Raw genomic sequence first — 144,179 nt, 5'->3', positions numbered from 1 at the left:
GGCGTTTAGCACACTTTGCATGCAACGGCTCAAAACGCTCACTTGCGCGTAGGGCATGTTTCAATCGCTGGAAGTATATTATGCCTGTCCAAGACGGCTTTTGCCAGTTACAATGTACGGTAATCATCTGTTTTTCCGGTATTGTTGACAAATCATTCTGCGATCCTTAAAAAAATAGCGTTCTCGCGGTTTATGCAACTCTATAGTTTCTTTGTACACTCCCTGTTGGTGAACAGATCTCGGATGCAGCGCAATTCGTGTTACATACTTATCTTACAACGTTCCCTCATTGAATGCTGCGAAGATCGAATGCGCAAATTAAATAAACAACTAATATATCATCTAGGAGATGAACAGGGCATTTTTATCACAAGGAATCGTCCTATAATACAACCGTTTTACTCGCGAAAATGCGTCGGTCACCATCTTTGTCAAGTTCTTTCCTAACGCAATTACTTATACTGACATCGGCTTGATTGCCTGCTGGTTCTTATTAAGATTGCGCCTAACCATAAAAAGCGACCCTTTAATTCTCTGTTGCATTCATCCTGCAGATATGTCCGATAAAGTGGGGGGGGGGGGGGGGGGGGAGACCGTCCTCTGAGCTCAGTTGGAAGAGCATCAATAAGACGGTTGGTCCAGCAGCATAGTGCACAATTTTGCACACACCTCACGAACACGAAACCAAGAAATTCACAAGGACTGCGCTGGTGCTTGTCAATTTCTTCGTTGTGTTCTCGTGTGGTGTGCGCAAAATGTCCCGCTTTGGTAGAGCGTCAGACGCGTCATTCAAAAGCTACAGGTTTGGACCCTGCCGGCCACTTTAATTTCTTCACACATATATCCTAATTACAACGAATGATTTCCCCTGGGATTTTTTCGCCTAGACTGCCTGTTGGTTCTCATTAAGGTTGTGTCTAACAGAAAAAAACGAGCTCCTAAATTCCCTTTTTTTCGTTTCTTCTAAAAACATGCATGCCACCTGACTGTAGACGTTTATAATGCAATAATGAAGTATACTTCAGAACGTGTTAGAATTAACAAGTGGAAAGGTAACCTGAGATCAAGAAACAACAAATGCTATAATAATTCCTCGCATCATGATTGCTTAACACTTTAAGTATCATGTTTGCTGAACCTGAAGACGCTTTCCGTCTCCGACGCATCCGAAGGCTTAATTTTCGTCCACAGCAACCGAGTTTGGATGGAGGTGGAATACAATAACACCCGTGTACACAGATTTAGATGCATGTTACAGAATTCTAGGTGTTGAAAATTTTGCCCAAGTATACCCACTACCATATCATGGTGTGGGTATGTCTCCGAATTCAGTGTTAACTTACTCAAGGCGCCAAAATCAATCAGGTAAAAGAAATGTAGTCGACTAAGGTTGCACGGCGGGCTTGTTGGTAATTCATGTCCCGCTTTGGTAGAGCATCAGACGCGTCATTCAAACGCTGTTTCTCGGATTGAACCGCATTGTTGAAAGTTAGCGCCGTGAATGTGTTCTGTGTCTTCTTTTCTGTCACGTCCTAAATGCGCTATACCTCGAACAACAGGTAAAAGAACTTTCTTATATGGTTGCTACCAAGATCCTGGCGTAATTATTCCGGGGCTAATGATACGCCTGACTAGGACTCGTTAGGCCCTTCGGACGAGCACATAGTGTGATATACGGTCCAAAGCATAAGCGATTGCGGCCACGTTGATGTCCAGATACTGGGGACTCTTCACTTCCTCAATATCAGATCATCGTCTACAACGAACAGCAAAAAAATGGAAATATTGTTCTAAATAATAAAGCATGATATGGCGTCTAAGTCATGTTTTATTAATCCACCAAGTTCAGGACTTTCAATTAGAATTCATACATTGATTCCTGCAGCACTTATTACCACACGGCAAATTTATTTTTCATCGGCGTTTTGAATCATTCGTCCACTAAGCGGACACCGCAGGGAGCCAATATCTAGCCGTCAAGTGCCTTATGCTGGGCTCGCCTTGTCACACGCTTTCACGAGGAAGCGGTGCTCTAGGGGCTCCTTCGAGAAGTTACTGCATATAAAGCGTGAATGAGCTGACCACGCTGTATCAGTCATCGCTGTTACCTTGCATAACGAAGCTCACCTTCTAAGCAAGTTCACATCACATTAACCCTTGAAGCAGCAGCAACAGCACTTGCGAATACCCAAAGACGCCGGTAGTGCAAACATGATAATCGTGCTACCCATTCATTCATATACGGGTGATGTGCCATAAAGCATGGTGTTGCCATGGCTGTTCCAAAGAGTGGTGGATGTCTTGCAGAAGAAAGAGGGAGAACAAAAAAGAAAATAGGTGCAGATCCAACGCATACGATGGAACCAATGTGTAGCAAAGCTGTTAAACAAAGGCTGCAGCTACTATTTTATGTGAGCAATGTCTATTCTTGTGCAATAGCCTCCGATATTAATCTCAAGCAATGTTTAAATGTTTGCGCTGCATCGTTCACAAGCTATGCCGAAATGCAGAGGGCGAGTTAAGCAAACGTAAAATGTGAGACATTGAAAATTCTGGCTTAAGCATGCCCCCGAATACATGACGAACGCGACTTACGATGCTCTATTATGCATCTGCCCGGCCGGCGCAAAAATACGGCAAAGGCCGGAGTATACGCCCATGTCTAAATGCAGTTAGGCATTTATACGCCTTGTGTGACCATGTGACATGCAAAATAGCTCAAGAGCAGGATACCAGAGTCACTAAAAACTATAGGCGTTATTGGATCATTAGATTTGTGTGCTTAAATGATCCTTTACATGTTTATATATCATCTGTGTCGATTCTTCGGGCAGAATAGAGGCCTTATACTTTGTCGAACATTAGGTCATACAAGACTTCATTTGGAAACAAACAACAAAGCAAGCTTCAAGGCAATATTGTTGCGCTGTTGCAGTGAGGCTCACCTGCATGAGCTGAATATTTCCATGTGCTAAGACTCCGGGCTCTTTCGTTAACCGCCTCGCCACGCTGCAGTTCCCTTGTGTCGAAGAACTTGCTCTACGAAGCATCTATTCGAAAGTACTGTGCAACGCTGTGCTGTCGTATTGCAGCCAGTTTCTCTGTGGTTGACAGTGCTGACGAGGCCTCGATGAATCCGAATGAAACAAGTTACATAGGATGATGATGACGACGATGATGATGATGCTCTTTTACATCAACATCACGCATGTGCTCGCTTATATATACTTGCTTCCATGACCCCTTACATGTGGCTCGTACCCACTGGGGAGGATTGGCCAGTTAAACTGGTGGTTAACATAAAGGAAAAAAATATTTACGAAGGAAAACAAATAATAGGTTGTCTAAAGGTTATACAAGTATACAATTATAATATGCAATACAATCAAATTAGTGAGAAATCCAGAAAACTCAGAGCTTTGCCACAAAGAGGAAGCAATGAAATTGATAGTAACATATTGGAAAGACGTGCGCAGAATAGTAAGCAGATCAACACGTGCTCCACGTTTCTCACGCGAAAATGACGGATTAAGCGTACTCACAGGTACGGGTGAGCGTGAATAAGTGTCTCAGTTGTTACTTTGCTCGGTCTGAAAAGCGCGACTTTTTCGCAAACGGAGACTGTGCAATGATTTTAGTGGCATTTGTACGCCCGGTAACTACAACATATTCCTTCCACTGAAAGCCAAAGGGCAGCCAAGACGTGCGATCCTCCCCACCGCGAGATAAGGGTGTGTGAGTTATCGTCCACCCCTTTCCTCTCCGTGGCGCAAAGTACAAGTGGGCGATGAGAGTGCGCGCCGCAGCGTCGCGACGATGTGGTGACACGCGCTCATTGCGTCATCTTTCTGGTAATGCTGAAAACACGATAGTTCCCCCCTAGATGCCCGTCGCCAGCAGTAAGTGGTAGATATAAATAGCACCTCCCTGTGAACGTACAGGGAGGTGCTCCTTCATGGCTCAGTGCTTAACGCCTCACGATTCAGAGGTCCCAAGTTCGATTCCGCACGCCGGAGTCTTTTTCTGGGTTATTTTTATTTCTTGCGTTTACATATATATACATACACATACATATATGGTGAACGACGGCGATGTCGACGCCGGCGGCAAAACTCAGCCGAGAGTGTCAATACAATTGCTATCGCAATAAAATAAATTTTGAGTAGGAATAACTTACAATTGCTTCATCTTGTGTTTCTCATAAATTCGCAGTCGGCAACGCAAACGTTTATGTTAACTGCGTAGCCAAGCTCGTCTTCGTTTGACACGAAGTCGTCTTTGGCGCATATCTTTCCCGTTCCTTTTAGATAAGAATCGACTATCGTAAATGGCGTGGGTACAGGGCGAAATTTTACGACCGGCAACTAGAACTCGAGTTTCTGAATGACTGTACCGATGAACGCAAGCATCTTTTATAAGTGCAATGCCGCGATTCCTAGCTTATTTACCATGTCAAATACTATTATTTCGAAGCACACAGACTTTTTTTGTTCAAAATATTTCTTGCCTCGTATACGTCATAATAAGCGGCAAGTAGGCAACTTCCTGTATCTCCCCAATCAAAGTGCCTTCAAAATAGAGTGTATTTTGGTCTTCCCTTCATTTGTGACTGCACTGCGACAGTAGAATTATCTTCCAGTAAAGTCCATGATATGGCAGCGAAGTTGTGTGAAGATGATGATGGCTTATGTCGCTAGCTTGCACCAACCCGTTTGGGAATTGACCAAGAAACAAACAAGCTCTAAGAATTCTTAAAAACGTATGACTAGAGCACATATACTAAGATATTTATTTTAAAAGACCTCCTAGGTGGTCTAAATTTCCGGAGCCCTCCACTACGGCGTCTCTTATAATCATATAGTGGTTTTGGGACGTTAAACCCCACATATCAATCAATTAAAAGACCTCCTGAGATACAATGCGGGCTGTGTCACATGCATGTCCGTTGGAAATGTCCGCCGCGCACGGACAACGACATATGTTTCAGAGAAATTAGGCGAAGGTTAGTTGCGAGGGTTACCAGAGCCGATCGCCTTCGCGAATGGCGACGTCACGCCTGCAACACTGAAGAATCGCGGGACGGGGAAGCCGAACGCAAGCGTTGGCAGTAGAACACCAACGATACCGCTGAGGTACGTGTTAAGCACGCCGATCGCGTTAGAGAATGGAGACGGCGTGCGGGTAACACCGACGAGACGCGAACCAAGGGAGCCGAGTGCAAGCGTCTTCAACGCGACGGCAACACCAACGAGACGCGAGCCAAGAAAGCCGAGTGGAAGCGCCGACAGCGGAAGGCCAACGCCGGTGAAACTTCGATGTTGTCGGCAACGTCTCGAAAGTGCCGCGCGCTCTGCGCCGAATCACCGTGCGCAACGCTGCTGCTTCGCATCCCATTAGGGTTCCCTTTGGGAAGACGTCATTAATGTATTGCTTTCTTTTTTTCCTTTATTCACTCATTAAGTACATTTTACACGAATAGTTTCACTCAACCACTACGTAAAAACGAGTCAGCGATCAATTATTGGTATATGAGTGAGAACAGAAAGAAATAAACGTGTAACTCAAGATAAGACCCAAACCTAAATTTGGTATCATCAAGGCGAAAGCATTCAATGAACCATCAAATGCTAAAACTGACCGTCGGCATCGACCATCGTACGGCGACGGCGGCGTCAACCCGAGTGATGGGAAAATCACAATCATGCAATGACGTCACCATAGTACGTCATAACGACATCACAGATCGCCAACACCGTGAAGTCATGACATGATATCGTTGCTTGGTGGGCCGACCACTGAGGCAGTGAAAACCAGTTGACGAGCACAAAGCTCGGAATGCCTTTAGTATCGGGGCCATTGGAAGATTAGGCGCAGAATGCTATCTGAGGTTAATTGCGGAAAATGAATATATCGAATGTAAAGAAAAAGATGGCTTTTCCCTTCGAATCGCCTAAGACGAATGCATAAGATTCCGTGAGTTTTTAGAGGAATGTTGTATGACAATGGTACGACTATATCAATTAATTGAGTGAAAATCCTGCAAATAAGCGACAAGCAACTTTTGTTGTGCACGTTGCGCTGAAAGGCATTCGTTTTATATCACACGTTGCCATTCGGTGTTCGCCGCGTAGGTGGTCAACTGCGTGTTGGCCCGAAGATGGCAGCTTTTCTCCCATTCCAACATAAACAATGGCACGGTTTTAGTGAAAAGCAAGAGACAATAAGGCGCATGTAGCTATATGAGGGCGTAATTTTCGGTCTTTTGACTGTATACGGTGAAATGTGAATAAATTAAAGTAGACAAAACGACAACTTGCCATCGGCAGAGCCTGAACCTGCAACGTTTGGTTAACGCACCTGATGCTCTAACGAACTGAACTATAGTGGTGGTCGTCCTTCCGTTAACATTATCGGATATTTTTGTCCATGTAGAGCCCGAGTGTTAATGAGCGCTGCTCGTGGCCATGAGATTGCGAGTGTGGAGCACCTCCCCCCCCTCTCCTTTTTTTTTTTACTTTTGCCGCATGGTGTTCTGTGGCACGTCATCGGTTTAGCAGCTGGCAGCTTACAAATAAGCCCTCACATACTACCTGAATGCATCATGTCTGCCCGTAAGAGACCCTCGCTATGAATAGACGAAAAAAAGTAGAACATGCAGTAGTTTTTTGTTAAGCATAATTTTACTTAGAACTAAAAAATTATTCTAAAGGAGCAGCGGAAGGAAGCAAAGGAAGAATCAATGAGATTATTCAAGAATCTGCGGAGGACCTAGCTGTTAAAGACTGCGAAGAGCTATCGGACAGAATATACAGATATAGTAGTCTTAAAAGTGTGAAGTGCTCAAGGAGTACTGAAAACATGTTTGAACACCATAGCCCACCCTCAGCAAGGCTTAACAGCTACCTGGTTTAAAAAAAAAAGAGCGGTCATAAAAAAGGTCAGAGAAGGGAAAAAAACAATATACCTGACTCTGTTCCCAGCATGTTTGGGAAGAAACAGGTTCAAAAATTAATAGACCGTATGTCAACAAATTGTGATCTATATAAAAACTACGTTGTGCTAATATTTAGCATTACTGCTGAGGTCCTCAATCGCAAACAACGATTGAGGACCTCAACAGCAAAAGTGTTCAGGTAAGGTTGGGTATAAATATTCAGAAGAGAAATGTAATGCTGCTTAGTAGCCTGGTGAGAAAGCAAGAATTCGAAATAGGTAACCTGTCTGCGGATGGACAACTAGACCGAATAGTGACAAATGGTATTCGGAAGTGTGAACGTGAGCTCCGGCCTAAACACCCAACGGCGGCGAATGACTTACAACACTGCACTTGTATTCTTGATTTTTTGTCGAAAAAGCCGAGTCGGCTATGGTAACACACTCAAGCAAATGCGTCAGAGCCTGCCTATTTATTTACACTTTTCTCACAGTAGTAAAACAATCATAATAAAGATGCATCAGCTTTACTGCTCTGCATTCGTTCAGATGTATTGCGATCATACAGCATGCATTGGTGATTTGTGGTTTAAACCTATCTACCACCGTGACAGCTTATCATCTTCGTGGCACTTAAATTATCTCTCTCTGAATACAGCGTAAACCACTATCGACGAACTAGGGATGGTTTATGAGTGCACGAAAACAGCTAAAACTGCTTCCTCTATCCCGCATGTTCGAAGGCAAAAAAAAATTGATATAATAACTCTGCGCACATTCCACGCCCACTCTCGTCGGCAGTATATGTTAACGGGGCGCGACGGCTACGGTCACAAGTGGAGTTCATTATTTGTCGCGTCTCTTTCCGTCGATCGCTTTCATCCGAGACGATGCCGAACAATGCGTTACGCACGGTTGCTGCGTTCATCCCGGAAAGCGAAAGTGACTCTGTGTACAGATGACGGCATTGAGCCTGCTTTACAGAGCGGCCACGCGCCGGCCACTCGCGACGTCAGTACGTGACAAAGCGGCAGACATTGCGCGCACGTGCACGAGGGGACGAGCGCAGCCCCGAAAGAGGCCTCCTGCGCTGCGCCATCTGGTGCGCCACGTGCCCGGACTGCGGGCCCACACCCCAGTCGCGTCGCCGGCTCAATCCGCGCGCAAACGCCACCTAGCCAACCGTGCACCTGGCACCTGCCGATCGCGTCAACCATCGAACCGTCACACAGCGTGAACACTGGCCGCTGCTCGCGCTATAGACACACATGCGCGCGCAGCCGTATTGGTGGCTTCCAAATTACAAGGATTTTTTGCACGCGCCGCTGGCGCGTTTAATTGCCGCCAGCAGGAGGGCGCACGGCGCGTGTCAGTTTTGCGGCGCGTGGCGCCTACAGCGTCTCGATTCATTGTGCTGAAAGTGGCGAGCGCGCTTCTAACAGGATTGTCACGTGGTTGCCCATGCCTCATGCCTTTTAAACGTCACGCCCGAAATGTTCTTCTACGTGCCATTTGGTCTTTTTTTTTTTCTCCTGCCCTTTCGACCCACTGTAGTGAAGCGAGGCCAAGGGTTTTGTTCGGCAGCCTCGGGCGTTTCGTGGTTAGTTGAGCAAAGGAAAACCTCTTTTCGGGTGGTATTAGCTTTCTTTATTGACATTTGATTGCATTCAGCATGTTTTGCCACGCGCACCTCGCAAGATAGAAAGAACGGTGTACGTGATTCAATCTACAACGTCGATCCGGTTGCACTTGTATACTCTTTTGTTCTCTTTTTTTGCTGTACAGCCCGCAACTTTAGAAATTATTTTGATAGAACCTCTCATGAAATAAGGTAAAAGAAAGTTGTACATTGTTTCCCTACAATGCAAATTCTGTTCTTTTCGTTTTTAAGAACGCGGCTGCAATGATACTTTAAATGTGTAGAGCATGCATCACAAGAAGACTGTGAGAAAGAGAAAATTGTTCTAAATGCAACTGTTTTGCTGCTTTAGTCTGCCCGTACAACTGCAGAGGCAAGCTTATATATGTAATGACTGCACGTGTCCTGTTCCTTCGGAGTGAACGCGCACTAGTCGGCTATATTGAATATTCAAAAACATCAGCCATTTTTGTCTTCCCCGCGAACGTGTCGTATGCCTTTGGCGCGACAGCGTTAAAAACTAATTTTTGAGCTTATGAACACCAGTAAAAAATTCACAAATTCTTGTGTTTTTCATGCTAAACCCAAATGAAAATACGAGACATGCCGTAACTGCAGATCCCACATTACTTTTGAGCATCTGAAGTTCCAATACCAACAGTCAATAGCGCAAGAAACTCGTGGCGCTTTCCGAGTCGTCATATGTGGCGAGTCTTCATGCCTTATTTCAATATGGCTACCGTAATGCTATATTTTCATACCCAAAATACTTACGGCAGAAAGCGCAATTGGCATAGGATCGAACAAACTCAGCACCTAGCGGCGAGTGCAAGAAACCGCTTAGTGTGGATGGCTTCTTGCGCCATCTGCTAGCCACACCGTGTTCGCATGAGTGCGAATGTCCTCAGAGAATGGCTTATTACGTTGTGTTAGCGCATCGTCAAATGCTTGCACGTAAGCTCACACGATATACATAAACACTTCGCCTTCTCCTTCCTAGTCTTGTAGCACTCTGATAAGTGAGTGCGTGTATTGGTCGGTATGGCGCTATAGGTGTAACCATTGTGCCTTCATTCACCGAAATCATTTCAACGTGAATGCCATTTTGCCGTATAAGCACATTTTATAGTGCATTCTGGCGTCATCCTAAAGTAGAGAAGTTCCAAATTTAGAGTTGTTGACGCAGCAATTTGGCAACCCTATCTACTAAAGTGTTGGTAGTTTCGAAATCCTTGTGATGCCACAAAGTATGGACAAGCGTCTGCAACGGAAATTTATCGATTAAAAAAAAGCTATCAAACGACAGATTTCTATGCAGTACACGTATCCATGACAATTTAAAAGCAAAGTGCACAAATGTATGTCATCTAAATATGCAAAAGTAAACTCCTTTTTTTAACCGCTTTAACAAGTAAATACTTCACTCTAAAAAAAGGGGAGGGGGGAGCGGGAATGGAGAAACGAGCTCCGTTCCTCCTTCGGCGCAGCGACTTCCTCCCTTTCAGGCGCTTTACCAGTCGCGGCAAAGACTAAAGGAGCAACGTTGCTCCTCCAGCGTTCAAGTTTCTCCTCAATCACGGGGGTCTTGCGCGCGCATGCGTACGCCAAGCCTAGCCGGCCGCGGCCAGTCGCGAGCGATTGCTTTTACCTAATATTGTTGTAAGCAATGCAGGAGTGACGTTTTCTTTTGTTTTATTGGTGTAGAGTAAAACCCTCTCTTTTTTTATCGTTAGGCACTCGCACGATGCTCCGCACACTTCCATGTGTGTCTCGTGTTGTTTCATACTACCAATTTGTCACGAATACAAGGAGCTCTGCTTCCCAAGCAGTCTTGCTTTATCGATTACCTTAGAGTGTACAAAAATAATGAATTTTTTCGGTGTCGACATACTTGGTAAGCCCACGCATATTTAGTTTCGCACGGCACCAACAGCACTTATGAATTCAACGAGGCGCGTAAAAAAGCATCACACTTAATTTTTCAACATTCTAGGAAACCTGATACCACTCTACAGTCCATGCGTGAAAGCAAGATCATATACAATTAATAGAGTTATACGTGCCACTACCGCCATATGGATGTTCTTTGCAGTTTACCCCCATTCGAATACGGCCGCCGTGGCCGTAAGTCGAACCTGCATCCTCCAGCATAGTCACACGACACCCAATAAGACTATGCTACCACGGCAAGTCAAAGCACAAAGGGAAACAGGCTGCGAAGTTTCACCGAGCGTTTATTCGCCAGACTAGGTTACAACCATCAGAAACTTTTTAAACATCATCATAACTAAACTTTTGTGAAAAGTGAACCAATAACTTCTGTAGGTTAAACCAAATTCTCAATCGCATTTGTTTTGAATTGCCCATGCCAGCACTGAGAAGAAGGAAGGAATTATGCACGCGTGCAGTATGCCTTTCTCGTCCATGATTCTCCTTTGTCGTGAGAAACTCAACACAAAATGCACTTCTAGTAACAGCTGTGCGCAGCAAGTAAGTACTAACGCTCACTCACCTTTGTGAAAAGAGTATTCCGAATCCAGAGTAATAACCACCACAGCCACAGCGCTAACAACAAAATTGTGGCACGCATTATGATTGCAAGTTGACACGCGAGGCGAATCGCGAGAGGCATCTGAAGCAGAAAAGTATGTAGGCACAACATTTCATACAGTTATAGTAAATTTGCGCACTGCAGCGATAGTTCCTCCACTCAAGTATTAGAGCTGCAGCGACGCCAACAGCCACTGTCATAGCTCACGAAAAAATACCGTCGGATGCGAGGTCATTGTTTATTTCTCTCGCAAGACCCGCGTTGTAACGTACGTATACACTGCTAGGACGGTCGTTACCGCATCAAAAACATTGTCATTGAAGGGCTAATGGTGTACTGTATCCATGGCTAACGGTCACACTTGTGGTAAGCACGTAAAAAGAATATAAGCAAACGTTAACACGAAACAACTAAACGAGGTCGACGTGACCACAGAACACCTACCACGACGGAGACAAAGCTTGGTCTGCATGCTGCGCCCTCTCGAAGTAACAAGAAGAATAAAAAAAAACGTGACCTCCGAAATGGCTAACGCGCGGCAAGTGTTTGCACTCTTGGAGGATTCAAGAAAAAAAAGTAACTGTGGCAGTGGTCGAGAGATGGCGCAGCGTTTGGAGTGCCCTGGGCATTCTATGCGTGGCTTGGGGGTAAAACCTGATAAGCTCTAGTAATTATTCCGTTCATGATTGTGCAACCATTGATAAAATAACGTTTGTCTAAGCATCAGATACAATATATTTACGTGTGCACATGTTGTGGTAATAATACAAAACGTAAAAAAAGTGTAAGAAAACCTACTTGTAACTTGTGCCACTATGGTCAGTCGAAATTCATCGCTATATAAGCTGGTGCGCTTTCATAGTAGGATGGGAGTAAACACGTCGAAGTGTGGGCCGTTGCTGCGAATGGTTGATTGTGCTCTTGTTGCGTACTTGTTAGCGTACTTGTTGCGTACTATGTGCCTTCCATCAGCACATATTAGGCTTCCGGTGTCATTGAGTAATCCTGAATAGGCTCAGGAGTAAACAATCTGCAAGGGAGCCATGATAGTGGGTATGACATCGCACGTCGTGGCAAGCAGCTTTTTTTTAGTATCGTTTAGTCCCTCCAGATGGCGCCAGCTTACCACCTACTTCACGGCTATGACGCTCTCTCACCTCCGGCTACTTATATAACGTTGAACATCTATCTATCAAAGCTGCACTACCAAGTCGGAATGGTTTCGCTGCGATCGAGTCTACGGTTTGGAGGCACATCTCACGACCTGCGGACCCGTGAACGCATGGATAACGTCGCTACACTATGTGAATCTGCCAGAAATAAATACAGCAAGTCTAGCATGCACTCTTCAGGTGAGGCTCTGCAGTATCCGTGTGTTTAGGAGTGAACGTGGCTTCGCTGACCGAACGAAACCTGCTTGCTCCGTCGTTCTCTTTCGCGATGTGTTCATCGCCACAGGTTCGTCTGCTTGTTTTTATAATCATTTCGTTCAATATCAAGCTCAGCGGGACCTTTTTTGTAACTTTCAGTGCCGTGTACTCCTGATCAGTCGAGAATCGTTGCATTTGCTAAGCCTACTCGCTTCGCCCGGGGGCAGCCATGTTGATTTTCATAAGGAGGAACATGTTTCTTCGTGGATGACGGAGCAACGTTTCTCTATTTAAAGACGAACATTGGGGACATCGCCGTTCCTCCCTAAATGGAGAGAACGTCACTCCATTTTTTTAAGAGTGAATTAAGGGCCTCAGTCGCGCAGTACCATACTGTGGTATAGAGAAAGCATAAGTCAAACAGGGATAAATAAAGTAAGGGAAAGACATCGTGCACTAAGCAAAGCACGACTGTGTCTGAAGGCTAGCGGCCCATTGATTGGAAGATTGCGGTTATCTCACACGAGATAGCAATTTTAGCCTAACTATGTGCATTAATATGGCAATGAAGGTCGTATATTTCAGCAATAAGCTGCAAGTAACGCGTTCCATTCGCCGACAGTCGATTCAAACCACCACCAGCGAAACACCGCTGCGTAAATTTGTATACGTGCAACCGACTGCCCTTTCACACTAACGTGGTGACGATGCTGCGTTTTATAGCCTGATATCGCAGTGAATATTAATACAAGTATTCATGCAAAATGAAAAGTAGAGTACACAAAGAAAAAGAGAGAAGTACAAGAAGGCAGGGGACACAACTATAGATGTTGATATCCAGCATTATCATTATGCATGCATGCACTGGCGTGGGGGAATAGAGGATTTAAATATAATGATATGTGGTGTTTAACGTCCCAAAACCACCATACGATTATGAGAGACGACGTAGTGGAGGGCTCCGGATATTTCTACCACCTGGTGTTCTTTAACGTGCACGGAAATCTGAGCACACGGGCCTATATACAACATTTCCGCCTTCATCGGAAATGCAGCCGCTGCAGATGTGGTAAAATACTTTATTGCTACGCAGAATGCTTGGGTTCGATTCCAGCTGGAACCCTGAAATTTATTCTTTGCGTTCGTCGGGTCGACACAACCAATGTCGGGTATTTCTCAACGCTCGCGCGTTAAAATTACCCATGTGTGTTCTGATCGTTCCTGGGTAGATAGTAAGTGTCAATCACCTGTGGCACATATGCGCATACCAGCGGCACATACCACCCCGTGGGCAATGTGCCACTGTCTGGCGGGACGTGTTTGATGATGTACGTGACGGGAGTGTGACATTATTGATGTCTTGACCAGCGCACCAAATTCATTAAACCATCTCAACTTTCCATGCTAATTTTGGTTCACGCCAAGTAAAGGGGGTACTACGACAGCAGCCAAATGTAAATGGCTAGATAAATAGATACGCTCAAAATCGCCGAAGTTCACTAAAAAAATGCTTCGCATTTAGAACACTTGAGAACAAAAACCCGGCCACACATACACGATAGCGTTCCACTCAGAGTCCATCAGACAGGCCAATAGATCAAAAGAAGGCCGTACCACTTGCACGGCTTTCTGCGAAGTCTACTCCTTAAAACGCCACGGCCCTGTATCTTGGATGGGGACAATCGTGTGATGTTGACGATTTGGGAATGTTGTCTATCCCTCGCGTATTGATATCCATGAACCACCCAGCGTGCCTTAGCCAAATAGAAGCAGCTGCTGTATGTGGCGCCAAGTAAAAATGTAGGACTGCCATCATTCAAAAACCAGTCCATTGTCTGAGGCAAAATTTTTGTCAGTAATGTTGTTCTTGGGGTTCCCCCATAGAGCATAATGAACGTTAAAATCACATATGATAACACATAAATGAAGAGTTGGTGATATGATGCCCCGTAGTCTTACGATCGAACCGACGTGATGGTGATAGGCGCCTACCACAGTGATGATGAGGCTGTTCTTTTTCGCTCTTATCAAGCATACGTATTGATCATTGTCACAAGTGGTACATACTGAGGGATGTCAGAGAGACCATGCCGAATGAACACTAAAATCGTGCTGCTTTCAGTAAGAGCAGACAACATAAAAAGTTTGTATCTAGAAAATGCGAGTTTTCCTGCACTCTATAGGTTTGGCTTGCATACGACGATGACGGGAAACATATTGCCGTACACGAGCGGCTAAAATCAGCAATGTGCGTTTTATGTCCTCTGGAATCCCACTGAAGTAGTGCTGGTTTTTGGAATTCATCCCTGAAAGACGGTGGGGGTGTGAGGTGAGGCATATATCGTCCACTCTTGAAGCTGCCAGCACTGGACTCTGTGCATGCAGGGCTTGAAGGGCACTTCTGGCTGGCACTGTGTTAACGTTTCTTAACAACACATCAATCGAAAATCCGCGACCACTAATGATCGCGAAATCACCATTACCTGTTGGTCCGTGCGGGATCTTGTGCTTGAGGTGGTTTCTGTTGAGACTCGTTTACATGTATAATGTAGACTTAACTGATGGTCATTCCATTGATGACAGAGATTGACTGGTTTCTTCGCTTTCAGCGCAGATATTATGCCTATTTTTTGCCATACTGGGAACACCACCTGGCAGTATTCATTGAAAACCCGACTTCCTCATTAAATCTGACACTGACCTTCGCGAGGACTTTCGATGGCAACGTCGTCTTCGCCTTTCGCGTGGCCTCTTTGTGAATTGAGCTAAAATGGGTGGCATGCCACGCATTTTATGCGGTATAAATGCGACGGAAGTATCGGAAGTGCGTACGTGAGGGGAAAATCGAAAGAACGGTAAGAAAGTAAATCGCATTTAGACTCGTAATCTAACACAGGCATTCTGAGTGGCAATCGAGTATTCTAACACAAAGCTATACACGCCAGTACTTGAAACAGCTTACAAGAAAAACTCTATACTGGCGTCTATTCATGCCAACATCTACTGCGGATATTATGTTCACTGTCGGCTTTATAACAATGTAATAAACATTACATATTACCTCATATTACCGCATCTGACTCGTCAAGCAATGTTCAATCATTGCACGATCTGGAGGAATACTATGAGAACCACTTCTTATGATATCCACGCCATCGCACCGTAGCGTTCAGTTAATTTTGATAGAACTGGCACCTCTCTCGTAATGGTACGTAGTGCCGTCATTACCTCTAACCAACGTTACTAGAATAAACTAATAACGTTGACCTCAGACCATAGATACTACTTGGATGTCAATGTAGCTAACGTGCCTATTAAACCCACAATTAATTCCGAAAAGAAAAGGGGGGGGGGGCTCTTTCATGCTGTTTCTTTTTCAAATAAGTGTTTTACACGTTACAGTAACGAAACCTAGTTCCTCGTTCTTTCACAGTCTTAAAAGGAGTTTGCGTTACAAGTTCCTTTACGAAAGAAACTCGGTAATTTAAATTTGTAATATTGAAACATGTTATAGATCAACGTAGTTTCACTTTTCTTTACCAAAAAGAGCATCGCAACTAATCCTGACGCTTGAGAGCTCACATCTAGCTACTACACGAATTTGACATCACCAATAGCACGTTATATATATATATATATATATATATATATATATATATATATATATATATATATATACATATATATATAACTATATATATATATATATATATATATATATATATATATATATATATATATATATATGAGAAAATCCTGATGAAGGGCAGACTCTAGGCCGAAACGTCGAAATAAACTACGTTATGACCGCTCACGGAAGATCTACTTGACTGTAGAAATATATATATATAAATATATAAATATATATATATATATATATATATATATATATATATATATATATATAAGGGAAAGAAGTGTAAACCTAAGGGCTCGTTTTTCCATGTTTTCACACAATATTAATGAGATCTAACCGACAGTAATGCCAAGGAACGTACACGGGAAGTTATTAGAACCAATGGAATGTAAATAAGAAGAAAGAAAAGAGGGTGAAAAAATAACCAGCCATGAGCAGGAATCGAACCTACGACCTTCGAATAACGCGTTCGATGCTCTAACCACTGAGCTATCACAGCGGCCATCCCTCCATCCACTTTTTACGTACTGGCAGACTTGGTGTCATTAGGTTGTATACGAGGGACTATTAATCAGCTGCCCGCTCGTAATAAGTTCACGTGCTACGTGACGCCACACATGCGCATAAAAGAGTGTTTCACACTCGTCGCTTGGCTTATAGATGGCGCTGACTGACACTCCTACTTCTAAATTCACATATAAACCCAAACAAAGTGGATGGAGGGAAGGCCGCTGTGATAGCTCAGTGGGTAGAGCATCGAACATTCGAAGATCGTAGGTTCGATTCCTGCACATGGCTGGTTATTTTTTCACCCAATTTTCTTTCCTCATACTTACATTGCATTGGTTCTAATAACTTCCCCTGTACATTCCTTGGCATTACTGTCTGCTGTTATATTGCCACAGGTCCCGTTAATTAGGGAGGCGATCGCAGGGCTAATTCCAAGGGCCGAAGTATCGGCCCCCCGAACCGCATCACGAAAGCGTGGACAATTTAGAAGTGGTCCTTTTTGGCGCACCAGCGGACGCCGGCTGTGGCCCAAAAAACAAGTCAGAGCCGAGAGTTGATAAACAAACAAAATTATATTCTCAATAATGGCAGCTCGAAAACAATACACAGGTAATGCCACTCCACAATAGTTGTGTACAATATGTCACCAATCAAACAACGTACTACACAGTACAATCAGCCACACTCGAACCAACGGACACAGACAACAATACACACTACAATGCAGTCGCATGCATTGAACAACCAAGACACTTAAAGACTAAACAGAAAGAAAACCTATTCAGTCCAAAGTTCTTGGAACAGAAGTTTGGATGATACTCTTCCGAGAATCACTCACTCAAAGTCCAGCGTTGTTCTCGTTCCGCTGCCCCCGAAGTTTCTCTTCCAGGAAACCTCGCGTCTTCAATTGGCTAGTTGCCCCGCCGCGGTGGTCTAGTGGCTAAGGTACTCGGCTGCTGACCCGCAGGGCGCGGGTCCGAATCCCGGCTGTGGCGGCTGCATTTCCGATGGAGGCGGAAATGTTGTAGGCCCATGTGCTAAGATTTGGGTGCACGTTAAAGAACCCCAGGTGGTCTAAATTTCCGGAGTCCTCCACCCTGGCGTCTCTCATAATCATATAATGGTTTTGGGACGTTAAAACCCACATATCAATGAATCATTCAATTGGCTACTCTCCAAGCTTCAACTTCTTCGCCAGAAACACGTCGGCTTCACACACGCAGCTGTTGCCACGCGTCTTCGCTCGATAGCGGTAAACACACACTCTTGCCTGTAGCTCGAGTCGTCACCCCTCAGGTGGAAATCATCTTCTTCTCCTACTTTGTCTCTACGGACAAAACCGTCGCCGACTACACGGCGGAATCCCTAAGCACTCTGGCGCTAACTTCCGTCTTCTCCTGATCTCTCATCTCGGCTGCTCGACTAAATACCTTCCGCGCGAGATTCCAGAAAGTTCTCATCATTTCGTCGGCGCGATGCGCAGCGAAGGCAGGGGGAAAGGGCGAGACGGCTCGAAGGCCGTCCGCGACGGATGACTCAACCCGGCATCACCACGCCCCTTTCCATCTAGAAATTTCGAGTGCTTGCTCGGCCGCCGATGTGGGGTGAGGAGGTTCGTCGGCGAAACTACACTTCCGAGGGGAGAGGGAGCGTGCCCGGGGAGTCTTTGGATGCTTGTTTTCTTTTTTTTCTTTTTCTTTTATCGTTGACCTCGCGGCGTCACTCCGGCGTTTCGTCGCGAGAATTTGGCGGCGCGCCCTTTTTTGAGTGCTCGTTTTGTGACACTGCCCCCCACTTTAAGAATATTATCTCATAATATTCAAAACCACACAAACGAGCGCGAACAGTCCCCACACACTCAAAGACTGTAACATAGTCCGTCGCTCATGACACGTCACCTTCCCAACAGATCACTCAATACAATTGTACATTACAATTCAATCTCAAAACACATAGAATATAACCACAGGTGCATGAGTACAACACTCCATCACATATTCCAGACAATACAAATGTACAAAGTTCTCTCATCACAACAATTGTACAATCACATCACCGTAACAAACATTTTGACTCACTCGACATACAGTTGTGACACAGGATAACGACCACATTAACTTAACATAAAGCACTGTCAAACACTTTCCGTATCGACCTCGACACCTATCCTGTGCATTTCGAGCGGCGCTTGCGCCCTTTCTTGCGGTGCCCTCTCGATCTCTTCTTATTGTTTTTCCTCGTTTTGTTCCGGCGAGCCCCTTCCAACGACGGTATCTGAGGCGGCATCTCAGCCATCGTTGTCATTTCCGACATTGTTATCGGGTGATGACGCTCAACTGATCCTGCCCGGTTATTCACCCGCTTGTTCACGTCACGACATAGGGCCTGGCTGGCCGACTCCATCATCTTTACACTGTCGGTCGGTTGAGGTCGTGCCGACGTAAGTCCAGCTGCCCAGCACGTAAACTCATTCAACACGATGCTGTTCTCATTCACTGTCTCTTGCGCCCAGGCTTCACCTTGGGCTCGAGTGAAATCCTTCACGGGATTTTTCTCCGCTGTATCTCGCGGTCCCTGTGTCGGCGGGGGCTCCATCTTCGGGTCTTCCCCCAAACGTTCTGGTTCGTTCGGCCCTCGCGCCCCGTCGATGTTTCCGATGACGAGGTCGTACAGGGGGGTCGTCATGCATAGAGCATTAACCTTCCCGCTGAAGTACGGGGTTTCAACCTCAATCTCTGCTTCGGGAAGCATCCGAACCGTATACTGTCAATTAGGCAAACTGGTTTCGTTTTGCCTGTTAACTCACTTTCCCGTACCAAATTTCTCCGCACGATAACAGTGGAGCTGCCGGTATCTCTTAACACCGTAACCTTCTTGCCTGCAACTTTTCCAGGCAGAGTTGGCATTCCCTTCGTGACACCGGTTGGCTGTTTTGTCATTACAGCACCCACAATAGGAATTTTCTCCCCATTTTTCAACTCTACGAATCCATCGGTGACGGCATTATTACCGGATTTCGGTGCCGCTTGCACACAGGATACCTGGTGAGTTTGACTCGCTCTGTTTCGACATGCGTCTGCTTTCTGCCCAGTCTGACCACACTTGAAACATTTTACGACCGTGGGACTCATAAAGTTAGTTCGACAGTTGCTAGCGCGATGACCCACTCGGTTACACAGAAAACATCGCGGAACACTCTCCGGTGCACGCTTCTTTCGTTCGGGTGCCGAATTTTTTGAATCTTCGGGACACTCTTTCTTGACCTTGGCCAAATTAGCTCAACCTTGCGCTTCCAAGAATTGATCAGCCAATTCAAGCATGCCTTCAAGTGACTCAGCCTTCCTCTCTTTCAAGTACAGCGACAGGCTTGGGTGGCAACTAGTAAGAAATTGTTCTCTAATTAGGAGCTCTCTAAGCTCATCGTACTCCGGCGCTGTCTTTGAAAGTTCAATCCATCTGTCGAAATAATGGCAAAGTCAGGCGGCATACTGCGTAGCCGTCTCACCATCAGCTGGCTTTCCTGTCCGAAATCTATCCCGGAATCCTTCCACAGTAAATCTAAATCGCTTCAGCAAAGCAGCTTTCACCTTTGCATAGTTGGCTGCATCGGTCGGCGTCAGCCTGCCGTACACACTGAGCGCTTCACCACTCAAGCAGGTACTCAAAGCAGTTGCCCATTGATGTTCCGGCCAATTCTGGCTCCTTGCAATCGTCTCAAATCTGTGGAGGTACGCGTCAAGGTCGTCCTTCCTTTCATCAAACGCTACGAGCAGCTTGCTTGGGTTCGAGCGGAAGCCATGATCTTCCCGTTCGCTGCTTTCAACTCTAGCTTGGACGGGAGTTTCACTTCGCTGTTGCAAACAGAGCCGCTCGAGTTCCATCTCGTGCTGCCGCTGTCGTTCCCTTTCAGCCATCTCCGCTTCTCTTTCTTCTTTCAGCTGTCGCTCCCTCGCTTCTCTTTCTTCCTTCAGCTGTCGCTCCCTCGCTTCTCTTTCTTCTCTCGCCCTTTCGGCTGCCAAGTTCTCTCTCTCCAACTCCAACTTCAATTGTTGCTCTCTTTCTTCCTTCGCCCTTTCAGCGGCCAGCCTTTCTCTCTCCAACTCAGCTGCTCTTTCTTCCTTGGCCCTCTCAGCTGCCAATCTCTCTCGTTCCAACTCAGCTGCTTTTTCTTCCTTGGCTCTCTCAGCTGCCAACCTCTCTCGTTGCAATTCAGCTGCTTTTTCTTCCTTGGCTCTCTCAGCTGCCAACCTGTCTCTCTCCACCACCTCTTTCTCCTTCTGGCTTACCCACTTCCGTAGTTCGGCGCCAGAAAGAACCATATTCTCACCAAGAGCTACTAACTTTTCGAGATCCATGGTGTCTCGCAAATAAAGTCTTGCCGCGTGCAAAAAGTATCTGCCTACATCAGTCTATCGGAACACTCCCCTGCACTCGTTAACGAGAACACTGAACAACACACAAAACCGTTCCGATAGCAGTATCAACAACTCGAGGCTCTTTCTCACTACTTTGGACACACTGTGCACCAAAAGATCCTGTCGTGGACGCCAGATTAATTGTCACAGGTCCCGTTAATTAGGGAGGAGATCGCCGGGCTAATTCCAGGGGCCGAAGTATCGGCCCCCCGAACCGCACCACGAAAGTGTGGACAAATTAGAAGTGGTCCTTTTTGGCGCGCCAGGGGACGCCGGCTGTGGCCCAAAGAACAAGTCAGAGCCGAGAGTTGATAAACAATAAAATTATATTCTCAATAATGGCAGCTCGAAAACAATACACAGGTATGCACACTCCACAATAGTTGAGTACAATATGTCACCAATCAAACAACGTACTACACAGTACAATCAGCCACACTCGAACCAACGGACACAGACAACATACACACTACAATGCAGTCGCATGCATTGAACAACCAAGACTCTTAAAGACTAAAGAGATAGAAAACCTATTCAGTCCAAAGTTCTTGGAACAAAAGTCTGGATGATACTCTTCCGAGAATCACTCACTCAAAGTCCAGCGTTGTTGTCGTTCCGCTGCCCCCGAAGTTTCTCTTCCAAGAAACCTCGCCGAAGTTTCTCTTCCAGGAAACCTCGCGCCTTCAATTGGCCACTCTCCAAGCTTCAACTTATTCGCCGGAAACACGTCGGCTTCACACACGCAGCTGTTGCCACGCGTCTTCGCTCGATAGGGGTAAACACACACTCTTGCCTGTAGCTCGAGTCGTCACCCCTCAGGTGGAAATCATCTTCTTCTCCTACTTTGTCTCTACGGACAAAACCGTCGCCGACTACACGGCGGAATCCCTAAGCGCTCTGGCGCTAACTTCCGTCTTCTCCTGATCTCTCATCTCGGCTGCTCGATTAAATACCTTCTGCGCGAGATTCCAGAATGTTCTCATCATTTCGTCGACGCGATGCGCAGCGAAGGCAGGGGGAAAGGGCGAGACGGTTTGAAGGCCGTCCGCGATGGATGACTCAACCCGGCATCACCACGCCCCTTTCCATCTAAAAATTTCAAGTGCTTGCTCGGCCGCCCATGTGGGGTGAGGAGGTTCGTCGGTGAACCTACATTTCTGAGGGGAGAGGGAGCGTGCCCGGGGAGTCTTTGAATGGTTGTTTTCTTTTTTTCTTTTTCTTTTATTGTTGACCTCGCGGCGTCACTCCGGCGTTTCGTCGCGAGAATTTGGCGGCGCGCCCTTTTTTGAGCGCTCGTTTTGTGACTTATATATATATATATATATTTGTGTGTGTGTGTGTGTGTGTGTGTGTGTGTGTGTGTGTGTGTGTGTGTTGTGTGCATATATAACTCATCCCCTGATGAAGGGAGGACCCCTTCCGAAACTGTTGGGAAATAATTATATTTATCCTTGTTGACAATGCTCCCGTTGTGCCATATCCCATACCTTCACGAAGACTAACTGGCCCATTGAATTACGAGGATAAACAATTACGCCTGAAGTGGGCATGTGTCCCGGTTAGTAGGTGATGAACAAGAAGCTTTTTCATTGTGTTGGAGCATTGGATGTTGCACTTGTTACGCGATTCGCATTGTGTGACGCCTGGTTGTTTTTTTTTTTGCTGTTCCAAAACGTTTTATTTCTCATAATAACGCGATTCCTTTCCTGACATCAAGCTTGGCTAAAGCAAGTTTGCGAACGGGTCTCAAGCACTGGCGAGACTCAAAGTTACAATACTCGACTTGCATGCAGTGTACTTGGGTTCAAATCCCACCATGTCTCCACAACATGTCTTTGGTGTTTTTTACTTGAGTCATTTTTCTTATTTCGAGCGATAGTGGTGACACACACAGGTGGTGGCGGTGGACACCTGCGGTGCTGCGCGTGACCAGTGTTGGGACTTCGTAACAGCTTTCACGGTAAAAAATTAAGTAAATAGTACGGAGGACAGAATGGAAATCAAACCTGAGCTCTCTGATACGTAGCCCAGTACTCTACCAGTGAACTGCGCCGGGGCTTAAGACTTCGCTGCAAACTGACCCTATTCAGGGTTCATGTGTAATAAAGAGTGTTAGAACATTAGCGTACCAACCGGTCATCACACAATGCAGATTGTCTAACAAGTGGGTCATTGAATGCTCCAACCCATTTTGAAATCCTCAAAAATAATTCAGCATCACCTCCAACCACAGCGTCAACAAAGTGCACCTAATGCCTTACAAGTATGTAGCGGGTACTATGCTTTCCTAAATGACTCGGAATGGCTTCCGAACTATAGAAAAATTATGAGAATTTATGGCCTATAGTTGGTACCCTGAAAGTGTGCATGTGGTATAGTTGCCCCGAGAGCCTTTAAAGAGCCACTCACCACCCCGCGTTTAAAGACGAGGGGGTGGTTTCCTCATCTCTTTCGCGGCCCTTCTCAGACGCGGTGCATCCTCCTCGCCCCTTAGTTTTTGAAAGCACGTGAACAATGTCAGCGCTAAGCACTGGTGCCTTTGCGGATTTTGCTTTTCTCGGCTACACAGTGTTATCTCCGCTTACGCCACAGCGTGTAGAACTGTGATCGGTTGATCATGCGCGATATTCATGTCATACAAGAAAGAACGAATTGGAAACTGCGTGGCAAAGCAGTACAGGAGACAATCAAATTTGATATTTCGCGTACATGGACCAATAGAGAGCATGTATGTATACACTATCGACGTAAACGGAACCACTGCCTGCGTCACAGAAGTGTGCATGAAGCGTGTTGTGTGCATTGAGAGCCTGGTGTGTGCATGACCCTATAAAAAAGGCTCCAGAAAGGTCACTCTTCCAGTTTTAACTGTGACTGTGCTGCACGTCCCGCGCACGTCGAGCGTTTTTTTTTTAACGTGATAGCGGTTATGAACAGCGACGGCAGCAGTGGACAACTATGGCGCCAGAAACAGCCCTTGTGGTATTCTCATAACAGTTTTCGCTGTAGAAAAATTTAATAACCCAGTGGTTATGACGGTCGTCTCCGCATAGCGAGTACGCGTGCTTGAATCACGCGCAATGGGTATTTTTATTTCGTCAGGAATTTCTCTCTTCCTTTTTATTTCTCGCTCTTTTTGTTCTATTTCTCTGGCCCATCAAAGTTATTGCATCCCACGCTGGACAAGTCTTCGTACGTGTTTTCGGAGCGAAGCAGATAAGAAAGAGGAGGACGAGGAGAGCGTATGGCGATTCATGAAGATAACTTTCTTTCGACGACACATGATTTACCTTGATCATAACAGCTGTTCCTCTCGCAAGTGGTCGGCCTCGGCGTTGCATGTATAATGAAGGAATGATGACAACAAAAGGGAACAACAAGCATCATCGCAGAGTAAAGCACCACGAGATCGGCGCTCGAGCTCCTCCATCTTCCTCGTCCTGTCGCTATCTCGAATCTTCCACCTGCCCGTTTGGTTCACCCAATAAACCTCTTTACGTTTGGTGGATCGTGCTCAGTAACCACATCGCCTACAACCTGGAACTCGGATCCCGCACCCTGCCGTCGACCATGCAAGTTGACGCTGCCCAACAAACAGTACCTCTCGCGGCCGCTACTTGCCCCTGCCTGGTTCATCAGCGAGACCCCCCGATCTTTGCGGGCACCGAAGACCAGGACGTCGAGGACTGGCTGTCATCATAGGAGAAAGTCAGTGGACCCAACAGGTGGGATGACGCTGCTAAGTTGGGCACTGTCAATTTTTATCTCACCGACGTGGCCAAGCTGTGGTATACGAACCACGAAACCGAGTTCGCGAATTGGTCCACCTTCAAGGAGGCGATAAGTGCCGTTTTTGGTCGCCCTGCCTTACGAAAGCTACGCGCCGAACAACGTCTACGCACATGGGCACAGGAGCCAGGTGAAACTTTCACATCATATATAGAAAATGTGATCGATCTTTGCCGGCGCGTCGATGCTTCCATGAGCGAGAGTGCGAAGATACAGCACATCATGAAGGGCGTCGACGATGACGTTTTCCAGATGCTTCTCGTGAAGTCTCCTAGCACTGTGGCAGAAGTAGTGACTTTGTGCCAAAACTATGATGAATTGCGGAGGCAACGAGCTCAGACGCGACGCTCATTACAGACAATCCAACCAGTGACCGCACTGGACGTTATGAATGACCAGACAAACCTTCTTGCACAAATTAAAGAGGAAGTGGCTCGGCAGCTTTCTCTACTGTCTTTTGCTCAACGCCAGGAGCTCTCGCAGCAACAGCCACTGCGACACCCACCACCATTGGCTCCCATGCTCCGACATGTGGTCCAGGAGCAGATTTCCGAGGCTATGCCGGTGCCCTTGCAGCAGCTCCCCGTCACCACGCCTCCTACTTACGCTGAGGCACTAAAGCGGCAGCAGCCACACCACCCCCCGCCGTTCCAGGGACTGCCATATACCTCAGCCCCGACTCAGCCGTCCACCGCCTGGGTTCCTCCCATTGCCACCACAGCCTCAACTCACCCGTCTGCCGCATGGGCTGCTCCCCTCGTCGCCAATACTTGGAGAATGCGCGATAACCAGCCCATCTGTTTTACGTGCGGCGGCCCTGGCCATATCGCCCGTTACTGCCTTCGTCGCGTGCCGGGATACACAGACGCCCGGACACAGAACAGCTTCATAGACCTTCTTACATGTCGTCTGGAAAATTCTGATCCTCAGTCAAGCTCGTCTTCACGGGAATGTCCACGTACTATGTGTGGTCGCTCACCTTCACCCCGTCATCGCTTCCTGTCACCCATGCGTCAACGGGCAGCTCCTGAACACGAGGGAAACTAACCGCCACAGTTCAGGAGGCAAGAACTGCGCTGTCGAAATGCTCAAGTCCTCGGACACTGCCGTCGAATATTGTCGAAGTTTTTGTAGAAGGTACTCGAGCATATGCTCTAGTGGATATCGGTGCTGTCGTTTCCGTGATAGACGCTAAACTTTGCCGCAAGCTCCGAAAAGTGACGACGCCTCTTAATATGATGTCCTTGCAAACAGCGAATGGGGACCCGGTTCAGCCTGTAGCTGCCTGTACTGTCCGACTGATGATCGCGAAGGACCACTACACTGTTGAGTTTATTGTCCTTTCGTCATGCTCACACGCCATCATACTTGGATGGGATTTTTTATCGCGTAACCATGGCGTTATTGATTGTGCAAGATCGGAGCTTGAACTTTTCCCGTTCTACGACCAACCAACCAGCCTTATTCAGCCCGCCATACACAAACTCGTCGTCAAAGAAGGCACTTAAATTCCTCCAACAGCAGCTGTGTTGCTCCCCTTGTTCTGTGACGGCATCAGGGACGAAGCTGCATTCTTTGAAACATCAAGCCTCTTCCTTAGTCGAAGATCGCTTCTTCTGCCTTATTCAACCCTCCCTATTTCTGAAGGAAACAGTGCTCTTTGCCTCATCAATCCCCTTTCATATCCCGTCGAACTGTTTCAAGGTGAATCTCTTTGACTCATGCATGCCATTGATAAAAACTAACTTTTACCATGCCGCCAGATTATTCCGGTGACTACGACGCCATCAGTGCCCTCAACCCTTCCAATATGCCACATTCCGAGCTTTTCGACTCATCGATTGCCGACGGACTATCGCCATCTGAACGCTCGGAGCTTCTTCAGCTGCTCTACCAGTTTCGTGAATCCTTTGACGTTGCTCAACCTACACTTGGCCGAACTCCCAGTTTTTTTTTGACGGCATCGACACAGGTTCCAACTCGCCAGTACGACAGTGACCGTACCGTGTTACCGCCACGGAACGTCAAGTTATCACCCAACAGGTTGACAATATGCTCAAGCGCGACGTTATCCGACCTTCCCAAAATCCATGGGCATCACCTGTCGTTCTTGTTAAGAAGAAGAATGGTACGATTCGCTTCTGCGTAGATTACAGGCGCTTAAATAAGATCACTCGCAAAGACGTATATCCTTTGCCCAGGATTGATGACGCCCTTGATTGCTTACAAGGTGCCGAGTTTTTTTCGTCGTTAGATATACGTTCGGGGTATTGGCAGATGTCCTTAGCAGATGATGATCGTCCAAAAATAGCCTTCGTGACACCGGACGGGCTATATGAGTGCGACGTCATGCCCTTGGGCCTTTGCAATGCGCCGGCCACATTCGAGCGCATGATGGACTCTTCTTCGGGGTTTGAAATGGAACATATGTCTCTGCTACGTCGACAATATCGTCGTCTTTGCATCCGATTTCGCAACACATGTACGCATGAAACATGTCCTCACGTGTCTGAAGAACGCGCAGCTCCAACTGAATCTCATGAAATGCCACTTCGCTGCTCGGATGCTCACAATTCTCGGTCACGTCGTATGAAAGAATGGCGTTCTTCCCGACCCGGCTAAACTATGCGCTGTCGCTGAATTCCCCAAACCGACGACTGTAAAAGAGTCACGCAGCTTCGTAGGATTGTGCTCCTACTTTCGTCGGTTTGTGCGCAACTTTGCCTCCATAATTGCCCCTTTGACCCAACTTTTAAGCAGTGCCAACGACATCTCATCATGGTCTTCCGAATGTGATCACGCATTTACCACTCTTCGCCATCTCCTGACATCACCGCCTATATTGCGCCACTATTATCCCACGGCTGCAACTGAAATCCATACAGACGCCAGCGGTGTCGGTCTCGGTGCAGTTCTCGCTCAACGCAAGCCTGGATCCCCTGAGTATGCATCGTCGCCTACGCCAGCAGAACGCTCAACAAGGCTGAGGTAAACTACAGTGTTACCGAAAAAGAGTGCTTAGCCATACTTTGGGCGATTGCGAAATTTCACCCATACTTATATGGCCGCGCCTTTGCTGTAGTTACAGACAATCATGCTTTATGTTGGTTATCTTCACTGAAGGATCCATCAGGTCGCCTTGCTCGTTGGGCTCTGCAACTTCAAGAGTATGACATCCGTGTCGTGTACCGTTCCGGCCGCCAACATACCGATGCTGATGCGCTCTCACGATCACCACTGCTGTCCGCTGAGGTTGCCTCTATATCTTCTATAGAACACGCGCTGTCCGCTCTTGACATCGACCCAATGACCTCTGCACAGCGCGGCGATCCATGGATGAATTCGCTTCTGGATGTCTTATCTCGGGTACCGACACTTCCCACCACTCGAGCAATGCGACGCCAGGCTTCGCACTTCACCATTCGAGGTGGCCTCTTGTACCGGTGCAATTACTCACCAGATGGCAGGAAGTGGCTGCTCGTTATTCCGCGAAACTGCGCTCTACAATTTGTGCATCATTTCACTCCGACCTGCAATAAGCTCACGCCGGTGTCTTGAAGACCTACGAACGTTTAAGAAAGCGGTACTACTGGCGTGGGATGTTTACTTTTGTTCGACAGTTTATTCACGGCTTCCACGAGTGTCAGCGACGAAAACAGCCACCGAATGCAGGAGCAGCTCCACTACAGTCGCTTGCGTGCCCCGACCACCCATTCAATCGCGTCGTTGTTGACTTTTATGAACCACTGCCATTGACCACAGCAGGTAACCGGTGGGCTATCGTTGCTGTAGATCACCTGACACGGTACGCCGAAACCGCTGCTCTTCCTACGGCGACTGCTCAGGACGTCGCATCTTTCATCCCCCATCGTTTTGTGTTGCGTCACGGCCCTCCTCGCAAGCTCCTCAGTGACCGGGGCCGTGTATTTCTATCCGACGTAATCCAAGCACTTCTCCGTCAGTGCCATATTGTGCACCGGATGAGTACTGCTTACCACCCTCAGACGAATGGCCTGACTGAGCGGTTTAATCGGACCCTGGGTGACATGCTCGCGATGCATGTGGCATCTGACCAAACGAACTGGGACCTGGTTCTTCGGTTTGTGACCTACGCGTACAACACCGCTACCCAAGTCACCACCGGCTTTTCCCCATTCTACCTTCTATACGGACGTCAACCATCGCACACAATTGACACTTTGCTGACATACGCACCAGATGTATCTGAGTGCCCGACCGTGTCTGAAGCCGCCCGTCACGCCGAAGAATGCCGCCAACTAGCGAAGCAGTTTACTACGGCTGACCAGGAACGCCAGAAAAAGGCCCTCGATGACGACCACCCTCCTGCAGCAAAGTTCGCCCCTGGAACCCTTGTATGGCTGTATGTACCATCCTGTGCACCTGGTTTGTCTACCAAGCTACTTTCAAATCGCCATGGTCTATACCGCGTGGTAGAGCGCACATCGCCCGTCAATTACGCCATTGAACCGCTTACGCCACTCGGTGACCATCGTCGGCGTGGACACGATATTGTTCACGTGGACCGCTTGAAGCCGTACTTCAACCCGCTCATTCCCAGCTGTTAAATCGCCAGGATGGCTTCCTCTTTCTCGACCGGGGCAATTATAATGAAGGAATGATGATAAAAAAAGGGAACAACAAGCATCATCGCAGAGTAAAGCACCACGAGATCGGCGCTCGAGCTCCTCCATCTTCCTCGTCCTGTCGCTATCTCGAATCTTCCACCTGCCTGTTTGGTTCGCCCAATAAACCTCTTTACACATGTAACATTGTAAATGTTACATGCAACGTCCAATAAATTTAGTTTTAGTAAACATTTTGCACAGTATACCAGAACATTAATATTTAAATAATACCATTGAAAAGTAGAATCGAATACTTTCATATCGATATATAATATTACACTGTATTCATTACACTGCTCATAACGAAAAATATTTATGAAAACGTACAAAATGTGGCCAATTTCCAACGTAACGACAGAGTTATTTCCAATAGTAAATGCGCCAACTGCCCACTATGTCTGTAGTGCCCCGTACCAGCTAAGGATACACGCATGCTCGCTTGTAGTAAGCTGTTGCAGGAAGATTACTTTTGCTTTCTATTGTTCTTTTTCCAAACGCCAAAATGTGAGTCATGTTGCACAGTTACAAAGTAAATGGACTTTCAAACACGCAGCTTGTTATAGACGCGTCCAAACATTGCCACCCATCAAGGGTACTGAGCTAGTACTCACTTTAAAGCGGAATAAACAAAACTATATACACAAAATGGAGTCGGTAAAATACAACCAAAAGCACAATTCTACAGGGACCGTAACAACGCTATATGCGCCAGTTGCAAATCAAGACACGCGTGGTGTTTTCGGGGAGCATTAGCAACGTGATAGTAATCAAAAGCAGCGCTTGGAAAAACAACCACCTCAAATTGTGTCAAAATGCAAACGAATAGAAGCAAGAAACAGATCATCTGAAAGGGGAAGTACGAAAATAATAACTCCGGAGCACCAGCGTTGGCTCAATTAGAAAGCAGCCATTCCTTTATATTGAATGTTCACTTTCTCTCAGAAAACGAGCGATTGAATTATGCGCGACGGAGCCACCGCGACCTGTTCGCGACGAGCGACGGGCCGCTTAAATCCCGCTGCTGGGGCTTTGTTTCGAGCGCGCCTGCACGCGTTCTGCGTGGCGTTAGCACGCGATGCGAGCCAAACAAGAAAGAATAGAAAACAAGGTGACGCGGGGAAGGTCTTAGAGCCAGCGTCAGTCCCTTATCGCGGCGCAGCCAAGGGCAACTTGGCGTCCCAATATCATTTTGAGCGTGGCGCAATGAAGTGATCGGCGCGGCCGTCTGGGGGCGCGAGCGGCGCGGGGCACAGGCGCCTCGGGGAAGTCCTTAAGGGAATAATGGCCCTTCCCGGTTGTGCGTAATCGCGTGCCGGATTTTCTACGGGGCTGATTAAAATCAGAAGGCAGCCGCGTTCTCTGCCAAAAGCGAACCCCGGTGGTGCTCGTGCGCTCCCCGCCCGCGACGTTTCCTCCCCGGGGATATTAGGGGCCGGAAGTTGGTTGGATGACAAATTCACGCCTAATGCGGGTGGACAGTTTGGATCCGGGCCGTGAGAATCGATAATCAAGCACTGAGCCCGGGTCCCCTTGCCTCCCCCCCCCCTCCCTTTCAACCCCCTGCTGCAGGCCCGCGGACGAGTATTCGCCCCGTTTCGGAACTCCCTAAATCCAACGTTGTCAATTTCGACGCTCGCGATCTTCGTGCCCCGCATTCTGCATGCGCCGCCACCTTCCCATTGCCGGCGCCCGACGCGACACGCAAACAAATGCGTAGAGCTCGACGGCTCAAAGGATTGCCCGCGCACTTCGCCGCCATCCGGTGGTGCCCGATACGACATGGCTCGGGCATTTCCGTAATGCCGAGTCATTAGAGAGTGATGGCTCGAGAAAACGAGCGCCCCTGACTGCGACAACCCGAACGCGTGCCTGGCCTCACAGAGTTGCGACTCGGCATCGGCTCATTTCAGAGTGGCATCTAAATCATTGCTTACCAACTCGTTGGCGCAACTCCCTGTTTGTGACAAAGTGACCCCCTGCGCGCACAGCGTAGTTGCACGGTGTTCTCGAAGCTCGAGCGCCGCAGTTCGCAGCCCGCATGCGGCCATTTCGCCGAACGAACTAAACAATCCTAACGCGATCGATGCTAGAAAGCAATCGGGAAAATGCGCTTTCTCGACGTAAACACATAAATCACCCAGTTCATGCAGTCAGAGACAGAGTTGGTACTTTAATCGGGAGGACTACCCATAGAGATTACACAATGCAATACCATCATAATATGTCCCGTGCATACGTGAACGACTTCTGAACACCACGTATACTAAATAGTATTAGCGGAACGAACTGTAGCACAGCATATCTTTACAAGTAAATATTACGTGTGAACGAGCACACCCACACACACACACACACATACAAGCACGTACGAGCACGCACGCGACCAACACCTTGGAGGACGCTAACGCTTCGTCTTCAAGAGGAGAATGCGACGCCGTAATCGGCCGGGCGTTCTGCGTATCACCCTCAGTTATGCCGCAAGGAAAGTAACGTCGGCGCACGTAACACTGGCCGTTTCAAACTATTCGAGGATGCCTTCTGCAAGTACACTTGCGAAATGCCCACTACGCCATAATTCTACTTTTTGCAAATTGGCGAAGTGTGCACTACGCCTCTATAAAATGCAACGCATGCCTGCACAACGGCACACTTTGTAAAGGGTGGGCAACTATAAACCACCCATTAGTTGCGCAGTTCATATGTTTATACGCCTGGTGCGATTCTACCACGCAATAGAACATGAGTTAAGCAGACTCTTATCGCTACACCTGCCGTAGACCGGGGTTTGGTTCTTACTTGGCCTGAGGTTTTTGTCATTTAGTATTTGCATCTATCTCGACTTTTTGATCATGAGCAACATGAATGTTTGCTCACAACCAACGCAGCCGAAATTGACGTCGATGCTGACACTGGCATTTTTTAAACACTGTGGTGTAAAAAAAAAAAAGACCGCACAAATTTTTTGTAATCCGCATGCAGATACTGGGAATGACGAGTGCAAACTTCGCTTTGTCAGAAAGTGGAACTGTAGACTTCGATCGGTTTAGAAAAAGGAAAAGGAAAGAAAAAAGTCTTAAAATTAGAATGTCTGGTTAGTGCGATTCTACTCAATGGTACGCACGCACAATGCCCTTCATTAGTCACAGTTGAGGACATTGATCGTGCTCTAATATTTCTTTGCGGCAAAGTATTAACACGCATCTTTGCAGCAGAGCAGACATGTTTGGCGGAGACGTCATCTTCCTGCTCGACGGAACAGATGGTTTTATTTGGAGGAGCGTATAGTGTGACGCGCTGAAGCAGATACGTGTATATAGTTGCGCACAGGCGAAGCATTGAATGGTCATATCACTGTGACGGATACCGCAACCATGCTATGCCTGAACTCCTAAGCGTACAAAAACTTCTGACGACCCATTCGCGTGTTAAGCCTATCAATGATTATGCAGTCGACATCAGCTTCAATGACTTTAGTTTGAAAGCCCCGTGACCTTTTCCGGCTTTAATGTTTGGGGACGCTATCAGCTGAAACTTTAAAAAATATAGTTAGTAGACTACCAACAATATATTTAGTAGAAAACGATGGGAATGGTATCATAAGCAACTGAACTACGCTGTGAAAGTATTGTGATTCGAAAATGTCGAATTTCAGTAACACTTCAATTAATGGAGAAAGTGCTAGAAGAGACAAGTGAAACAAGAGGGAGGGATTTAGCACTCGTGAAGTGTAAGCTTCAAAAGTGCCATAGGGCGTTGCCTGTCTCATCATTTCACTCGTATACAGATGGATCTTCGAGAACAGGCCGATTTCATCGCTTCTCATCAAACTAAATGGGGCGTCCAGTGCGATGAAGGTCGTTGACGTCAAAATTGCGGCCTCGAAGCGCTTAAAACGAGTATCTGAGGGGCTAAGAGGCATTCGGATTCTTTGCCCTAGACTTCACAAATCTCCCGAGCAGCGCCTGCGTAATTGGCTCTGTGACTAAGCTCAAAAAGCAGGAGGTGTCGAGAATGTTCTTTTTTGTCGGCTTCACAATTCATTTTTATGACATGAAAAGAATACAACGGAAAGCATCATGAAAAAAGAACAAGAAAAAGCAGCGTTAAAGAAAAAAAATAAACACACTATTTTGTAGAGCACGTAATCCTCTGTTTAATAACATGAAACGCATTGCCCGCACATTTACTTTAGCACCCAAAATCTTCAAAAGACGCCAGGAGAACAACCCATGAAAAAAATAAATTATATATATATATATATATATATATATATATATATATAAGTACTCTGCAGAAACATTGTCTTGTCACTCTAAAAACATTTTATAGGCCTCAGAAGTATTGCGGTATAATACTTTGCTGTCTTGATAAATAATACTAAACACAGAAAAATAATATTAGATTCAGGTACTTTCCTGCATAACTGCATCTTATTGTATCTCAAGGAGCCATTACTTGAAAATTTTTAAGAAAACAAAATTTAGAATAGCATCTCGGAGCTCCCAAGCCCTAATACAGAACTACCTTTGTGCACGCGTCTATATGCCTTTACATTTAATTTTTTTTTCTTTTACCCATTCTTGTATACCATTTTTGAAGCCAGTATACTTGCAAGTAGTATATACGTGTATTCGAAACGCTCCCGTGAAAGTAGCAGATGTTTTTTTTTTTCTGAGTACTTTTGCGCACAAGGAGTTATTTAGCTGTCATTTTGTAATGTTTGTATTTTGTTCCTACTCCTGTAATATACTTTGCTGAGGATTGACTGTATTCAGAAATAAAAAAAAGAAAATTCTTGCCTACATGAACAAACGCGTAAGATGCACCTTTTTTGCGGAGCACACAATAATAGCTGGGGATGGGGTTTCCCTGTAATTCACCCGCCCCTTGAAAGATTATGTTTGGAGCTTTAGCAACAAAAATAAAGATGACAGAATAACTAGATCAAATGAGCTTCAGTACTGAGAAGGGTGTTTCACTTCGTCACAACCACTTCTCTTCTCTGTCATGCTATTTATTACGAATACAGAGGGAAAAAAACGATGAATGAACGCAGTTTGTAATACAGATAGAGCTTGAAGCCCACATATCCACACCCAGAAAGATAAACACTGCTCAAGACAATTTACAAAATAAACAGTTTTCATAAAGGGAAGTAAATAGACGCACTTTATCAACAACAGATGCTGGTGCTATCGGAAATATTTTTAACCATCGACTATTTTAAGCTGTGAAAGCACTTAAGCCAAATGAGACGGAAAATATTTTAAAAGGCAAATCATCACTCTTATGTGGCATGTTATTAGGTATATCTTAAAAAATGTACGTCCAGATTTCTTAAGTGCGCATCATTCATTAGTGAACCAAGGACACTTTCAGCGTGTCCATCCATCCATTCATATCTACCTATCTGCCTACGCCTGGGTGCTCTTGTGATCGCCTTCTTAACTTAGTGTAGACCAAAATTAGCATAGTAGGTCAATAGGATTTGGCGAACATTACTGCCTGGTCATGACATGAATAACGTAAAAGTAATGTTGCAAAAGTCGTCAAACCCTTCCCTCCAGACACGTGTGGTACCACGGGCCGTTGTATGCGGGTACGAGTTGTCAGCCGGTGCTCGTTATGTTCAGTCTTCCTTCGAGATCCGTCTCTGCGCTGTTACAATATGAAGATACGGGTATCATCCACAGCTGATAAACAGTTTATTTATTTGGTTTGGGTACACATAGAACACGACGACAGGGGAAACAGGGAGGGAACAGGCTAATAACTGCCACCTATAGGAGCACAAAGCCTGCCTGCTCCTTCGGGAAGGGGAGGCATAGAGAAAATAAGGAAAGAAAGAAGGAGAGAGAGAAAAGAAAATTTAGAAAACACAGGCCGACGCAAATACAATTAAATAGTCACACAAAAAGTGTGTATAAAAGTACTGATCGGACATACCACTGCAGCGCGAAGGAGCGGGACTTTTGACTGTCATACTTTTTTAGCGAAGGTCGTCGAGAACAGGGACGAGCGCCTCCAAAAGCTGTTCTGCGGCTAGTGCTGCTCGTGTCTGGCGACCCGCAATCAGTGATCTAATGACATTAACCAGCATCTTAAGTAGGGTGACGAGCTGGGCATCGTCTTCGATAGAGTCCGCTTCGTTTGCAATCTTTTCCACTGTAGGCGGGGCCTTATAGTACACTCTAAGCCGAAATTTGGCAAAGTTGGACTAACTGCAGTCGTTAAACCAATGGACGAACGGTTCGTCCAACAGGGACTAAATGTATGACAATGCGTGTCTTGCGCAAACGCCCGGCAATGAAGGGACCAACGGGGAGGGCAACTGCGCCGCGATCGCCTCCTGTCGATGCTGCACTGCAATGCTCGGCGTGGTCGGCGATCATGAAAACAAGTTAAATAGGCTATACGCCACTGTGAAAGTGAAGCACTATGAAACGAATAGAAGATGTTATTAGAGGAAAGTAGTACAACACGCTGTCAGTGCACACAGCAAGTGCCCTCGCGTTTCCACCATGCCGGCACGGGCGAGCCGAAGCCAAGTGAAAGTCTTCGCAAACACGGGCAATGCCGAGAACTCGCTTTAATGTGCTGAATATGTTCGAACTACAGGGAACACTGACAATGCTAATAAAGGTAAGCTGTTCATCAGCGGTCGTGTACCCACACAGTGACCACAAGTTCAAAGCGATATATAGGAAAAGTAGGCTTCATACGTCATCGGTATCAAGCGGGCTGCCGGTGTGAGTGCATTGCCGGCACAAGCGAAGGAAACGTCGCGTACAAGTTCACAAAAATTGTAGCTCAGGCAAACTTATGTCTTTTTATCCATGCGACAATCGTTATCAAAAATCCGACGTGTAGGCGATCGCGGATACGACTAATCGTGCGGCCAGCGGTACACAGGTTGTGACTTACCAGCACGATGAAAGAACCGTGCCTGCGAACGGTCTCGTCGCTGTAAGTATACAGATATCTACATCACTCCGTAAGACACAGCGAACATGGGGCACTTACCTATTGTTCATTTGTGACTATAAAATAACAACGACGAAAATTTCACGCGAGCCGCATGTTCCGATCGCCGGCGGTCGTTTAGCCGTACTCGTCGTAAGCCTAGCGACGCCGTCGGCAAGCCGACACGGTATTGCATCGGCGGGGCGCCTGCGGCTGCTTCGTCGGCTTTCCCGCACAAGCGCCGCTGCTATGTTTGTGTTTGCGGACTCGTGCGCCAGCACTGCGAACGCTGGTTCGGCCGACATGATCGAATACCAGCTGATAATTCGTATTCTCGGGCTGGAGGCATGTTGAAGATTAGATGGATCCATATTAAAAAATCGATGCGCATCGGTGCTACGAATAAGCCCATGTAAATTTTCGCGTTACGGTGTCAATATTTATTGTTTTCTTAAGCCGATTAAAAGTCGCCCACTGGCACTAGATGGGAGGTCAAAATACCGTGCTATATATACCCGAGAGTCTGTTCTCTGTAGTACAGCGCGGGCAGTCAGTGTTTGCGGTGTTTTACTTTGAAATAATAGTGCGTATGTATATGTGTGTGTGTGTGTGTGTGTTGCATGAATAACATACTATGATCTTCAGTGCTGATTAAATTGGAATAAACATAAAGTATACTGCACAAACGCAATGTCGCCATTTTTTTTGCCATTGGTCCAGACGGTTCAACTCTTAGTCCCGCTGGAGCATTCTACTGGGGCCAACATTTAAACCCAGTGGAGTAAGTGCTTGGGGTAACAGTTGAGCCCTTGCAGTTACTCCCGCAGTTAGTCCAAAATTGGTTCAAAATCTGTGGCAGCGCGTTTAGACCCCTAAAGGACCAATGGCATACCCCACTTTAGTCTTTTTCGGCTTAGAGTGTAGAAGCTGGTTCCGACGCTTTGTGAGAAGCGATCTTTTCAGAGACTGCCTCGGAAATTTTCTGAGGAATTCAGCGCCGGCCACTATGTTGCCGAGAGGGCGAAGTTCCGCTTCTGCTCTTCCCTCTGAGGTACGTTTTAGGTACTATACTTCGAAAGTGTAGGTATATCAGTTTTGCTTTCTACAGCGGGTAGACGCGTACTGCGATTGATAGTCTTCTATCCCGATGCTTTATCTTTGGCTTTTTTTTTCAGAACCTTCAATTGTTTTTTCAGGATGAGGCATTCTTTGTCTGTTGACAAGTGCTCGCTGTTACAGTTAGGGCACCGAGATGTCGAGCTGTCACAAAAGTTTAGGTTGTGCTTTCCGCCACATTTGGCACAAACCGAAACACTTGTGCAAAACTCTGCACATGTCCAAGCTTCAGACATTTATGACACTGTATGGGCCTTGCTACGAAGGGTTGAACTGGGCATCGCGCTAAACCAGCCTTTATGTGACTATGAAGCTTTCCACATTCGTAAACAATCTTTACACAGTTTGCCGAGCCTAGTCTGCGGACGCTGCTGATTCTGCATGGAGGCGTGCAAACCATGCGCTCTTCAAAACGTCATCTTGAAGTTCTAAGTCGACGTCAGATATAACACCAGCTGTTACATTCATGCCTTGGTGTAAAAAAGCCCTTGTGTTGACACCACATAGATGCGATAGACCAAGTAGGGTTTGCATCGTCTTCTGATTTGTTGTGCCAACAGCTGTGATATTTTTCCGCGGGTTCACACGAACCTCTTGAATAAAACCAGGGGCCAAGTTGAAGAAAAAGTCATGTAGCTTCTGCTTGGAGATATATTATTCAGGCTTACCGTCACGTCAACAGGCACGTAGGCTACAGTAGTGATCTCGATGTTATATATAACATTGTCCTCACTTGAGGACGATTTCACAGACTTCCATCTTGGACGACGATACTAAGCAAGTATGACGGCTCATCCGATGTAGGATCAGACTCGGACTCAGGAGCTCCCAATGCCACTGAAGAGCTAAGACACTTTCTTGCGACGGGAGGTTAGTCCCTGCTACAAGACTCTTCCACTACCATGTCTTCCATAGCAAACTTCACCGGAAAGGTATCCCAGCAAAGCAGAGGTCTTGAGCGCCAGTAGAGATGGCGCTGGCTGTTGCTGATCCAGAGATAAGCACAAAATAGATAAAACTTGAGCACTAACAATAATACCAGCCGAAGCGTGAAAACTTCGTCATTGTTCCGCTGAGATGTGCAAGTAGTGATATAGCAATTTATATTGCTATATCACTAGATGAGGGACGGATGACTTCCCGTTTAAGCATGTCCGCAACGTTTTCTTCTATAATTTTTCTTTCAGTTAGAGACACGCGGTAGGGTCGGCGGTGTACAATAGATGTCCCAACAGTTTGAATTCGATGTGCTGTAGTATTAGTGCGGCCCAGCTTAGACGAGCAAATATCGAAAGAATTTGCATGTTTCTGTAACAATGCGAGCAACTGCTGCCTCTGTGAATATGTCAATTCGCTGCTGATAGTGGTGGTAAAGGCGAAGGAAGAAACATGCTCACCGAGGCAAGGTTCTTTAGATGCGATGGCCTGAAGTGGCGTGACGAGTGCAGGCTCGAAGTCAGCAACACGGGCCACAGTAGTGCCCTGTGGCAGTAAGATCTTCTCCGGTGTAGAGTTGACAGCGGTGACAAGTGCCGAGCCATTGCAAAAACGAACGACACCGGACGGAAGAACTATACCTTTGCGAACGCAAAGTGGTGACGGTGAGACCAATACATCCCCGTGATAGATGCCGTTGGACGTAATGGTGACAATTTGCTCTTGTAGTGGCGGGAGTTCGATGTCTTTCACAGCGACCAGACGAAGTGGCTTCTGATTATCGTCGTCAAGCATGTAGTCGGTGTCAGCGAGGTGAACGACGCGTTGTCCACAACAAATCGCCGCGGAAGCAGATGATAGAAAATCCCACCCTAAAATTAGTTGGTGAGAGCAGCGGGACAGTACAGCAAACTGGACATGATGGCGGATGCCGTCGATGAAAACACGCACAGTACAAAGCGCGGAAGGGCGAATGATGTTCCCCTGGGCAGCAACTAACGTGGGACCATCGTAAGGCGTCATTACTTTCCTTAAATGTTCACACAAATCAGCACGTATCACAGACAATGTCGCACCTGTGTCCACCAAAGCATCGACTCGCACTCCTTCCACTTCCACAGAAACCATGTTACACGGGCCTAATGGAGGAATTTCAGTTCTAATTTCGAATGCAGTTTTTCCTCCACAAACTGCATCACTTAGTTTTCCGAACGAATATCAGAGGCGAATGAGGCGGGCCGAAGTGGAGAAGTGGAATGGCGGAAGGGCGAAGGCGAGCGGCGTCTCGTGTTTCGGCTGTTTCGTGGTGCAGTCGATGCAGGAGGAGATGGAGACCGGTGCGGGGGAGACGAATAACGCCGACCTTGATAAGACGCCCCGTTGTACAAATCCCGTTCACGCACATCGTTCCGACGCTCATCTTGCTGGCGCTTCCGGCAGAAACGGGATATGTGGCCGCGATAGCCACAGTAGAAGCATACAGGGCGAGACGAGCGCCGCCACGGTGGAGAATAGAAGGCATTCGGGGCACTTGGAGATAGCGCGGTCAGGTGGGCCGAAGGGTCAGGGGGCACGGAATGGTAGTTCACAGGGGTAGCGGCAGCAACTGACGCGTAGGATGGACGTGGCAATGTCGCGTGGGCGTCGCTGGGAGGCACGGCAGCAACTTGAGGGTACGTGGCTAAAGGGTGAGAAGCAGGTGGCTGTACGGGTGCAGAGCCAGTCAGGGATGTAAGTTCCTCCCTGATGATGTCACGTAAGGGCATTCCCGAAGGCTGAGTAGGTCGCGGTGTAGGAGGTGTGAAGCCCATGGACCGCAATTCTTCGCGTATAATGTCCCGGATGAGGTCACGCAGATGGCCATCTGACGTGGATTGGTGGTCGCCGATGTCTGGTTGAAGGCGGACGGAGTCCAGCGCATCAAGGCGCTGGCATGTCGCAACGACATCAGCGATGGTAGCTGGGTTTTGCACAGCGAGGGCATTAAAGGCAACAGGCCCAATGCCTTTCAATATGTGGCGCACTTTGTCCGATTCCGGCATGGATTTATTGACACGCCGGCAGAGTGCGAGGACATCCTCGATGTATGAAGTATACGATTCACCGCGATGTTGTCGGCGAGTATCGAGTGTCCTCTTCGCGACGGCGGATCGAATGTCTGGTGTCCCAAAGACGTGCCGCAGCTGCTGCTGGAAGGTAGCCCAGTCGGGTAAGTCAATGACGTGGTTAAAGTACCATGTCTTTGCGACTCCGGTCAGATAAAATGGGACGTAACGCAGTTTGGCGGCCTCGTCCCACCGATTAGCGACACTTACGCGGTCGTAGTCGTCGATCCAGTCTTCTACGTCTTCTTCACGACTACCAGCGAAGAGCGGGGGTTCCCGCTGATGTCCGTGTATGTAAGTAGGAGGGGCAGCTTGCGGCGGTGCGTGGTTGATGACATCAGTGCCGGCAGGCTCGGTCTGGGACATGCTGCCTGACTGTGGGAGCAAGCGGCGGCCTGAACAAAGCTCCAGGGGGTATAGCGGGCTGCGGGAGGTCAGAGGACCGAAAATCCACCTCCACCACGTATGAAGTCTTGGTAGTCTTGGCTGCGACAGCGTTTATTTGAGGAAAGACCTCGCAAAACGAACGGGCAGAGCCAGCACACAGACGATGACGATGATGATGAACCAGAGTGGCAATGAGGGCAAAGAGACAAGCGGATGATGGTGATTGTAATTATGCAGGAATGAGGACGATGTGAGTTACAAATGCCCACACTATATGCCAATTATACCATATAACAATTAGAATGATGCGCACCTGAGCTGGTTGGTACGTTTAAATTTAGCTGCAACAATTTGACATATATCTACCGAGAAACGGCGAGAGCACACATTGGTAATTTGAATGCGAAAAAATTAAGAGAAACCAACACCAGCAGCGTTAAATTCTGAAATCAGGATCCCAACAGGAATCCAACTCAAGCTTCCTGTGTGGCAGTGAGATATCTCACCACAGAGCCACGCCAGATCTTGAAACTCCTTCGGCGTAATGTCAACGTCAATCGGGGTTGAAATGCTGGCAGCCAATCTATTTTTATAATAAAATCTAGCCAGCTCCACTTTGCAAACATTGTGAAAAAGCGAAGCTTATGCCCGTCCTTTATGTGGCTATATCGTAATTTTACTTTACGTATTAAGTCTTGTTGGCTCTTAGCTTCAGCCTATATTGCACGAGCTTCGCAGTTGGCTTGCTGACGGTCGTCTTCTTCATAGGGAGAATGAAAAATGTTTGCCATCTTGAAAGTGCAAACTCCTGAACACTGACACTGACACGCACACTCCACTGTGACTCGCCACCACACCATTTCAGCTCGTTTCTCTATAAGGTTCATCTCTCGACATCCCCCGCCCTCACTTCTCGCTGCGCACGCAGTCTTCCCCTTTCTACCGAAGATCACACTCGTTACATTACGAATCATCGATATCAGCGCTACTACAACGCCGGACATGAAAACCTTCACTAAGAACAGCTGCGCTGCTAAAAAGCAACAAATATTACATTTGTACAGTCGTCAACAAGCCTAATACGAACTCTCCGCAGCGTGTTCTGAAACAGTTTGATTGAGGCTAGTGCCATGTAGCTTTGGGTTCTGTTAACAGTGCATTACTCATGCATGCCAACATACTGTTCATGCCTACTGAGGTATTGTCCCGGCAACAGAGCCCCTAGCAGCTGACATTAGTCAAATTAGTCCAGGTCACACGTCGCAGCATTTCTGTTAAAGGGACAGTAAAGTCAAACAACAATTTACGTCAGAGTGAAAGCTCAATACATGACCACGTCTAAAACCACATTATCAAAAGCAATGCTCTACTTACCAATAAATTAAGGTAAATGCACGAGAACACATGCGCTACGCGTAGGACATTCGCAAGGTCATCACGATGACGTGAGATGTACCGCCTAAAATTAATCCCTGCTAATCGAACTAGTTGCACTAAATAAAAAAACCTTTTGTGCATAAAGAGACATCATAAAATGTTGCTTGTTCGTTTATGTTTGATTCATGGAAAAAAAGAACCGCTGGATGTTACTACGGGGTAATGGCGTGAGTGGTTCAAAAGTTAAATTTTCGCCGGGTTAGATTGGACAGGTCGTGCCAAGTAGCGGGGCCCAGTTGAACCAAGCACGCTTCTGATCTCGCAGGCCATGACAGGAAATTGTTCAATGGCCTATGTTGCTGCTGTGCCTCCCGCTACATTCTATCTGCTGCTACTAGTGTCGGCAGCCGCGCAGTAAGGCCGGGCAAAGTTGTGCACGACAACAGTGACGTGACACGTTTCACTTGATGCGGGTAATTTGAAGTGCACTAACTTGATGCGGACCACTAAAACGTGATTTTATTTAAAAATAAGCACTTCAATGGCACAAAAGTAACACGATGTTTCTGGGCCGCTGTTTCAAGAACCAACGGCGACTTGATAGTCGCTTTTAATGTTCTTATACGCTTGCTGACGACTGTACTCCTATCATGCAGACGTCATTCCGAGTTAACGTCAATTCTGGTGCTAGCGTTTGCTCTACTTTTAGAAGAGTCTAATAAACATGACATTTGTATCGCTATACGTATGCGATTCACATAAGTATAAAATTACGTATGGTATACACATATTCTCACCATAAAGTGTACTTCATTTCAACGTCTCTTTACTAACTCCAGTGCTTTCGCTAAGTCAGACCATATATGGTTTGACTTGACGTTACCTTTGAAATGCCAGTGTAGTCCCCATTAGAGCACTGTACAGGCCCGGTCGGGCCGGGTAAGGGATTGTTGTATCGGGCACAGGCCAGGCTCGGACCCGTTTCAGGCTTGGGACGGGCTCGGGCCTGAGTCAGGCCCGTATTAGGTCCGAGTCTCGTATACATATCGGTATAATGGTGTGCATACGCTGTTTGGTTATGTTTGAATTTATTATAGAACTTATTTTGTCGACTGAAAAGCTGACACCATCTGAAATGAAGCCTATCTGAAGCAATAAAATATGCCTGATATAAGTGAAGTTTCACGGGCTCTAGTCCTGCGGAAAGTTGGCTTCTTTATTCTCCACCTTTTCTTTTCCACTATAGTCGCCGCTTTTTCGTTCTGCCACATATTCTCCTTCATCGTCGCTGCCGCGAGATGGAAGCCTCCAACCACAACCATCAGCCACAGATAGCCAGACTTCGCTCCCTTGTTCGCACCGAGGCCCTTGGCCATCGGCGACTAGGCAACCCACTCTTACGCTTTCGGTCCATGCGGGGGATCACACTCCGGACACCCGACACCCCCGTTCGACGAAGAGCGCTAAGGAAGCCGCCGGCTGGTTCACTTCGGCGCTCTAATAGAGAGTTGTTTTGGAAGCCCTTAGTCCGGTCTTGCTTTAAGACATAACACTTTGAAAGATCCAACGATTCAACTTGAAGATGACTGGATAAGCACCTCCTGGGAACACCGGGGATGGTGGCTCACTTCCTAAGGGTTTTTTCTCGCTTTGACAGATCTATGGCGCTCTGGTGGCGGGGACTCGGCGAAAAATTAAATGGTGAGTTAAAGTTACCTTCTTGTTCCGAGTGCGAAAACTGTGTGTGTGTTAGGAACAGTTGCCTGCCGAGGAGACGACACGACAACTTTGATTTATGTAACACTGCCCAGCCTGGTGTATTACTCCCAGAAGTGGCTATAGAGCACGTTTTTCCCCTTGCATTGTGACATAAATAAAGTTTGCAAGAGATTTCATTCTTTCACTCCACAGGCCCAGCTCGTAATTTCTGCACACTCATACTACAAATTTAGGTAATTTCTTCCTCTTTATAGGGGTATTAGATTTTGTAGTAGTTATTTGAAATGCAGAAATGAAAACGCATGGTTAGCACTGCATACGTGAGACAGCCAGCTATGAGTCCAGTTATAGTTTTTATTGCTCTGCAATTATTTCGCAAAAGTGATACGGGCGTAATTAACCATACGTATACACAGTAAAGGTGAAAGTCGTGACACTGAAAGAAGTTATTAACACGTTTTAGAAAATATATTCTTTCCGGCAGATATCTTCACAGTATCTGAAGGTCGGACTGGGCCTCGTTTATGCTCAAGGCATAGCTAATTGGCTGAAACAGGCCGGGCCAGGCCAAGCTGGGCCCAGTCCTTTCGATCCCAGGCTGGGTAGGGGCCATATTTAAAAAACACCAGTCCGGGCTCGGGCGGGCCTTAGCATGGTGTCTTCGGGTCGGGCTAGGCCCGGGCAAGAAAACTCGGCCCATGCAGTACTCGTCCACGTTCCCAGTATGACCACTATGTACACACAGCTACAACTCTCGCAAAAGTACGCTGATACACATCGCTGAAAGCGAAAAAAAATGCAGCATAGGCAATTACATGCAAACTGATTCGCATCAAACAGGTTCCCACAAAACGTGGGATCTGCTTTTTTTTTTTTTGGTCTAGTCATACGCATGAAATTCCAAGATCACCTGCAGTTGGCGAAGCTAATATGTGAATTAATAAAGAGCTCCTTTATTTGAAAAAGAAACTGAGTGATATTGGAAGTGGGTCGCTGAGAGGGGCTAGGAAGCAATCTCACTCGTGGTCCACTCTAGTCTTTTTGATGAGGTTGGCCTCTGGGGGGAACTGAGATCTCAGAGGTCAGTGCCATACCGAATGCAGCGCTGCTGAGGGGTGACTATCGGTAGAGCCGACGACGTTTCGAGATGGGAATTCGGCATAGGCGAATCCCCTTCTATAGTATCTGGTGGCACCAGATGCTCTGATAAGCTTCTGTTTTGTACCATTTTGCGGAACAAAGCCAGTGTTCGGCGTTTCATTCGGCTTCTTCAGTATACCGTATTGGGCAGGGCGGGATATAGGATCCTCTTTCGTTTGTTTCTACTTTAATAATGTGTGTTCTTTGATCTATAATCCCACCATCGATCCAAGAAGTAGGGTGCCAGCCTTATGTACTACGGCATGGCAGGCATTGAGAAGGTTCGAAGCGTGGGGGAAGTAGGGGCATTAGCATCGTCTGCTCTTCTTGCTCAGAATTTTTCTTTCCGGCTGTTCGTGTTGTGATCATGACGTGTAGGTGGTTCGGGAAGGGAAAAAAGAGAAGGGGAGATGAAGGGGGGGGGGGGTCACCGCGCTTTCACCATTGACGGTCAGAGTGCTTCCCTTCCTCGCCCAAATACACTGAGTCCTGCTCCATTTAACGGTAGCTCGCTAAATTAGCGTTGCGCAAGGGTATATGTTAGCAAAATTAGGTTGTATGATGCAGCTGAGTTGAGTAATGGTAAGGTCATAGAAAACGAAAGTTGAAGCATGCTACTTCAGGACGGCATACAGTGTGAATAGATGATGGCGCCAGGAAAATATAACATTATTCATTTCTGTGGCTGATGTGAGCATTTAAAGGTACCGAAAGAGGGACCAACCCGGTCAAGCAATGCTTTCATTGATAATGTGCTACCACGTTGCGAAGAAGAAATATTCTTTTGCAACGGTTCTGGGCTGTATGCAACACAGGTCTTGTTAGAGGTAGCAGAAGAGTATGTTATTATTATTATTATTATTATTAATATTATTATTATTATTATTATTATTATTATTATTATTATTATTATTATTATTATTATTATTATTATTATTATTATTATTATTATTATTATTATTATTATTATTATTATTATTATTATTATTATTATTATTATTATACACCGAGAGGGGCACAGTGCCTGTCTACTTTGGAGAAATAGAAACACAAGCTAAGACAGTAACAATAAAATTAAAGATTTAACAGGAAAAACGAGGGAATGTCAGCAATTACTTAATTTAATGTGTAGTATAGCAATATGATATAAAAGAAATGCAAATGCCTAGATTTTCACGAAAAACATACCGTATTAAGGAGACACGAAACCGCTCAAATTCTTGGGCGAATGCGTAGTAGAGTAATATCAATAAAAAAGAACGCAAAGGTTTTGTACTTAGCAAAAATATGTAGTAAAAACGGTACGCCAAATCGCTTGCATTCCTGGGCGAAAATAGATGGCATGTATATGATGAACCTTGTCTTTCTGCGTGACCTGGTCTCGTCGAAAGAAAGCGTGGATTCACATACAGGCAATAATCAAGGATGGTAACATGTATACGGGCACGCGACTGTTCGAAAGTGTTGAATTAGGCTACGAATCAAATAACTTTCTGATCAATTCGGTGCTCGAATGGAATAGTGTATAGTAGAAACAGAATGTGCAAAAACCTCGAAGGAACCAAATGTCCAAGTGCAGAAGGGTAAAGTCTATGCACGTGCTGCTCAAAGCCGCCCAACCCCCAAACATCCTATACCATACTGTATACCGCTGCCACTGCTCATGCACATCTATAAACAACCCTTAAAAATGGCGGAGAATTTTCATCTTTCTCAATTTTTCTACATGGGTTTACAAATAGCTACTGCCGCAGGAAATGCTCCAGCTAATATAACGGTCTGCGATTCAACAAAATAATCTAAAATTTCTAGACTTCCTAATGGACTTGAATGTGAATTCTACCTTTGTAAAGAATGACATGTTGTTGGCGGTTCGGCTGTACATATGAGTCAATGGGGCTTTCTTGGTGCCCATTATCCACACCAGATCTGTCTGTATACAACTAGCGTATGTAGTATAAAGATGCTTCACACTTAAAAGACGTGGCGCAAGGTTAAAAACGAGAGGAACGAAGATCAGACCTTGCACTAAGTCCTTCTAGTAACAATGCACTGACTGGCCCAACATAACAAATTGTTATGATGTACACTGTGTCACACAACAATAAAGCATTGTATTTAGCTTTTGTTCTGCTAAATTTTCATTTCATTCCTGTATGGACGCCATGCTTGCTTGATGGAGGAATTTTGTTACGGCCTTGCATGAAATATATGATAACGAAATTTCTTTTTGTTAGTAGAGGTCTCGTTAATTAGACCAATGATTTGCAATTCACAGCTGTGTATGCAAGATGATGATGCCTGTAACACTTTTCTATCATAATTATTTATGTGTAGCACAATCTTTTCTGTTGAGGTCTGTGGCACAATTATACAAACGCTATGCGGGCGCTGTGCATTCCGCTGCCTTTCTCAGGCCATTTCAATAGCGGTACATGTAGACATCTTTTGGGGTGTGTTGACAAATCTTCTCATACAGTTCGGCACCCGCACGATAAAGAAAAATTGGCAGATCCCACGTGCAGTGAGAATCGATGATATGCAAAGCACGAATGAGAAATATTAATATCTCATATTAAAATCAGGCCAACGGTAAGAGGTGGACGTAAATTATCCCGTACATGACTTCCATGTGATGATTATCATGGTTGCACCTGACATTTGTGTTCGTACTCCAATGACGTCCCGTAAAACCAAATTTGGTATATGTGAAGCTAGCGAAACAGCCGACAGCGAACTATGAGCGTAGCATGTAGTCATGTTTTACGTGACACGAATCTCACGATTATCAGGTTTGGACGTGTCATTTACCTTCGTCGTACATTTACGTCATGCCAAATTTGGTATATGGGGAGCTAGCGAAACGGCCGCGAGCGCGATATGAGCTATACTAATGTTTTACCTGACTCGCATGTTGTGATTTTCATGTTTTGACGTTGTCATTTACCTTCGTCATCCATTCATGTCACGTGATACCAAATTTGGTATATGTGAAGCTAGCGAAACTACTGCGAGCTGATCGTGAGCGTGGTATGTTGACATGTTCTTACATGGCACGCGTGTCATGATTATCATGTTTGCACCTGTCATATACCTTCTTGATCCATACACGCCACTTAACACCATATTCGGTTATGTGAAGCTAGCGAGACGCCCGCGAGCGCATTATAAGCGTAACAGGTAGTCACGTTTTACATAACATACATGTAATGATTATCGTGTTTGGACGTGTCATTTACATTTGTCGTCCGTTGGCGTCACGTAATATCAAATTTGGTACATGTGAAGCTATCAAAACAGCCACGAGCACGCTATGAGCGTAGCATGTAGTCATGTTTTACATGACACGCATATTGATTATTATCATATTTGGACGTGCCGTTGACCTTCGTCATCCATTACGTAACGTAATAACAAAAATAATATATATGTGAAGCTAGCGAAACGGCTACGAGGGTATCATGAGCTTGGTATGTAGTCATGTTCTTACATGAACTGCATGTCATGATTAACATGTTTGAACTTGTCATGCACCTTTATCATCTATCGAGGTCACGTAACATCAAATTTTATATTTATGAAGGTAGCGAAACGGCCGCGAGCACGGTATGAGCGTAGCATATCAAGATATTTTACGTAACACGCACATCATGATTATCCTGTTTCGACGTGTCATTTACCTTCGATTCGCGTCACGTATATTTAGTATATGATAAGCCAGCGAAACGGCCGCGAGCGCATAATGAGTGCGGCATGTAGTTATGTTGTTACATGACACGCATGTTATGATTATCATGTTTGCACGAGTCATACCTTGGCGCCCATTCACGTGACGTAATACCAGAATAGGTATATGTGAAGTAAGCGAAACGACCACGAGCGCACCATGAGCGTGGCGTGTAGTCATGACTTACATGACATGCATGTCAGGATTTCCTCGTTAGGATTTGTCACCTATGTTCGCCATGCAGTTATGTCATACCATATCAGTTTTGCAATATGCTATCGAACGAAACCACCACAAAAAAAACGAGATCATGACATGTAAATCATAACGTTCATGACATATATGTCATAACTTTCATGTTATGACTTGTCACTTATGCTCATCGTTTAGTCATGTTATGACACACCAATTTTGGTATGAATCCCATCATCGAAACGAGCAGGAGAGCTAAAAGTCGTAGACGGCTAAATAGACAGATATATGTAGTTCGCTAAAAAATGTTTTAACATAAAAAAAAGAATGCGAAACAGGCTCCATTATCGAACCCTCCATTAGCTTTGGTAAGCCAAGAAGCTATATGAGTGTCACCCGTTAGTCTGGTTTTCCTCTAGTTGCACAAAGCAAAATTGTTTTGTGGCCGTTCTTGCACAAAATCAAGTCACAAGTAGTTAAGAAACGAAGTTATCTATTCTGGGAAAGAGCAAACAAACATGCAGACATAAATGAACAGTAAGAAATGACGTGTTGAATCGTTCATTGTGATTTTTATAGACCTAGTTGTTTTATTTGAAAGGGACTTATACAGAAACTGGCTCCGGAACTGCACAATATTTTAGTGTGTTTTGAAAGACGCTTAATTCCGCCTTTATGAGTCAAGCCTCCTACGTGGGCATTTGCGCGCTCTTATTATGCGATTTTTTCAGCTTCCACAGTGGGTACCGTATACGTCCAGCAACGCAGCGCGTGCCGCCGTGGTGGTCTAGTGGCTAAGGTACTCGGCTGCTGACCCGCAGGTTGCGGGATCGAATCCCGGCTGCGGCGGCTGCATTTCCGATGGAGGCGGAAATGTTGTAGGCCCGAGTGCTCAGATATGGGTGCACGTTAAAGAACCCCAAGCGGTCGAAATTTCCGGAGCTCTCCACTACGGCGTCTCTCATAATCATATGGTGGTTTAGGGACGTTAAACCCCACATATCAATCAATCAATCAGCAATGCAGCGCCGCGTGGTCTACGCGGCTCTACGAAACTGGCACCTATACGGATCGTTTCTAAACTTCCCAAGCAACAATACGAGTCTATTTCACCTCTTTGTAGAGCAATGAACGAGGGGCTTAAAAGAACTGTGATTTTCCCGGAATTATATATGTATGACACTGTGTAGAAGGGAGGATATCAATAACGACCTTTTCTCAAATGCGCATCTGGTCACTGCTTTGTGCCCCAATATGCGAAATGTCGTAGATGATACCTGTCTCATGGAACGGGAGTGGTTTATACTTATGGCCACGCGGCGACGTATGAAGACATTTTGTAGAAAGAGCGAGGTAGGTGGACGCCAGTAAAGTCACTGTATTAGCTCTCTACCGGATCATATAGTCTGGGTGCTAGTAATGCATGACCAGTTCTTTTGGCGTCCGACTAAAAATGTGTGCAAGTTTCCACATCGAGGCGCACAGGCTGCGCCACCGTTGGCGGATTGTAACGGGCTCTCTCGTTCGCGGAGAGCCCAGATGAATATGCCAGCCGTTTGCTTTTGTCCCCTTCTCAGAGTGCATCATCATCATCATCATTATCATCATCATCATCATCAGCCTGACTACGTCCACTGCAGGACAAAGGCCTCTCCCATGTTCCGCCAATTAACCCGGTCCTGTGCTTGCTGCTGCCAATTTATACCCGCAAACTTCTTAATCTCATCTGCCCACCTAACCTTCTGTCTTCTCCTAACCCACTTCCCTTCTCTGGGAATCCAGTTAGTTACCCGTAATGACCAGCGGTTAACCTGTCTACGCGCTACATGCCCGGCCCATGTCCATTTCCTCTTCTTTATTTCAACTATGATATCCATAACCCCCGTTTGTCCCCTGATCCACTCTGCTCTCTTCTTGTCTCTTAAGGTTACACCTACCAATTTTCTTTCCATTGCTCGCTGCGTCGTGCTCAATTTAAGCAGAACCCTCTTTGTAAGTCTCCAGGTTTCTGCTCCGTAGCTAAGTACCGGCAAGATACAGCTGTTATATACCTTCCTCTTGAGGGATAGTGGCAATCTACCTGTCATAATTTGAAAGTGCTTGTCGAATGTACTCCACCCCATTCTTATTCTTCTAGTTACTTCAATCTCGTGGTTAGGCTCTGCGGTTATTACCTGCCCTAAGTAGACATAGTCTTTTACAACTTCAAGTGCACTATTACCTATCTCGAAGCGCTGCTCCTTTCCGAGGTTGTTGTACATTACTTTCGTTTTCTGCAGATTAATTTTAAGACCCACCTTTCTGCTCTCCTTGTCTAACTCCGTAATCATGAGTTGCAATTCGTCCCCTGAGTTACTCAGCAATACAATGTCATCGGCGAAGCGCAGGTTACTAAGGTATTCTCCATTAACTCTTATTCCTAACTGTTCCCATTCTAGGCTTCTGAAAGCCTCCTGTAAGCACGCGTTAAATAGCATTGGGGAGATTGTGTCCCCCTGCCTTACACCCTTCTTGATTGGTATTCTGTTGCTTTCTTTATGAAGCACTATGGTAGCAGTTGATCCCCTGTAGATTTCTTCGAGAATGTTTATATATACTTCATCTACGCCCTGATTCCGCAGTGTCTGCATTACGGCTGATATTTCTACTGAATCAAACGCCTTCTCGTAATCTAAGAAGGCTATGTATATTGGTTGGCTATACTCTGAGCATTTCTCTATTACCTGATTGATAATATGAATGTGGTCAATTGTTGAGTAGCCTGTTCGAAATCCTGCTTGTTCCTTTGGTTGATTGAATTCTAATGTTTTCTTTACTCTGTTAGCAATTACCTTTGTATATAGCTTGTATACTACAGAGAGCAAGCTGATCGGCCTGTAATTCTTCAAGTCCTTGTCATCTCCTTTTCTCCTTTCTTATGTATTAAGATGATGTTAGCATTCTTCCAAGACTCTGGTACCTTTCCCGTCAGGAGACACCTCGTAAACAGGGTGGCTAGTTTTTCTAACACAATCTGTCCTCCATCTTTCAGCAGATCTGATGTTACCTGATCTTCACCAGCAGGTTTGCCTCTTTACATGCTCTCCAAAGCTCTTCTGACTTCTTCTATCATTACTGGTGGGGTGTCATCTGGGTTACTGCTAGTTCTTTTAGTATTAAGGTCGGGGTTGTCTCGGCTACTGTACAGATCTCCGTAAAACTCCTCCGCTATTTTAACTATCCTATCCATATTGGTAGTTATTTTGCTTTCTTTGTCCCTTAGTGCCTACATCCGACTTTTGCCTATCCCAAGTTTCCTCTTCACTGCTTTGATTGTTCCTCCGTTTTTCAGATCGTGTTCAATGCTCTCCATGTTATACCTTCTTACATCGCCTACTTTACGTCTATTAATCAACTTCGAAAGCTCGGCCAGTTCTATTTTGTCTGTTGTACTTGACACTTTCATGATTTGACGCTTCTTAATTAGGTTCTTCGTTTCCTGGGAAAGCTTGCCAGTGTCCTGTCTAACTACCCTGCCTCCAACTTCCACTGCACACTCTGTAATGATATTCGTCAGATTATCATTCATTGTATCTACGCTAAGGTTGGTTTCTTCACTTAGAGCCGAGTACCTGTTCTGCAGCGACACTCTGAATTCCTGTACTTTCCCTCTCAACGCTAGCTCATTGATTGGCTTCTTGCGTATCAGTTTCTGTCGTTCCTTCTTCAAGTCTAGGCGAATTCGAGACCGTACCATTCTATGGTCACTGCATCGTACCTTGCCAACCACTTCCACATCCTGCACGATTCCTGGGTGTGCAGTCATTATAAAGTCTGTTTCGTTCTTATTTTCGCCATTAGGGCTCCTCCATGTCCACTTGCAGTTTTCTCGTTTTCGGTAGAAGGTATTCAAAATCCGCAAATTATTGCGTTCTGCGAATTCTACTAGTAGCTCTCCTCTGGCGTTTCTAGTGCCGATGCCATAATCTCCTACTGCCTGGTCTCCAGCCTGCTTCTTCCCTACCTTTGCATTAAAGTCGCCCATCACTATAGTATACTGTGTTTTTACCTTACTCATTGCCGATTCCACGTCTTATAGAAGCTTTCAACTGAAGCGTCATCATGGCTGGATGTAGGCGCGTAAGCCTGTACTACCTTCATCTTATATCTTTTATTCAGTTTAATTACAATACCTACCACCCTTTCAATAATGCTATAGTATTCCTCTATGTTGCCAGCTATGTTTCTGTGGATAAGGAGGCCCACTCCTCTTTCAGCGAAGCCGCGATAGCACATGATTTGCTCATTCTGCAACTCTGTATAAGCCTGATCTGCCCTCCTAATCTCACTGAGCCCCATTACATCTCATTTTACACCATCTAGCGTTTCGAATAGTACAGCTAGACTCGCCTCACTAGATAAGGTTCTAGCGTTAAACGTGTCCAAGTTCAAGTTCTAATGGTGCCCTGTCCAAACTCAGAGATTCGTAACACCCTCTGCTGCGGTGCAGATTTGACCGCCGCCGTGGTCAGTTGATTCGCAGCCGCTCGGGATTGAGGGCCATGAGTTAATTGACGTATGCATGTGGGACGTAGTGGCCAGATACTGCACCAGCGTATGGCCAATCCTTCTTTGGTGAGGAAGTGCGTTACCGGCGGTGGTTACTGGTGAGGCCGCACTCCAGGCCTCTTAATGCAGTTCCATCAACACGCGGATTTTTTTTTTCCGGTTGGGAACTGCGCGGCACCGGGATTTGAACCACGGACCTCTCGCATGCGAGGCGGATGCTCTAACCACTACGCCATCGCCGCACCGACCAGAGTGCAAAAAGAACCTAAATAGAATGTAGCGCTCTGCCATTGTGGGGTTCACGAACGTATGCTTTTAAGAACACGCTTGTCGGCCGTTCACCTCATTTCACTCACGCAGTTTTCAAAGGTTGAAAGGAACAAAATATCATCTGTAAAAAATAAAATGGAGTTCCACTTGGAACGATTCATGGTGGAACGTCATGAATGAGCTTGAGGAGATCGGGGACGAGCAACCATGGTGTCGAAACCTGGCTCATCACAAGTGTTCTGGTCGCGTGAGCGGGGCTTTCGGCTCCACGAATTTACATGGCGACTGTTTCATCTTTATACAGCAGCGATGTACATCTATGTTTATATAAGTACACAAAGCCTAGTTGTTCGGCTACCGAAACATATGGTCTCCATCGTTGATCAGAAGCACAACCACGGCAATGCAGTGCAGCACATTTTTTTTCTTTTACAAGTGTGAGTAGCTCCTTGGGTAGTTCGGCTCCGCAGAAAAAAGAAAAAAAAGGAGTTAGAATTCACAATTTTGATATATCTTAATCTATATTCCAGCATAAATAATTAAAAACTCTGCTGGAAATGATTACATAACATTTGAATTTGTTGTGCACTTGTTCTTGGTAGCTTCCTTCCGGCGTTTCCTTCTGCCGCTAGTCCATTTGGTTTGTGCTTTGCTTCCTTCTTTAGTGTATCTTACAGCCTCTCCGGCGAGATACCCTTATTTCATGTATCATAAGCGGGTTTTCGTGCCGTTGTGGCGAACAGTGAGCGTCATTCACATCGGGACTTGCGAAGAGATGTCTCCCCTCCCATCTGAATTTTGATTTGCATCAAAAAGTAGGCTAGGTTGCCTCCGCAGTCTGAGTTACATAAACTAGGTTCCACATTTGCTGTGCTGATTTTTGACAAAAAGGGGCGAACTTCTTTCCGTGTTCATAAATACTTCGAAAGTCTTTTGTAGCTTGATAAAGTTTGCGCAAAAAAATCTGTTGGTGTCGCGGGTCGTGGCGACCGCTGTCTGCGGGTAGCGGGGCCGGTCGCCGTCGCTCCGTCGAGCCAAGGACTATAGGGGAGAGCTTTGAGCAAACTTAACGAATTTATTTACATCTTTACAGTGAGTTGTCGAGATGACAGAAGAGAAGAGGAGACAGTTGGGCGAGGCACTGCACGCCCTTTTTGTTGACCCCCGTTCCCTAGGTCCCTAGGTTGGGGATCACTACACAAAACAATGCGGACCAATGGGGATGTGGAAGTTCCTCTCAATGAAGTACCGCCCATCATGTCTGTTCATAGAGGCACAACACAAGCTTGCACATACACACACCCTTGCCACTAGTCGCAGCGCTGCCGTAGAACAGGGAGGGGGAGAGCGGAAGACGCACGGGCGCCTCGACCCATTTGCTGCCGGCCTCGGGCTACGTTCCCACGGGAAGATCTTAGCGCGCCCTTTCGAGAGGTGCCAGGTTCGTGGAATCCTCTGGGGAGAGCCCTTTGACCAGCGCCGTCGTCGTCTGCTGGTTAACGCGCTAACGATGCGTGGCCCAGGCGGGAGATAGAGCGGCGGCTCCAAAACCCTCTTTGGCAACATTCCACACAGTTGGCGCCGCTGTCAATCAGTGGGCGCCGTCTCGTGTAGTCGGCCCTTGTTGCTTCCTCCGTCGAGCCGTGGCGAGACTGTCCTTTTGGCACTAATCCGGCGTGGCGAATGACCCGCTGGGTCAAGGCATAGCTTGATCGCTACAGCTCCTCCGCCGACGGGAAGATCTCGGATGTCGGGTAGTATCAGCTGCTTGACGGGAGAGATCACAGTAACCACAGTCTTCCAACACAATTGAAACCACAAAGACCAACCGCTAGAACCAGCAAGCGCCGGCAATGAGTTTTCGGCAACCAGGCCGGTCTTTCAAATGTGCCACAATGCACCTACGCTTTTTTAAATGGCAACCACACTAATACTCTTGTTCATAGCTAAAAACTTTGATTACTCAAAAGACCACTTAAAATCATTACCCAAAAACGTCCCTCAACGTTCGGTATAACATAACGCTCAGCTAAAGAATATACCTGATCCCTGAGCACATACTAAAATAATAAAGGGTAATGCAATTCGTGTACTAACACGCTTATTTGCTGAATGTAGTTTCATGTCAGCCCATGTTTTTAAAGAACGCACAAGACTTTGCTGTGCGCCCTAGCACGACATCATACTCTCATTCAAAGAACGCTAGCATACTAACACACCCCTAATCATAGGTCATACCGAGATAACCTATAGCCACCACTCATTCAAATTTAGCGGGCGTACCAAATCATCATCCCTGACCTACATGCTTTTATCTCGAAGAGAACTAATTTCACGCAGTCGGCAGACTGATGCGGGCCACTGCTTCCTCATAACGCTTAACAATTCAACTCGAGGCCCTCACAAAGTATACAAAAAATTTTGGAGTGAAAAACCAACTAAACAAACCAGCTGTGGAGGCGGCACAGGAAAACTACATTAAAACCAAAAGTAAGCAAACAAACATGCTTCTAAAAAAAAAAAATTCGTTTGTCCAACTCTCCAGCTTAGAGTCGGCCCTCACTTCAATCGCACACGTGGCGGTCGCGGTCTTGCCGGATTTCGAGGACGCCCGAGTCCACAACGTGCACGTGCTACCAGCTGAACGGCAGCGTTACGCCTCATTTGCGATTTCGGCCGACTTCTGTCAATCTGGCGGAGGGAACCCGAGCAATTCAAGGGAAAGAGCGACGATGTCCTCTTTGGTCAAGCTCCCGAGCGGTGTTTAGCCATTGTGGCCTTTCTTCTAGGACCACGACGACACTCTTTTCCATGAAAAGCTCTAAATCCCGATCACGCATTCCGTCGGGAGGACTCGCGTTGTACACTACCATTTCGCCGCTTGTGCCTTACTGCACGACACAAACACCTTGTTGCGGAACTGGCCGATGATCTACCCTTGTCTCGTTCGCCCGGCCGATTGCCGCCTTTTATATTCCTTAGTCGTTCCGCTTTTTTGCGGCAACGTTTGCGACCCAACTTTCCCCAACTACTAGGAAGTTCGCCTCGGGTTGCGTCATCGGTTGTTCTACAGCTCAATGGTGCTTCTGCACCACCTGCCACACTACTTTGGCAGTTCGATTTCCTAGCACTGTTGCCATGCCGTGCCGATTCACCTGTGTTAACTTTGTACTCACGCACCCAACTAACCTGGTGCCTCTCATTTGATTTCATTTGCAAAGGACCCGCTGTTCCTTTTTCTTTTGTCCGGCAGTTCAGACGCATACAAATGAACTTTGACGCCGACGCAAAATGCCTAGTTCTGCTTGCTGCGCTAATAGGCTTCAAACTTTTTTGAACATGCGTAGAGCTGCTTGTCTCCCTCGCGGCTTTGCGACGTCTCCTTCGTCTGCGCCGCTTTTTGCGGCTCGTTGCCAAGCCTTCCGATTTCATTGCAAGCTCGTCAACTCTCACACAGTATTCGTCCGTTGTCAAACCCGCGCCGTCTAAATGATTTTCGAAAAAATCACCTATTTCACACTCTAGATCTGCGGACAACTTGACGCTCTTAGGAACAGTGCAGCTGCTTTCCTTCAAACACTCTAGCTCGCATTGCTGAGAGCTGTATGCGACTGCACTGATATCCTCACTACCTACTTTCGCTGCTTCTGAGCTTTCTCCGGTGTCCTTGATTACTTCCACATTGTTTGCAAGATCCACCGTCGCGAAAAACACAGTTGAGGTCTGTACAAGCCTGTCTACCGCTATTCTAGCTGTCTCGCTAGTATTAAACTGGCACAGCACCTCGTCGCATTCGCTCTGGCCTTCGTCGGCCTCTCTACTCAACGCAGCTTCTTTCACAGCACTCAGATTTGGTTCATCGTCGAACCTGCTGCTGTCATTAAACGTGCTAGCCTTCTCTAAAGCTCTGGGCTGCACCTCACTCATTTGGTCACCGCACTTCTCGTGCGCTACACTTGCGGATGGCTGAATCTTCCACCGCGTTGCCTCGACTTTTTGTTCCGACAGTTTAATCTCCAGGCTGAGTGCTCGCTCAAGCTCTTCACCTCGCTCCTGTTTTTCTATCTCCCATTTTCGCTCACTATTCACCTTGGTGCTATAAGAGACACGCGGACCTCTCTCAGGCTTGGTTTTAATACCAGCACGCCATCGCGCGTTCTTCAACGGAGCGTTCGTGAGCTTGTACTCAATTTGCTTTCTGTCAACTCTGATGCCGAAGCACCGCACTAAGGCTGCCTTAGCTACATTGTAATTATTGAACTCCTCCTCGGAAAGGTACCTTATTCTACCAATCAAGTCGCACGGAAATACACTCAATAAGGCGATAGACCAATAGTCTTCGTCGAGCCCTAGGTCTGTGCAAACATTCTCGTAAGAGGTTAGGTAACTCTCTATATCCTCGCCCTCTTCGAATGCATAGATCCTCGAATTTACTTGAGACCATCTAAGGCAATGTATTGATCTTCTTGTCTCTTCCTGTTTTACTTTTAGGCTTTCCTTCCACTGCTCTCTCTCTTGCTCTCGCCTTTCCTGACGCTCCTGTTCCTCACGCCTTTCCTGACGCTCCTGTTCCTCACGCTTTTTCTCGCGCTCCTGTTCCTGTTGCTTTTGAATCTCGTTCCACGTTTCTTTATTATCTTCACTGCTCAGATTCAAGCCCTCGATAGCGCCAACAATTGCGTGTTTCTTCATCCCCGCATCTACTTCTGCTCCCAGCTCCTCCCCCAGAATCAGGAGCTGATTCTTCAACAAACGCTTCCAATCCATGACAGAGAACTATAGTGTGGTGCAGCTCACTCTCTACCCAGAAGTTCCGTAAATAACTGCTTCTGTGGTAGCCTCTACCAGCGAAAAGATTGCACTTCTGTCTTATCAGCCTGGCAACCAAAAAACCAAAGCCAGCACTCACCAGTCCACAGCTGCCAGTCTCCATGATCTCGGCGTGTTGTTCACTCTCCGTCCTCCAGGCTCACATCCCACCGCTGCCACCAGTTGTCGCGGGTCGTGGCGACCGCAGTCTGCGGGTAGCGGGGCCAGTCGCCGTCGCTCCGTCGAGCCAAGGACTAGGGGAGAGCTTTGAGCAACCTTAACGGATTTATTTACATCTTTACAGTGAGTTGTCGAGATGACAGAAGAGAATAGAAGAAAAGAGAGTTGGGCGAGGCACTGCACGCCCTTTTTGTTTACCCCCGTTTCCTAGGTCCCTAGGTTGGGGATCACTACACAAAACAATGCGGACTGATGGTGATGTGGAAGTTCCTCTCAATGAAGTACCGCCCATCATGTCTGTTCATAGAGGCACAACACAGGCTTGCACATACACACACACCCTTGCCACTAGTCGCAGCGCTGCCGTAGAACAGGGAGGGGGAGAGCGGGAGACGCACGGGCGCCTCGACCCCTTTGATGCCGGCCTCGGGCTGCGTTCCCACGGGAAGATCTTAGCGCGCCCTTTCGAGAGGTGCCAGGTTCGTGAAATCCTCTGGGGAGAGCCCTTTGACCAGCGCCGTCATCGTCTGCTGGTTAACGCGCTAACGATGCGTGGCCCAGGCGGGAGATAGAGCGGCGGCTCCAAAACCCTCTTTGGCAACATTCCACACAGTTGGCGCCGCTGTCAATCAGTGGGCGCCGTCTCGTGTAGTCGGCCCTTGTTGCTTCCTCCGTCCAGCCGTGGCGAGACTGTCCTTTTAGCACTAATCCGGCGTGGCGAATGACCCGCTGGGTCAAGGCATAGCTTGATCGCTACATCGGTCCTGTGTGAAATTCCTTTGATAAAAGCACCATGAAACTGAGACCATGGGACAAAGACGACGAGGACATCCTCGCTATATTTGTCCACGTTGTTACACAGTACGTACAAAGTAAGTTCACACGCGATTGAATAGATTGTCCTTTACCACGCTACCATCAGTTAATTCAGCCTACTTTTACGTAGTAAAAGAGGCACAAAAAAGGGATAACTTAGTTGAACCAAGGCAGAAAGGTCGGAATCAGGTTCTTCTGCTTGCGCTGGCGGGCGTGTGTACCGCAGTGGATCGACGATGACACGGAAGAGGGATGTGCAAGGCGTGAAGGCAAGCTCAGCATTCATTGATAAGCAAGAGGTGTTAGAGATGTCATCCAAAAATTTGGCACAAAGAGTCACGGCGCTGTGGTTTGAAATAAACTGTTGCTCGCGCGCTGTTTTGCATTACGTTCACTTAAATATTTACAAAAACATGACCGATAGATTATTAGTGACATTGTGTTTAGCCGACTGGCACGTATTTTCAGCGCTGCAAGTGGCTCCTGTTTACGACAGGCACGCGACGGTGTCTCGTGAATTTGTCTCGTGAATTTATCACAGCATATGCTTCGCCATTTTTTAAAACGCTTTCGTGGTCAAGCTTTCCGACTTCTAACTTGCTTATCGAGCCATCACCTTTATTAGGTCTGTCCTTCTCTTTTTTATGTCGGTAAACTATGGCACACTGTCATCTCCGTTGGCCATAGAAGTTGTAACAAAGGTCAGTATCTGTCTATAGAAAGCAAGAACGACGGACATTCGCCCTGTGAAGTTGTCGACCTTTTATTCGAAGTATGTGATCTTTTCATCTTCGATGCAGCCCCAGTGTAGTATATCAGTTACACCAGCTCCCTGATAAGGTGTTATATATGAAGCGGCTAGAATGTAATTCTACCGTGACTGGCACATACACCACGGTGAACGGATTGAGCAACATATCTACGACAAGATCTGTAATATGCTATTTCGCGAAGAATACAAACTTCCTGTAGCATCTTTGGACAAACCACCTACGCTGGTTCAGTGGAGACACGACGGCTGAGACAATTGAAAGAAAATGAAGCACAGTCGAGTTGTGCCACGCTTCGCACCGAAATGCTGCCAGGTCGTTCCACTGCTTGCGAGATAAAGTTTTTGGGGAGCTCATCATGGTATACATTCAACAGAGGCCCCGGAAATAATAGTTTTACAAATTATTTGACGTGCCCCAATTCAATAGCAATAGATGCTGTGAAGTTGAAGAAGCAAAAAAAAATAATAAAGCCACGCATCTTCACGGAGTTCATCATGAATAGTGGGTAAACCTATGGGTATCGTATGGTTGAGTTACCACAAACATTGCCCAAGTGTTGATCTGTGTAATGTAAACTGAGTGACATAAAGTGACAAAGTGACAAGTCGATGATCAAGCTCGGAAGGTCCATAACGTGTACGTTGAAGTTGCTGATTAGTATAAAGGGTTCGTGCGTATGGGTGTCATATTTTTCAATCACAATTATGATTGTTATTTGTCTATTGTGAACCTTTTTTATACCCCTGTCTCACAGGTACAGAAAATGACACTATAGGCATGGTGAAGGCATCTAGTTCCCGAATTACATTTTTGATGGAGGTTGCTACACGTCCCAATTCAATGATATTTGTCTTGATTATGACAATCAATGCATCTTCTATAGTGAGAAATCATAGTGATATAGTAATAAAAATAATCATGCATTTACAAGCTTCAAGGCACATACCTCCGAAAATAATTAAATGTAGGAAGAAGCATATTACGCTACCGCTAGCTTTAGTTTGTTTATTTGTTTTATGACGCTGTAACCAACCGTATACTATAGCAACCGAAGCAAACGCTATAGTCAAATCAACAACGTAAAAAGAAAATGGCACCAGTCGCATCTGAAATACAGAATATATACCAGCTAAAAATAAGTTTTGAACGGCTCGTTTGAATAATTAGCGCAATAAAAGACGCGAAAAGTTTGCTTCAAGCAGAATAGGAAGTCGTTTCATATAAATTTGGTATATCGCACTTATATAATTTAGGTATATCGCACGTTCGCCGTCAAGAATATATATGCGTTTCTTAGTCAAATGAGTTCTGGTGATGGCATTTGGCATCGAAGGACACTTGGGCGAATGTCACGTTTGTCCGTGTGGCACTGCACAAATGACATTAAATCTGAAGACATTACGATGTAAACGCCATTTTCTCCGCCACGTATAGCACAGGTGTATTCACATACACACACGCATGCTTTGACTATAGCAACGGTTTTCTCTGTACGATGGCAGCGAACAGTGAGAGTCGACGCAAAGCTACGTCCTCATAATGTCTATAACGGGTATCCTGAAGTCACCGACTAGCATGAAGGGTTTGTGCTTCTAGGTTTTTTTTATACTCTCGTGTCACAATTATGATCGATATTAGTCTAGTGTCAAACATGTTTTGGTGTTTCGCAGCCATGCATCCACTCATGACGGACACCGCGGACGCGGACAGACAAGTCTCGTAAAAAGCTTGGAGGACGCTCTAGTTTCGCCTTCAAGAACGCGACATTGTAATCGGGTCCCGTGTGCGCGGCTTTCCCAACTGCTAGCCTTGCTTCGGATCTTGGTGGATAGCTCAACCGTGACGTAAAGAAACATATGACTGTGCGTACGTGTAACATTGTCCTTTTCAAACTATCTTATAATGATTGATTGGTTATTTGATTGATTGATTGATTGATATGTGGGGTTTACGTCCCAAAACTACCATATGATTATGAGAGACGCCGTAGTGGAGGGCTCCAGAAATTTTGACCACCTGTGGTTCTTTAACGTGCACCCCAATCTAAGCACACGGGCCTACAGCATTCCCGCCTCTATCGGAAATGCAATCGCCGCAGCCGGGATTCGATCTCGCGACCTGCGGGTCAGCAGCCGAGTACCTTAGCCACTAGACCGCCGCGGCGGGGCCTATATATCCTAGAATGTCTACTACAAGTACAACTGTAAAGTGCCCACAACTCCATTATTATTTTTTTATTTCGCAAATCAATGAAGGCCCCAAGCGCGAACCCAACGCGCGAAGCTACGCAGCTGTTCACGTTGTTGATGCTATGATTGAACTATTGATTGATTGATTGATTGATTGATTGATTGATTGATTGATTGATTGATGGATCGATATGTGGGGTTTAACGTCCCGAAACCACTATATGATTATGAGAGATGCCGTAGTGGAGGGCTCCGGAAATTTCGACCACCTGGGGTTCTTTAACGTTCACCCAAATCTGAGCACATGGGTTGTTGATGATTTTGCAGCTGATGATGGCTCAATATGTCTGAGAGGTTTATGACAAGTGGGCCTTTAAAACACCCACTCGTTGGTTAATTCACATGTTTTGACGCCTGGCGCGATTCTACGCTTCCGCCACGCATGTATTACATGCGTTCAGGGGCCTCCTTCCGCTACTTGATATTCACGCAGTAATCCTTTTTTCAAAAGTAGTTTCAAGCAATGACACGGTTCTGTGGGACAACACCTGCTTGCCACGCAGCCATCCTCGGTTTGATTTTTACTAGAATCAACGACTCTTTGTATTTATTTTATTTTTGTTGTTCCTTTTGCTGGGACTTTTCCCTACTTACGGTTGGTGCCACTTGGCTTAGAACCAATGACCGCAACCCTGACCCAGACACCAACACCCGAGTTTCTGCGAAACAAAGCTGTTTAATGCCATCACGTCCAAACTATTTCTCGGAAGCCCTGCATCTCAAGAACAGGCACCAATTAACTAAAATGCGATGAAGTGTTGTGATAATAGAAGTTTAGGGTCCACAGTAGAAAATTAATACCAGTCTGAATCCAGGTATCTAAAAGTGCAAAATAAATTAGTAGGAATTTTAACTTCGACTTCAAGAGTGGAACGTGACAGAGGGTGCCGTTCTTATCATCTAGTTCGCGTGCCACGCTTGGCTTCTAGGAAACACCTCTACCATGCTACACGAAAAGAAACGTCTATGATCGCAACATTAGCCATGCGGGACTCCCCGAGAATGCCATGGATTAGCCCAAACCAGGAGACAAAGGCTCGAGAAAGGAGCAGGGGGAAGTAGAAATGTCTGACACCATGCCTGTTTCTCGAATATGTTTTCGAGTTTGTGGTATGATGCATCCCTTTGATGACAACCAACTCGCCCCACAACAACTCTTGCTCTCTCAGAATGCAAACTGCAAGCACGGTTGCAAAGGACTCGCTTCTCAATGAAATTACTCATTTTGCAAATTAGCTAAGTTACCACTACACGTCCGAAAGACTTTACCTACACCTACGAAGTTGAACGTTTTGTTGATGCCATGGATGATGACGACAAGTATGATGATTATCAGCTAAGCCTGAGTGATGAGCTGGTTTTTAGACCAGGGCTGAGCAAACGTACTTTGAAGTTATATCGTGATAAAAAACGGAACTTTAATGACTTTTCATGTCGTCCTTATCTGCTGGCGTGAAGCGTTCGTTAGCGACACACACACAAACATGCAGTCTTTTAAAGAACACTCTTATACAAGAAAATACTTGCAATTATAGCGTTACACAAAGCGTCGCAGTATACAGACGCGAATTCCACTATTGCATCATACACAGCGTAAATCATGGAGTGGTCAGGGGGGGTTAGGTCCTCCCAATCCCTATCTTTAAGCGCGGAGAACTCCCTATGCAAGGGTCCCACTCAAGATTTGTCTTTCCATTGTCCCATTCGACATTTTTGACAGTCACAAGGCACTTTCTGTAAAACCAAGTAAAACTAACTCTGAAATTTGAAGCACCTTCATTGAACAGAGAGGAAGTACTTCTAGGTATCACACGTAGGGAAATATCTTTATGCATTATTCGACCATTTTTATTACATGCGTTAGTAAATACAGTTGATGCAGCTGCAAAAGGCTATAGAATTTGTCTACGAGTTGCTATTACTAACTTCGCCATATGATGTCGCTTATGTTATGTTGGATACCCAGTGGTATCTCTTCTGACCAGGTGCCATTGTTCATGCTCGTTTGATTATTATTATTATTATTATTATTATTATTATTATTATTATTGTAGTGGGGAATTCACAAGGATATGACTAGTGGGACCATCGCTGAGTGCGAAGCGCGAGCGGGTGCACGAGCTGTAGACGCTGGACTGCCCGAGCATTTGTTTCCATACCGGCTGTCTGACTATTACCTGGCGTCGCTATAAACCCCCTTGCAAAGTGGTGGAAGTGTGCTGGGTACGCAAACCTGAAACTTCGAAGCCAGAAGCTGCCCACTGCATCAGCAATGCCTGATCAGACGACCGAGCAAGGCACCACCCAGCAAAGCACGGCCCAATCTCAACTGGTCATCGTACCACCTTGCGCCAACGAGATCCTCCCTCCTTCAGCGGCACCGAGGACCAAGATGTGGAGGACTGGTTGCAGCTGTTTGAAAAGGTGAGCGCCGCCAACAAGTGGGACGACCCCTCGAAATTGGAGTATGTCCCATTTTATCTCAAAGACGTCGCCAGCCTGTGGTTCACAAACCACCATACTGAATTTATCACTTGGGCCGGTTTCAAGACCACCCTCGCAGCTGTGTTCGATCGCCCCGCAGTGCGCAAGCTGCGTGCTGAGCAGCGCCTACGCGGACGTGCACAAAGGCAGGGCGAAAACTTGACTAGCTATATTGAAGATGTAATCGATTTATGCCGGCGCTTTAACCCTGAGATGACCGAACATCACAAGATCAGGCATATCTTGAAAGGCATAGACGATGATGCCTTTCAAATGTTGCTGGCAAACGGCCCAAGTACCGTATCCGAACTTGTGACTTTGTGCCAGAGCTTGGAAGAGATTCGGAAACAACGTGCAGCAGTTCGGAGGTCGACGACAGCAGACAACTCTCTCGCTGCCCTGGCCGCCGGTGGTGACAGCTCCCTGCTGGAGTAGATAAAAGAATATGTACGCGAAAAGGTCGCACGACAGCTTTCGTGTCTCTCGTATCTGCCGACCACCGTAGCACCAACGAACCGCCTAACGCCGACAATCAGACAGGCTATTCAGGAGCAGGTCTCCGAGGCGTTGCCATTACCTACGCCTGCCTCTCCACTAACACCTGTTGCCGCGCCACTGACTTATGCGGCCGTCGCGGCAATGCCTCTACCTCGTCTGCCAAAGTATACGCCACAACCTGTGCGACCGTCCACCGCGCCGTTTCCAGCTACACAGCAGCACGCCGGAAATCCTTGGCGCACTGCTGACAACCGGCCCATATATTACTTTTGCGGAATTCCAGGTCACGTTGCACGTCTATGTCGTCGGCACTTCACAGTTAACGCACCAAGATATCCTGACTATTCGTTTCGGCCTCCATAAAACGCGCCTCACGTACCACCTGAAGTTCACGAACGCGATGCGCAAACTGCTTCCGGCGCCCGAACATTCGCTTCTCGACGTTCTACTTCCCGCTCGCCTTCACCTTCAACAAGTCGTCGTTCTGTATCGCCTATGCGTCGACAACCCACCTTCATTGAGACGGAAAACTAACTGCCGCAGCTCCGGAGGCACGAGCTGCGTCATCATCTAATCGTTTAAGTCCTCGCCTGTCTCCCGCCAAACTTATCGATGTAATCGTAATCGTCGAAGGTGTACGAACACTCGCACTCATCGATACCGGTGCCGCGATATCTGTGATTAGTCAAAGACTCTGCCGCTCTTTCCTAAAGTGACGATGCTTTCTCTCGTGGTTTCTCTTAGTACTGCGAGCTCGCCCAACAAATTGAGCCCGTCGCGGCATGTACAGCAAAAGTGGTTATTCGAGACGTGTTGTACGCCATTGAATTTCACGTGTTGGCTTCATGTTCCCACGATGTCATCCTAGGATGGGATTTCTTATCACGTCATGACGCCGTCGTGGACTGCGCTCGGGCCGAAGTGGAGCTGTTACCGTTTCGTGATGCGCCTTCTGTTGATGCGGCCTATCTAGTGTGGCTAACCTTGTCGTCGCGATGGACATAGACCTTCCTCCTTTCAGCGCCCAGTTTGTCCCTGCCTGCTGTGCTTCACTTTCTGACGCTATCGTCCTATTCACGCCATCTGACATCTTCGGTAGCCGCCACCACACATCGCTGCCATTCGCCGTTCTTGAGCTTTGTCAAGACACTACCGGGATATTTATTTCAAATCCCAACTCGTGCCCCCTCAGTTTGCGCCGCAACGAGACGCTCGGCCACATTCAGCTTATCGATGAAGGTACTATCGTGCCTGCCGATTTTTTTGACACCAAGCCGAATATGCAGCTGAACGCGTTGGTTCTTCACTTTGCCTCGAACAGCGTGTCTGCCGATGCATTTCACCGTTCTATTGACAGCCATCTCGCCCCGGCTCAACGAGAGCAGCTTGTTACCCTGTTGCACGAATTCAAGTGTTCGTTTGACTTTCCCCAAGCGGTGCTAGGAAGAACGAACACCGTTATGCACACAATTGACACAGGAAAGAGTACTCCTTTGCGCCAGCGCCCTTATCGCGTGTCAACGGTGGAGCGTCGCGTAATTGCAGAACAAGTAGACGACATGCTACAGCGTGGAGTCATCAAGCCTTCTTGTCCTTGGTCTTCCCCAGTTGTACTCGTCAAGAAAACGGATGGTTCAATCCGGTTCTGCGTAGACTACAGGCGCCTAAACAACATTACGAGGAAAGATGTTTATCCTCTTCCCCGCATAGACGACGCTCTCAATTGTCTCCGAGGTGCAGAATTCTTTTCCTCGCTTGACCTTCGCTCGGGTTATTGGCAGGTCCCAATGGCTGAGTCTGATCGTCCAAAAACGGCGTTTGCCACACCGGATGGCCTCTATGAATTTACCGTAATGCCATTCGGACTCTGCAATGCGCCTGCCACATTCGAGCGAATGATGGACAGCATTTTACGCGGTCTCAAATGGAACATATGCTTGTGCTATCTTGATGACGTTGTGGTTTTTTCACCCGATTTCACTTCGCATCTCACTCGTCTGCGTAAGATTCTGCAGTGCCTTACAAACGCCAGGCTTCAGCTTAACCTGAAGAAATGTCACTTCGGGGCTAAATAACTCACCATACTTGGTCATGTAATCTCGAAAGCCGGCAGCCTCCCCGACCCTGACAAGCTTCGTGCTGTTGCCGAACTTCCTAAGCCGACTACAGTTAAAGAACTACGGAGCTTTGTGGGCCTGTGCTCCTATTTTCGTCAGTTTGTCCGGAACTTTGCCTCCATCATCGCTCCACTCACCAAACTCCTTGCTGGCCCTGCAGATCTTTCGAATTGGAAAGCAGCCTGTGACGAATCCTTCGCAACACTGCGCCAACTCCTTACCTCACCACCCGTACTGCGCCATTACGACCCTACTGCCCCAACCAAAGTACACACGGATGCAAGTGGCGTCAGCCTTGGTGCAGTACTCGCGCAACGCAAACCAGGTTTTACGGAGTATGTGGTCGCCTATGCCAGCCGCGCCCTCACTAAGACAGAAGCCAACTATTCTGTTACGGAAAAAGAGTGCCTCGCGATTGTGTGGGCGTTGAACAAGTTTCGCCCCTATTTGTACGGCCATACTTTTGATGTGGTAAGTGACCATCACGCACTCTGTTGGTTGGCTTCACTGAAAGATCCTTCTGGCCGCCTCGGACGTTGGGCACTACGCCTGCAGGAATTCGACATACGTGTCGTCTACAGATCGGGGCGAAAGCACTCTGACGCAGATGCGCTTTCACGATCACCCGTGAAATCTTATGATACGGATATACCAGCCCTTGACCTTCCCCTCTCTGCCGTCAGCGTCACAGACATGCCATCCGAACAGCGGAAGGACCTTTGGATTGGCTCGCTCTTGAATATGCTTTCTGACGCATCAACTTCCGGTTACCCGCGTGCTCTTCGCCGCCAAGCAACGCATTTTGCCGTACGGGATGGCCTGTTATACCGTCGCAACTATCAAGTGGCGGGTCGTAAATGGCTGCTAGACATTCCCAGCCATATGCGGTCTGATATCTGCAAATATTTTCATGCTGAACCGCAACACGCACACGCCGGTGCGCTAAAGACGTATGAGCGGATCCGCCAACGTTACTACTGGCGGGGTATGTACACGTTTGTACGCAAACACATTCGCTCATGTTCCCAGTGTCAGCAGCGCAAGACATTTCCTCATTCACCCGGTCAACTGCAGCCTTTGCCATGTCCTGCACGCCCATTTGACCGTGTTGGGATTGACCTATACGATCCGCTACCGTGCTCTGTTGGTGGTAATCGATGGGTGATTGTGGCTGCCGACCATCTGACAAGGTACGCCGAAACGGCAGCGCTACCTTCGGCTGGCACTCGTGACGTTGCATCCTTCATCTTGCACCGGTTTGTTCTTCGTCATGGTGCACCACGGGAGCTTCTGAGTGACAGAGGTCACGTATTTTTGTCGGAAATTCTGCAGCAGCTCCTACATTCATGCCGTACGGTACACGGCACATCAACAGCCTACCACCCTCAGACGAACGGCCTAACGGAACGTTTCAACAGAACCCTTGGAGACATGCTCGCTATGTATATTGATTCCGACCACTCCAACTGGGACGTTGTTCTTCCTTTCGTGACGTACGCCTACAATACGTCGATTCAATCAACAACAGGCTTTTCTCCATTTTTTCTCTTATATGGTCGTGACCCATGCAACACACTCGACACAATTCTGCCATACAATCCTGATGCCTCCGAGTTCAGCCCAGTTTCTGAAATGGCCGAACATGCCTAAGAGTGTCGTCAGCTTGCACGGTCCTTCACAGCCGATAACCAAGCCCTCCAAAAAGATCGCCACGACCATGATCTTGTTCACAATACGTTCCTCGTCGGTTCTCTCGTGTGGCTCCGACTGCCTTTCCACTCTACTGGACTGACTAGCAAGTTTGGACCGAAGTATACGGGCCCTTACCGCGTCATACAGCACCCTTCTTCTGTCACTAATGTGATTGAACCGCTCAAGCCGTCCACGGACAAGCGCCGCCTTGGTCGTGAGACGGTCCACGTCAGTCGCCTCAAGCCCTGTTACGACCTTCCTGTTCTCTCGTCACCTTGAGTCGCCAGGATGGCTCGTATTCGTCGCCGGGGCATTGTAGTGGGAAATTCACAAGGATATGACTAGTGGGACCATCGCTGAGTGCGAAGCGCGAGCGGGTGCACGAGCTGTAGACGCTGGACTGCCCGAGCATTTGTTTCCGTACCGGCTGTCTGCCTATTACCTGGCGTCGCTATTAAACCCCCTTGCATTATTATTATTATTATTATTTTTGTTATTATTAATATTAATATTAATATTATTATAATTATTATTATTATTAATATTATATCACCAAGCATAATTTTAATCCCATATGATTAAAAACAAACGTGTGCGTAAAAATAAAATGGCCACGATTGCAAGCTTTGTGTACTTCCCTGTGATCTTTATGGATTTACGCCACTGCTCATATAGGTCCGGTGAGGTAGTGATCAGAAATAGCAAATAACTTATGGAGGCTTCAAAAAGAAAACAAATAGAAGGAAAATGAAAGAGCATTAAATATCCCAAACATTCAAAGTGTATCAGTATAGATTTGAAGTGCGTACAGAAGCACAATGAAAGTCGAACAGCTTCGAACAGCTTTGGCAATTAGGTATGAAAATTCTTCACCTTACCTGTAATAGTTATAAAATCACAGCTTTGCCGCAAAGGCGAAGCAATGAACGCGACAACAACAAATTGGAAGGTCACGCGCAGAATGGCGAGCAGATCGAAACATGCACCGCGTATCTCACGCACAAATGACGCACGAACGTACTCACTGCAGGTACAGATGAACTCGAATAAGCGTCTCAGTTGTTACTGCGCTCTGTCTGAAAAGTGCGTCCTTTTCGCAAACACAGGCTGTGCAACGATTGCAGTGACCTTTGTGCGTTCCGTAACTACAACAGAATTGTTCCAGCGCAAATCCGACGCCAGCCGCAAGAAGTATGATCCTCCCCACCGGGAGATAAGGGCGCGCGAGAGATCCTCCACTCCCCTCCTCTCCGCGGGCCAAACTACGCGTGAGAGATGAGAACCGCCGCGCGCTCATTGCACCATCTTGCTGATAATGCCGAAAAAAAAAAGATAGACACCTCCCCCCCCCCCCCCCGAGATGCCCGCTAACAGCGGTAAGTAGTAGATATAAATAGCTTGCCGTTTGAACGTTCAACGCTCGGTGGCTCAGAGGTTAACACCTCGCATTCACGACTCGGAGGTCGAACGTTCGATTCCGTGTGTTGGAGCCTTTTTTGCGCACTTTTTTCTTCCTTGCGTTTTCATTTATATAGACACGTACACATATACGGTGAGTGACGGCGACGCCCACTTCGATGCCGGCGGAAAAATCCAGCCCACAGTGTCCACATAGTTCCTAGCGCAATAAAACAATAGAACGTTCACTGTCTAGGGAAAATATCATAAAACAATTCGTTGGGACACTCACCCGAAAGGTGGATTATCTCGTACCCCCCTGTCTCTCTTTTAGTACAGCAATACTCACCTTGCTAAACTCTTTAGTATGTATTCTAATAGTTTTCATTATTATAATGCAAACTACGTTTCGCTATTTCAGTACTCAGTGAGCAGAATTTATGTTACCGCCTACTTAACGAACGACCATATTATAATATAGTTTTGGTCAAAATATTGATTTTATGTAATAGTAAACGCAAGTGAAACGCAAATATGTAAAAATCAGTAGAAATGACACAGTCAAGTTGAGGTGTGACTTCGCGTGGCAAAGTAACTTGATTTTAATTGATTATTTGATTGATATGTAGAATTTGACGCCCTAAAGTCACCATATGAATATGAGAGACGCTGTAGTGGAGGGCTCCGGAAATTTCCACCTCCTGAGGTTCTTTACCGGCACCCAAATTTGAGCACACTGGCATAGAGCATTTTCGCTTCCATCGAAAACGCATCTGCCTATGCCGAAATTCCATCCCGCGGCCTGCGGGTCTGCAGTGGAGTACCTTAGCCACCGTGGCGGGGCAACTTGATTTTAAGATTTTGCAATCATATAATAAAAGTTTTTTTTCCTCTTTCAGAAAAGTGATCTCTCCTGGAAACTCAGGGCAGCAATATTATTTTTGTTCTACTTATTCGACATGTTGAGAGTGAAGTGGATGTACATGATTGATTTGATTGATTTGTGGGGTTTAACGTCCCGAAACCACCATTTGATTATGAGAGACGCCGTAGTGGAGGGCTCCGGAAATTTTGACCACCTGGGGTTCTTTAACGTGCACCCAAATCTGAGTACACGGGCCTACAACATTTCCACCTCCATCGAAAATGCAGCCGCCGCAGCTGGAAATCGAACCCGCGACCTTCGGGTCAGCAGCCGAGTACCTTAGCCACTAGACCACCGCGGCGGGGCAAAGTGGATGTACAAGTTAGTAGCCTCTTTGTGTTTGTGTGTGTGTGTTTTTTGAAGAACATTTCAGAGGTTTGTATACCTTTTTGTCGGGAACTGTAAGGAATAGGAAAGCCAGAATTCCGGAACTGAAACTGGAGTCAGTAGCCAAGTTTTATTTATGTTTTTTTAGTTAAAAATCGTTCACAAGTAACGATTGCCATACACCGACAAGCTTAAAAAATGGAAGGAGTCGAGTTCTTCTTGTACACTCACATTTTGGGTCCCCCGTCTGTGAAACGTTGGTTGATACCTCTGTAGAAAATTAAGCTCTCCAAACAGTAAATTTTAATAAAGAAGTACTAACCTAGAAAAAACAAAACTAAAAAACACTGAAAGCAATTGATAACTAATTTTGAGCTTTAATGTAACGTGCTTCTATCTTTAAAGTACTCTACAAATTTTTACAGCCGCAGCTTTTATTACCACTGCTCTCCAGCCGAATTTCTACACTGTTTTCCAGGGTTCGGCAGCAAGTTACAACACACATGTTTTAGTCACCAGAGTAGAAAAAAAAATGTAGAGACACCAAGGTAATGAATGAAATGATAAAGGACACCTAGAAAAGTACTAGTGCTAACAAAATTTTGATTTTATTACTTTTTGAACAAATAAACAAAGCAGGAATAAAAAGGTGAGGTACGCCAATATATATTGGGTTATTAAACCTTTGCTCTATTTTATCTAGCATCAATACACGTGGGTATATACCCGTGGGTTGTTAGCACAATATTTTCATAAAAGTCTATGTTATCGTGAAACTTAGATCTACGAAATGCTTCAAACATCTTATGCGGGAAAAGCACCACATGATAGAAACTTCTATAATGACACTACCATGGCATCACAATTTGCGTATTAGGCGCAGCACACATTCTATAGTACGCGGCGCAGGACAGGAGCTGAGTGCGAAAGTCATCGCACTGATAACAAAAAAAAAAAAGTGCCGCCATATCCACGAAGTAAATGATGATGAGTGGGTGAAACTCCGGAGGTAAACCTGGTAAATCATGAATCCTCCGTACATTTTGCCCACTCGATTTTATTACAACGCTCCCCCTAGCATACGTCGCCACACTAAATCGGACGATTGCCTTCCACCAATGACACGCGCCACATGTGACATCATTCCTATTTTATTACATCTCGTATCTTTCATCAACAACTACAAGTACCGCCGTCTAGTTTATAACATCTTGCATCTTTTCATCATCAGCTACAAGTACCATCATCTAGTGAACACTGCAAAAACTAAACGAAAGGTGGCTACATGGATGGATGGATATGGCTGTACCCTTTAGATCGGGCGGTGGCTAGCGCCACCAAGCCGTAATACCTAATGAACCAAAAACTATTTTTTTTTTCCTTAACAGTGAGTTTGAGGATTCGTACTTTGCAGTGAAGAGTTTAATTTTCACTCGTGCCTTGACTTTAGCCACCAATCAGATAACCTCCTTCTAGTTAAGTCTACCCGCTTAAAGTTTATTTTGCCCTCCCGGTCCCTAAACCCCAGTGCTTTGAAAAACTCTGCGCCATCATCCTGAACTATAGGGTGAAGCCCTTTACAGAACATTATCAAGTGTTCGGCAGTTTCTTCTTCCTCTCCACACGCACTGCATACTGGGTCTACCCCTTCGTATTTGGCCCGATATGTCCCGTCCTGGCCTCAAACAGTAGAGAACTACCCCGAGTATTATCATAGATCCTTTCCTTGGCAATTTCCTGCTTAAAAGTTCGATAGATATCTAGTGCGGACTTCTTAATCATGCCCATTCTCCACATGTCAGTCTCTGTTTCCTTCACTTTCTTCTTAACCGATAGTTCTTTTTGGTTTGGCCACCTGCTGTTTTCTAAGTATTTACCAGTCAACTTCCTGGTTCGCTTCCTCCATTTTGTATCGACATTCTTCATGTACAAGTAGCTGAAAACCTTTCTAGCCCAACGCTCTTCCCCCATTTCTCTCAATCGCTTCTCAAATTTTATCTTGCTGCTAGCTTCCCTGCCCTCAAATGATGTCCATCCCATATCACCTTGTACTCCCTGATTTGGTGTATTCCCGTGAGCTCCTAAAGCAAGCCTACCTATTCCACGTTGCTTAATTTCTAATCTTGCTTAAACTTCTGATCTCATGCACAAGACCGCATTGCCGAACGTCAGCCCAGGAACCATGACCCCTTTCCATATTCCTCTCACAACATCATACCTATTGTAATTCCACAGTGCCCTATTTTTCATGACTGCTGCATTCCTGTTACCTTTAGTCGTCACGTATATTTCGTGTTCCCTCAGATACTCGGTTCTATTGCTTATCCATACACCCAGATATTTGTATTTATCTGTTATCTCTAGCGTGACCTCCTGTATTCTAAGCTCACTACCTTCGTTGTCATTGAAAATCATGACTGCTGATTTTCCCTTACTGCATCTGAAATCTAACCTATCTCTCTCATTGCCGCAGATGTCCACCAATCTCTGCAAATCTTCCTTGTTGTCGGCCATTAGCACTATATCATCTGCGTACATCAATGCTGGTAGTTCCTGTTCAATGAGTTTTCCTTGTTTGACGAAAGAGAGGTTGAAGCCCAGTCCACTTCCCTCTAATTTGGCCTCTAATCCTTGTAGGTACATCATGAATAATAAGGGTGACAGGGGGCACCCCTGCCTAAGCCCCCGTTTTACCTCTGCAGGCTTGGATACCTGTTTTTCCCACTTTATAACTACCTTGTTACCTTTATAGATACCCTTTAAAAGATTAGTGACTACATGTTCCACGCCTAGTGTGTCCAGTATTCCCCACAATTCCTCTTGAACCACGCTATCGTACGCTCCCTTGATATCCAAAAATGCTAGCCACAGGGGCCTGTGTTCCTTTTCTGCTATTTCGATGCACTGCGTCAGTGAGAACAGATTGTCTTCCAACCTCCTGTGTTTCCGAAACCCATTCTGCAGTTCCCCCAGCACCCCCTCATCCTCTATCCACGCCTGCAGTCTTTCCTTTATAATCTGCATCGCCAGCCTGTAGACCACTGATGTCACTGTTATAGGACGGTAGTTGTTTATGTCAGCTTTGTCCCCCTTTCCTTTATAGATCATGCTCATCCTGCTAAGTTTCCATCCATCGGGAACTTCTCCATCGATTATTATTGTGCTCACTGCCTCTCTCAAAGCCTGCTTAGACTTCGGACCTAATGTCTTTATCAGCCTAATTGGAATGCCATCTGGGCCTGTTGATGTACTACTAGGAACCCTTTTCTCAGCCCTTTCCCACTCTTGTTGTGAAAATGGAGCCATCGCACCACCTGATTCGTCCTTGTCTATTGTGGTGCATAAAGTACTTCTTTGTTGAAATTTTTCTGTCACCCTTGTTCTTATATATTCAATAGCTTCGTCCCCTTCTAGCCTAGCGCCTTGGGCTGTAGTTATAAAACTCTGCTCTAGGCTCGTCTCATTTCTTAGGGAGTTTAGATGGTTCCAAAATTTTGCAGCTGCCTTTCTATTTTTTTTATGTACTTCTGCCAGCCACTGAGCTCCCTTCCTTTTAATCTTTTCATTAGTAGCGATCCCTAGTAGCGATGACGTGTACAATCCGAGTGTTTTCATTGTATAGCGCCGACTGGCGCTGAAGTGCAGAAACGCACTCTCTCATCCACGGCCGGGTTAGGGCCGGGCTTTTGTACATACAGGAGAAGGTACCGCCATCTAGAGAACACTGCAAGAACTAAACGAAAGACATACAGGGGACGCACAGCCCACGCCTCAAGGAGCTTCGCCCCTAAAAAATCATGAAAGCTGAAGGCGGCTGGTTGCAGATGTTCGCGAGCTTGCTTTCATCGAGACGACGTGGAACCTACCATGAGACGTTTTTGCACCAATGTAGGGACGCACCGACCTCATCGTCTGCCCTCGCTGGAAAGGTCTGTGGATATGTAAACAGATGCCACTGTGCTAACTTTTATTCGGGTGACTTATTGGCAGCAATATCATGAACAGTCACTTGTTGGGCTGTAGTTGGTTCAACGTCTTGGATAGGGGAGCACCGTATACTTTGCGTCTTACTTCTTCCCAACCAATTTCTCGCTTCCGTATGCATGCAGTATCGGCTTGAGAAGCGGAATTCAGCCAAAGATTATTGTCACACGCGGTAGTGTTGTGATCGCAATATTCTGTATGTGAAAATGCACGATACATTATTCAATGAATCAGAAATACAGAAAATGATACACGTTTCGTGGCCGGCATCATTACATTATACCCGTAAAGTATCAATATATACATCTCTGGTAATGCTCAGCACTGGTTGTGGAATTCACATGGTGTGACGCCTATTGCGATTCTGCCCTTCTGCGGTACAACACTACATGCCTTAACATAACTCCTAGCATTATATGAAGCCTTTGTAGGATGTTCTACCTGTCCTAGTGAATCTCAAGCACTCCTGTGGCCCTGTAAACATCTTACTACGACGCAGAACGTCTGCGTTTTATTCCATTTCGATACTCTGATTATTTCAATCCTTTCATCCATCGCGTTTTCACACACACAGACAGCATTTTTGCGCTCACAAATAACGCCACCAACAACGAAGCTGAATTTCCGTGACACAGGCTTTTTGAGGCATTCACATTAAAGTAAGGAAAGGTACATCAGACGACTGAGGTATAGCGAACAAGAACATGTTTATTTTGCAAGGCCACAAAGATTGACCAGGCTGTATCCATGGCCATTCTCTGCCAGGAGCGAATCATCAGTGGCGTATGCATGATACTGAATTGCTCAGCGTGTTTAACAAGCTAACCATTCAGTCATATATATGTATGTTTGAGGATAAGCAATTTATTGCTATTTCTTCGGGCGATATAGCAACATTTGAATCCTTTCACAATGAATACATTACGTGCATACGAGTTCACTTGGTGACATGAATAAGGTGCTGTTAGCTATGGGTCCTCCTCTAAGATTGTGCCCTTCTTCTAAGTTCTCGTCGGCCTTTAACATGGTGTCTGATGGCAAGCAAATTGGAGGCAAGTGTGAACGCAATACACTGCCTCGAGCACAGAGCCCAGCTGCATCGGGATTTTCGTCGGGAACGTCGGGAGTCGACGCGTCGGAAGTTAAAGAATGGCGCATTGCAGCCTGAAAAATTCGCGCGCTTAATTGCAGAGAATACCATGCGCTTTTTATAGTCTACCCTGACAAATTGACAGGGTGCTTCTATTGTTTTGTCGTTTCTCTCTCCCAAATATGCGCTCTCTTTCTGGTACATTTTCGGGGTAGGAGAACGAGTAACTGATGGCAGGTCAATCGCACTTAAATAATGCATTTTTACAAGAAATATTATTAATGCGAGAGGCACATGTACTACGACATTATCTTTATTACATCAAGAGTAAAATTACAAGAATGGCCATGAAAAACAAACAAGCGTCGTGGAACCACTTTGCAGAGCAGAAAAAGGACAGCAGATCTGCCCGGATTTGTGCATACTGTAATGAGCTCGTGTGTAGAATATTGTACAAAAGTGATACGACTAGAGTAGCGAGGCAGAATTAGCCTATTATAACATCCCTGGCTACAGAGACGTATATCAAATATTCGTGAACAGCTGTATTGTTCAGGCACACTAAATGTGCTAAAGCAACAATCAACGAGAAATAGTGTTGCACAAGCGCTCTCTCCATAATCTATTCCGATTTGACAGAACATTATCACATAACTGAGTATTGAAACATGGAGATGCATGTAGCAGTTCTCCGAGAGCAAGCTTATAAATAGTGGTAGTGGAAACCTAGCTATGTACAAACAATAAACAAAAGAGCAAAGACAGTGGTTCAGATGAGGTGCTACTTAAAGGAGCACTGACATCAAATTTCAAGATCGAGATGTGCCCATCATTTGATATGCACAGGTCTCTTTGGCCAAATTTGAACGGCATCCGTCGCGTGGAAGTTGTTTTTATTCGATGTCAAACAGCGTAAAAAAGCTAAGGAGAAAAAAGCGAAAAATAGACTGCCCTGCGACATCGACACTAGTGCTACGTGTTCGGTGTGATACATTCCACAAATACCATCCTGAGTGACGGTGCCCTAGTAGCGATGACGTGTACAATCCGAGTGTTTTCATTGTATAGCGCCGACTGGCGCCGAAGTGCAGAAACGCACTCTCTCATCCACGGCCGGGTTATGCCGGGCTAGCGCGCTCAGGTGCGGTCTAGCCCGGCCGTGGCTCATCGCGTCAGATCTTCATCGCACCAGTTTGATTGATTTCGTGAAATTATCAAGATAAAAACCACCTTTAAAAGAATGGCGAAGGAAAAGAGCATGATTAAACGTGTGCTTGTCGGTCAGCATGTCGGGGAATCGTTGTGAGTGGCAGTCGTCTAGTTCGAAGCACGGAAAAAGTGCCATGAGGGTGTCTTTTCATATCACGTATGTGTTACACATCAGCACGACTACAAGCTACTAAACGTGGAAGAGCGTGTAGTCAAATATCATTGCTAAGAAGTAACATGCAGGTATCCTTGAATTTTAGTTAATCTGTAGATTTTGGGTCCACGTAAAATTGGTAATATTGTGTCAACCGCGACAGGCTGGATAGGTGAGACCATCTGTAGGCGCAAAAAAAAAAAGAACCTGACAAGCAGGAAACGTATTCTATTTCTTCGCTGATGCTCATTCACGATAGCTATATTGCATTGACCCCTCTTCGTATACCTGAATGCTTTGCACGCCAAAACACACCAATATAGCTAACTGAGACACACGAGTGAACATGGCTGAAGCGTGCATCCTCGGGCACCTCTGCAGTGCTGCTTGGAACGGCGTCCATTTCGAAATCACTGTTCTGCAAAAGGTCAATCGAAGCAAAAATAATTCGCGACGTCGCGAATCGCGGGGATTCCAAGCACTAGACTATCGTATTGAACCCGAGTCGACACTTTGTACGGCGACGACAGCAATGCAGGTGATAAGGCATGACTGAATGTGTCCGCCTAGAAGACGAAATGCTTGCGGAGCAGCTGAGCCTGACGTCACTTTTTTCTGTGGAGAAGTGATAAGCTGTGGCATGATCTGGAGGTGACCGCGAGGTAGCGCCACTGCTGGTGCTCCCAACGCTAAAAATGGCGGGATTGCAAGCCATTTTTGAATAGTGCTAGATCCTAGTAATATAAATCAATAAAAGTGATAGTTATTCATCCCTCAGTTGTGTTTTAGGTCGCGAATCGCTGCTACGGGGTCTATAACTACTCGCTGACGCAAAAATCTTGGCATGAGTAAATTTGATGTCAGTGCTCCTTTAGGTGGGAAATGCCTAAATGTATGACCTAACTACACAAACAATGGCCATTAAAGCGCATATCCTAACTTTTATCAGACCAAATTTTCCACAGGTAGAAATGAGGTTCCTAGTTAAGTGAGCACAGATATGGCCACCTGTTTTGCACCCCTTGCGGATGACGTCACGTGAATACTTCCTAATTAATGGAACATAGCATCTACGATAAACTGCAAAGCGCGCCGATAATGAACCTTTCCAGAAATCGCAGCGCCGTGCCTTCCCCTGCATGGTGGATCGGCGCTGAGGCATTATGGGAGAGTGGAGTACCGGCGGTCAACGCAGACGACGCTTTCCCGCTTTCGCCTGCTTTCATCGCGCGCCGTGGGTGGTTTTGGCTGGTGTAAGGAGCTGCTATTGTGAAGAAACGCTTCTTCTTATCGTTCCGACTTTTATTCACGCATACTATATTGTGTTGTTCGTCGCAAATAACCGTAATCATCACTGAACATGCCGAATAAAGAAAGCGGCGGACACACTTCCTCGGTTCTGGAATGTGATAATAAGTGAAAGTCACTGGACTTTTCATTCATTGCTTACGCACCACAGTGGTCTAGTGGCTAAGGCACTCGGCTGCTAGCCCGCAGGTCACGGGGCTGAATCCCGGCTGCGGCGGCCGCATTTCCGATGGCGGCTAAAATGCTTTGGGCCCACGTGTTTAAATTTTTGTAGCCCTTCACTATGGTGCCTCTAATAATCACATGGCGGTTTTTGGATGTTAAACCCCAACACTTATAATATTCGTTCATTTCTTGATGCTACTTCATGGCTCCGATGTTTGTGGTGTTGCAGCTAAGTTGGACCTTCGTTATCTGTATCCTCACTAGCTGTGATTACGGGGCTGGGATTTACACTTGCAGCTTACCCTTTAATTAACTACCCAAGTTTTAAAAGTGAGAGGCTTAGATACCTATTTAAGAACTCACAGGTTCCCTTATCCATCCACCTAAGACGATCCGATGGCGAAAGCTATCTTCTTTTTCTTCTCAGTCGATGATTTTATCCTACCCCGCCGGTCTATGACTGTCAGCAGGATTTTTCCGTGATTGCAAACCCGTCTTGCATCACGGCTGGGGGAGAGCACTGGTGTAGCTTTGGCGTGGGCAGGTGCCGGTGTGGCTTGAAGGGGGGAGTGCCCCTTTTGCACCCCTCGGCCGACGCCCCAGCCCACCACCATTCACACCGCCCTTTGAAAACGTGCTTGACCTAGCGAAATTTGCACTGCCTCCAAAATCGGCGGCGATGCAAAACTTATTTCGCATTGCCTTCATGATCAGACCACATTGCACCAAGCTCGGATGTCATGCGATGACGTGATCACGTGAAGTCACGTGATGTTTTGATGACGTCACAATATTTGGCAATGTCTGACGTCATATGTGTTGCCATCTGGTGATTTTTTTCGAACACTCGACGTCGCTGACGCGGGACGCAAACGGTCGAGTTTGACGTTTGTTTTTAGGTGAAAAGATTAGATGACTCATCAAAAATTTACCGTTGGTGGCTTTGGCGTCCCGCGGCGTCGACGTCAACAGGAGTGATGCAAAAATTATCACGTGATGGCGTCACAATACGACATCTTCGTGACATCACGGATCACCAAAATATGTACGGTCATCATGACGGTCGCATGATCACGTCATGAGACGACATCGGCGCTTTGCACTGCTTTGTTATCGTGTAGTCGGCCCACCAATCATAGAGGCCGAGCAGAACTAGGTGAGGTGCTGAAAGTTTGGAATGCCTCCAGTCATAAATCAGTGCAAAGCCACTTTAAGTGCAGAAAACATTCGCAGAGCGTGAAGGGGAGGGGGAGGACCAATAAATTGACTGAACAAAAAGAAACAGACGGCTGTTGCCGTCAGGTCGCCTTGGGTGAATGCATGAAAAAACCATGCAAGTTTTTTTTTTTTTTTGGCGCTGTTACGTAGTCTTTATTCTGCTGTGCATGGTTATGTTCAATCACATCTGCTTTTTATTGACCATAAACCTAAACGCCTCACCTATTTTTGCTTCACGCATTTCTCTCTCTCTCTTTTCCCTTTGTCAAGGCACAGAGAGATAGTTTTATGATTATCGATAAAAAAAGCTACATTCGCCTTCAGTTTTTTTCCCCATTGTTAGCTTACGTAAGCGCTGCTGTGGCCGTCTATGTCTTTCCCACACAGAATGAGGCTTTCACCATTGCTTTTAAAGTTATTCTGACCATTAACAGCCTTCCACAGCAACGTTTTCTGGCTTAAACCATCTGTGCCCAGATAGTGAGTGCTTATTAGCACCGTAAGAATGTCGATGCTGTCATATTTGCAAGTTTTTTCAATGCGCGAACATAGGAAAATGGGACAGGGTAGATTGAAAGAGTGCCCTTTCTGTATACCCTGTCCCTATTTACTATGTTCGCGCGCTGAAAAAACTTGCAAATATGACTACGCACCAACCAGTCCAAGCTTCAATTCTTGCGAGTTCATGCTGTGCAATTTTTCCTTGTGAATACGCCTGAGGCGAGTTCTTCAGATGTTTTGTCCTTGGCCCTTTTGGCAAAGGTGACAGGAACTGTAATGAAACAAGAGATCACGGGAGCTGAAACAGTAAAATAGAATATTGTGTGAATTATTCACACTGACGCTTATTTCGTTGTATATTCCTTCCAATTGTTAACTAGTCATGACTTTCTGCGATGTCAGATCCGAAATTCTTAAGGTAATTTCCACCAAACAGTCGTGGGAACAGAAACTACGCAGAAACAGCAGGTTTTACGCCGTTTGAAAGTAAATTTTGCATGCGAAGTATCCGCTCTATGAACGTGCTGGTAGCTGGTTTTTGATACTCTCAGCGTCCCAAGTGTAAACTTTCGGAAACGCAGCATTTGAAACAGGCAATTAGTAATCAAATATACACAGCACAGTGGGACTCAAACTCATTTATAAGGGTGGAATTTTGACATTATCATTCGCGAAGTGCATTGTCTTGCACTGCGTATCGCGTGGAAGCATATTACGAGTGACAGACCCCGACATAAAGTACTAATAATGAAGCTGTACGGCCATACTGGCAATAAAACAAATGACAAAAACTTCCGATACGCGGAAATCCGATCCACAAAGCACAAGGGACTCGCCGCGACAGCCGAGAAAAATTTCCGATTCAGTGGGCCTTTTCGCAGGTACGTGAGCGATTTCCCAAGTAATTAATACTATTGGTCAAGAATACTAGTGTTTCCTGACTGCATGTTTCTCTGGGTGGTGCCTCTTCTATGAGTGCCGAATAAAGCAGGGTTATGACGTGCGACATTCTCGTAACGATGCGTTCGTACGCCCGCGCGCTGTGGGAAACGGGGTGAGCCAACGCTTCTGCGAGCAGACGACACTCCGCCGGAACTCCGCTTTCCCTTAATGCTTTGCAGCCGCCGTTGGAGGGTGCGCCTCAATTTCAGGAAAGGTCCATTCGCCTAAACGGCTCACCAGGGCGCTTCGCAGTGCGATTTGTCGACGTTGCCAATACACACAGGCACTCAAGAATTCCCCAACTGCTTCAGACTATTATTATATACCACACAATATATTAGGGTAGAGTGACCTTTTGTTTGCCTAAAGGCCCCCAAGAAAGATACAAAAGACTAGAATGTTTTGGCATCTATCCTTATCATACAAAAAACAGCAGATCTTACATCTTTACTAATGAGGTTATCAGTAAAGATTTCACAATTTGGTTGATGTAGCGTTTGGTCATAAACATTAGGAGTGTAACTACAAACTGCGAAAAATAGAAGACAAGTGAAATTTGTTATATTCATCATTACCTTTTAGACGACCGCGTGAAGAGGCGAAACTAGATTTTACTGTAAGACCACAGAGAGTCAGCAGATTATAGTTAAGCAGGCGTGAGCGACGTGTTAGAAAATCTTTCGGTTCTTCATGAGGTGCCGGTTAAGGAGAAAGGAGGAGATCAACAGAGAAGAGAAAATATATGCCACAAGATAAAACGAGCGCGTCGAGACGGTCAAGGCGAAGTGTCATCACAACACTGAGAAAAAAACAACAACGAACTTCTCCTCTTAAAAAGCGCCTTTGATTATCATGGCCTGCGATTTTCGCAATGAAAAAACGCATTCAGGCGATCACAATATGCATACCTGTGCGAGGAACGTCGATAGCAAACTTATCGTATACCCACAAATCTGTTGTAGGCACACAAACATTACGTCACAAATATGTGTATCTTCAAATTTCTCACGCGGAACAATGAGCTAAAGCTACTTTTATTATGTAAAGTAGCTCTATATCAGGCCACCAATGAAGATTATATGCAGTCACTTTAGTAAATGCAGGAGAATTATATTAAAAATACTTTCGTTCATGTGTGTTCATACATGAATAAAAACTCTGACATAAACTTATGTTTCAACAGCTAAATAGTTTATTCAGCAAGAATGAAGCAGTTACACACTGAAACATGTCGCGCAACCAATTCGTGATACAACGCAACGCATTTATTTGGTTATCTTATCATTTTGTCAACTCGAGTGAAAAGTACAAGGAATCAAATATTACTTACCTTAAGATATAACAGCATGTCGTTTATACCTAATCCATAGATTCAAATAAAAGTAATCGCATATCACAGTATCGGGTATATCTCTCCAGTATAGAAGAAAGGAAGTTCTGAGAGCACATCTACTCGCAAGACAAGACGCTCTGTTAGGAATCTAATGGCACTAGGTCTAACTGTCACAAGACTGATTGTTGCCTAGTTTTTGCTTGCTGAATGACATACTATGGGCGCAAATATCACAAACACAAAGTAAAGGCTGGTGCTTGTCGTTGTGTGTTGCTTTACTTCGTATTTGTGATATTTCCGGCCAAAGTATGCCATTAAGCCTAGCTCTCAGTCGGCGTAAAAGTCACTCCACAAAAACTTACTTGAATTCGATCAGGCCCATAAGTTGTACATGCAGTGAAGTCTTTTTCGCAGCTGTGTCTGTTGTCTCAAGAATCATGGCACAAATACAAAGTAACACAAAACAGAATGTGACTGACGGGCGCGGCTGCAGATGCTAAATCGACGACATTAACCACCGTTACCTATAACTGATGACGTTGCAGGAGCCGAAGGAGGAGCGCAGATGGATACAAGATCATAGCTTCAAAGTTCGGGAGGAATTAAATTGGACGGTTATTGTTGCCAGTAAATTGCCTAAAGTTTTGGAAGCCCTCCAACACCTTGCGCATTTATCATTTCGCGATTACTTTTTTACCTCAGCGAGCGATGGAGTTCGCAGGCTCGACTATAAGTTCCTGTTAACGGCGGTTCATGCATGTCCATGCATGCATTCACCAAGTGACGCTGATCTGCTGCTTGGCGTAGAAAACGAGTCTTAAAAAATCTGTATTATAGCGGTATATGAAGTTCTGGTTATATTCTTGCTGTAGTCGACTTCTAATATCCATATTGCTGACAGCTGAAAAGATATGAAATCCCAAGCTACAAATAAGATGAGGCTTGTAAGCTTCTTTAAAAGTCCATTTCATAGCCGGGTTTTTCGTCTTGATTAAATTCTTCATGAAGTTGACTTCTTAAATCTGCATGCAGTCAGTTTAGACGAGTACTCACAACAAGTAGCCGCTCGTTGACGACAATGCAAGCACAAGAGAACGCGAACTGTCCCCCTACTAAGACGGATTACATCTCTTTTGTGCTACCTGGGCTGGTCTTGTGCTTTCTACTGCCGCGTTATACCTGCGAACGTTTTATTCTCATCGGCCCACTTAACTTTGTCTCCCCTTCGTGCGTTTGCCTATTCTGGGAATCCAGTCAGTTGCCCTTAATAACTAGCGGTTATGCTGCCTACGTGCTACGTGCGTGGCAAATGTCCATTTATTCTGGATTTTAACTATAATATCTTTAACCCCGGTTTCTTCCCTGACCCACTCTGCTCTCCTCCGGAACTAAAGGGTGTGAAATGGGATGTAATAGGGCTCAGTGAAGCCTTAAAGCTGCGAAGGCAAAAGCGGATGTATGCATTAAGGGGCAAGGAAGGCAATGTCATAACCAGCTGGGATAGGATAGTTTAGGTGGCGGAGGAGTTCTGCAGAGAGCTGTACAGAAGCCGAAACAACGAGGATGATATTGTAAGAAGCAATAATATACCAGATGAATTTGACATCCGGTCAGTAACGACAGGGGAAGTAAGGAAAGCCTAGAAAGATTGTAAACAGGCAAAGCCTCTGGTGAGGGTAGGGTAACAACAGGCCTGCTAAAAGATGGCACAGTAATTGAGTTAGAAAACTGTACACCTTATATACGAAGTGTCTCTTGACAGGAAGTGTATCAGAAACTTGGAAGAACGCCGACATCATATTAATACATAAGAAAGAAGACATCAAGTACTTGAAAAATCACAGGCCGATCAGCTTACGGTCCGTTCTATACAAACCATTTACAAAAAAAAAATAGCTAATAGAACTAAGGCGACACCAAATTTCAATCAACCAAAGGACCAAGAAGAATCATCGTACAGGCTGCTCTACAACAGATCATATTCATACTATCAATCAAGTTATAGAGAAATGGGAGGAATACAATCAACCCCTATATATAGCTTTCATAGATTACGAGAAGGCGTTTGACTCAGTAGAGACATCAGCAGTAATGAAGGCACTACAAAATCAGAGAATCGACGAACCCTACATCAACATACTGGAGGACATATACAGTGGATCCAGCGACACCATAGTTCTCCTTAGGAAAGCAATGGAATCCCAATAAAGAAGAGTGTAAGGATGGAAAACAGGATCTCTCCAATGCTATTCCCCACGTGTTTACAGTAGGCTTTAAAGAATGAGGAAAAGTTAGGGAGTTAATGGAGAGTAAATTAGTAATCTGTGATTCGCTGATGACATTGCCTTCATGAGTAACTCGTGGAACGATTTAGAGCTCATGATTACTGAAATGGACACGGAAAGCAGTAGAGGAGGTATAAAAATCTATATACATAAAACTAAAATAATGTACAACTGTCTCGGCCAAAAACAGTGATTTGTGATAAGTGGAGAAATGCTGGTAGTTGTAAAATAATATTTCTATTTAGCACTTGTAGTAACTGCGTATCTGAACCATGAGAGTGAAAAACTATAAGAATAAGGATGGGGTGGCTCACATTGGGCAAGCATAATGAAATAATGAATGGTAATCTGCCACTAACGCTCAAAAGAAAGGTGTTTAACCGTTTCATCTTGCAGGTACCTATGTACGGGGCAGAAACCTGGAGGCATACGAAGACGGTTCAGCTTAATTTGAAGGTGACGCAGCGAGTGATGGAAAAGAAAATGATAGGTGTACCCTAAAAAGAAATAGTATACAACGAATTTCATCAAAATCAAACCAGTAGTTTACTGAAAAAAAGGTGTAAAAGAGTGCCACTGAATCATGAAGGCACTGTTACGTGATTGCATAAATGGGCATGTGGAATGAAACGGCCGAAGATAGTTGTGCTGAGAAAAGTTGTGCGGACCTCACTCAGGTCCTAGAATACCACCTGCACCTCTTATGAATGAAGCCACATAGAGTTGGGGTCTGTTCATCTAAAGCATACTTCTCCACATACTGCAACTTCTTCTTCTTCTACTACTACTACTACTACTACTACTACTACTACTACTACTACTACTACTACTACTACTACTACTACTACTACACTGAGTGATGAGCGTGGCCATTTCGCCGGTAATTGTTTCGATACATTTATCGGTCAAGCTATAGCGCAAATTTGCAAACCACGACATGACTGGAAGCTGAAGTCACCTTTCTGAAACACCAGAAAAAGAGGAAATTATCCCCTATTATGATTTGTAGGTTTGTTCCATCTTACAAAGAAAATTCAAAAGAGGTAAGAAAAAGACTGATCGAAATTCAACGCCATCGTACCACTACTTCCACCCTTTGAAAACACGATGAAAGAATTTTCCTCGGGGTTACGAAGACATAGGTAAAATATGAGTGACATTGCGTTACGCTCATGACAACGAATGATCTGGCAGAATTTTTTTTTTTTTTGCCAACGGAAAGTGGAACGCATGTGTGCCCTGCCGCACAAAGCGATGTTATAATGGGTTACAGTGGTTTCAATGACAGGTTATGGTGGTTTCGGTGGTCGAGCCAATTCGACCCCTTCGAGCTCGTAAACGAGGCTAGCGCCGACTGTTGATGTTGACAAGCACCACAAGTCTGCGCTATCTACAAGTAACATTAGAGGGCACTACCAGTCCACTGTCCCACTGTCGTTGAAGTTTTTTGATAGGGCATTGAGACAGGTGTTCTGTGCTGAGACCGTGAGCGCACGTTGAGAAACTCGCGTCTCGGTGTCTCTTGTCGATTTATTAAGGCGAAAGCTTTATATAATTTATGAGTTGAAATATCAGTGGACTGAGCACAAATGATAGCCGAAGTTAGTAATTTAATGAGTGTGAATGTTCATGCTCTCACGAGCCACGCATTGCAGACCGTCAATTTTTCAGTATCTGACCAAGCGGCACTTATTTTTTCATCCTGTGAAGTTGCAAAGGATAACATTCCACGTCATTGAAGCCAAAGATCTGGGGATGGAGCTACCACGTAGTATCAGTACGCTAGGGTAGTCCAGCAGGCTCAGCATCACTTTCGGTTTTGGTTTTAGTGGTGGGAGTGCCCTAACAACTCGCATCGGAGCTGGTACAGAATTTTTTAGACGAGCTGTAATCTTTAGGGCAAAATGATTGAATACACTGTGTTTTGATCGCACCAACTCTGGCCAGCGATATTCGTAGGGACTGCACCGCCCACAGCACCTAACGCGCCTGTACTGGCACTTGTGATCGCGTCGAACTTCCCGCCTGTGTCTCTACCACCAATAAAACGCGGCAGTGTGGCGCCATCTCGCCGGTATTGTAGAAAGTGCGCATGCTTCGGACAGGTTCGAAGTGAGCCTGTGTAACAAAAGCGAGGTACTTATTCAGAAAGGCGCATACTGTCACTGCGTATTGCTGAAGACATCGGCTCCGATTTTACTGCTGTTGTTTGAACAATATAGCCATTCAACTGAAACAACCAATAACAAAACTTTTTTCACTTCATACTTGAATAATTAATCATTTATTCTTGGTGAGCCAGAAGTCGCTGTATCGTTTAAACGACTTCAAGTACACTTAACTATACATCTTCAAGGCCAGCTGGTATTTCTGTAAGGTTGCTTAATAAGTAAAACGTTGATATACTTATGTCGCATGTTCAATCACTCTATCACACAAGCGAAGTATCATACTTCTCTAGGAAATGCTAAATTTATTCCAAGCCATCAAGGTGATCCATCTAACTCCTCAAATTCTAGGTCACTCTCCGTCCTAAGCATAATCAATAATGTTTTGGAGGAAACTTTGACGTTTAATATTAAAACATCCCTTGGTAGCTACTATGTCCTTTGGCATTAGTGACGTGGTCTCGGACCTCGTTTTTCGATGAAGTGCAGAATGTCTATATCGTACTCTTCAGCAAATACGGGGAGTAATCGAAACAAATACATATATTCAATACATATACACAAGGGAAAGCCTCAAGGTAGGGTTGATGAATATGCAGAATACACAGATAATATCAGGGAGTCTGACAAAGGAAAGCGAATTCATGATGGACAACCTGACGTCACAGTCAGCAGAAGAGTGTGTATACATTGGTGAAATAATAACAAGGAAGGCTGCTCATGTAAATAAAATCTACCGAGGTATATTGATGGGATTGTGCTACTACAGCAGGTACTATAAACACCCGACTGGTCACTCAGCACTATCGTTAAATCGGAATCTGTACAACAATTCTACTTTGTCAGTTCTTACATATACACCGGAAAAATGAAAAGCAACAAGGTAACTAGAAAAGACGATAAGGACCACCCAACGCCCAAGTGTACAGAAAATAACGGGGTAACCCTAAATTATAAAAAAACAAGAGAGTGAATCAGAGAACACGCTTATATCTCAGTAGATATTAAGAAAAAATTTACCCGAACAGGTCATCTCATGAGAACTAGTGGGTTAGAAAATAGGAATTGATTCCAAGAAATGGAAAGCATGGCTGGGGACGGCAAGGGTTAGGTGAAACGACAAGATTAAGAAATTTGTTGGCAGCATTGGCAGAATTGAGGCACCTTCAAGCACGGCCACGCCTTGCAACTCATATCGAGTGCGACTGGACATACTACACTTCTGAGCACACAGGTACGTAACATGACTAGAGCCGACTAGTGCATGCAGACACCTTGAGGTACTCTGTGCTAAACAAGTGCAATTGAAAGATCACATAAACAGCGTTTGCAGTAGATTACATCAGGCTGCTATGAATAAACTCTAGCACTCTAGTACTTTGACGCAAGAGTTCTACGACTTACACGTCGATTCACCATGTGCCAAAATCGGCAAATAGAATTATGTCTGAGTCAAATTATTACGATCATACGATACTGCACTTTCCCTTACCGCAGCATCTCAGTCTGTGTTCTTATAGGAGAGAGAGATAAAGATCCAAGGAAAGGCAGGGAGGTTAACCACACGCACATCCGGTTTGCTACCCTGCGCTGGGGAAGGGATAAAGGGGAGAAAAGAGGTTGCAGAAAGATGAGAAGGTACACACAATCACGAGCACGCTCGGGGAGCACACACAGTCTACAGGCGGTCGCTCAGGTTTGTTGACTTGAGGTAAAGTAGCAGTGCTTTAGTTGCTTTCTGCGCAACTGAGGCAGATGCCCAAGGTCCTAGTATCTTCTTCACACAAAATGGTCCGGGGTCAAGTCGATTCAAAACCATCCGGAGCTGGCATCGCTGTGTGTCGTAGCAAGCGCAGCTGCACAGGACGTGTTCGATGGTCTCTTCAGCTCCGCAGTAGTCGCATGTAGGAGTGTCTGCCATACCAATGCGAAAGGAGTACACCTTTGTAAATGCAACACCCAACCAAAGGCGGCATAACAGTGTCGCATCGGAGCGGGAAAGTTGTGATGGTAGCTTTAGCTTGAGCGAAGGATCCAGTTCATAAAATTGACACCTTTGGAAGCTGGTAGACGACCAGAACGTGCGTGTGAGATCTCGAGCCAGCAGGTAAAGTTGTCTTGCTGCATCATTCCTTGATAGAGGAATCGGGACTACACGGGTTTCTTCATGGGCTGAGCGGGCTGCATCATCGGCTAATTGATTTCCGGTAATACCGATATGTCCAGGCAGCCATTGATATATAATATCATGCCCTCGTGCTAGAGCTTCATGATGGCAATGTCTTATTTCTTGTACCAGTTGGTCATGACTCCTCCTACGCATGGCAGACTGCAAACTCTGAAGCACTGCCTTCGAATCACAGAATATGACCCATTTTCCTGGACGTTCTTGAACGAGATATTGTAAAGCAGCCCTTATAGCAGCAAGCTCTGATGCCGTAGATGCAGTCATATGCGACAACTTAAACTTGATTGTCATTTCTGCAGCCGGAATTACAGCTGCACCTGATGAGCTGCTGGACGAGACGGACCCATCAGTGTATATCTGCGTTCGGTCTAAGTACAACTCATGTAATAATAGCAGTGTTGCTTGCTTCAATGCTACTCTGTAGTGACTGCTTTTCTTTTTGATTCCCGGAATTTCTAGACGTACTTGCGGGTGGTCGAGGCACCACAAAGGACATACCGTTCTCGCAGCTGGCGTATATCCTGATGGAATGCTGTTTAGGTGTTTGGCTATGACGTCTGAAAACGTAGCACGTGGTCTTCCGGAAGGTAGAAGGGCCAAGTGGTGGTCGGGGACACGGCTAGCATGTCGAATGTGCGCTCTGAGGCAATCCACAACTATATATGTCCTGACCGAATGGTCTTTGGCAAGCATGATTGTGGCATAAGTAGAAGCGCATCGGGGCAGTCCTAGGCAGACACGCAGTGCCTGACCCTGCAAACTCTCCAATGACTAAGTACTGGATTTGCAAGTGTTAGTCAGTACCGGCAAGCTGTAGCGCAATGGACCCAGAAATAGGGCCCTGTACAGCTGTAGCATGGAGGCCACAGAAGTTCCCCATGCTTTACCGCACAAGAATTTCATGATATGCACAATAGATAGCAGTCTCTTCTTCAAGTACGCACAATGTGGGCTCCACGAAAAACTTCTGTCGATTATTATGTCTAGGAAACGATGCGTCCGTGCATATTTGACACTCTGCCCATTGATGTAAATAGGGTATGGCGTCATTGGTTTGCGTGTAAACGCCATCAACGCGCACTTCACAGTTGATATATTTAGGCCTTGTTTTTGAAGGTAGGCTGTTGTGAGGGTTGCTGCCCGCTGTATTCGTGCACGCACCTGAGGGCGAGTAACTGTAGCACTCCAGAGGCGAATATCATCGGCGTATATAGATAGGCACACCGACTTTGGCAGAACCTTCACCAGACCAATGAGGGCTACATTGAACAATGTGGGGCTTAAAACACCTCGCTGAGGTACTCCGCAGTAGGTGTAGTGTTGGGCAGTTGTACCCTCATATGTTTGTACAAAGAAACCCCTGCCAGTTATATAATCTTTTATCCATTGAAACATTCGTCCACCAATGCCGATTGCTGCGAGAGAAGTGAGGATGGCATCGTGAGCTACATTATCATATGCACCCTTCACGTCAAGAAAGAGTGCCACTGATATGCGCTTGCGCCCTTTTTCTTGTTGAACAAATGTCGATAAGTCAAGGACACAGTCAATGGAGGAGCGGCCCCGACGAAAGCCTGCCATGCAAGAAGGGTATTTGGTGTATCGTTCCAAGTACCACTCGAGACGAAATATAACCATTCTTTCCATCACTTTTCCGAGGCAGCTTGCGAGGGCAATAGGGCGATACGCTGTCAAGTCCAATGGTGATTTTCCCGATTTCAAAAGTGGTATTAATCGACTTATTTTCCATTCTCGGGGAACACTGCCGCTGAGCCAGGAGTTGTTGAAGCATGTTAAAAGTTCTTTTCTGGCTTTTTGTCCAAGGTGTCCCAACGCACTATAAGTACTACAATCAGGACCTGGCGATGACATGCGCTTAGAAGCGACTAACGCACCTTCCAGTTCTTCCTTGGTGAACGGAATGTCCATTTCTGGTAATCGCGTCTCAGGAATGATCACGGCGTCGATGCTCTCGTTCATAATATTCCCGGCAATTCTCGTGCTAAATTCTTCAGCCACCTCGAGTTCTGTTTTTCCATGATGGAGTGCCAAAGCTTTAAAAGGGTGCCGTTGTTGCGGAGAGGAGCGAAGACCATGAACTGTTCTCCAGATATATGACAGCGGTTTATGAGGGTCTAGAGATTCGCAGAATGCTTTCCAGCGTTCGCTCTCCAGTTTGTAAATGCGTCGTTGAATCTTTTTCTGGAGCCGCCTTGCTTTCCTCAGATCGTAAATTGATCTTGTGCGTCTGTATCGTCGTTCAGCACGCCTTCGTATAGCTCGTAATTTTTCCAGTTCGATGTCAAACTGTGTTATTTTAGACGAAAATGGTAATTTACATTTGGACGCTTGCATAGCTTCCGCTATCGTATTTTCCAGGCTGCAGGCAAGGCCTTCTTGGCAAGCGTTCTCAACACGCGATGCAAACATCGACCAGTCAGTGCCAATTGCAACACCGGAAGAGAAATTTTTTATGATACCATCGATCGTCACGTAGGTGGGTATGTGATCACTCCCATGAGTCTCAATATCGCAAAACCACTTAACTTTGTGAGAGAAGCACCGTGACACCAATATCAGGTCAAGGCAACTGCCATACGTGAGACCCCGCAGATATGTGGGGGTACCATCGTTCATGATGGAAAGGTTGTAATCGGAAGCGAATGTAACAATGTTCCGGCCCCTGGCATTCATCCTAGTGCTCCCCCAAAGCATTTGATGGGCGTTGAAGTCACCGGTGATGATCCAAGGCCCATCGGTTCTCATCAGGATGTCTTTTAATCTGTCGCAGTCAAATCGCGATGACGGAGATATATATCCACCAATAAGCGTGAACGAAACTGCATTCTTCTTTACACGAAGACACACGTACTGATTGTCGTCATTTGAACTTATTGTGTGCGAAAAATAAGTCAAGTCTGTGCGAATGTAAACAATTACTTTGCTTCGTTCTTCGCAAGCGGCTGAACAAAAAGCTTCATAACCGGACAATCTATAAGGCGTTGATACGTTTGGTTTACATATGACAAGTATAGGGAATTGATTGGCCCGAACAAATTGGCGAAAGTCCGAGATACGGGACTTCATGCCTCTGGCATTCCACTGAAAAATCGACGCACTTTTAACTTCAGTGCGGAAGATGAGATTTTCTTGAGCCATTGTGCTTATACGAAGTTAGCAAGAACTGGATTCAGTGCATCCAGTATTTTCAGTGCACTCTTAGCGGACGGAGATTGTATGCTGCTCAGTAGCGTGCGAATCGTGGCAATTAATGATTGCACGATTGCAGTCACTTGCCTGTCTTGGTTGGAAAGATCTTGAACCGGGACGATTGCAGTCACTTGCCTGTCTTGTTTGGAAAGATCTTGAACCGGGAGCGCGCACTGGCCGTCATGACACTCCTTCGGTTCGCTTGATGCTGCTTCCCTTTGAAGTGCAGGCCACTCTGTCGCAGTTAGGGTATGCTCACTGGCTTTGTCCTTTACAGCCTTTCCCACGGCATGTGGTCTGGGAGGCAAAGGAGGTGGTACTGATGAGGGATCACGCAAACGTGTCGAGGAGGTAGCGGGCGTCCTCGAAGACCGACGTCGACGTGAACGACGCCTTCTGACTTCAGCTGCGGCTTCTCGATGAGATGAGTGATCGCGCACCATCTCCTTCAAGATGGCAATTTCCTTCTGAATCCGCGGGCAGTCCTTCGATGTGGCTTCATGGGATCCATTGCAATTAGAGCATTTCTTGACAGTTGCAACGCACTTATCCGCTCCATGGTGCTCGGCGCCGCGGTGGAATACCACCGAATTCTCGCAGACGCTGCTGACATGTCCAAGTTTCATGCATTTACGGCACTGGAGAGGCTTTGGAATGAAAGGCCGCACAGCATGTCTGAAGTACCCCACCTTCACATGAGAGGCGAGTGATGTGCTCTTAAACGCAATCTTCACACTGCGAGACTTGCCTAGCCGGGTGACATCAACAATTGGAGTATCAGTTGTTGACTTGATAAGAAGTTGTAAGTCATTATTGGAAATAGCGACATCAATGTCGTAGATAACGCCGGTTACTACATCACATCCCAAGGAAACATGAGAGCGCACCTGGTTGCCGTCCAAGTCAGTTACACTGCGCAGAACGCCCAACGCACTTGCGTGAAAAACGTCCACAGCCAGTATATTCTTTCTGGCGTGCACTCTTATGTCCGTGATCTCATTTGGCACGAGCGTTTCCAGAGAACTCGACACAGACTGTCTGTTAAGGCGTTTCATGCTGACGGTAGGAAGTGCAGGCAAAAACAGGATGGTATAAGTGTTCGATTTCGGCGCTTCACTTACAGTTTGAATAGTTGAGGATGAGGATGTCCATGTTCCTTCTCTTCGCCTCGCGGCTCAGCACAGGTTGGAAACCGTCATCTGAGAAGTCCTCACTGCTGAGATAGTAAGCATGAGTATCTTCACTGTCGCTGTCACTCGCTTGTCCCATCCGCTTCCTGGAGGCGGCCGCCGCTGACGCCGCTGGTGCCGGCAGGCGCCTGGGGTGGTCTACATCCATCCCCTCCAAGGAAGCAGCGAAACCTGATCAACAGACTTAAATTACAACTTCAAGCACGGCCTTTATTACCTTCGATTCCTTCATTACCTTCATTACCTTCAAGCACGGCCACGCCTTGACACTCATATCGAGTGCGAGTGGACATACTACACTTCTGAGCACACAGGTACGTAACATGACTAGAGCCGACTAGTGCATGCAGACACCTTGAGGTACTCTGTGCTAAACAAGTGCAATTGAAAGATCACATAAACTGCGTTTGCAGTAGATTACATCAGGCTACTATGGATAAACTCTAGCACTCTAGTACTTTGACGCAAGAGTTCTACGACTTACGCGTCGATTCATCATGTGCCAAAATCGGCAAATAGAATAATGTCTCAGTCAAACTATTACGATCATACGATACTGCACTTTCCCTTACCGCAGCATCTCAGTCTGTGTTCTTATAGGACCGTGAGATGAACCCCTCCCCTACCTCCGATCGTTATTTTACTCGTCTTGGCACTGCGCCAGAAATGCACTTGCAGGCCATTGCATATATAATCTCGAACCGCGCAGCAATGTGTGTAGAACGTTTGCTATAGTTTACATGTATTACAACTTTGAGTAGACTCCATGCAGAAATTATTAATTCCTAAACTTTTCATAGTGACCCCACACACTATTTATTGTCTTTGATAACTCCATCATACATCAATGAGCTTCTTGATTGTTCTCGTCTGCACAGAACTAAGAGTTTTATCTTAGACTGCGGACAATATTCCGCTGCTGTTTCACGTAATTAAAATGAGATCGGGCCAACGGCCCCTGGCCATTGGGTCCAATAACGTGGTTTTTCGCCACGATGCTCAATAAGTCTCCATCTCCGCCGCGTCGTTTTCTGGGCGTCCCCATGAAGCCTGCGCGCACGCGTTACACAAATAAAAAACGAGCAGACGGCCACGCCCGAAAAATGTCAACACAGCAGCACTTGTGGATGGGGTTTCCTTTCACCTCGAATATATCACCGCTTCTTCATGCACTGTGTGGCTCATAAGCTCGAAACCTGTGCTTTTATTTGCATTATTTTTTGGTCCCGAACCTTTGACAGCAATGTATTGGACGGTATTTTGCAGCGTATCGAGGATCTACTCTCAAATCTTCGGAAATAAGGCTGAGCACGCGTGGCTAAAAAACACGGCTGACCTTATAAAGACAAAACGTACTTGATCCTTTGTCCCCAGTGTGAGATGACACAAAGCGATTGCCGATTAACTTATTGGTGTCAGGAAAGTGGGCAAATAGCGAGCGCGAGTTAGGATCGAGGTGGTTTGTCGCGTCTGCATCAGCGCTCCCAGCCACAACTTCTGGTAATCGCTGATACAGCTGAAGGCATACGCCATATATGCGAAGTAGATTAAACATATAACTTATCCTTGTGGCATATTACGTATCAAAGAGAGGCAACTGCCTCAACGTTATCAACTTTGAGGCGATTACAGATACACTATCTGATCGATATGTGAGGTTTAACGTCCCAAAACCACCATATGATTATGAGAGACGCCGTAGTGGAGGCCTCCAGAAATTTTGACCAGCTGGGGTTCTTTGACGATGCACCCAAATCTGAGCACACGGGCCTACAGCATTTTTGCCTCCATCGAGAGAGAGAGCGCGAGAGATATGGTATGAAGAAAAACAGGGAGGTTAACCAGAAAGCAAGTGTCTGGTTTGCTACCCTGCACCGGGAAAGGGGAAATAGGAGACAGAAAAGTAAGGAAAAGGGAACGAGAGAAAGAGAGCGGGACGGAAGTGAAAGCACACAAACACACTAAAACATCAGAAACGTTCAAAGAGGAGGGTCGATCGCAGAAACTTCAGGAGGACCTTCGTTGCTTTTTGGTGTGAAGCTCGATCTTTCCGGCATTCCAAAATCAATTTTCCGGAAAGCGGCTGGTCGTCGAGGCGTGCAAACACTGCCGACAGGGACTGTCTCTGACAGTTGTACTGAGGGCACTGACAAAAAAATATGTTCGATGGTTTCGTCAGCGTCGCAATGATCACACGCAGCACTGTCTGCCCATCCGATGCGGCAAACAAATGCTTTCGTAAAATACACCCCAAGCCAGATGCAACAGAGAACGGTTTTCTCAGATCTGGATAACCCAGATGGAATGGAAAGTCGTAGGTATGGATCCAGACGGTGAAGACGGGTGTGTAGAAATCTGGGCGTGTTCCACAGAGACCTGGTAACAGTGTGAGCGAGTGTATTAGTCCTTGCTGCTGCGTCGCTTCTTGAAAGTGGAATGGGATCCATCATGCCATCTTTATGAGCGTTCTTTGCTGCAGCGTCGGCATGCTCGTTATAGATGATTCCGCAGTGGCCTGGCAACCATTGAAAAGTTACTTTCTGTAGTACTTGCTGATACCATTGTCTTGATTCTAGCACCAATTGGTCTTCAGGTCTACGACATAGCGCAGTTGGAATACAATACAGAACTAGTTTCGAATCGGTGAAAATGCGCCATTTTAGAAGTGCTTCTTGATCAATCCTGCAGAGTGCACAACGGAGTGCAGCGAGCTCCGCGGCTGTCGATGTTGTTTTGTCAGACGTTCGAAATTGGATAATTTCGGCTTTTGCTGGGAAAATCACAGCTATAACAGATCCCTTCACATTTGTCGAAACATCCGTATAAAGTTTAACGTGGTGTTTTTATCCTTCGTGCAGCATATGTAGAGTCCGCTCCTTCAAAGCTGGTGTCAAGAGATCCGACTTTTGCGAATTCTTGGCACTGTAAAGCGTAGGTTTTTACGGTCCAAACACCAAGGGGGTGTCAGGATACGTTCCAGAGGTGTGTGGCCTGCTGGAAGGCACTCATGATAACTCAATACTCTATTACAGAAGGGGGCACTCGGTCAGTCTTCTGGAAGCAAAGCGAGGTGGTGGTCAAAGGCGCGAGCAAGGTGCCTAATGCGCTCGAAGCACCTCTAGAGTAATGTGCACTGAGGCCGGATGATCTTTGGCGATTGCGATGGTCTCCGCTGTGGATGTGCACCGTGGTAATCCAAGACAAACTCTGAGTACCTGACCCTGGCCGTTCTCGATTGTACGTATGCTACTTTTGCAGGTGTTCGCCAAAACATGCAAGCTGTACCGCAGGTACCCCAGGAACAACGTCCTGTATAGCTTCAACATTGCGTGTACTGACGTGCCCCACTTTTTTCCTCCGAGGAAGTTGAAAAGTTGGGAGATGGCTGTTAGGCGCTTTTTCACAGTGGCGACATTGGGATTCCAGCAGAGATTTCAATCGATGGTGACTCCCAAGAACGATGTTTGGGTGTAGCAGACAATTTGTCTATTGATGGTGATGGGATATGACGTCATACCCTTTCGCGTGAACGCAACCAGCGCCAATTTGTCTGGAGAAATCTCGAGGCTTTGCTCTCTAAGGTACGCCGAAATAGAGTTCGCAGCTTTCTGAAGTTTCGCACGTATATGAAGACTTGTTACACCAGACGTCCAAACATCAATATCGTCAGCATAGGTAGATTTCTGCACAGACTCTGGTGTAGTTTCCATGAGGCCGATTATGACAAGACTGAATAGTGTGGGGCTCAAAGGGTCACCTTGGGGAACACCACGGTGTATGTAATGCTCAGATTTCGGCTCATCATCAGTTTCCACAAACAATGATCTCATATGAAGGTAGCAGCAGATCCAGCTGTACACTCGCCCACCCAAGCCAACGGACTCGAAGGTATCAAGTATGGCTTCATCGGAGACGTTCTCATAAGCTCCTTGGACATTCAAAAATAATGCTAGACAGCCGCCGGCTCATTTTCTGGTGTTGTGCGTATGCCACGAAATCAGTGACGTTATCAATGGAGCTACGAAGACGACGAAGGCCGGCCATGGGGTATGGATAGACCTTGTATCGTTCTAAGAACCACTCGAGTCTGGCAAGAATCATTCGCTCCATCAGCTTGCCCCCGCAACTAGCCAGCGCTATTGGTCTGTATTACGTGCACTCTAGAGGTGATTTTTCAGGTTTGAGAATTGGAACCAAACGGCTTGTTTTCCATTCTCTGAGAAGAGCTCCAGCTCGCCAAGACTCATTAAACACGTCCAGTAAAGCACTACGTGCGTGACCACCGAGGTTGCACAATAGGAGGTGTGATATACCATCTGGCCCGGGCGAGGACGATCGATTACAAGAAGTAAGAGCTGTATCCAGCTCTTCCATGGAAAAAGGCAGGTCCATGCACGGATCAAGGGAGTGTGGTGCGGAAGCAGCAGTAAGGACTCCTGTGAAATGTGATGGGCCTGCAATCTTCCTACAAAAATCATCCGCTATCTCGATGTCCTTTCTACGTTAAAAACGTGCCAGGGCTTTAACCGGAAAACGATGTTCAGGAAATGTGCGTAGGCCTCGCACGGTTCGCTATATTTGAGAGAGTAATTTTCGATGCTCGATAGAATCGCAAAACTTTGCCCACCGTTGGAATTCCAGTTTATTCATACGGCGCTGGATCTTCTTTTGCATGCGCCTTGCTATGCGTAGATTTTCAATGGACTTTGTGCGCCGATATCTGGGCTCTGCACGCCGACGAATCACGTGAAGTCGCTCCAACTCCACGTCCGTTTCCAATGGCCTCGAAGAGCACGTCAGCATGCACATCGCGTTCTGCGCTGCTTCTTTGATCACTTGCTGAATCACAGAGGATAAGCCTTTTGAACATGCGTATTCTATGTTGGTTGTGAATGCAGACAAATTGATCCTCCGGATGGTTTTTAGCGGTTGACCACTGGCGAAGCCTTTGATGTTGAGATAACTGAGGATGTGGTCGCTACCATGAGTCTCGATGCCTAAAAACCACTTGACGCTTGTGGCGAAGCAACGGCACACAAATGTCAAGTACAAGCAGCTGCTGTATGTGGACCCCCGTAGAAATGTAGGGCTCCCATCATTAAGTAAAGAAAGTTCATGGGCCGACACAAATGAAGCCAGCTTCCGCTTGTGGCACTGACTTTTGAGCTTCCCCAGATTGGGTGGCGGGCGCTGAAGTCCGCTGTAGTTATCCATGGACTCGGTACGCTCGCAAGTATGTCATCCCTATTGAAAAAAAAAACGTCTACCATAGGAATGGTGGATTCCACCATCCACCATTTTGGTGGATTACGGTGCTGGAAATGTTGGTGGCACATGGTGTATGGTGGCGTATGGTGGAGCGGATGGTGGAGGGCACGCTCCAGCCGGCAATGCTGGAGCGCGCAGCAGCATCAGAACCACCGTGATGAGCTGCCACTAAAGGAATAATAAAAATAATGGTAGAAAAAACGATCTAGAAAACACCCGTAAAAAAAAAGAAGGTCCGACAGCGCGGAATCGAACCTGCCACCGTCGGATTCCAAACTGAGCACACTAACTTGTGCGCCACGCCGCCAGAAGGCAACTTCAGTGTTAAAAAAAGTAGTCAACTCACAAACTCACTGTTTAACTTCAGTTTTGTATGTCGCTTACTCGAGATGGACGGGATTAGCACCTGCTACTAACATTTGCACATTTGATAAACACAAACAACTGCTGCCTTTAACGATTGCCACTGCGATAACGGCAACAGCGTTATGTTTTTGTTACAATTTACAACCGCAAGAAAAAAACCAACTCCGTAGACTGAGGAGCAGGTAGAGTTTATCGGCGGTTACTGCCGCGTTTATTACTAGTTTTTCGCTCCTTTCAAAGGGCGATAGCTGTTCAAGCTCTATGACGCTTCTATGCTCATTCGATAGATACGCCCACACAATTGACTGTGATGTTTTTTGCGCAAGGCACAGCGCAGTCTTGCCAGTGCACCGCTGTTACTCTGTCGTTTGGAACAACTATAGATAACGACTTGGCCAAAACGAGCCCAGTGCACCAGAAACATTATGCTATCATATTCGTTCGGTAAGGATATGAATTGACAAGTCTGTATTCTCGCATAAGAGCCAATGAAGTGCTGGCGAGTGCGACCGGCGGCTGTCGGTGAGGGGAGGCGTACATTTGGTGAAAGTGCTGCAAGTGCGTCGCATCCATATTTGTCGCTTCTTGCGCAGACACTACACAATGAAAAAGGCTTCATTTAGGTGAAATTATGCCACAGCTGTGCAACATTGTCATTTTTACTCATCAAAATTGTGCATTATGAAACCGAGGTGCGGCGATAACACTTGTACGGGCTCGGTCGGTAGGATTCACCTTTGGTGAAAATCAAAGTGGTGGAACAGAAGGGTAAAGTCAAATTCGCTAGGGCTCATCTTGACGCATGTCTAAAATGAGTTTATGCACATTCGCACGCACTTTGTTAACTTAAAGGTATGGCTCAAGCAATAGAGTGTGCAAGAATAGCCAGAGTTGCGTTTCTAGCGTGGCGACATCAAGTGACGGCTGTGTTCTGCTCTAACATTGATAGGGGTAATTGTGAACTGGAGCTCATTTATTTCTCGACAACTGCGCACCGATGTAAAACATTTATTGTCACTGTGCACAGTGACGCCTCTAGTCTTCTAAAAATCACCAAAAAGAAACACATCGTGGTTGTCAAGCTGATGTAAGTACGTGCGCGAAATCTGATGTAAACATTTTAAAATGTAATGTAAATGTAAACCGATTCACGGCCGCATATTCTGCGCCCAACAAAAGTTGAAGCGTTGTTTACGGCACCAAAATAAAAAAATGAACGTGCTAGAAAGCGTAATGAGAAGCGTTGGCTTCTTTTGACCGTAAACATATATATCTGTGCATGCAAGAATTAAACACTACAAATAAGTGATTTCACATACTGTCATGTGCTTTTTCATCATGCCACCATCATCCACCAAGCTTTCATCATGTCACCGTCATCGACCTTGCTCACCAAACCTTCTACCAAACATGTTTTGCCTCGCCACCATCAGCCGGCATTTTCCACTGTCACCACCATTGGCTCACCACCACCACCACCATCTGCCATCATTTTTTCTACTCTCGCTGTCATCAGCCATTATGACCACTACAGTTTTCACCATATCCACTAACATTTCCACCATATCCACTATTCTTTCCACTATATCCGCCAACGATTCCATCATCCAGCAACAGGATTTTCAATAGGTGTCCTGTCTTTTTAGATCAAAACGAGGTGAGGGGGATAGGTAAACACATACTAATGTGAAGGCGAGGGCTTTTGTTTCACAGTGAGGCAAACATACTGGTTTCCGTCATGTGTTGGCACAGGACGAGCATTGTAAGTACGCTCACGACGAATGTACACAAGGACCTTGCTGCGTTCGTTGCAGGTTTGGGACGGAGTTGAGACGTATATTGATAGTCTGATTGAGTTTGTTAAGCTTGCTTCACAAATGACGGTGATTGGGAAACGGTTCAAGAACACGTACTGACGAAAATGGGAGATCCGTGACCTAAGTCCTCTTGCGTTCTACTGGATAACTGATGCTTCACTGACCTCTTTGCGGAACGATTGTTGATCTCCTGCCATGGTTCTTCGCGAGGGTGGCGAGGACTGGGCTCAACGCGTCCGGCAACTGTAGGCCACTTCGAGCAGTTTGAGTTCCCAGGCTTCTCAGTAGGTCTGCAACGACTCCGACCAGGGATCGTAGCATCGGGATACTCTGTCGACCTACCCTTGACACATCCTCAACGGAAGTAGGCTCGGAGGAAGCTGTAGGGCGGGGAGGCCTGGGAGGAGGCTTCCTCACAGGCTGCGTACGAGGAAGTGTAGGCCAGTCGTCCGCAGCTATGGGCTTGGCCACCTCATTTCACTTCGTGCTTACTGTTTTACTGGTGTTCGAACAAGGTGGGTTACACGTGACACCCTGTATTGCACGCCTTCTACGACGGCTGCGTTGGCACCGTACCCTTTCAGCAGCCTCCATGTGCAATGAATTGTCTCTGACCATTTGTTTGATAATGGCAATTTCTTTCTTTATCCGAGGGCATTTCTTGGAGGCAGCATCATGTGAACCATGACAGTTTTCACACTTCAGACTTGTTGCCTGACATGCGTCTGCAGTGTGTGGTTCAGCGCATCGTGGGTATACTGTGGTGTTCTTGCGTACATCCTTGACATGTCCGATTTTCATGCATTTATGGCACTGAAGAGGTTTAGGAACAAATGGCCGAACAGGATGTCGGAAATGTCCCACCTTGACACGCGACGGAATAGAATCTCCTTTGAACATTACCTTTACACAGCGGGTGTTTCCGAGGCGAAGTACATTCATCATGACAACTTCCTCGTTCGCTGGTTTTGTTAAAATTGGAAGATCCGAGTTCGCGATGGCCAAATCAATGTCATATTTACTACTGCCATGCTAGTAGCATCCATTGGAATTATCGGTCGGACTTTGATGTCTGCGAACTCCGATAATCTGCGTAGCTTGTTTAAGGCCCTGGCAGTCATCATGTCTACAGCAAGATTATTCTTGCGTGGGTTCAAACAGAAATCTTTAATTTCGTTTGGCGCAACCCCCTGAAAGTGAACAGAGAGAGCTTGCCTGTTTACTGCTCGAAGGCTGATGGAGGGGTCCTCGGGCACGAACAAGATGGTGTGCGGCCAGTGTTGTCCTTTTGACCTCTTGGCCTCCATCAAAAATGCAACCGCCGCAGCCGGGATTCGATCCCGTGACCTGCGGGTCAGTAGCCGAGTACCTTACCCACTAGACCACCGCGGCGGGGCCATACCAGACTATAGTCTGGTATGGCCACGGCCGCTTTGCTGGCCGGAGGCTAGTTACGATCAGGTGATAAAACATGGCCGTGCCCGTGTGGCATTGCGTAAAATCATCTATATGTATCGTTGAATATTGAAGTTGCCTTGTGAAATGCGTTTGTATTTTCATGAGTGTTAACAGTATTGTTAAGTGCAACAATCTTTGAAATTCATGAAATAAAGCTTGCAACGACGGAAATGCTAGTGCATTTCGCAATGTGGGTTAACAATGTGGGTAATGAGTGTTATTTTTGCCAACACTCATCATATTTGTTAGTTTCTCAAAACCAGCTCATATGAAATGTATAGCTCGCAAAGCTGCACCATACTTTTTGCGTGATATGTCATACACATACAATTGCACGTCTTACAGGGGGTCCGGAAGTCTTGATAGTCGCCGTACGTGGTGGATCGTTGGTGGGGCATGGACAAACAGAGCGGCGGGCGCGTTGAAGACGCTTGCACTCGGCTTCCTTGATTCGCGTCTGGTCGGTGTTACCGGCGCGCCGTCTGCATTCTCGAACGCGATCGGACGCATGGACGAATGCACGGACGGACGGATGGACGCTTCGACCCACTCATCATAATTCACTCCGTGAATATGCTGTGATTTTTTTACAACATGCGTCAATTCCAACTCGTCCGCCTCTCTAACTTACTGAATCCCGATACAACTTTAGATGTCAGTGGCATTTCTCCCTTAAAGGCGGATCCACACAAGCCTGCACCAATGGGCACTCATTGATGACTGATGTCACGAGCCAGACGGCCAGCGAACCCACCTACCGAGCACATCGCCGACTGCATGAGTGGAGCTGCTTGTTTGGTAGCGGAGGTGATCGGCTGCCATGCTTCTGTAGTCTGGGTGGGAGATCTCTGGAGTTTTTACATTTATCTGACTATACAGTTAGCGAGAATTTCGGTCCTGCAACCGGTGTGACGTCATCAAGTATTGAATTTCATAGCGTAAATCCTGCTTCTGCAGTCAATCGTCGGTTTCCCACCCCAACACACGGTGCATGAACTATATATGGTGTGAGTCACCCATAGAATATCAGTGCAGATCGAGGTTTTCTGACCAATAGCATAGGACTAATGGGTAGAAAGATGCACACAATAACCTATTGTCGTATCATATAACTTTATATAACGAATCCTATTTGATATGCATGGCTGATTTTGTGCTTCGAGGGAAGATTTCGCATCTTTCGTTGCGCCGCGCTATATAAAGACGCGGATAGGACGACCCTAAGTAAATTTGATATATGGCACTCATATAAACTATATGTGGCTTTATATGAGTTTATAGGTCAGCATATGTGCTACCTAATATCATCATCATCATCATCATCATCATCATCATTATCATCATCATCAACCAGACTAGGCCCACTCCAGGACAAATGCCTCCCCCATGTTCTGCCAGTCAACGCTCTCCAGTGCTCTTGCTGCTGCCATTTTATACCAGCAAACTTCCTAATCTCATCTCCCCACCTGACTTTCTGCCTCGTTATGCCTGCGAGTCCACACCGAACGTCCATGCCTCTGAAAAAGGCAATCTGTGTCAAGGCCAGCACGCGAGCCCGCCTGACGCGAACAACTCAACGGCGTCATCACGCGGCGGTGCCTTTCTGTCGCGCACGCACAGCGAGCCCGTCGAAGCCATCGGTGCCTTCCTGTCTGGCGAGTCTGACGCAATGCCTGGCGACGTCACTCGTCCTTGGCTGCAGCCACGTGCAGCGCAGCAGCTCCGGATTCGATGAGAATGACGCGGCCCAGCGGTGACCCCAATGGAGGATTCTCACCTCACGGCCAGCGGCGCTTCTGGTTGTACATTTGGTTACTCAAAGAATCCTCCCGGTGCATATAAAAAAAGCCCTGCGGCGCGTCGCGAGCAGTAGACCTATGTGTCAGAGAAGAGAGCTCGACTCTTCGAGTCTCTTAGCTCGAAGAGTCGGCTGTGTGAGAAAGGCTGTGGGAAGCATTAGAGTGAGCTTTGATCGTTTCAAGCAAAGTCGAAGTGCTTTGAAACCAAAGTTAATGTGGAGGGGGTAAACACGGGAGTGTTAAAAATTGCTTGCGCGTCTTGCTAGTTGGCTTATAGTGGGTACCGCAAGTAAATTCTTAACAGGGGCAAACAGCAAGAGGCTAGTGTGAACGATGGAGAACCTTAAAGTGAAGGAACTCATCGAAATTTGTGAGGATTTCGGCATTACTTTGGGCCGTGCGAAACGAAAGCAAGCGATCCTTGAGATCATGAAGGATGAAGGAGTGTCGGCTGAGGAAGTCGATGAGGCCTGGTTGGATATCAAAGCACGCCGCGAGGAGGCTGAAAGGCGAGAAGTTCGCGAACGGGAAGAGGCTGAAAGGCGAGAAGTTCGCGAACGTGAAGAAGCTGAAAGGCGAGAAGTTCGTGAACGTGAAGAAGCTAAAAGGCGAGAACGCAGTGAGGAGACCGAGAGACAGGAGCGCCTTGAGTTGAAACGAATAGAATTGGCAATCTTACAGTGTTCGCCGACGCCTAGCGTTGCTTCTGCGACAGTTCAGGTCAGCGGTCAGAGAATTCGCGACCTACTGCTACCGTTAGAAGTAGGTGAGGACATGGCGAAGTATCTCGTCAAGCTTGAACACGTCTGTGAGCGAAATGCTTTGGAGCGGTGTCTTTGGGCGCAGAAAAACCTGTTAGCTCTTCTTCCCGGCGAAGTGTACGACGCGATAACTTGCTTGTCGAGGGAAGCATTTGAGAGCTATGACGAGGTTAAGGAAGTGCTCTTGAGGCGTTATAAGTTGTCACCCGAGGCTTTCAGGCAAAGGTTCCGGTATGCTAAAAAGGGGAACGAGTCCCACGTTGACTTCGCGTTTCGTCTTAAAGCCGATTTAATTGAATGGCTCAAGGGCGAAGGTGTTTATGACGATCGCGATAAAGTGGTAGAATGCATTGCATTGGAGCAATTCTACCGCTGCATCGAGGAGGATGTAAACTTTGGCTGTAGGACAAACTTGGTGAAGTACAGCTAAACAAGGCAGCAGAGTTAGCTGAGGAGTATTATACTCGCCGAAAGTTGCATAGCAGGGCAGTGCGCGTTGAAAAAGATGAAAGGAAAGAGGGCTTTTCAAAGAAACCTGATCAACGGAAACCCGCTCCGCACCGTAATTTTAAGAAAGACCCATCTCTTATGAAGGACACTGTAGGGGAAGGGCAAACGGAAGCGGAGAAATCGAGTGCGGTTCCTAAACAACGCAATGATACCACACGGGCGTTTGTATCACGGAAGCCGCTAATCTGCTACAACTGCAAAAAGGAAGGGCACATCGCGATAAAATGTAAGCAAACGTTTGCTTTCGCAACAATCCAAGAATCGGAAAAGAACATGCGGTTGTTGGAGCCGTATCTCCAAGAAATTAGTGTGAATGGGAAAACGTGTCGAGCACTTCGAGACTCGGCGGCAACCATGGACGTTGTCCATCCTTTGTTGGTGTCTCCGGATGAATTTACAGGAGAATGTGCGTGGATTAGGCAAGTCGCCGAGGAGCAGAGTGCTTGCTTAACAATCGCTACAGTTGTCATTGAATGCCCGTTCGGTAAGCTTCGCACCGAAGTGGCTGTGTCTGTAGCGCTTCCCAATGGTTTTCCTTATCTTTTCTCTAACAACTCAGAGCAACTTCTCAAAGAACAGGGTAAATCGTTCTTCTCCAACTTAGCGTACATGGCCCTCACGCGATCATAAGCGCGGAAGCTTTCGCAGGAGCTTGGTCTTGTTAAATGTGGTGAACCATCAAGTAACCTTGGCGGCGAGTCAACGGAACCTCAGAGATAAAATTCTCCGTGTGAGTCATGTGAGCAGTCACTCTAGCGGCCCGTCGCCGAAGCGACTGGCGCGGTTTCCGTAGCAGGGGGAGACGACATGGCGCCATTGAGACAGAGCGAGAGGAGTGCAACGCTCTCGCCTGTAGCGGAAAGTTGAAGTAAGCTGTCAAGGGTTGATCAAGAAACGCTCATTCGAGAGCAGCGTGAGGACCTTTCGATAAAAACGCTAATGGAAAGCATAAACTTGGGAAAAAAGAAAAATAATGTTTCGTTTTTTTTGAGAAAGCAGGGCTTTTGTATCGGAGCTACACAAATGCGCAAGGTCGCAAGTATGAGCAGCTCTTGGTGCCACAAAAGTATCGTCGCCAACTATTGGAACTGGCGCTTGAAAATGCATGGGCAGGGCATCTCGGCATCAAAAAGACCAAGGCTAGAGTTTACCTTGAGTTTTATTGGCCGAAATGATGAAAGGATATCGAAAACTTTGTACGCTCATGCGACACTTGTCAGAGAGCGGGGAAATCCACGCACAAGTGGAAGGCACCCATGAAGCTTGTGCCAATTATCACAGAACCTTTTCGACGCCTAGTAATTGATATCGTCGGGCCGTTGTCAGAGTCAAGGCAAAGTTGTCGGTACATCCTGACGGCTCTCTGTGGAGCCACAAAATTTGCGGAAGCGATACCACTTAAGGAGCTCAATTCCCCTCATGTCGTGGATGCACTGCTATCCATATTTGCACGCGTCGGATTTCCTTCTGAAATCCAATGCGACAATGGTAGTGTCTTCACCAGCTGCCTTACCTCTACCTTTGTTGATAGATGTGGAATAAAAGTAGTGCACAGCTCGATCCATCACCCGCAATCTAATCCGGTAGAGCGTTTGCATTCCGTTCTGAAACGGATACTGAGAGCTCTTTGCTACGAGCACAAATGCGACTGGGAAGCGTGTATTCCTCCTGCTATGTTCGCTTTGAGATCAGCTGCTCATGAGAGCACTGGTTTGAGCCCTGCAGAGCTTGTGTATGGCAGGAGTTTGAGAACACCATTGTGAATGCTACGCGAGTCCTGGGAGGGATTCGATGAGGACCCTAATGTGGTTGCGTATGTTCTAGACCTCCTTCAGAGGCTTGGGAAAACGAATGATCTTGTGGAACGCCACATGAAAGCTGCACAAGTGTTGTCAAAGGAGTACTACGACAAATCGGCGAAGAAGCGCGCTTTTGAAGTAGGAAGTAAGGTAATGCTGCTGCGGCCGTCCAAAAAGAACAAGCTTGAGGTTCATTGGGAAGGGCCCGCCAAAGTAATATCGAAGCTTTCTGATACCAATTATGAAGTGAAATTAGGAAGGCGGCCGAACAAAATTTACCACAGTAACTTGATGAAACCATACGTTCAACGTCAAGCGGTCGTAAATCTGCTGTTGAATGCTTCAGAGGAAGAGGGAGAAGAAATTTTGAGTTCTATAGTGATGTATTCGAAAGAGGATCAGGGGTAATCTTGAAGCAGTTGAACCTAAAGCCCAGGTTAAGTGAAGTCCAGAAGGAGGACCTGAGAATGATTGTTTCCGAGTTTCAAGACGTGTTTTCGGACCGTCCCAGAAACACGACGGTGATCGAGCATGATATCGAGCTAACTTGTGAGGAGCCAATCCGTAGCAAGCCGTATCGTTGTTTTCCTGTGCAAAAGCAGATCATGAAAAAGGAGATCGATAAAATGCTGGAGTTGGGAATCATAGTACCGGGCGAGAGTGACTATACATCCCCTCTAATATTGCTTCAAGTGCCAGGAAAAGAGCCGAGGCCATGCATCTATTATCGGCGTCTCAACGCCATAACTCGAGACCAAACTTACCCGATACCAAACCTAGGGGAGAGGGTGGAAACTGTGTCACAGTCCAGCTATATTTCCACGTTAGACCTCGTGCGATGGTATTGGCAAGTCCCCCTTACGGAGCGTGCTAGCCGCTATGCCGCATTTGTTTCTCCATTTGGAACGTATCGTCCACTTAAGCTGAGCTTTGGATTGAAAAATGCGCTCTTTTGTTTTTCAGGCTTAATGGACCACGTTCTTAAAGGCCTCTCTGAGTTCGCTCTGCCGTATCTTGACGATATCGCCATCTTCTCCAACAACTGGGAAGAACATGTCGAGCATTTACGCGTCGTGCTGAACAGGTTGAAGGAAGCTGGTCTTACCGAGAAACCTACTAAATGTCACCTAGGGTGCGGCGAGGTGTCTTACCTGGGGCACGTTGTGGGGTGTGGCCGGTGTAGACCTTCAGAAATTAAGGTAGCCGCCGTCGTGAACTATTCACGACCAACCACAAAATCTGAGATAAGGGCATTCTTGGGCCTGGCTCGATACTATCAGCATTACGTGCAAAATTACTCTAGCATTGCCAGCCCTCTAACTGACGAACTTCGAAAATCTGAGCAGGTTAAATTAGTATGGGACTCAGAAAAGGAGAATGCGTTTTGCCAGCTAAAACAGGCCCTAAACGAAAAGCCCGTTCTCATGGCACCAGATTTCTCTAAGAAATTTGTGATTCAATGCGACGCGAGTGATCGCGGCATGGGAGCTGTATTGTGCCACGAAGACAGTGCTGGTAACGAAAGGCCAGTTTTGTATTTAAGTCAAAAACTCAGCGGCAGAGAAGAGACATACAGTACCTCTGAAAAGGAATGCGCTTGCCTCGTGTGGGCCGTTCAAAAGCTAGCTTGTTATGTCTCCGGTTCGAGGTTTGTGGTCGAAACGGACCACTGTCCTCTAGCCTGGTTAAATAACATGTCGCCTAAAAGTGGCCGGTTACTGAGGTTGAGCATGATGCTCCAACAGCACAACTTTGACGTTCGCTACAAAAAAGGAAAGCTAAACGCTAATGCAGACGCATTAAGCCGTGCGTTTAGTTAGTACCTTTTCCATCTTTCGGTTTCTCGCTGGCAATTCAGGGTAAACTTTTGTCCTCATCATGGCCTTAGCTGAGCGCTCTCGTCCAGAGTGAGCTCAAGGAGCCAACTTTATGTTGTATTCTATTTTGTTACGTTGTTGTACGTGTAAAAAATTGAGTTCTCATTTTAAGAGTCTTGTGTCCCACATGTGCCTCTTGATGTAGAGGGAACGAAATTCCGTTAGACACGTAGCTAGGTATATGTTGTAATATACTTTGTGTGGTGTTCTGTCGGGTGACCAAGGGCACTTGCTTGTGTCGTGTGTTGTCTGTTGTCGAACCGTTCTTCACAAGTTGCAGAACCATCGACAAGTGCTGAGACCAAAGATCCTCAGAAGAGACGAGCGAAGCTGGTCGACAAGTTGTGGCGAGAAGCCAGTGGAGCTGGGATCCGTCCTCAAGAATGGGATGTGTTCCCGGAACAGAGCCTGGAGCTGCATTCTCCCCATGGCCCTGGAGGCGAACCTGGAGGGACCTGGCGAACAAGTGCGCCTGACATCGGAGCCACGTGGAAGCAGCTCGTCTTTCCGGCGCATTCTCGGGCGGCGGGGGTGCTGTTATGCCTGCGAGTCTACACCGAACGTCCATGCCTCTGAAAAAGGCAGTCTGTGTCAAGGCCAGCACGCGAGCCCGCCTGACGCGAACTCAACGGCTTCATCACGCGGCAGTGCCTTTCTGTCGCGCACGCACAGCGAGCCCGTCGAAGCAATCGGCACTGTCCTGTCTGGCGAGTCTGACGCAATGCGTGGCGACGTCACTAGTCCTTGGGTGCAGCCACGTGAAGCGCAGCGGCTCCGGATTCGCTGAGAATGACGCGGCCCAGCGGCGACCCCATTGGAGGATTCTGACCTCACGGCCAGCGGCGCTTCTGGTTGGACATTCGGTTATTCAAAGAATCCTCCCGGTGCATATGAAAAAAGCCCTGCGGCGCGTCGCGAGCGGTAGACCTATGTGTCAGAGAAGAGAGCTCGGCTCTTCGAGTCTCTAAGCTGTCGGCCCCAGTGCCGAATTTGTAACGCCTCTGTATATATGCTGTACATAAACCTTGTTCAACTCACCGTCGCCTCGTCCGCTCGTCTATCAGCTCTGCGCAGAAGCAGTCGCCAGCTGAGAAACCTATTCTACCAAACGGCTGGTGACCTTCCCGGCGGAGTTCGAAGCAGTGGCGCCTTCGGGACCGTGTTGGCGTGGCCGTCTTTCGTAACAGTGGTGGCAACGGTGAAATTTCGTGGCGCCCTTCGTAACGTCGTCGGAGGCGCGCTTCGTAACAGCCTCCGTTTCGCCCGCTTGCCTTTTCTTGGGATTCAGCCTGTGATTCTTAATGACCACCAGTTAACATGCCCTGCCCATGACCATATATTTTTCTTGATTTCGACTATGATGCCCTTAACACTCGTTTGTTCCCTGCCCACTCGGCTCTCACCTTGTCGCTCAGGGTTAAACCTGTCATTTCCCTTTCCATTGCTCGCTGCATTGTCCTCAACTTAAAGGGACCCTGCAAAACTTCTTGAGCCTGGTCAGAAATCGCTGCCGATCGGTAGGAGAGGCTCCCGACATCACGCGAACCAAATATTATAGCGCAGCGTGCGGCCTGGAATTCAAAATAAATTATCAATGTCAGCTAAAATTTGCTTTTTTTTCTTTTGACAAATCACGATATATGTGTCAAAAGTCACACGTAGCAAGCCCATCTATCAGCCATTGGCTGATTTGAACATGGCGCGCTCGCTCATTACAGTGATCGCCACGGCAGGCCGCCACTTGTCCACGCGTGCGCGCGCGATCACATAAAAAAAGCCGCGCATTCGAAGAAAAAAAAAAAGAAAAAGTGCTGAAAGTCACGAGGCGTTCGTGACGTTTTTTTCTGGCCCTGCCACCCCTCCCTGCTTAGCTTCCAGCGCTTACGTAGGGACGAGAGAACAGAGAATGCGATCGCAGCATGCTACAAACCTTTGTAACTCCACTCGCACTGGACGGATTCATAAAACGTTTGCAGCGTTCAATAGACCTTACCTGGATACGTCACAGCATGACTTCACCGGTGCACGTGCAAAGCTGTGGTTGGCAAAACACTCCCGCCGGTGGCTGAGTGGGGTAAAATCACTTGGTGTTTGGGGCAAGTTTTTTTTTTGAAAGCTTAAGCTTCATGCCATTGGCAACATTAGCGGTGGTATGTGTCAGCGAACATCTAACTGTGTGGTAATGTACGTGATGAAATATTTGCCACGCTGGGTGGCTGTTTATCTCGGAGAAATGAACACACGTGGCGGCCTGTGCGAGGATTAGTGGCATCGTCTTCGAAAATGAGCAGTGTTGACTGTGGCACGTGGGGGGCGTTGAAAGGCATCGAGAGTATTGGTTCACCTTTACGGACGGAAAAGCTGGGAACATAGTGCGTGGTGTGTGCAGTGTGAAGAACGTGTTGCGTTCTGTTTGCGAAAACATTGGTATTCGTTGCGGGCCGTTTGCAGTAACCGGTTGTCGATGGAATTTTACGATCTGACATTTTAGTCAAGGTAAAAATACTTTGACGCGATCATCTGTGAAAGTGTACACTTCAGCGTATGCGTAGCGTGCAAAAAAATAAAAGTTCATGATCTCCGGGTGATATATACGACTCGCATGAGCTATAAGCATGTTGTAGCGTTGCCGAATCTGCCTATACGCTTCACCACGGCTATAACTGGTATTATAGTATACCTGATACGCGTTAATGGAAACAGCGGACATTTTCGTTTCTTATCTACGTTGTACTTTTACGGTTCGATCTTTATGAAATGACAATGCGCATTAGAAGTTTGTGTATGAGGCCTAAAGGAGCAATATAGGTACGAAAACACGTTATAGGTGCCAAATGCAGCAATGCAACTGTGGCAGATAATATTATTGGGTTTTACATCACATGACCTTTCTTTGGGTTATTCAGAAGCACAGCGGCAGAATTTTACTTTGTTTTCACGAGGATATGTTAACATCAGTCTAACAAACGGCAAGATCTGTTTTTTTATTGATCTCCAATTAGACTTTTGCGCATTGAGTGAGAATATCATCCGTGAGGTCGCGCACACCAGCTCAAAACCATGCTGCCACAAATGCTGAATGTCGTTTAAAACTTCATTGCACATGCCACGATAAAAATTGAATAAGTTTATATACATGCCATACAAACATTTCTCAAAGTGTCAGTCACCTTGTACACTGAACATTCGCTTTCGAAAAAGATCACATTTTTTTTTGTGGCTGCCATCTACGTGGGTGAAGCCTATTGCATGCTAGTCGCGTCTCTCAGTACTCTAAATAAAGTTTCTCCATCCACCCAAATACGACGAGCAAGTTTCCACACTATGAGCAGTGACCCTTCCGCGACCCCTTCTTTCAAAAGCTGCGACTTTAGAACATATCAATGTAGAAATTTTGTCAAGGAATGCAGACACGCAGCTCTGTTACGCAGAAAGATGCCGCCGGCAGAACTTTCTTGTCAACTATAGCCCCTGCTCCGAGAGAGGGTACGGTGGGCGGGGTGGCCGCAGTGACGTCACACTATTTACAAACAGGGAGAAGTCTATTCATGAGACAATTAGCTCTTCCAGTGAATTCATTCCATGGTTACTCGAAAAAGCGTTTAAGTTGAACCCTCATTGTAACCCTTCTGCTTCATAGGTAAATACCAGTAAGAGGGAGCTGTTGTATACCTTCCGCTTGAGGAATAGTGGCAATATATAATTCATTCTTTTAGAATGCAAGCTTGCCGAATGTTCCACCCTAATATGCCCCGAATGCTCCACCTCAAAGAGTCGTACTCTTTTACAACCTAAAGTGCACTCCTACCTATCTCGAAGCGCTCTTCTCTTCCAAGATTGTGCAATACTTTCGTTTCTGCAGATAAATTAAAGGCCTACTTTTCTGCTCTCCATCCCTAATTCAATAATCATTAATTGCGATTCGTCCCCCAAGTTACTCAGCAATACAGCCTCATTGGCAAGTGCTGTTTATTTAGGTACTCTCCACGAACTCGTATTCCTAACTCTTACCATTCCATGTCTCTGAAAGCCTCCCGTAAGTACTGAGTAAGTAAGCCCTTGTCTTACATCCTTATTTATGATATTCGGTCACTTTCATTATGGAGTACTATGAGAGCAGGTGATCCACTGTCGATTTCTTCCCGATCCGATGTTTATATGTGCTTTGTCTACACCCTGGTTTCGCAGTGCCTGCATGACTGACTGCTCATATCTCTGCTGAATCGAATTTCTTCTATATATATATATATATATATATATATATATATATATATATATATATATATATATATATATATATATATATATATATATATATATATATATATATATATATATATATATATGTAATAATACACAGTACTAGGCTGGGGTGTCAGCCATCTTCTTTTTTTCTAACCTCTTCTTCCTCCTCGTCTCCCTCCAACCCTGCCTCAAGTCCACGTACACTCCCCCTCTTTGAAGACTCATCCCTCCTGGGGTTATACTTGAAAACGTTTCCAATGGTCGCAAACTCCAGCACACCATCATCGTTGGTGCAACCGACCCTTATGAGAACGCCATGTTGCACTGCGATCTGCACCACGCGATAAGGTCCCATGTACACCTGCTTTGTGCCGGGAAGGCCTTTTCTGACAAGCACCAGATCGTTCAGTTGTATCTGAGGTATCCGCGTGTTGTGGCGATGGTCAAAGTTCCTCTTCATACTTTCCCGGTATGGTAGGCTTCCGAAGGTTTTCGTTTTTCGCACAATTGCAGGCGGTCTGCAATGCAAAGTTCTTGATCAGCAGGAAGCACTGGTACCTTTCTGAAAGCTGCAAAATATGGACTACAGCCGATGCTCGCAGTGTGCGACCGATTGTGATGAGCGACAGCTGCCTCCAAGCTGCACTTCCATCCACCCTGAAAACCTGGATACATTGAAATGAACTGCTTCAAATCCCGAATGATTCTTTAAGCCATGCGATTTCCTGCAGGATGGTACGGAGCGCAGCGTCGCAATACAACTCCTCGTTCCTTCGCCCAATCTTGCAAACGCTGACTGAGAAACGCTGGCCCATTGTCTGATATTACTATTTTTGTATTCTTGAACATCTCTCGACTCAAAAGAGCGATCATATTATTTGCGTCTTCCCTTCCCGGCCATGCAGCCACTGTTCTTGTGCACTGGTCTACTGCCACTAGGAAAGACTGCGTTCTTCTTACTCCTGCAGCCTTCTTCTTGAGCTCTGCGAAATCCAGATGAATGACTTCAAATGGTACGTCGGAATGTTGAGGCAAAACCATCTCGTCTGTTCTCTGAAGGTACTTAGCTTTGTGAACTTGACATTGATGACAAGACTGAGCATACCGTTCAACGTCCTCTTTCATGTGTTTCCACTGGAAACGCTGACGAATCTTGTAATATGTCCTCCAAAAGCCATCATGTCCACCTGAGTGCGGGGAGTCGTGACAGAGCTCCAAAATTCGAGGCACCATTGTTTCTGGGACTGTGAACTTTCCGTTATGGAACTTAAGTTCTTCAGTTCCCTCCCACAATAATGTTGCATTGGCAAAGGATATGGGTGTTGCAGTAGGTCTCCAGCTTGCAAGTGGGCGTCGTTCCTCAGCTGGTGTGGCCCCAGTATTCCTTGCAGCAGGTGTCATGGTTTGACGCTGGGTTCCTAGGTTCTGGAGCTAGAGGTTTCGCATTCCCTGCAGAAGTTCTTCGACTGTCTTGGGTCCTCGCATTTGTATTTGCTTCTGGAGGTCCGGACTTAAACCATGAATGATAAGCGGAACCACAGACGTCTCAGGCAACGATGAGTCCGCCAGCTGTAGCAAGCGCCTTTTCTCATAAAAATAGCTGAGTGCAGATCCAGACCTGTATTTGAACGTGATTGCTTTGTCCCACAGCAACACCTTGTTCTCGCTGAAGGAGCTCAGAAAGCTTGCTTTCCACTCTGTCCATGGTTTGTTGCTGTGAGCGTTGAGACGCCATTCGTACCAACTCTTTGCTATGCCAGATAGGAATAGTCGCATGTTTTTTACTTTATCTTCGTCGCTGTGCCAGTAGTTTTCATTGCATGCATACTCGTAAAACGTGAGCCAGGACACGGGACTACTAGACTCTCCGTCAAACATGTCTGGCTTCACTTGTTCGTGACTCGGCCTGCTTAATCTTTCCGTCGCGTTTACAAGCAAGTGCAATAAATCATTTTGCTGCCTATTCTGTTCTTGGTGCAGTTCAAGAAACTTGTTGATCAGCTCGACGGAACTGTCGGGCGAAGCAGTGGTATCACGCTTCGCGTCGTTTTTAACTGGAGTCAGCACGAAATTCTCATAATCCTGAAGTTTCATGTTGATCCTCACCGTTCTTTTAGCAAGTAAATGGTGTGGAGTGAGCTTCATTTTAGTGCTTATATAGGAAACAAATGCGTCAGTGCTTACTGCTTCCGAAAGAGCTAGTTCCTCTTCATCTTGAGGCGTTGCGGTCAAGATCCGGATGCCACCGCGTTGATTTGCTTCAATGCTGAAGTCCACCCACATCTTGAATGTCCGCACAGAAAGTATACGCGGCTGCGCCAATTTGTAATAATACACAGTACTATGTTGGGGTGTCAGCCATCTTCTTTTTTTCTAACCTCTTCTTCCTCCTCGTCTCCCTCCAACCCTGCCTCAAGTCCACGTATAATATATATATATAAGGATGTAAGACAAGGGCTCCTGCTCAGGGCTGGTTATTTTTTCACCCATTTTCCTTTCTTATTTACATTCCATTTGTTCTAATAACTTCCCCTATACATTCCTTGGCATTATTGTCTGTTAGATCTCGTTAATATTGTGTCAAAACACAGAAAAACGAGCCGTTAGGAATACACTCCTTTCCCATATATATATATATATATATATATATATATATATATATATATATTTATATATATATATATATATATATATATATATATATATATATATATATATATATATATATATATATATATATATATATAAGAGAAAGAAGTGTATACATAAGGGCTCACGTTTCCGTGTTTTAACGCGATAATAATGATATTTAACAGCAAAGATGCCAAGGAAACTATAGGGGAAGTTATTAGACTGAATTGCAATGTAAATATGAAGACAGAAAAGTGGCGAACCTGCGACCTTCGAATAACGTACTCGATGCTCTACCACTGATTATATATATATATATATATATATATATATATATATATATATATATATATATATATATATATATATATATATATATATATATATATATATATATATATATATATATATATATATATATATCAGTGGTAGAGCATTGAACGCGTTATTTGTAAGTCGCACGTTCGGTTCCTGCCCACGGCAAGTAATCTTTTCATACACATTTCCTTCTTCACGTTAATATTAAAATTTGGTCTAATAACTTCCCCTATACCTTCTCTGACGTTATTGTCTGCGAGATCTCATTAATATTGTATCAAACATGGAAATACGATGCTACCTATAAAATTCAGCCCCCCCCCCCGGCAAAAACTATTTGATCCTCTATTAAACAGTGAACACATGAAATCGAATTTAGAAAATAAAAGGACCCCCTTGTAGCAGCTGACTTTTTGATCTGGGTAAATATGCTAATTTTCAGTTGCAATGAGCTGGTTTCTCAGATTTGTTTTTTTCCTCCAAGCAGCAATCAAGCAACAAGCAGATTAAGGAAAATAAAAGCACACACACACACACACACACACACACACACACACACACACACACACACACACAAACACACACACACACACACACACACACACAGAGAGAGAGAGAGAGAGAGAGAGAGAGACAGACAGACGAGGCATGTGTCCAGTGCACCTTCATGGGCCTAATTTGTGAACACCCAGATATCTCTTGACTGGCCAGCGTCTGGTATATTGCGAACCACGCCGCCGCCGAAATCTGTGAAGTTTTTGTCGGCAAACTGCCGACAACAACGGCGTTTAAGCTTGTAGCGCCATCTTGCCGAGCTTTTCCCAAACACAACACCGAACTTGCGGGAAGAGATGGCGCCACCAGGCCTGCTGCGCAAGATTCGTTTTATTTCCAGGCACGGCCTTCGGATGGATAGAGCCGCGGTTCAGGTATACAAACTAGCTAAAGATTTCAACGGTTTCTGCGTTTCCATGAATACTATCGAGAAAGTGGTTGAGGGTCTGTGCTAGTAACATATGCGCATAACTGTATGAGTGCAGAAGCGTCGGCGTGAATGTGTGTGCGCACTCGCATTTTTAAAGATGCTCAAAGTACAGTCCTTTTGACATGTAGGGCTAACTGGCACGGTTGTTTTTTATTTTTTTGCTTCGTGGTTGTAAAAAGAGATATTAGTTTAAAGAGACATACTCACTTAACGTGTACATGAAATTTACTTGCTTATTTAGTGCAGGCTGAATTAGGAATCCACAATACACTGCAGCGTTGAATATGTGTGCATCGGCGTTCTGTGGCGTTCTTTTTCAGGCAATGCAATTTTTAAAGAAGATGGCGATGATGATTAGTGGGTATAACGTGCCAAAACCGTGATTATGAATATGAGAGATACTATGGGGGAGCGCTCCGAAATTTTCAACCACCTGGTGTTCTTTCACGTGCTCGTAAACCTAAATACACCGTACTCAAAATTTTTAAAGAGAACTTGGGAAACAACGTGCAATTTCAGTCCTTGAGATTGATTACTTCAAGCGCCGGACGTCATTCAGAGTAAAATTTTAAAAAATAAGATATAGGCGTACGAACGGGGGTAGTGGAGGGCAGGGAGGGCTACTAACATAAGAGGGGGGGGGGGGGCGCAAGGACAGCCCGATAAATTGACATAACTCGGGAGTGGGAAGGAATGCAAAGTGGGTGACAAACCCGCTTGGCATCCCTTCCCACCCCCGAGTAGGTGACAAACCCACTTTGGTGAAACTTCATATCGAAACTTCATATTTCACCCTGAACATTGGTTCACAATTAATACAATTTGCGAATGCTATATATGCCATATTTTAACGTTTATTGATTAAAATGCAATTTGTGAACTTGAGCGAATGTGTGAAATTAAGCGATTATGTATTCAGATTTCTCACCTATGACGCTTCGAGTAATCTATCGCAGGTACAACCTGTACCCTATCGGTTGCAAGAAATATTTACAAATGCTGTATTCTGCAAAGAAAAACACGAAATGATCATGGTAATTTTTTTCCTTGCGGCGAAGGGGGAAATTTTATTCACTATGCCGGCACTACCACAAACATGGGCTATTCTCTGTTTTTTTTCTCACTTGAATACAATAACGTTATTCCGATGCATTCTCGCGGTCTATAGATGAGAGAACGCCTATCTAGCACCCAGGTGCCTTCGGCGGTGTACCCTCGCTCCCGAGATGCCACAATTTGTTTAGAACTGCCAAGGCGCGCCTCGCTAGCATGGCAAGCAGTGGCTCTCTATGGGACCTGAAAATGTGAAAAAACAAAACGCCTGTTCGTGCTGCGCTAGCTTATAAGAAGTCACCTGGGTACCACTCTGCCATCTTCGGATGCAAAAACAACCAGAGCAAGAGTAAGATATATGCTAAGCACTGTCTGTGAAAATCCCAACCCGATGCGGTAATGGTGCCGGTGTATTGTATCCTGATTGCACAGATTTTCTTCCGCAACAATAACGATGAGCTCCGCCGCCAGTAGATATAATCGCAATCGGCAGGAAAAAGTACAAGTCCAGTAAAAATGTACGAGTAAATATAATTATTCCGTTTACTCAAGCGCGACGCCAGCTGTTCCGCTTTACAGCAGCGTTTTGCGTGCAGTATGCGTGTATAGAGTGTGGCACCAAATCATTGCCGTACTTTTTCGCAGGCTGCATGCCAGTAATAGGATATAGTACGACTCACGCGTGCGTGCAAGCACCGCTCACGTATAAAACATAACGGCGTACTATAGCGATTCAAAGATACATGAACGGCGCGAAAAGCATAGCTTTCGACTCAGTGGAGCTGCGACATGTCTTGGCTGACTAGGCGAATCTGTGCTTTCGGTTGGCGTCACCGTAGCATTTTAAAATCTTGTTCTAGATGGCACTTTCGCAACGTGTGTGTGTTCTGAGATCCCGGCATGAGTGGTAAATGATCAACACTTGCAGTGGATGAGTGCAAGTTTGAGGGAGATTTTAGCGCTATACATTGCCGCTGACTTACAGCACAAATTCTGCTTTGCCACAGCCAAGGCACGCCACAGTGGGACTGAGTCGAAACCAACGCTTTCCGCTGTTCGCGTTTCTTTCAATCGCAATAGTACGTACATGGTGAAGTTGTTTCCGAAGTCTGCAATGCACGTGCTGCAGATATTCCGGACTGTCGAGGAAGGTCCTCTCGACGTTTCACACAAAATAAGCACAAAATTCCAGCAGAGAAGAGCGCGGAACGTCCTTACAGCCGGACTCGGATTGTGCAGTTTCACGTTTGATTTGTGGAGCGTCTGCTCGCGTGACAGTGTATAGGTGTCGCTTCGCCGCGCTTGCAACAGATGGCGCAACGCGCTTTTCCATATGGCAGCACTAACTGAGCTCATTGTGTTCTGGTGTACAAACCTGAGCACACCTTTCTCGCACCGAGGCTCCAATGTTCATAGACTGCGGCGCCGCCTAGCGGAATTCAGGAGCGTCCTCTCAAGGACGATCATTAGGCAGGCGCTCCCAATGCTGTCTTGTTCGGCGGTGCTAGTCGCAGTGTTAAAGCGTTAGCAAGAAACAAACACAAACTAATTTGTATGTTTCGTGCATCAGTGAATATAACGTACCGTCCGTGACAAGATAAATCTGATTCCTTCTTGCGAGACGCAAAGTTTTCGTGAAAATATGTGGCAACTCTCGAAGAGCACACATATAAGCTTCGTGAGACTTTCTGTGGCCACTTTGGATAGTTAAATGTTAACGTCTGACCATTTCAGTTAAAAATTGACTTGTTTTACGTGCGTACAGCATTCGTCAGTGCTTTGTAGTGCATGAATCCCATAACATTTATTGTACACGGAAAGTATCGCAAGCTCGTGATTTGCGCTTCCAAACATTGGCTTACACTGCGCCGCTTGTTTTTTACGTTCGTTGATAGATGGCGGCACACTGCAAGCCATTCCTTTCTAGCCGAGTATCAAAGTGAAATGACTTCCGCACCCCCCCCCCCCCCCCCAACCCCGATAAACGTGGTGAGTGACGCCGTGTGAGTGTTGTGCGTGTTGAATGGCGCGTTGTTGGTGCTATCGAAGTCGTTAGGCGGAGAGAATTCCTCAGACTACTTTCAGCAATGGTGTTCAATGAAACCGTCTTGAAGTCGAGAATTTTTCACTGGACGTAGATGATTGTCAACTAGCTGAGCGTGACAGCGACGATGAACGATCAGCTGCTAGCTCACGGGCATAGAGTTGCACTTCACGCCTGGTCGTGCGTTATTGTTTTTTCATGCTCGTGAGTCACTTTGATTGTATTTATTGTACAATATCCTTCAGCGAGCTCAGAATAAAAGCATACATTTTCTTGTGCATTGAATGCATCCCAATTACAGTGGATATTACAAAGCGCCGCGCGCCGCCAACACGCTCGTGCTCAACCACAGAAGCGAAATGGTTAGAGCAATGAAATACGCAGTTACGACTACAGTCCACGCTCTTCTCCTGCACTTCACTAGTGCCGTCCGAACAATGTTGTTGTTCGACAAATTTTCGCACTTTGGACGTTGCGGAAAGCGTATGCGTGTATTCGTTTCGATATCCTTGTTTAGATCGCACTGATGAAACCTGCAACATCCAAGTGCAGGGAATTTAGCACCGTTAGGGTCTGACCATGGCTGTGACACAAATGCTACTTAATGGGAAGTTAAATGCTTGTGTTCCGTTGAAGAAGCAGCTACATCATGCTTACAGCGCAAGTAACGACGGCGTAATATGTTTGCAAACCATCGCTACGTTAAACATTCGTTCGTGTGCAGCCGCGACGGTGCGCTATTCGTTAGTGGCCTACTACTGCGGCAAATCGACCAGACAGGCTCGGCACAAATGATCTCGAAGTGCCGTTCAGTTCATACGTGAATTCTGGTTTGCGAAGTTTCAGTGGCCCGCACAGGATTACGCGAAACATCGCTGATACATCGTCGATCAGCTGACACCACTACCCTTTGCACTGCAGCGAGAAATGAGGTAGCGAACATTAAGCAGTTCCTATTTGTTGGGAAAGTGCTTTGGTTCGATATACATTCATTTTACGATCGAAAGAGCTCATCCGGTGGAAGCGGCACGGGGAGTACGTCCATGAGTCGTATCTTTTGTTATGCGACTACACGGGTTGATCATCCTTCCGCAGCCATCTTCGATTGCACGGCGCGCCACCTATTGGCTATGGGCATTGCGAATACTCCTTGCGAGATACTTTCACACCCAGACATCATTTTATTCTGGACTGCGCGCCGGGTTAACGTGGCAAGTGGTAGCTCTGGGACTTTGAAATGAGAAAAAGTGCCTCATCGCGCCGCTACCACCGACAAGACGTTGTCTGGGCCCCCCTGCGCTGCCTTTAGATGCCCGAACCAGCAACATAAAAGGAATAGATTACTTAGCACTCGATGTGAAGATCCCAACCCAACGCGGGAATTGTGCCGGTGTGGCTTTTCCACGTTGCACACATTTTGATCCTCAACGCAAAACGCCTAGCTTGCAGCCAGTGCATGATTTCAACTACATTTCAACTATTATGCAGGAAAAACTGTGAGCCTAGTACTGCATGCGCGTATTCAAGCTTGACGCCAGCTATTCCGTTTCACAGCAGTAATTTGCGTGTAGTATGTCGTAAGCGGTACAAACCGGTGTTGTACTATTTCCAGGCCGCATACCAATAGTAGGAGATATTACGACTCACACATGCACCAACACATCGCGCAGTTGAGTAGAAGTAGAAGGGCTTACGTGCTTGGTGAAGCTGCTTCCGCAGTCTGCAATGCACGTGCTGTAGACATCCCTGGCTGTCGACGAAAGTCGTCTCGACGTTTCACACACACAAAAAAAACAGCACAAATTTTCAGGAACAGAAATTGACGGTGCTTTGCATCCGCGAAGCATGCTAACCACCGGACTCGTGTTGGGAAGTTTCGCGTTTGATTTGTGGAACGTCTGCCCGCATGGCTGTCCATAGTGTTGCTTCGTGGCGATCGCAACAGATGGCGTGACGCGCAGTCTAAATATGGCGGTATGCATTTGTGTCACTCCTTTCTGGTGTATAGATATGTAATTATGAGTCTATCTTCGCTACTGTCATAAATATACACACAAAGGATGTAGTTGAACCTGAACTGCATTATTACAATACTTAGCGATCGTAGCAATACTATGTATAGTGATAATTTGCACAAAACAAAGCGGTGCGCAATTCCGAAGTTCTCGTCATAGCTGAACAGCACTACCGCACAGAGAATGCTAATGAAGGATGCGTCTTAAATTCGGCACATGATGCTAGATTGACTTATTCGGGTTATAAGGGGGAAGAGAAGAGAAAAGTGAGCCTCGTAAGTGTCTGCATCAGCGTGCGACACCTCAACAGTAGCTCACAAAGGATGGGGGTGAGGAGGGATTAAAAGGATAGGATAAAATGTATGGAGAAAGAGAGAGAGATGCGCAAGGACAGTGAGCGACGACATAAGAGAGACAGGAATGATGGAAACACGGTCACAGGAGTCCGAGGATGGGGCACCACTTGCGAGAGCTCTTGTCGGCGACAGGAGATGGTGTAGGGCTAATCCAGTAGGCCAGAGCTGCGCTGACGTTGTCGTGGGGTACCGGCGGCAGGATGTGGCGTAGGACCAACCCAGTCGGCCAGAGCTGCGCTGTCGTCGGAGATCGCGAGGGCACAACCGGTCGGCACGGAATCCAGCGAGCGAGTCCATGATGATAGACGCAAGCATATGCACTAATATACAGCTGCATACATTCTGTGTGGCATGAAGCTAGATCCCTGGAGAATTTTCAGTTCTAGATGATGTGATCAGACGTTTGCGACATAAAACAAAAGAGGCGTTTCACGCCTGGTTTTCTACTCGTGGCTGTTAGAGGCACTGAGCGTTGTTCTCGAGCTGTTGAACGATCCTACCAGCACAAGGAAAAGTTTATATACGTTTCAAAAGGGCAAAACACGGTTAATTCATTGCCACAACTGCGGCCGAGTCATTCAGTAACGATGCCACAAGGCTTCTTGATAGAGTATGCATTACGGAAACAACACAAATTCGGAGAAGAAACTCGAGCTGTGTTACTTTAAGTACAAAAAGACCGATAAAATTTCGACTGGGGGTTCAACAAGACTTGAACGATAATATCGCAATAAATGAACGAAACCAAATCTAAAAAAAACTATACTAAAATCATTTGAAAAAGTCATACAGGGCAAGAATATCTCCGAAAAATTACGTCCAAGTTGAATAATTTACAACTAGTGTCACTAGACGTCACAGTCATTCTGGCGGCCATCTCAAATATACATTTAAAAATTGTGCTCACTCATTGCCTTGACAACAGAGAATAGCAAAAATTTTTCGAGCAGAGCAAACGAGTTAGTGAAACAACTTTGTTGGGTCCGCAATCGACTACACTCTAAAAATTTTTCCGGAAGACTCCACAGTTTCCCCGAAAAGGACTCTTCGCTCCTTCAAAAAAAAACGAAATGTGCGCAAAAGATTCCACATGGCATGGCAAGGAGGTGCACTTTCCTCCTTGTGCAGTAAAGCGCCCTTTTTCGTAGTAACTGCAGGAATGTTCGCGCCATGTGCTAATGACCCATCGTTGCCAACACAAGCCTGTTTTCTTTCAGATTTACCCTGAAGCGTGGCGTGGTGTAGTGGTTGGTGTACGCGCACGCTGACTGAGTTGTCGTGACTTGGATTCCCGTCTGTTTGCTGTAAATTTTCCGAAATTAATTCTAAATGTGATGCTTGCACACCGACTGTACATCTAATCAAATGCGTGCACGCACTTGGAAAGGCTGGTCAAGTCCACCAAATATCTTATATTTCTTTTGCGCAAAATGACAGTTGCTCCGATGAGGAGTAACCACGAGGGCGCGGAGTAACTTCGCAGTTACTCCCAAAGTGGAGCAATAGGTCTGGCAGGTTAGTTACTTCTCTATAGGAGCAACCTCAATACCTACCTTCCTGCTTTACTTCGTAGAGTGAAAAGTATCAGCACCATGCAAGATTTGGCCAGCTGGCCGCGCCGAAAAAGAACGGCCGCGTGGCTCGTCGCGGTGGCGAGAGCTACGAGAAAAGGTGGAACGGCGTAGCTTCTCAACCTGCCTGGATGCTGTAGGCGATAGCGCTTCGCTATGTCCTCCTCCTAATAAAAGCTGCGACCACAGCACGATCTCATCGCCGCCGTCTCGTATCTCGTTCCTCTACATACGGTGACCCCGGACCAACGGACAAGCGACCGGCACTGCACCGCTGCCACTGAGCTTCGCGGCCATCCAGCAAGTTCAAGCCTTGCAGTCGTACTTTGACCCGCTTCTGCCACTGATCCGGGCTTGAAGGACCTGGTGATCTGAAGGACGTGCCCTTCGACGAGCCATCAGCTGCCATGTTCCCCGGACTCTTCCCGCCAGTGCCGCCGTTCCACTCGACCTACCCCACGGTATGGTTTATGCAGCTCGACGCCGTTCTTGCAATGAATGTCGTCACGGACCAGCCGCTCATGCACGCCATTCTTCTCGACGCCCTTCCGGTGGAGCTGCGTCATCTCTGTGCCACTTCAAGCTCCAGCCCGCAGCCTTACAACCTCTGCTCTGCGGTGCTGCCCTCCTACGGCCTCATCTACCACCCGCTTCCGTTCACCCGCGACTTCCCGGTTCCCCGTGAATCACAGCAAGCGGTATCAACCGGCCATCATCCCTGCTTTGACCAAGCGTTCGAATGTCCGGCTACGTCTCCTTCATCCTCTCGTCCGTCTAATAGCGACGCGATTCCCGCACCAGACTGTTCACCCGACGAGGTTCTTCAAGACGTTCCTGCTCCCGACGACCAGTCCACCACGAGGTGCGTTTTTCGAAGTCCTCGGCCGATGGTCCTTCATTCAAGCTCGCCATTCGCACGTCTTCTCCAACCTCCACAGACCACGACTTCTCGGACATGTCAGACTTCATGACGGCGACATTGCCGCACACCCTGGAGTCTAGCTGCTACGACCCGGGACATCATCACGCCTGCTACTCAGCCCCCGATCGCACAGGTTTCGCCATCCTGCCCGACTTCCATGGCACGCAACCCATGTGACATGTCAGACTCCACGACCACAACATCGCCACACACCCTAAAGTCTGCCACGACCACGGACATCCTCCCGTTCGCTATTCGCCCCTCGTTCGTGGAGGCATCGGCATCGACGTTGTCCAAACAACCCAATGTTTCACTGACTTTCACTTTGCCCATTTTGCCAGCAGAAACAACTATCGTCCTCAAAGTCTACGACAGCAGAAGTTTGTGCCACCAACCATCTACGGCCGACCGTGCACGATGCTGCAACGATGACGGAAAATTACGAGGACTACCTGCCTGGCCCGTAACAGGTATAGCAGGCCGCGTATACACCATACCAAGCATGCAGGCAGACAGTCCGAGAGCCGCCTACGCGTGTGCACTCCTCCGCCTAGTAATTCTGCAACTACAGCGGACACGCCTTCCAGTCCTTTAAACACGGCTCGTCATCACACCACGAGTGGTCGCCTCATATACATCTCCAGCAGAAATCTCGCTGCTCGTCTGCACGCGCACACGCTAGACAAGACAGCAGCAGTAGCATATAATATGCCACCTTCAGAGCAGTTGCCTGCACGATCGGCACGACGCCGGCGTCTCCTGCCCCAAGTGACCAACTGCGCACAAGAACCGTCACCATCGCAACATCCTGTCTCGGTGCAAGTTTTCTAGTGCTGCACTATGGAACTTCACGGCCCAGTGCACATTTGCACCTTGTTGGTTGCACTCGCTACAACCAACTGTATGCCTTCGTCGTGGCCCTCGCCCACTGCGATTTACCCAGAGTCGCCCACCGGAGACCCACTGCTCACCGACGGCCACTCCAAGTTGACATCCTGGACTTCCCAACGGACACCTTACAGAAAGCCGTTCATGTATATAGTATTTGTCGCTCTCTGTCTTTCGTAAATATGTTTTCGATCGCGCAAAGCCCTAGGGGGGAGCCTATGTAGTGCCACGCAAGATTTGGCCAGCTGGCCGCACCGAAGAAGAACAAGCCGCGTGGCTAGTGTGGCGCGAGCCACTAGGAAAGGCAGAACGGCCTAGCTTATGAACCTGGCTGGACGCTGTAGGCGATACCACTTCGCTATGTCCTCACCCAAATAAAAGCTGCGACCGCAACACGGTCTCGTCACCACCGTCTCATCTCTCGTTCTTCTGCAGAGTAAACTCAACGTCACCTGGCCAGGTCCACTCGGGCACCATAAGGCCCTGGCGGCCCTCTGGACGGCCAGGATTTTGAGTTCTGGTCGTGGGCTGTAAGGAATTTTCTTTTGGGATCGGCAGGGGTGCAGTCCCACTAGACATGCTCCAGTTCGACATAACCACCACACAGGGGCAGTCAGGGCTTGGGAACCATTCGGAATAGTGTATGTGTGCAGTGCGGTAGGAGAGAAAAAAAAATATATAGTTCCTGGTGGGAGAATTTCATATAATGCTATCTGTGTGACGTTATCAATTTATTCTGATAATATCGCTTCTTGTTTCAATAAAAAATTTGAGTTGCATATTAAGCAAAGGTGTTTTTATAAGGTCTTTTGAAGTTTAATAATATCACTGCACTTTTTCAGCTCTATGCACCTCCAAAAGTTTTGGCGAAATCTTTTTTTCTCTCTCTTGAAGTAACGCACTATGTGAGAATATCTGAGTTAACAACACACACTGCACGGGAGACATATATAGCTCTAAAAATATTTTCACACCTATGAGGAAGGCTTATCTTGCAAGAAAACAAATTAGGTATTAGACAAAGTCTTCATTTCAGCCCACATTTAGACGCAAGTGACATCATGTAGTCTTACAATTAAAAATCAGCTTCAGATCTGAATACGAAGAGTTCATAAGTGCTACCATTACATTTCGTGTTGTAAAGAACAAATTAGTTATTGAATGTTCTCATCGACGGCAGTGAGCAAGATAAGAAAAATCATTTTGCTTTTGAACACACACACACTCTACACTCTCACTCACTCACTTTTACAGGACAGATCAAAGTTTGCAGGAAAAAATTCCGCATCAGAGATGAGTTCAGATGGCCAGTGTTTTGCGCCGTTTCAATAGGTCGGGACCAGGGCCAAGAATCCATGTGAAAGTCAGAAGGCCTTGGTTGAGTTGTCTTCTTTACAGGTAAAAGTGCATAATTCGTTCCAGGTGAACTCTTTTTGCGTAAGGGCTCGCTACAATTCGTAAATTTTAGTACGGATGTTAAATTCATTAGTTGGAATTATCAATTGTTTTATTGGTTACAATTAAGTTGGCTCAATTAGGCCACGCATTGTTTTATTCTGCAATGAATTGACGCCTGCACGACTATATTACGCACCACATTCTAAGAAAAAAAATTCATAAAAACACGCTCACTGTATAATAAAATAAAACTCGTGCTGCATGCACCCTAGAGAATGGTTATATTTCGCTCGTGTAATACTTATACTGGTTGGAAATTCAAGTTGTTAAGCTGAAGTTGAATACATGAATGACAACAGAACTAGATATTCGATGCGTGCAGAAAGGTCTTGGAATTTCTCAAAACATCAGTGGCATAACATGCATGTATACACATTGTGTGTAAACAACCAAGGAAGAACTGCCACCGTTCTAGATGTTGGTTGTGCATATTATAACGTAAAGTGGCAGATGTTATGGAGCAGAGCCCTGTATCTAGCACCGAAGTTTTTGAAGTTAAATATATAGAGTATTAGGGCTGAGATAACATGGAAAGAGGTAACTAATGGGACGGAAGTAGAGCTTATTGCCAGAAAGACTGCTGTGGCGGCTGGGAAGCATTCGCCTCTCGTTATGGAAGGAGGAGGAGGAAACCACTTTATTGTGAGTCCGATGAGTGTGTGGGGCAGGCCAATTGCCCCGCCTGGGTGACGGCAAGGAGTCCTTGAACCCTGGCGGCATCCTCGGCCCGCTGGACGACACCCTCTCTTTAGAAGAAATATTATTTATAATGCCTATATTCTACGATATAACCTGCACCTTTGGGCTGAAAATTGCATCGGTGTATACTAGGCGGTACTTGAACGGGCTCAATTCTTTAATGTCTTATGCGCTGATATTTACGGTATGTGCTGAGTTTCCAAGCAAGTTGGATACTAGTAACGTTTTGTTGTAGGCTTCCCTAGAAATTAGGTGCCATGGTGCTAGAATATCGTCTTGCGACTTTAATGTATGCTGATGATATTGTCCGGTTAGCGTACATCTGGGCAGACAAACAATGTTTCGCAGTTTACATGAAATAGAATTCAAAACGGAAAGCTTCAAATATATTGCATCAGAATTAGACTCCAAGGTACCTAATTACACAGCCAATAACGCGGCTAGAATTAAATGAAGTTTTACAGGAAGGGGAGTGGAGTGCAAATATATGGGGGCAAGAATGAAATATCAAAACTAACGCATTAAAGAAAGTTGATTGATTGATTGATTGATATGCGGTGTTTAACGTCCCAAAACCACTATATGATTATGAGAGACGTCGTAGTGGAGGGCTCCGGAAATTTCGACCACCTGGGGTTCTTTAACGTGCACCCAAATCTGAGCACACGGGCCTACAACATTTCCGCCTCCATCGGAAATGCAGCCGCCGCAGCCGGGATTCGAACCCGCGACCTGCGGGTCAGCAGCCGAGTACCTTAGCCACTAGACCACCGCGGCGGGGCCATTAAAAAAATTGGAGCTTTGCCACAAAGGCAAGACAATGAACGTGATAGCAACAAATTGGAAGGTCACGCGCAGAGTGACAAGCAGATCGAAACGTGCCCCGCGTTTCTCACGCACAAATGAAGCACACAATGTACCCACAGGCACAAATGAACGCGAATAAGCGTCTCAGTTGTTACTTCAATGTGTCTGAAAAGCGCGCTCTTTTCGCAAGCGGAGACTGGGCAACGATTGCACTGAGCTTTGTGCGTCCGGTAACTACAAAAAAAAAATCATTTCGGTAAAACCCAAAGGCCAGCCAAGATGTACAACCTCTCCCACCACGAGATAAGGGCGCACAAGTGAGCATTCACCCCCTCCTCTCCACTTGTAAAGTACGCATGTGAGATGAGAGCGCGCGCCTCCGCGTTGTGACGATGTGATGACGTGCGCTCTTTGCGCCATCTTGCTGGTAATGCTGAAAACACGTCAGTTCCCCCCTTCCCCCGGGATGCCCTCCACCAGCGGTAAGTAGTAAATATAAATAGCTTGCCGTTTGATAGTGGAACGCCTCTCACTCGCGTTTCAGAGGTCCCATATTTGATTCCACGCGCCGAAGCTTTTTTGTGGACTTTTTTTTGCGTTCACATATATATAGATACGTATACATATACGGTGAGTGAAGGCGACACCCACGCCGACTTCTACGCCGACAGCGAAATCAAGCCGAGAATGTCCATACAATTGCTAATGTAATAAAATTATAAGGCACTCAAAGCGAAAGCCCACAGAAACCGACTATTGAAATATGTACTATATGGCAGTTCAACAAATGTATTCTCGAGCTTTCATCGGAAGCAGTTTGAGGATAACAACAAAGCTCGGAATGATTCCTGGGCTTATCGTTGGCAACTCTGGGTTGTGCATCAAACTTGAAGTGTATGTGGGGCTCTAGATATTCTACTACAGCTGCACTAAGGCCCACTAGGTTGCCACGCAGTCCTGTCACCGCTGTAAAACTGATTTAGAAGCTAATCTCAAGAAAGAATATCAGTCTGGGGAGTCATCTTTTTTCTTTCATAGGATTCTAACAATATTCTAACAATATTCATTCATTCATTCATTCATTCATTCATTCATTCATTGAAGTGCCATCATACTCTGACCTTAAAGTTGATTGTCAAGAATATGATTTTATAACACAGTTTGATTGATATGTGAGGTTTATCGTCCCAAAACCACCATATCATTGTGAGGGACGCCGTGGGGGGGGGGGGGGGGGGGCTTTCGAAATTTCGACTACTTGGGATTCCTTTAACGTGCACCCAAATCTGAGCACATGGGCATACAGCATACTCGCCTCCATCGAAAATGCAGCCACCGTAGCCCGGATTCAAACCTGCGGGTCAGCAGCCGAGTACCTTAGCCACTATAGACCACCACGGCGGGGCTAAAACACAGTTGGGCAAACTAATGTGAAAGCACTTATGCGAAGAAAAGGTTGGTTTATATTATTCGCGATAGTTTACTATGACAACCCACTGTCGTTTCGCATATATCTCTGGTTGACCTTACTCACTCAATCTCATCTATTTCCTCCCGTTTACAGCAAAGAAAACACTCCCAGGTCCTTCGAAATTATGCCGAAATTTTGAAATTGCGGTTATTGGTGGCAACCAAAAATGGTAGTTGATCTTTATTCGACGCGCCGCCGTGGTGGTCTAGTGGCTGAGGTACTCGGCTGCTGACCCGCTGGTGGCGGGATCGAATCCCGGCTGCGGCGGCCGCATTTCTGATGGCGGCGGAAATTCTGTATGCCAGTGTGCTCAGATTTGGGTGCACGCAAGAAGGTTCTATAGAACCTCTGGAGTGGCAGTGCCGGCTGCCGCCAACAGGAGCAAGTGAAGCCGCCAGCGGCCATATTGCTAGAGGAAAAACAGGGCAGAACCGCCATAGACCGCAACAGAATACGCGCGTTGCGCGCGTCGGTTTGCAGTTCTACGATAAGAAAATGAGATCGAAACCACTTTTAGGTTACACCAACGAATAAATGCCTCTTCTTGTTTATGAAACAAATTATTTCACGCACCCATTGTCAGCTGCACGCTTTCAGATCAATCTGTTGTCGAGGGATGCTTCGCACATTGAGCTTGTTGGCGCACTATTGTGGTCCAAAAGGGTTGTAGTATACATTGGGTGTTTTAAGAAATGCGCCTGCAGATACTGAAGGTCAATGGGAACGCGACATTTGCTCGCCTCTTTCATGAATGTGCTTGTGTGTGTGTCGTCAGATTACCAGAAAATATATACAAGGAAGTTGAAATAATTAAAGCTAAAGTTAGAAAATAGAGGTAATTAAGTAAACTGGGAGTCACCAGTAATTTTTGTAGAGTTATCGAATTCTAACCGATGTACAGGCGGAACCAAAACCGAAGCTCCGAGGTCGCGTGCAACCGACAAGCTCCGGGAGGCGTACCCCAAATGAACCGTTCATAAGAACGATTGCAGTGGCGTTAGTTATGCATATTATTTATCAACTTACGTTGGCGACGTGCGTTGACATGCCAAGCGTAGCCTTCAGAGCCTAGAAACGAGGTAGCTTGATGTTTGATATAATGCCAATCACTCATTTTCGCAACTTCGTCTATCGGCGTTTTGGTTTCGGTTTCGTCGGAAAGATAGAAGGTATTTCAAAAGTGTCTCATCTTGTTTTAGACGCAATTGCTTATTTTCGTACATTATATTTAAGCTACGTCAAGGAGGTAGAAACTAATAGGTTTTTGCAGATGCTAGAACACTTATGTACATCATTTTAATAGTTTGACCAATGTTGCATTCACTTGAGAAGAGCATACCTGCGAAAAAGTTATGCAAACACGTCTCCACGCCATTCACTCGGCTCTAACATACTTACATAGGGGACCTTGGTTGTGAACCTGAAAAAAAAAAAAACCCTCCTCTTGGGCAAGTTTACTTGACCATATACTATCTTAGATGAGGTCCGTGAAATCTGACAGAGCTCGTACCCGGACTTGGGTATTGAAAATTAAAGAGTTTTTCTCTATCTTGTAACAACACGTCACAGACTCGCACATACTTATGAGATGTAATTCAAGAAGTAATGTAGGTGAAGCCAATGTTTCGACAGGGAGGCTTCGTCAGGGCTTCAACTGTCTTCGTTTTCTGCACTGACGAAGACAAGTGCCCCTGCCAAAACGCTAGCTCCAGTTAACTTGCTAGCTCAAGTAGACTTAATATCTTCCAAGCATCCATCTTCCGCTAATCATCAGTAGTGTTTAGATACTGACATGTACCACGTGCACACACCTAGTCACAAGGCTCACTGCATGCCATTGGAGGGGTCTCAAACACGTGGCCTGCAGACCTTCAGCTAGCGGCCCGACAGCCGATGATACTTTTCTCTCGTATTATCTGTTATTACTGAGAGTGTTCATGAGCCTTCGAATTTGCTAAATAGCTCTCGCCTATTCCGATTAGCAACGCCTTTTTGCGTTAATCTACGCAGACGTGACTGGTGTCGAGCATTTCTTTCGTGAAACGTGCATGCTACCGCCATGTGTCGAAAGGTAAGTGTAGAACGAGAACTACTTCGCAATCGGTGCGTAGAATGTATATTTATTTATGGAGATAAATATCAATACGTTTATAAAATCCTGACAAGTACCCTTTTACCCATATATGACCCTTATATATGAGATAGGGATAGGAGATATATAGAATTGACCCATATATGACACATGACAAAGGCCTTTCAAGTATATACGTTAACTGACATTTATATATCCACATCCCCCCACTTCCCACTCGATCATTCATCACTGTTCCGACCCTCACAGGGGTACATTTGGGTACTGAAGCCCGCCATCTTATGTGAGCTTGAGACTCCGCTGTTATTGCTACACCACTGACGAAGTGCATAAGTTACACTTTCTGCGAACTGACTCTCAGTGACGTATATACAGACAGTTGTTTGCAGTATGTACTCAATTCTAACGTCTGCAATCCAAACTGGCCTGAACGAATTCAGTGGAGAGAGCACTTAAACGCCGTAATCATTATTCGCGTGCGAAACCACTATAAAATTAAAGCCGTAAATCGCATCTGCAGGTTTCTTGTGCGGACTGAAGTCTGCATATTCTAGCATTTAGCAGTTCGTGTTACGCAAAGCCATATAGATCTTGCAACGCCATCAATGTAACGTGCAAATGACCTGGGGTCCAATGCCTTGCGTGCCATGACGCAATATACCATATGCTACGTCACCATTATAACTAAATGCACTGGGCGCCGTGTGTCGCCACCCACGCATTCTTTTCATACATTCGACGACAGAGTGCTTCTTTGTTTCACAACTCGGCTTCAAGGCCGGATATCTGGAGGCGCGTACAGCACCGCCGCGCAAGTGACGAGTAAAGGACTGACCTCTAGGCGCAAACATTTGCTTCCCCTCGGTCCCCGAGGGTCGTTCACCGTCAGCCGTGCGGCCAGCGTATATAATTCCTGGCGGCCGATCGAGGGGGTGGTTTCTGGCAGCAGCATATAGCCGCCTCGCGTTCGGCCCTTGTTTCGAGTCGTGACCAATGGCGTCGGCCAGCAGGACGCACCGCGCATTGGCAGCTTTGAGAGCGCGCACAATAGCGTGCCTCGACCATCGACTCCGCAGGGCGAATGACGTTCTTTCCGCCTGCTGCGCAACGCTCCTCAGGCCAAGTCGTGGGCCGCTTTCGGGCGCGTTGTCAATGATCGGCGCCTCTCGCCGTCGATGAATCGAGCAGGCGATTGGGATCAATCGCTTCCTCGCCGGCGATTACTGAAGGCATAGTAGCCCTCGCTGGGAAAGCGCCGATCGATGACTCGCCTCTTGCACTGCGGTGCGCCCTATTGAACGGCGTTCTTTTTGCGACTTGGCATAACGCGGCATGACCAGATAAACCCACATACGGCGGGGGCCGCAGTTAGCACGTAAGCCCGTGCGCGCGGTTGCCGAAACCGGCGTGCCACGACCGCTGCGTGAGCTGCGACGAGACAATAGACGGCGTGCCGTGTTCGTCGAGTGCACCTCAGCCTATACTTCGGTGAGTTCACGTCGTGAGCCTTTTTTTGGGGTCATTCGCCAGTTTGTGCGGCGGCTATCCACGAGAAGAGACCTTCATCTCAACTGCTTGTTCGCGCATGCGAGCGGGCGATAAAGGCGCAAGTGTGTGTATACAATGGCGCATATTAGCATTTACGTAACAGAAGTATAAAGCTCACTTGGTGAATACACCTACCTGGAGTGGCAAGGGCTCTCTGTGTCGCTCGCACAGAAATAAACACACACAAGCGCACGCACAAACAAACTACAGGGGTTTGTTGCTCACCCGCTTGATGCACATACACATTCAAAACGTTTGTGAAATGAATCGAAGGTTACTTCAAAAAGGAGCTAGTGCTAGAAAAAAAAACAGACGGAATGCATGTATTTTGTTTCGGCCTTCTTCAGAAGATAGCATTTTAAAAAAAGGCATATTTGTGTAGATTATTTGTTGAAAGCTTACACGGCGGCTGTGAATTCTGTAAGTATTTTCATTTCATAAGCTCGAAAATAAATTTCTTTTGTTTACTCTGACAAAGCTGTAACGGCACTGTGAATTGGGACGTGAGGCTCTTTCCCCCGCTAATTTTCCTATGGTCCATGGTGCACGACAGCTGTGCAGACAGTCGCAAGTCTGCACATGTAATCAGAATGCTCGCGTTTTTATTTTCCACGTTCGAGTGAGACAGCGCCGTCACGCACATCTTGCGTGCCGATTTTCAGGCATATTTCATGGTACCAGGATGATACCAGGATTTACTAGTGTCTATAGCTCTTCTTGCTTGCATTGTACCTTTTCTAACATTGTATAACGTGTACTGCTGCATTGTGTTTTTTGCGTGTACTGTACCATTAGTCTGTCCTCGATTGCGACTGCATTTTTTTCCTTTTGTATTGCATATCTTGTAACGCAACCACCCTGTTATGGCCTTCAGCCAACAATATTGATAAATAAATAAATAAAATAAATATTTTATCTCTACAGCATACTTAAATCATTAATGGGCTTTTTTCTGCACTAAATACCGCGCTCTGCCTTTTGGTAGCTCCTCATTTATTGCAATGAGCTTCGCACCATTACATACAATGATGATGATAGTGCAGCCATTCCCATTTGCATGTTGAACGATTGTGATGCTATTTGGTTGTGTGTGTGTTTCCGTTTCCCTCCCACTATATTTTTTTCTTTCTTCCTAATTTTTGTGTCTTCCCTTACCCATTTATGAGTGCAGGGTAACAAACTAGATATTTGTTTCCCGATTAACCTTCCGCCTTGCCGCATTGCATTTCTCTTTCTCTCTTTACAGGCACTCATTTCTTTGAGGCGAGAAAAAAAAAAACAAGACAAACGAGGGTTGAATTCCAGAAACTTTCTTTTAATAGGTGTGCTCTTGTCATAGGCTGGCTTCAGTGATGATATTTAGGCTACAGCGTAGGTAATGGCTGAAAGAGTGCCATACAAAGATCTCGTGAGTACGGGTAAAGGTATGGGAGGCTACAAAGTGCATATTTGCAGATAACACGGAACACTCATCCATCGCCATGCATAATCTGTGGTAGTGTGTCGAAAGGGCGCGGTCTAGTCCAGCATGTGTTCAGCTTCATCCGCTCATCAGACCATGTGTACTGGCGCTGCTGTCAGTCACTACTGTAAAAGATGACTTGCGGAGAACTGTGCAGCAAGTATACGAACGTATGCCGCTAGCCTAGGTTACACTCACAGGTCACTGCAGAACCTGTGGACAAAGTAGCGGAGATGTCATGTCACCACTACCCTCAATGTGACAAATGGTAGAGTATCGGAATTAGAAATCGCAATAAATGCGTAATCACACTTGAAAGTCATATGTACATCATCATGTTCTATGGGACTTACCACATGGCACACAAGGGCATATCAAAACAAGTCATACATGTTAGAAGAGCCACCTGATGTTCTAGCTGACGTCAACTGAATACAGCGTAGCTGTTTGGGCTGTCGAAAACGTGGGCTCCATCATAAGAAACTATGATCATCGTAAACCGGCACGCACTGTCTTCATTCTCCGTCGTGCAATACTCATCAGGTCGGCACGCGCCACAGGTATTGGGCAAGCCCCATTACCGTGTACAGTAAATGAGCGTGTAAAATGAACACGTGGGAAAACAAGAAACAGAAAGAAAGATATACAAAGACAGATAAAAAACTGAGAGAAAGAAAAAGACAGAGAAAGAGAGTGATATGAAAAAAAAAGAAAAGAGAATTATAGAGACAAAGGATTGATGATGATTCATATGTGGGGTTTGACGTCCCCAAACCACCATATGAAAATGAGAGACGCCGTAGTGGAGGACTCCAGAAATTTCGACCACTTGTAGTTCTTTAACGTCCACCCGAATCTGAGCACATGGGCCTACAGCATTTCCGCCTCCATCGAAAATGCAGCCGCCGCAGCCGGGATTCGACCCCGCGTCCTGCGGGTCAGCAGCTGAGTACCTTAGCCACTAGACCACCGTCGCAGGTAATATAGACAGATAAAGAAATAGATAACGAGAGAAAATAAAAAAATAAAAAGAAAGAAGAAAGGCCACCCAGCTGTGCTCTACCTTCAGGCTTGGCAAAATGCAGAGCAGCCTTCTTCCCCCCCCCCCCTATTTTTTTTCTTCTGTTAGCTGTGATATACCAGGGTCGACAACCGTACCCGTAGGGTATTTTCCGAATTTTCAGGCACCGTGGGGTGCTTGGGCGGTAATACGATTCTCTGCAGGCGTAGGATAGTTTACACTTTTCGTTCGTCATCGATCAGTGATAGATTTATGTGATCAATGTGACATCCCTGAGGATGGCATTACTAAACACATCCGAAAATAAATTTTATTTGATTAAAATAAAATTCAAACCATCTTAATTCACACGGCAACAGCTTAGGCCAGACGCGAAATATACTACAGCAGTCTTTCGAGGGGGTGTGGTGATAAATACAATGGACGGAGAAGACAAGAAAGGAGGCAGCCCTTCCGAGTCATCATAGGCCAGTGCGCAAGTGTAGTTTTCTTGATGACAGTGGAGAGGTTGACAAAAAAAATGTCCTCTTTATTACGGGTACTCGACCGAAATCAAGATTGTTATTATTATCATTATTATTATTATTATTATTATTATTCATCTCTTCCAGTTCAATCAGGCTTCTCTTTCATATACAAAAAAACGTAGAATATAAAAACCTTAGCGGGGATTAACCTTAAATTTCCTGCTCGTTTTCTTTTATTTTCTTTTGCTATCTGCCTAATTTATTGCCACTAATTCTCTGGTCATTTTTCAATTATTTCTATTGTCGACCTGTTTATCTTTTCAATATTATCTCTTAAACCCAAGGGTTCATGTAGGCTGGGGCCCTAACGCGCGCACTCGGGTTGATGTCTTCACATTGAATTAAGACATGTTCTGTCATTTTCTTAGCTTGCCCACGCATGTTCATTTCTATATATTATTTACTAAATCGCTCTTCACAATTATGCGTACAAAAGAAACACGATCCCGCTCCAAACAGCAAAGTACATCCCCTCCTATTATTGTAAACGTTATCCTTGCTTATTTCCTCCTTACCCTTATGCTATAGTTATCGGGGGTAGGTTTTATTTCCATCACTGCTATTCAATACAAATTTTCCACCTTTCTGACATTTCGCTTAATACTTTTTTGCCATATCGTTTACACTGCCAGCCGTATACTTGCTGATGGGTCCTAGTTCTTCTTATTAAGTGTGAGCGTACACTCTTACCATACAAATAGCACAACGCTTTCGCTTCCCGTCTTCCCTCTTTCACGTTCCTTATTCTTTGAAATTAGTTTTGAAAGAGATTTTCATAGTAGCTACCGACTTGATTGATTGATTGATATGTGGGGTTTAACGTCCCAAAACCACCATATGATTATGAGAGACGCCGTAGTGGAGGGCTCCGGAAATTTCGACCACCTGGGGTTCTTTAACGTGCACCCAAATCTGAGTACACGGGCCTACAACATTTCCGCCTCCATCGGAAATGCAGCCGCCGCAGCCGGGATAGCTACCGACTTCAGCTTCACTACACGACTGCATATTGTACAACAACATGTAGTATGCACGTTTTCATTGTTATATATACTGCACTATTTTTAGGCGCAGGGTAAAATGTAGGGTATTAAAGAATGTTGTGTAGGGCGACGTAGGGTGATTTCAAAAATTTGGTTGGCAGCAGTGTGCCACATACGAAGTTGGGATACAGACTGGTATGATTTGAGGCTGTTCTCGTTCTGGCGGTATGCTTCATCACTTACACAACCGAATCCGCTTTCACGTCTTTTAGGTATGCAATGCAGTGGCGACCACATGTAATCGAGCTACCTGCACCATTGCCATGCTCGGGCTCATGTAAAGCCTTGGGACATGTGTTCTTATGAAGTGCAGATGATAAATTCACTCACAAAAACGTAATGCGTCACTGGGTAATATCGTTAATGGCCCCATGAATAGCTTTACAGATCATGTAACATCCGATCAACGTTAACTACTGAAATAGAGTGTGTTCATTGCGCGGTCACTGTGCCACATAGTACAGCAATTGGGGCTGCTGTGCTGTTTTGAGAAGGTATACGTCCTATAAATAACTGTTCTTTTTGTCTATATTGAATAAAGAATGTAAAGCATTGTGGAAATACAGTTAAAACTCGCCTTGAGCGAACCCGACTTAACAAACGAATTGTAGTTCCCCAGCAAATACTAATACAGTTTAGTGTTGTAATTAGCCAAATTAACTAACCGCTAATTTTGGTGGCCAAACATGATTTAACGAAGTTTTCATGCAATAACGCCTTCATCACTTTGACCGAGACAAAGTGTTCTAGCATGTGCTATAACGCGTTTTTGTTAAAACATCAAGGCTTCCAAACTTCAGCCATAACGTTCTCTTAACATTGCTGCAAGCCGAGATCATGCACAGAACGGACTCGTAATCTGGTAGCTGGTTTAAGTAAACGATGGTGTTGAAGGTGGTCGTGGTTGTTTTGGTTCTTTCATTGTTTACGTGGCAGACTGCACCCTTTATTACCTCGTCGCATCTTTCTTGCTCAGCCTGCTCACACAATCGCTGCATTTGTTGTCCGCCTTAGCATATATGTAGCCTGTGTTAGCTTCACGTGGCCGTATCTTTAAGCTTCTCGAGTAACATGATACCACGAAAAGTATGCACTAACTGTTTGAAGTACGCAATAGGGACAGGTATCGCTATCGCGTTCAAGTCCTAAAGGGCCAGTAAACCGCACTGAGATCCAAGAATTTTTAAAAAGAGATATAAGTGCAGTTTTTCTTTGCTAACGTGCTGCCGCAAGAATTTTGTGATTACGTGCTATAATAAGGAAGTTACAGAGGTTTGAACATCGGTCCCAGCTGGTTTCAAATTTTCGCGTGGTCTCGCCCCCCATCTACCTTCCATGAAGGGGAAGACGTAGCCCATCGTCGTGACGCCGCCCACTTCGGCAACGTGACGCCACGTCAGCGACTGACGTCATCGGCGAACTCGATCAGTCGCAACGCACTTCCGCTTGCGACGAAACGTGGTTGTTTGTTTCCCGTTTGCCGCACCAGCCACGGGTCAACCATGTGTGCGTCAGGTGCGAAGCGTCGACCACAAACAATCAGGTCCCCGACGTAGGTCACTGGATGACCGATTCGCTTCAGCCATGTAGCATGCAGGGCCCCATCGTGAGGCACCCGGTGCCGATGCTTCTCCGCTGCCCAGTCACTCGATTTGCAGCCGACGACAGAGCAATGCTTTTTACCCGTGTTGCTCACGTCAAGGGCGAAGCACGTTCGTACGTGCGCACAGGCGCTGTAGTTGAGCGAGGAGTGTACACGTGCACACGACAACTGCGAGGCTGGTTCTTTCACCGAAGTGCCAAGAAACAAGGGGTTAGTTTAGTAGCTGTGGGTAGGAACAGGAACTGACGTTGACTTCACTACTGTTTTTTCACACCTGATTTAGACCGATCGGCGAGCTGCTTCGGCAAGCTGCGTGCTACGTCACGTCGCCAATCGCCACGTCGCCAATCACTGCGTGTGCAAGGGGGTCGGTCAGGCGTAGGAAAGATGCGGGGGAATTGTTTTCCGAAATAGAGGCTTTGCGTGGTGCGCAGCGCTGTAATATTCAGAAAACGTGATCGCTGCGGTCTAATCTACGAATTGCCGAGCTTGTATGGGGGGGTGTAAAAAAAAAAAGTCGGAGCCTGTTAACTGGCCCTTTGAAGGCGAAGCCTAAACATTCCCCAGTTTTTCTCCCACGGCAATGACGCTTACACTCCTGCGGACGGATTCATATTCAAATCTAACCTTATTTCACAAATTCACCTAAACAATAGCAGCTCGTGCCACTGCTGTGGAAAAGTAGCAAATTTAGAGCACATATGCTCAGGCGAAGCCTCTCGTTACTGGAAAGTGATCAAGCCAACCCGACCAAGTGGTGCTCCCCAAGCAGAAGCCTCAACAAGGGGGATCAGCTTTGAGCCGTCCAGAGAGCCCACGATGTGGTGGTCAGTCTTAGCCTGCCCATCCGAACCGGGGAGGGGGGAAGGGGGGAGAAGCTCACTGCGCGTTAGTCGCGTCTCTAAGGACTCTAAATAAAGTGCATATATAGCACAAAATGACAACCCAACACCACTGCCTGCCTAGACCACACTAAAAATAAAAAAATGTGCCTTCCACCTTCTCCACCCCCCCCCCCCACCGCCCTAAAAAAAACAATCTGCCAGTGCTCATGGTCTCGCATAAACAACCCCACAAGTATAATCGGAACCAGCTGCTCAATCGGGGGGAGGACACTTAAAGGTATCCGAAGAAAAAAAAAAACATCGAAGTTTTGCTACAATGGTGAAGTCAATGCAATAGCAACAATTTGGAATGTTATACGTAGCAAAGTTAGTAGCTAGTCCGGCCGCCCCGGTGGATCCTGCAGTGACTATATGGTGTTCGGCTGTTGACTCGAAAGCCACGGGTTCGCTCCCGGCCGTGGCAGTCGCATTTTCGATGGAGGCGAAATGGTAGACGCCCCTGTACCATGCGATGACAACGCACGTTAAGGAACACCAGGTGGTCAAAATTTCCGCAGTCCTCCACTACGGCACCTTTCATAATCACTTTTCGGACGTAAAACCTCACATATTATAAAAATTAGTAGCTAATTCGTTTAGCATCCGATTTAGTTATTCAACGAAACACTGCCGTAAAGAAAAACGTGTCTCCTCCAACAAGCACGGAAACCTTGCTATTTATAGTTTCAGTGCATATTGAGTGATATGAACGCCGCATGTAGATAGTCATAAGCTACCTACTAAATCCTGTCAATATAGGAGACTGCACCCGGCCATTCAGAGTACGCAGTTGCTGCCGTAGCCACGTGTATTTATTATGTTATGCCATCCAATTTATTATGTATTTCGCATACGAGCTACAAATCTTTATATATACGTATACAAACTAGCACTCGCTTTTTGTGGCAATACTGTGGACACAAGAATGCATAGGAAATTACTGCCATCTTGAGAGAGCAATCAATGCAGTTATGAGCCCGGCGATATTTAAAGCTGGTCAGTCAATGAAACACTACGGTTACTACTCTAACTAGAAAAAACAGCAACAGTGTATTCAAATTGCACTCGATGCAAAACCTGCATGAACGCCAGCCATTCTTAGCGCGGCAATGGTGTGCCCCGCGCGGCATCCGGCAAACGCGATTAAAATGCACGATCCCGTTACACGCGCTGTTCCTTGAATCCGAGAGCAGTCCCTCTCGCCAGACTCGTTGGCGGGTGCCGCTGCTACGGTTGAAGATAGCGCGCACTCCGTTATCCTGGGCGAGCGGCGCGCAACAAGCAACAGTCACGACCCAGCCAGTCCGACTCCCCAAAATAGAGGCTCGAGCAACTTGCGAACGCAAACAGTGCCTTAATGCTTTCTCCCTGCGCTCAAGCCGCTGAACGATCAGTGAAAAGGCGCTGTCGCACAATTAACAATGGCCAAACGCTACAGAAATAACACGCACATCACCAGCGCCGCGCGCCCAGAACACAGCCCTATTTGTCTCCGGCGCTCTGTATCTATGACACATCTCACGAAGTGAGCACAAAGCGGCCCTAGGGAGCCGGCAGTATATATAGAGAAACGACAGTCGTTGGGCGACAGAAAGGGGCAAAAAATAAGGTGACTAATTGTACGCCTCACGGCCATCGCTCAGAGCCCAGCCACGCCGCGAGAGCAGCCGTCCGCACGAAGGCGACGCCGGAGCGCGC

The sequence above is a fragment of the Rhipicephalus microplus genome, chromosome X, assembly GCF_043290135.1.
Source record: "Rhipicephalus microplus isolate Deutch F79 chromosome X, USDA_Rmic, whole genome shotgun sequence".
In the NCBI taxonomy this organism is placed as follows: Eukaryota; Metazoa; Arthropoda; class Arachnida; order Ixodida; family Ixodidae; genus Rhipicephalus; species Rhipicephalus microplus.
Note: the sequence above shows the minus strand (reverse complement) of the source record.